This window comes from Triticum urartu, chromosome 3 (assembly GCF_003073215.2).
Source record: "Triticum urartu cultivar G1812 chromosome 3, Tu2.1, whole genome shotgun sequence".
Lineage (NCBI taxonomy): Eukaryota > Viridiplantae > Streptophyta > Magnoliopsida > Poales > Poaceae > Triticum > Triticum urartu.
The window spans coordinates 516,844,842-516,989,020 of record NC_053024.1 but is presented as its reverse complement, the minus strand read 5'-3'; positions in this window follow the sequence as shown (position 1 = coordinate 516,989,020).

The following is a 144,179-nucleotide window of genomic DNA, read 5'->3' as shown; positions in this document are numbered from 1 at the left end:
CCACAGCATAATAGTGTGTTCGAACATCATAACCGTACTTTATTGGATATAGTGCAATCTATGATGTTTCTTACCGATTTACCACTATAGTTTTGGGGTTATGCATTAGAGACAGCTGCATTCACGAAAAAAGGGCACCATCTAAATCCGTTGAGACGACACTGTATGAACTATGGTTTGACAAGAAACCTAAGCTGTCGTTTCTTAAAGTTTGAGGTTGCATTGCTTATGTGAAAAAGTTTCAACCTGATAAGCTCAAACCCAAATCGGAGAAATGTGTCTTCATAGGATATCCAAAGGAAACTATTGGATACACCTTCTATCACAGATCTGAAGGCAAGACTTTTGTTGCTAAATTCGGAAACTTTCTAGAGAAGGAGTTTCTCTCGAAAGAAGTGAGTGGGAGGAAAGTAGAAAACTTGATAAGGTAATTGTACCTTCTCCCTTATTGGAAAGTAGTTCATCACAGAAATCTGTTCTTGTGACTACTACACCAATTAGTGAGGAAGCTAATGATGATGATCATGTAACTTCAGATCAAGTTACTACCGAATCTCGTAGGTAAACCAGAGTGAGATCCGCACCAGAGTGATACGGTAATCCTGTTCTGGAAGTCATGTTACTAGACCATGACGAACTTGCGAACTATGAGGAAGCGATGATGAGCCCAGATTCCGCGAAATGGTTTGAGGCCATGAAATCTGAGATATGATCCATGTATGAGAACAAAGTATGGACTTTGATGGATTTGCCCGATGATCGGCAAGCCATAAAAATGGATCTTCAAGAGGAAGACGGACGCTGATAGTAGTGTTATTATCTACAAAGCTAGAATTGTCGCAAAAGGTTTTCGACAAGTTCAAGGTGTTGACTATGATGAGAGATTCTCACTCGTATCTATGCTTAAGTCTGTCCGAATCATGTTAGCAATTGCCGCATTTTATGAAATCTGGCAAATGGATAAACAAAACTGAATTCCTTAATGGATTTATTAAAGAAGAGTTGTATACGATGCAACTAGAAGGTTTTGTCAATCCGAAAGGTGCTAACAAAATGTGCAAGCTCCAGCGATCCATCTGTGGACTGATACAAGCATCTTGGAGTTGGAATATACACTTTCATGAGTTGATCAAAGCATATAGTTTTATACAGACTTGCGGTGAGGCCTGTATTTACAAGAAAGTGAGTGGGAGCACTACGGCATTTCTGATAAGTATATGTATTGTTGATCGGAAATAATGTAGAATTATTCTGTAAAGCATAAAGGAGTGTTTGAAAGGAGTTTTTCAAAGAAAGACTTCGGTGAAGCTGCTTACATATTGAGCTTCAAGATCTATAGAGATAGATCAAGAAGCTTGATAAGTTTTTCCAATTAGTACATACCTTGACAAGATTTTGAAGTAGTTCAAAATGGAGCAGTCAAAGAAAGAGTTCTTGGCTGTGTTACAAGGTATGAAATTGAGTAAGACTCAAAGCCCGACCACGGCAGAAGATGGAAAGAGAATGAAAGTCGTTCCCTATGCCTCAGCCATAGGTTCTATAAAGTATGCCATGATGTGTACCAGATCTATTATATACCCTACACTGTATTAAGCAAGGGAGTACAATAGTGATCTAAGAGTAGATCACTAGACATTGGTCAAAATTATCCTTAGTGGAATAAGGAAATATTTCTCGATTATGGAGGTGACAAAAGGTTCGTCGTAAAAAAGTTACGTCGATGCAAGTTTTCACACAGATCTGGATGATTCTAAGTCTCAATCTAGATACATATTGAAAGTGGGAGCAATTAGCTAGAGTAGCTCCGTGTAGAGCATTGTAGACATAGAACTTGGAAAATACTTATGGATCTGAATGTGACAGACCCGTTGACTAAAATTATCTCACAAGCAAAACATGATCACACCTTAGTACTCTTTGGGTGTTAATCACATAGATATGTGAACTACATTATTGATTCTAGTAAACCCTTTGAGTGTTGGTCACATGACGATGTGAACTATGGGTGTTAACCACATGGTGATGTGAACTATTGCTGTTAAATCACATGGCGATGTGAACTAGATTATTGACTCTAGTGCAAGTGGGAGACTGAAGGAAATATGCCCTAGAGGCAATAATAAAGTTATTATTTATTTCCTTATATCATGATAAATGTTTATTATTCATGCTAGAATTGTATTAACGAGAAACATAATACATGTGTGAATACATAGACAAACAGAGTGTCACTAGTATGCCTCTACTTGACTAGCTCGTTAATCAAAGATGGTTATGTTTCCTAACCATGGACAAAGAGTTGTTATTTGATTAACGGGATCACATCATTAGTTGAATGATCTGATTGACATGACCCATTCCATTAGCTTAGCACCCGATCGTTTAGTATGTTGCTATTGCTTTCTTCATGACTTATACATGTTCCTATGACTATGAGATTATGCAACTCCCGTTTGCCGGAGGAACACTTTGTGTGCTACCAAACGTCACAACGTAACTGGGTGATTATAAAGGAGCTCTACAGGTGTCTCCAAAGGTACATGTTGGGTTGGTGTATTTCGAGATTAGGATTTGTCACTCCGAATGTCGGAGAGTTATCTCTGGGCCCTCTCGGTAATGCACATCACTTAAGCCTTGCAAGCATTGCAACTAATGAGTTAGTTGCGGGATGATGTATTACGGAACGAGTAAAGAGGACTTGCCGGTAACGAGATTGAACTAGGTATTGGATACCGACGATCGAATCTCGGGCAAGTAACATACCGATGACAAAGGGAACACCGTATGTTGTTATGCGGTCTGACCGATAAAGATCTTCGTAGAATATGTAGGAGCCAATATGAGCATCCAGGTTCCGCTATTGGTTATTGACCGGAGACGTGTCTCGGTCATGTCTACATTGTTCTCGAACCCGTAGGGTCCGCACGCTTAAGGTTTCGATGACAGTTATATTATGAGTTTATGAGTTTTGATGTACCGAAGGAGTTCGGAGTCCCGGATGAGATCGGGGACATGACGAGGAGTCTCGAAATGGTCGAGACGTAAAAATCGATATATTGGACGACTATATTCGGACATCGGAAAGGTTCCGAATGATTCGGGTATTTTTCGGAGTACCGGGTAGTTACGGGAGAAGCAATGGGCCTTGATGGGCTTTAGTGGGAAGAGGAGAAAGGGCCAAGGGGCTGCTGCGCCCCCCCTCCCCTCTAGTCCGAATTGGACTAGGGAAAAGGGGGCCAGCCACCTTTCCTTCTCCTCCACTTCCTTCTCCCTTCCTCCCCTCTTGGTGGACTCCTACTAGGACTTGGAGTCCTAGTAGGACTCCACATCCTGGCCGCACCAATTGCCTTGGCCGGCTTCCTCCTCCTCCATCCTTTATATACTGAGGCAAGGGGCACCCCATAGACACAAGTTGATCTTCGTGATCGTTCCTTAGCCGTGTGCGGTGCCCCCCTCCACCATATTCCACCTTGGTCATATTGTAGCGGTGCTTAGGCGAAGCCCTGCGATGGTAGAACATCAAGATCGTCACCACGCCGTCGTGCTGACAGAACTCCTCCCCGACGCTTTGCTAGATCGGAGCCCGGGGATCGTCATCGAGCTGAACGTGTGCTAGAACTCGGAGGTGCCGTAGTTTCGGTGCTTGATCAGTCGGGCCGTGAAGACGTACGACTACATCAACCAAACGCTTCCGTTGTCGATCTACAAGGGTACGTAGATCACACTCTCCCCTCTCGTTGCTATGCATCACCATGATCTTGCGTGTGCGTAGGAAATTTTTTGAAATTACTACGTTCCCCAACAATGTCATGCGGTGACATCTGGTGTCCTGCCTAGCCTGCTACAGCCCGGGTTCCCCGGAGTCCTGTCAGCCCAGTGCTACAGCCCGGCTTCACACGCTGCCGACCGACATGCTCGATGTGAATCATGTATGCCTGTCCCCATAGGTTAGTGCCGCTTTGGGTTCACGACTAGCCATGTCGGCCCTGGTTCTCTGTCATATGGATGCTAGCGACACAATCATATACGTGAGCCAAAAGGCGCAAACGGTCCCGGGCCAGGGTAAGGCGACACCCGTGGGAATACCGTGCGTGAGGCCGCAAAGTGATATGAGGTGTTACCGGCTAGATTGATGTGACTTGGAATCGGGGTCGCCGACATGAGTACAAAGAAAGAACCGCTAGGATGCGTGCTAAAAAAGATGCCTTTATAAGAGCGTGTTCCTCTAGTTCCTATGAAAATAAAGATGAAGATCTAAAAGTTATTGATGTGTCCCCTATTAAATCTTTGTTTTGCAATATGAATCTTAATAATGATGGGACTGAATGTGATCCACCTTTACCTAGGAGACGTTCCAAGAATTCGGAGTTTTTAGATCTTGATGCTAAAATTGATGAAAGTGGGATCGAAGAAATTAAAACCCTAGATGTTGCTAAACCCACTATTTTGGATTTCAAGGAATTTAATTATGAAAATTGCTCTTTGATTGATTGTATTTCCTTGTTGCAATCCGTGCTAAATTCTCCTCATGCTTATAGTCAAAATAAAGCGTTCACTAAACATATCGTTGATGCCTTGATGCAATCTTATGAAGAAAAACTTGAATTGGAAGTTTCTATCCCTAGAAAACTTTATGATGAGTAGGAACCAACTATTAAAATTAAAATTAAAGATCATGAGTTTTATGCTTTATGTGATTTGGGTGCTAGTGTTTCCGCGATTCCAAAGACTTCGTGTGATTTGTTAGGTTTCCGTGATTTTGATGATTGCTCTCCAAACTTGCACCTTGCGGATTCCACTATTAAGAAACCTATGGGAAGAATTAATGATGTTCTTATTGTTGCAAATAGGAATTATGTGCCCGTAGATTTTATTGTTCTTGACATAGATTGCAATCCTTCATGTCCTATTATTCTTGGTAGACCTTTCCTTGGAACGATTGGTGCAATTATTGATATGAAGGAAGGAAATATTAGAATCCAATTTCCGTTAACGAAAGGCATGGAACACTTTCCTAGAAATAAAATTAAATTACCTTATGAATCTATTATGAGAGCCACTTATGGATTGCCAACCAAAGATGGCAATACCTAGATCTATCCTTGCTTTTTATGCCTAGCTAGGTGCGTTAAACGATAGCGCTTGTTGGGAGGCAACCCAATTTTATTTTTCTTCCTTGATTTTTGCTCCTGTTTAGTAATAAATAATTTATCTAGCCTCTGTTTAGGTTGTGTTTTTGTGTTTAATTAGTGTTTGTGCCAAGTAGAACCGTTGGCAGGACTTGGGGAAAGTCCTGTTAATCTTGCTGTAAAAAACAGAAACTTTAGCGTTCATGATAACTGCTGCCATTTTTATTTGGAAAATGATATCTAGTTAATTATTTTTGAATATGATTAATAGATAAATTCCTCACGTCCAGCAATTTATTTTAGAATTTTTGGGGTTCCAGATCTTGCGCTAGCTACAGATTACTACAGACAGTTCTGTTTTTGACATATTCTCTTTTTCGTGTGTTGTTTGCTTATTTTGATGAATCTATGGCTAGTAAAATAGTTTATAAACCATAGAGAAGTTGGAATACATTAGGTTTAATACCAATATAAGTAAAGAATGAGTTCATTACAGTACCTTGAAGTGGCCTTTTGTTTTCTTTTGTTAACAGAGCTCACGAGATTTTCTACTTTAAGTTTTGTGTTGTGAAGTTTTCAAGTTTTGGGTAAAGATTTGATGGATTATGGAACAAGGAGTGGCAAGAGACTAAGCTTTGGGGTGCCCATGGCACCCCCAAGATAATCTAAGGACACCTAAAAGCCAAAGCTTGGGGATGCCCCGGAAGGCATCCCCTCTTTTCGTCTACTTCTATCGGTAACTTTACTTGGAGCTATATTTTTATTCACCACATGATATGTGTTTTTTTGGAGCGTCTTGTATTATTTGAGTCTTTATTTTTTAGTTTACCACAATCATCCTTGATGTACACACCTTTTGAGAGAGCTATACATGATTTGGAATTTATCAGAATACTCTATGTGCTTCACTTATACCATTTGAGTTATATAGTTTTGCTCTAGTACTTCACTTATATCTTTTACAGTACGGTGGTGGATTTGTTTTATAGAAACTATAGATCTCTCATGCTTCACTTAGATTATTTTGAGAGTCTTAAATAGCATGGTAATTTGCTTAAATAATCCTCATATGCTAGGTATTCAAGATTAGTAAAAAAATCCTAGGAGTGTTTTGAATACTAAGAGATGTTTGATGCTTGATGATTGTTTTGAGATATGGAGGTAATAATATCAAAGTCGTGCTAGTTGAGTAGTTGTGAATTTGAGAAGTGCTTGTGTTGAAGTTTGCAAATCCTGTAGCATGCACGTATGGTAAACGTTATGTAACAAATTTGAAACATGAGGTGTTTTTTGATTGTCTTCCTTATGTGTGGCGGTCGGGGACGAGCAATGGTCTTTTCCTACCAATCTATCCCCCTAGGAGCATGCGCGTAGTGCCAAGGTTTTTGACGACTTGTAGATTTTTGCAATAAGTATGTGAGTTCTTTATGACTAATGTTGAGTCCATGGATTATACGCACTCTCACCCTTCCATCATTGCTAGCCTCTTCGGTACCGTGCATTGCCCTTTCTCACATTGAGAGTTGGTGCAAACTTCGCCGGTGCATCCAAACCCCGTGATATGATATGCTCTTTCACACATAAACCTCCTTATATCTTCCTCAAAACAGCCACCATACCTACCTATTATGGCATTTCCATAGACATTCCGAGATATATTGCCATGCAACTTTCCACCATTCCGTTTATCATGACACATTCATCATTGTCATATTGCTTAGCATGATCATGTAGTTGACATAGTATTTGTGGCGAAGCCACCATTCACAATTCTTTCATACATGTCACTCTTGATTCATTGCATATCCCGGTACACCGCCGGAGGCATTCATATAGAGTCATCTTTTGTTCTAGCATCGAGTTGTAATCATTGAGTTGTAAATAAGTAGAACTGTGATGATCATCATTTTCTAGAGCATTATCCCAAGTGAGGAAATAAATAAAAAAGGAGAAAGGCCATATAAAAAAGGGAGAAAGGCCTAAATAAAAAATGAGAGAAAAAGAGAGAAGGGACAATGTTACTATCCTTTGCCACACTTGTGCTTCAAAGCAGCACCATGATCTTCATGATAGAGTCTTTTTGTCACTTTCATACACTAGTGGGAAATTTTCATTATAGAACTTGGCTTGTATATTCCAACAATGGGCCTCCTCAAGTGCCCTAGGTCTTCGTGAGCAAGCAAGTTGGATGCACACCCACTTAGTTTCTTTTGTTGAGGTTTCATACATTTGCAGCTCTAGTGCATCTGTTGCATGGCAATCCCTACTCCTTGCATTAACATCAATCGATGGGCATCTCCATAGCCCGTTGATTAGCCTCGTTGATATGAGACTATCTCCTTTTTGTCTTCTCCACATAACCCCCATCATCATATTCTATTTCACCCATAGTGCTATGTCCATGGCTCGCGCTCATATATTGCGTGAAAGTTTATAGGTTTGAGATTGCTAAGGTATGAAACAATTGCTTGGATTGTCATCGGGGTTGTGCATGATGAGAGCATTCTTGTGTGATGAAAATGGAGCATGACTAAACTATATGATTTTGTAGGGATGAACTTTTTTGGCCATGTTATTTTGAGAAGACATAATTGCTTAGTTAGTATGCTTGAAGTATTATTATTTTTATGTAAATATGAACTTTTATCTTGAATCTTTCGGATCTGATTATTCATACCACAATTAAGAAGAATTACATTAAAATTATGCCAAGTAGCACTCCGCATCAAAAATTCTGTTTTTATCATTTACCTAGTCGAGGACGAGCAGGAATTAAGCTTGGGGATGCTTGATACGTCTCCAACGTATCTATAATTTTTGATTGCTCCATGCTATATTGTCTACTGTTTTGGACATTATTGGGCTTTATTATCCACTTTTATATTATTTTTGGGACTAACCTACTAATCGGAGGCCCAGCCAGAATTGTTGTTTTTTTTGCCTATTTTAGGGTTTCGAAGAAAAGGAATATCAAACAGAGTCCAAAAAGAATGAAACCTTCGGGAACATGATTTTCTCAATGAACAAGACCCGGGAGACTTGGACCCTACGTCAAGAAACAAGAGAGGAGGCCACGAGGCAGGGGGCGCACCTACCCCCCCCCCCCCCCCCCCCCCCCCCCCCCCCCCCCCCCCCCCCCCCCCCCCCCCCCAAGCGCGCCCTCCACCCTCGTGGGCGCCCTGTTGCTCCACCGACGTACTCCTTCCTCCTATATATACCTACGTACCCCCAAACGATCAGAAACGGAGCAAAAAACCCTAATTCCACCACCGCAACTTTCTGTATCCACGAGATCCCATCTCGGGGCCTGTTCCGGAGCTCCGCCGGAGGGGGCATCGATCACGGAGGGCTTCTACATCATCACCATAGCCCCTCCGATGAAGTGTGAGTAGTTCACCTTAGACCTACGGGTCCATAGTTATTAGCTAGATGGCTTCTTCTCTCTTTTTGGATCTCAATACAATGTTCGCCCCCTCTCTTGTGGAGATCTATTCTATGTAATCTTCTTTTTGTGGTGTGTTTGTTGAGACCGATGAATTGTGGGTTTATGATCAAGTCTATCTATGAACAATATTTGAATCTTCTCTGAATTATTTTATGTATGATTGGTTATCTTTGCAAGTCTCTTCGAATTATCAGTTTGGTTTGGCCTACTAGATTGATCTTTCTTGCAATGGGAGAAGTGCTTAGCGTTGGGTTCAATCTTGCAGTGTCCTTTCCCAGAGACAGTAGGGGCAGCAAGGCACGTATTGTATTGTTGCCATCCAGGATAACAAGATGGGGTTTTCATCATATTGCATGAGTTTATCCCTCTACATCATGTCATCTTGCTTAAGGCGTTACTCTGTTTTCGTTAACTTAATACTCTAGATGCATGCTGCATAGCAGTCGATGAGTGGAGTAATAGTAGTAGATGCAGGCAGGAGTCGATCTACTTGTCTCGGACGTGATGCCTATATACATGATCATGCCTAGATATTCTCATAACTATGCTCAATTCTGTCAATTGCTCAACAGTAATTCATTCCCCCATCGTAGAATACTTATGCTCTTAAGAGAAGCCACTAGTGAAACCTATGGCCCGAGGTCTATCTTCATCATATTGATCTTCCAATACTTAGTTATTTACTTTGCTTTTTTTACTTTGCCTTCATTTTACTTTGCATCTTTATCATAAAAATACCAAAAATATTATCTTATTATATCTACTAGATCTCACTCTCGTAAGTGGCCATGTAGGGATTGACAACCCCTTATCGCGTTGGTTGCGAGGATTTATTTGTTTTGTGCAAGTACGAGGGACTCGCGCGTAGCCTCCTACTGGATTGATACCTTGGTTCTCAAAAACTGAGGGAAATACTTACGCTACTCTGCTACATCATCCCTTCCTCTTCGGGGAAAAACCAACGCAGTGCTCTAGAGGTAGCATGGCCTTCCTAGGCTTGCTAGCAGAGGCCTCAGCAGCAGCAGCAGCAGTAGAGTCCTCATTGAATTTCGTCACTGCTTCCTTAGCCATTTTGGCTAGCTTGGCTTGTCATTTTGCCCATTCATCAGGATAGTCCTCACCACGCTTGAGGCTGGTGGGATCAGCTATTTGGCCAGGGGCCACATAGGCAAGGAGGGTGAAGAGCGAATTTCTTCATGTACTTGGGAGTGACATATCTGTACTCCCTCCATTCACGTGCCCATCTTCATTCAATCCTCTGTATGTGTACCTTGCGCTGATTCTTGTTCTCCTTGCCATGTTTGGCTTCATCAGGAGTACAATATTCTTCATAAATGTCATCAGGGATCTCAAACGCTATGTTGACTTCCAGTTTCTTGCCTCCCTTCTGAGGTTTCTTACCATCTGCCATATTCTTCAGCTGAGGATTTTGAACAATTGAGTTCTTTGAAGAAGTATGCAATTTTTCTTCGAGGAACGCTGCAAATGAGTTAAGTTGATGAGAACCTAAAGATTCAGCAGCGGACATGAGTACCTGTGAACAGAGTATAGGTGTGAAGAATTTGGAGAGGTCATATGCGTTCTTAGAAGTTTTTGCAAAAAGAACACGTTTGAGGAATTTGACCAGAGGCGTCTTGAGGAATTTCACTAAGCGCTTTTTGACTTAGGTTCCAGAGTTGTATAGATTGAACATCCACACAATTGAGGAATCTTGAAGAAAAATGATGCTTAAGAGAAATAGATCAAGAAGAGATGCTTATGTGAGGTGTTCAAAGTGTGGAAGTTGAAGAATAAACACGTTTTGAAGATTTTGTAGAAAACATCAGAATCAACAAGGGCAGTAAAAGTAACTTTTAATTATCCTTGACGAAGAACACGGCGAACTGGGAGTAGTAGTTGGAAGTTCGTCGGTCCAGATCTTCCACGCCCTAACTTGGCTGAGGAAGACAGCTACGGCGGCAGCGGAGTGAAGAAATCCGCGGCCGGGACGAGTACGACAGCGATGACGTCGGGGCAGTGAAGCTCTTCCTCACTGGCGATGATGGAAGTAGCGGCGGCGCTAGGTTAGGAAGCTCGAGTGAGGGGAAGTGAGGTCGAGCAGGATAAATGTAGTCTGAGGAGGTGAGGGGTATATATAGCCGAGGTGAAAAACCGCTCGTCCGAGGAAAATGGACGAACGTGCCCCTGACTCTTCTCATCCTAGCGACATGTGTCACCCACGTACAGAGTGGTGGCGATCATGGGAGATCGTGGGTGAATAGATAATTCCTATCGGGGGATGTGGAACGGTTTAGGCGGCAAAGGCCGAAAGCTTAGATAAGAAAATTTTAATGTTCCGTTCGCAAATTCTTCAGCTGACAAGGACACAGTGAAGAATTTGAACGGGTTTCAAATAGAACGCACATGAAGAATTTGTGAACAGGCTGGGTTGAGTTTAGCATAGAGGGGGGAAGGGTCCGATCACATTCACTTAGCAAAAAAACAACTTGAAGAAATAGCAATAAGTGAATGTTGTAGAGGACTTAAACTCACATATATATAGTCAATGAAGAACAACGACGAAAATAGTGAAGAAAAGAGAAAAGTTGAAGAAATTGAACAACTGGGGAATTTTTAAACTGAAGAAATACTCAAATTGAAGATTTTCAACTTTTGTTGGTGGTGTGACCCATCGTATAAGAATGATGATTTCAGACATCACATACAATTGTCGTAGGGCTCTGAGAATCAAATTCTTTGTTAATTTCTTCACACTTAGAGGGTTAGTCTTCATTTATTGAAGAAAAATGTTACTTCATGTGTTGCACATCTAAGTCATCAATTTTGCATAAGTGTTAGGTTGTGTGTCCTTTTCAAAGGACATTCGAAGATTCTAAGATATTTAGCTCACACCGCAACTTGCTAAATATCTTCTCATCCAAGGGCTTTGTGAAGATATCGGCTAGCTGTTCTTCAGTCTTCACGTGCTCAATAGAGATGTCGCCCTTCAACACATGATCACGAAGAAACTGATGACGAATCTGAATGTGCTTTGTCTTCGAGTTCTGAACTGGGTTATAAGCAATCTTGATGGCACTCTCATTGTCACAGTAGAGAGGCATATTCTTCACATTGATGTCATAGTCCTTGAGGGTTTGCTTCATCCATAGCAATTGAGCATAGCATGAACCAGTAGGAATGTACTCAGCTTCAGCAGTAGAAAGTGATACGCAGTTCTCTTTCTTCGAGGACCAACATACCAAAGATCGTCCGAGGAAATGGCATGTGCCTGATGTTGACTTGCGGTCCACACGATCACCAGCATAGTCAGAGTCTGAATATCCAATGAGATCAAAAGCAGACCCCTTGGGATACCATAATCCAAGTGTTGGAGTGTGAGCTAGATATCGAAGAATATGCTTCATAGCCTTATGGTGTGATTCCTTCGGTGTAGCTTGAAAACGGGCACTGTCGGTGTCAAAACCGGCGGATCTCGGGTAGGGGGTCCCGAATTGTGCGTCTAGGCCGGATGGTAACAGGAGGCAGGGGACACAATGTTTTACCCAGGTTCAGGCCCTCTTGATGGAGGTAAAACCCTACGTCCTGCTTGATTAATATTGATGATATGGGTAGTACAAGAGTAGATCTACCACAAGATCAGAGAGGCTAAACCCTAGAAGCTAGCCTATGGTATGATTGTTGTTCGTCCTATGGACTAAAACCCTCCGGTTTATATAGACACCGGAGAGGGCTAGGGTTACACAGAGTCGGTTACAATGGGAGGAGATCTACATATCCGTATTGCCAAGCTTGCCTTCCACGCCAAGGAAAGTCCCATCCGGAGACGGGACGAAGTCTTCAATCTTGTATCTTCATAATCCGAAGTCTGGCCAAAGGTTATAGTCCGGCTATCCAGACACCCCCTAATCTAGGACTCCCTCAGTAGCCCCTGAACCAGGCTTCAATGACGACGAGTCCGATGCGCAAATTGTCTTTGGCATTGCAAGGCGGGTTCTTCCTCCGAATACTTCATAGAAGATTTTGAACACAAGGATAGTGTCCGGCTCTGCAAAATAAGTTCCACATAATGTCGTAGAGAGAATAATATTTCCACAAATCTTAATCTGCTGACACGTTTTGGCAACATGACATTATGCCATGGCCCGGTGCTTATTCAAACCGTTTTTGTTCAACCAGCTCCACACATAACGCGAGGCAGTTTCTTGACACGTTTTGTCAAAGCAGAGATCATGTTCCCCCTATTATGGGATTCTCATCAATACGGGCGTGGGTAAACCAATCGCGCCATCGATTACGGTGCTTGGGGGATAAGCGAGTTTTACCAGGCTAGTGGGGACGCTTAGTTTCGTCTACCCATATAAAGGGATAACAATTTACCTTTTCATCCACGCCTTCTTCCTCCTTTGCTCATCCGTTTTCGCACACTCGAGCTCTAGCGCCCAAGTACGCACTTCCCACGCCCATCTTCTCCAACCATGTCCGGAGCGGGAGGCAGGTGGATGGTCTCCTCCGTCACGGAGGGAGACATCAAGAAGCTGCGCGGAGCCGGATACTTAGCCGTGAATATCGCGCATCGGCTGCCCGCTGTGGGGCAGATCGTCCCTGAGGGAGTCCTGGATTAGGGGGTGTTCGGGTAGCCGGACTATACCTTCAGCCGGACTCCTGGACTATGAAGATACAAGATTGAAGACTTCGTCCCGTGTCCGGATGGGACTTTCCTTGGCGTGGAAGGCAAGCTTGGCGATGCGATATTCAAGATCTCCTACCATTGTAACAGACTCTGTGTAACCCTAACCCTATCTGGTGTCTACATAAACCGGAGGGTTGTAGTCCGTAGGCAATCAACTCCATACACAACAATCATACCATAGGCTAGCTTCTAGGGTTTAGCCTCCTTGATCTCGTGGTAGATCTACTCTTGTACTACCCATATCATCAATATTAATCAAGCAGGAGTAGGGTATTACCTCCATCGAGAGGGCCCGAACCTGGGTAAAACAAAGTGTTCCCTGCCTCCTGTTACCATCCGGCCTAGACGCACAGTTCGGGACCCCCTACCCGAGATCTGCCGGTTTTGACACCGACATTGGTGCTTTCATTGAGGGTTCCTCTGTGTCGTCGCCTTTAGGCCCGATGGCTCCTTTGATCATCAACAATGATGCAGTCCAGGGTGAGATTTTTCTCCCCGGACAGATCTTCGTCTTCGGCGGCTTCGCACTGCGGGCCAATTCGCTTGGCCACCTTGAGGAGATCGAAAGCTACGCCCCTGGCCGTCAGGTCAGGTTTGGAAGCCTAAACTACACGGCTGACATCCGCGGGGACTTGATCTTCGACGGATTCGAACCACAGCCAGGCGCGCCGCACTGTCTCGATGGGCATGATATAGCTCTGCCGCCGAACAGCGCCTTGGAGGCCGCACACGCACCGGTTCCGACCCTTAATTCGGAGCCTATTGCGCCAATCGAGGATGAACGGTTGGACGTCTCCTCAGGGGGTGCGATCTCAGAGGCGATCGAGCCGAACTCCAGCCCCACACTCCGCATGGCCCGTGACTCCGAGGAGCCGGATTCCTCTCCGAACTCCGAGCCCCCCGCGCCCCTGCCGATCGAATCTGATTGGGCGCCGATAATGGAGTTCACCGCCGCGGACATCTTTCAGCACTCGCCCTTCGGTGACATCCTGAATTCTCTAAAGTCTCTCTCTTTATCAGGAGAGCCCTGGCCGAACTACGGTCGGCAAGGTTGGGATACGGACGATGAGGAAATTCAAAGCCCACCCACCACCCACTTTGTAGCCACTGTCGACGATCTAACCGACATGCTTGACTTCGCCTCCGAAGACGTCGACGGCATGGACGACGATGTAGGAGACGAACAGGAACCAGCACCTGTCGGGCGCTGGAAGGCCACCTCGTCATATGACATATATATGGTGGATACTCCAAAAGATGGAGATGGCAATGGAACAGTGGGGGATGACGCCCCCAAGAAACAGCCAAAGCGCCGGCGTCAGCGGCGCCGCTCTAAATCCCGCCAAAGCAAAAACGGTGATTCCGGCACGGGAGATAATACTACCCCGGATAGTGCCGAAGAACACCCACCTCAGCAAGATTTGGCACAGGAAGATGGAGAAGCCAGCCCTCATGAGAGAGCGGCAGACCAAGAGGTCGAGGATGATAACTATATGCCTCCCTCCAAAGATGAGGCAAGCCTCGATGATGACGAATTCGTCATACCATCAGACCCCGCCGAACAAGAGCGTTTTAAACGCAGGCTTTTAGCCACGGCAAGCAGCCTCAAGAAAAAGCAGCAACAGCTTAGAGCTGCCCAAGATTTGCTAGCTGACAGATGGACTGAAGTCCTTGCGGCCGAAGAGTATGAACTCGAACGCCCCTCCAAGAGTTACCCGAAGCGCAGGCCGCTACCCCAATCAGAGGAGGAAGCACCTACATCACCAGCGCATGACATGGCAGACCGGCCACCTCGCGGCCGCGACAGAGAGGCCTCTCGGCCCTCCATCCAAGCCATGCCCCGACGCCACTCAACTAAGGCACGGAAAAACGCGCCCGACCTGCGAGACATATTGGAGGATAAGGCAAGACAAACAAGATCGATCTACGGATCGCGCAGGCGCCCTATGGCATGTGACAATGATCTTCACGCTGGATACAACAAATCCGACCGGGCCGAACACAACAGACATAGCTCTTCCGAGTTGTGTCGTGATATAGCCCAGTATAGAGGCGCCGCACACCCGCTATGCTTCACGAATGAAGTAATGGATCATAAAATCCCAGAGGGTTTCAAACCCGTAAACATCGAATCATACGATGGCACAACAGACCCGGCGGTATGGATCGAGGATTATCTCCTTCACATCCACATGGCACGCGGCGATGATCTACACGCCATCAAATACCTCCTGCTCAAACTTAAAGGACCGTCCCGGCATTGGCTTAACAGCTTGCCAGCAGACTCAATTGGATCTTGGGAGGACCTGGAAGCCGCATTCCTCGACAACTTCCAGGGCACCTACGTGCGACCGCCGGATGCCGACGACTTAAGCCACATAATTCAGCAGCCAGAAGAATCAGCCAGGCAATTCTGGACACGGTTCCTAACAAAGAAAAACCAGATAGTCGACTGTCCGGACGCAGAGGCCCAAGCAGCCTTCAAGCATAACATCCACGACGAGTGGCTTGCCCGGCACCTGGGACAGGAAAAGCCGAAATCCATGGCAGCCCTGACGACACTCATGACCCGCTTTTGCGCGGGTGAAGACAGCTGGCTAGCTCGCAGTAACAACTTATCAAAGAACCCTGGTAATTCGGATACCAAGGACAAAAGTGGCAGGACACGTCGGAATAAGCAAAAACGCCGCGTTAACAGCGACAGCAATGAAGACACGGCAGTCAATGCCGGATTCAAAGGCTATAAATCCGGTCAGCGGAAAAAGCCATTCAAAAAGAATACTCAGGGCCCGTCCAGTTTGGACCGAATACTCGATCTCTTGTACCAGATACATGGCACCCCCGAAAGGCCAGCCAATCACACTAACAGGGATTGTTGGGTGTTCAAGCAGGCAGGCAAGTTAAGGGCCGAAAACAGAGACAAGGGGCTGCACAGCGACGACGAGGAGCCCAAGCCACCGAACAACAATGGACAGAAGGGCTTTCCCCCACAAGTGCGGACGGTGAACATGATATACGCAACCCACATTCCCAAGCAGGAGCGGAAGCGTGCGCTACGGGACGTATACGCGATAGAGCCAGTCACCCCAAAGTTCAATCCATGGTCCTCCTGCCCGATCACTTTTGACCGAAGGGACCATCCCACTAGCATCCGTCATGGCGGCTTCGCCGCATTGGTTCTCAACCCAATCATCGACGGATTTCATCTCACAAGAGTCCTCATGGACGGCGGCAGTAGCCTGAACCTGCTTTATCAGGATACAGTGCGGAAAATGGGCATAGATCCCTCAAGGATTAAGCCCACAAGAATGACCTTTAAAGGCGTTATACCAGGTGTAGAAGCCAACTGTACAGGCTCAGTAACACTTGACGTGGTCTTCAGATCCCCGGACAATTTCCGAAGCGAAGAGTTAATCTTCGATATAGTCCCGTTTCGCAGTGGCTATCACGCCCTGCTCGGACGAACCACATTCGCAAAGTTCAATGCGGTGCCGCACTACGCATATCTCAAGCTCAAGATGCCAGGCCCTCGAGGAGTAATTACGGTCAACGGAAACACCGAACGCTCCCTCCGTACGGAGGAGCATACGGCGGCTCTCGCAGCGGAGGTACAAAGTAGCCTTCTCAGGCAATTCTCCAGTCCGGCCATTAAAAAGCCAGACACTGCCAAGCGCGCCCGGAGTAACCCACAGCACGACCGCCTGGCACACTCTGAGCAAGCGTAGCAATGCGGCCCCAACCCCAGCTTTCGCGACATAGCGAAATCAGTACCTCGCGTACATAACTACGCCCTTGAAATACCATGGGCACAGGGGAAGGGGCACAATAAAGGCACGCCCAAAATACGGCTTAAAACGTACTAGGGGCTGCCGGATTCTTTTTTAATTTTTTCTTACTTTCAGGACTCCATACTTCGGACGACCTGTTCAGCAATTCGACTGCCACACAAACGATGCAAGATCCAGGGAGGCAGACAAGCCATGCCGCACTATGGAACTCCCAGGTGGTCTCTGTTACGAGCGGTATACCTGTTTTAAATATAATTCCGCGGCCTGCCCCTGGTCAGGACATACTGAATAGTCCAATATCTTTTGCTTACCGCACTATTTGTATCGTTCGGCTTTGATAAATAGCCTCTCTATAAACAATGCTTAGCTTTTTGTCTATTTTTTGCATTACTCTCTTTTATATATGTTCATTAATGACATGTTGCACCCATACACTGTGGTACGGCAAGTACGCCAGGGGCTTCAGTACCCGTTAATATGGTGTGAGAAGTCCGTACACTTTCACAAGTGCGGCACCCCGAACTTATAGCACTATATGCATCGGCTCCGAATCATGATTTGGGTCAATAGTTGGGTTTGCCCGGCTCCTATGTTTTGGTGCCTTACGTTCCACTATATCGGCTAAGGTAGCACTAGGAGAACCACTGCGATTGTGCCCCGGTTGAGCTGGGTTAAGCACCTCAGTGGAGAAAGCTAAAACTCACTGTCATGATGAGGCGAGAGACCGGTCGCTGTTCGAGAGGTTTTTCGAGTCCCTAAAGACTTATGCCGCTTCGAGCGAGGAGCTGGATAACCCCAGCCAAGGCGTGGATAGCGCCCCGAACTCGGTCTTCCGAACTAGGGGCTTCGCCGAAATTTAAAATTATAAAGTTCTATGGCTAAGTGAGAGTGTTCAAGCATTATAGTCTGATTGCCTGGTTCGTCGTGCTGAGCGCCTCCCTCGAAGGACCCAAACATGGGAAAAAGAGCGCACAGGTTTATCACCGAACACCCCAGCACTAGTGGCATGGGGGTAGAAGCCGACGACTGGCCATCTCTCGATTTTTGATAAACGGCTGCACAGAAAATAATATTTAAATTCAACAAGCATTGCTTAAAGCGCCTATGAACAAGTTTTCAGCGCACAGGATAAAAACGAGCGAGTTTATTCAAAAATTACATCCTTGGTACATTCATCCGCCACAAGGCGGGCACCTGCAAGAACATCCTTGTAATAGTTCTCGGGCTTGCGATGCTCCTTCCCCGGCGGCGGCCCGTCCCTCACAAGCTTCTCACCATCCAGCTTACCCCAGTGCACCTTCGCATGGGCAAGGGCCCTACGGGCTCCTTCGATGCAGACGGACCGCTTGATGACCTCGAGCCTTGGACAGGCCTCCACCAGCCGCCGCACCAGCCCGAAGTAGCTCCCAGGCAGGGCCTCTCCGGGCCACAGCCGAACTATGAAGCCCTTCATGGCCTGTTCGGCCGCCTTGTGGAGCTCGACCAGCTATTTCAGCTGGTCGCTCAAGGGCACAGGGTGTCCGGCCTCAGCATACTGAGACTAGAACACCTTCTCCGTCGAGCTGCCCTCTTCAGCTCGGTAGAATACGGTGGCGGCGGATACGCTGCGGGGAAGATCTGCGAATGCCCCTGGAGAACTCCGGATTTGGGTAAGTAACAAGTAGTTTACTTTTATATTTCTGCTTTGCATGAAGAATGCCTTACCCGCTGCTATCTTCTTCATCTCCTCCAACTCTTGGAGGGCCTTTTGGGCTTCGGCCTTGGCAGACTTGGCAGTCTCAAGGGCCGCCGCGAGCTCAGACGCTTGGGTCTTTGACTCAAGCTCCAAACCCTCATGTTTTTTCATGAGAGCCTGAAGCTCTTGCTGCACCTCGCCGACCTGAGCCCCAAGTTTCTCTCGCTCGGTGCGCTCCACGGCCGTTTTCTTTTCGGCCTCGGATAGCGCCTGCTTGAGGGTCGCCACCTCAGTCGTGGCCCCTACAATAAGTAGTACAATCCTGTTATTTTTTGCAATCACGCCTCTCTATAGGCACTTTTTTCTGTAAGGTATTTCTTACCTTCTCTCTCCTCGAGCTGCTGCTTGGCAAGGCCGAGCCCTTGCTCGGTCCGCTCGAGTACCTATTTCAGAGCACCCACCTCCGCAGTCAGTGCGGCGGTGGCTAGCAGTGAAGCCAGCATACGCATATTGACTCTTTGTTGTTAGACTCCTGCGAAATTTAATAGATCCTCTATTCGGCTTTTCTTTCCGAACGCCAAACAGAGCATCAGGGGCTACTGTCTATGCGGTAATATTTTTACATATTTTTACTTACCTGAAGCCTGTTAGGAGGCTAGCGCAAGCTTCACTCAGTCTGCTCTTGGCGGACTGAACCCTCTGGATCACCGTACTCATAATAGTACGGTGCTCCTCATCGATGGAGGCGCCGTCAAGCACCTCCAGCAGATTGTCCGGCACCTCCGGTTGGATGGAGGCCGCCGGCTCAAAAGACTTGCTCGTCTTGGAAGGAGTTTGCCTACCACAGTCCGGAACTGTTGAAGATTCTGGAGCGGTGTCCGGCATAAAGCCGGACTTGGAGCCCTGGGGGGTCTTATCCCATTTACTCCTGGAGTCCGGGAGGTCGCCTTGCGGCTCCTCCAGGACCACCTCCTCCTGCCCCGGAGCTCGTTGCAACGCCACTTCGGCGTCATCCCAAGTGCGGGGGGAGACAACGGGCGGAACTGAGTTCACGTCCGATGAATCCAGGGAGCCGCTCGACGACTCGTTGAGTTCGGCCCGGGGCGGGCTGCATGATTATATTCGACATTAGGGAAAGCTGCGCAACAAAAGGAATATCATGAGTTACTTTGGTATCCGAACACTTACGATTTTGCCAGACGCCTGGCCCTGTCCGGCCACTCCTCTTCGTCCTCATCGTCGTCGGGGGCGTAGTCCGGCGGAGGGGTCCTCCTCTTCTTGGACCCTTTGGCCTTCCCCCTTGGGGCGGCCTTCCTTTTCTTTCCTCCCTCCGCTAGGGGGGGGGAGAGCTTTCTTCTTCCTCCTCCTCGTTTTCATGGGAGGAGGGCATCTCGGACTCGTCGGATGACGAGTCCAACAACACCACGTTGCGGGTACTCTTTCGAGTCCCCGTGGTCTTCTTCTTCTTGGCCTTCTTTTTCGGCACCACATAAGGCGCCGGAGCCAGCAGCTTCACTAGTAGAGCTGGGGCTGGGTCTTCGGGCAGCGGAGCCAGACAGTTAATCGGTCCGGATACCGCCCGCCAAGCCTGTCAAAGGTAAGGGAGTTTAGATCCCGCATAGAGTTAAACTATGAAAAAGCTGAACATCCTGTAAAAGGTGAAAATAGCTTACCTCGCTAGTGTGACGCTGCGAGCTGTATCCGCGGTCCTCGGAAGCGGATGCGGGAGCCTCGGCACCTTTGATTAGCGCCTTCCAGACGTCTTCATGCGTCGTGTCGAAGAGCCTATTAAGGGTTCGGTGCTGTGCCGGGTCGAACTCCCACAGAGTAAAGTCCCGTTGTTGACACGGGAGGATTCGGCGAACGAGCATGACCTGGACTACATTTACAAGCCTGATTGACTTGTTTACCAGGGACTGGATGCATGTCTTCAGTCCAGTCACCTCTTCCTCGTTACCCCATGATAGGCCCGTCTCTTTCCAGGACATGAGCCGCGTGGGGGGTCCGGATCGAAACTCAGGGGCTGTGATCCATTTCGGATCGCGTGGCTCGGTGATGTAAAACCACCCGGCTTGCCACCCCTTTAGGGTCTCTACAAAGGAGCCCTCAAACCACAGGACATTGGCAATCTTGCCCGCCATGGCGCCTCCGCACTCCGCCTGGTTGCCGCACACCACCTTGGGCTTGACGTTGAAGGTCTTGAGCCAGAGGCCGAAATGGGGGCAGACGCGGAGGAAAGCCTCGCACACGACGATAAACGCCGAGATGTTGAGGATGAAGTTCGGGGCCAGATCGTGGAAATCCAGGCCGTAGTAGAACATGAGCCCCGGACGAATGGGTGAAGTGGAAAACCCAGTCCGCGGAGGAAGTGGGGAAGGAATACTACCCTCTCGTGGGGCCTTGGGGTGGGGAGGAGCTGCCCCTTCCCGGGAAGCCGGTGCGCGATGTCTTTGGACAAGTATCCGGCCTTCCTAAGCTTTTTGACGTCGCCCTCCGTGACGGAGGTAACCTTCCACTTGCCTCCCGCTCCGGACATCTCTGGAGAAGGTCGAGGTGGGAAGTGCGGGCTTGGGCGCTGGAGCTCGAGTGCGCAGGAGATGGATAGGCAAAGGAGGAAGAAGGCGTAGGTAAAAAGGTGGATCCTTATCCCCTTACATGGGCGGATGCGGTTGTGCGTCCCCACCTGCCTAATAAAACTCGCTTGCCTCCCAAGCGCCATGGTAAATGGCGCAGTTAGGGTTACCCACGTCCGTATTGATGAGAATCCCATAAAAAGGGTACATGATCTCTGCTTTGACAAGATGTGCCAAGGAAACCGCCTCGCAAAACATGCTGAGGTGGAAAAGTAAAAATGATTCGAGTAAAGAACTTGGCTGTAGTGTGATGGTGCACTGCAAAATACGTCAGCAGATTTGATTTGTGTTAATATTATTCTCTCTATGGCGATATGTGGAAACTTATTTTGCAGAACCGGACACTACTATTGGTGTTTACAATCTTCTATGAAGGACTTGGAGGAGGAACCCGCCTTGCAATGCCGAAGACAATTTGCGCGCCGGACTCGTCGTCATTGAAGCCTGGTTCAGGGGCTACTGAGGGAGTCCTGGATTAGGGGGTGTTCGGGTAGCCGGACTATACCTTCAGCCGGACTCCTGGACTATGAAGATACAAGATTGAAGACTTCGTCCCGTGTCCGGATGGGACTTTCCTTGGCGTGGAAGGCAAGCTTGGCGATGCGATATTCAAGATCTCCTACCATTGTAACCGACTCTGTGTAACCCTAACCCTATCCGGTGTCTATATAAACCGGAGGGTTGTAGTCCGTAGGCAATCAACTCCATACACAACAATCATACCATAGGCTAGCTTCTAGGGTTTAGCCTCCTTGATCTCGTGGTAGATCTACTCTTGTACTACCCATATCATCAATATTAATCAAGCAGGAGTAGGGTATTACCTCCATCGAGAGGGCCCGAACCTGGGTAAAACAAAGTGTTCCCTGCCTCCTGTTACCATCCGGCCTAGACGCACAGTTCGGGACCCCCTACCAGAGATCTGCCGGTTTTGACACCGACAGTCCCTACCCCGGAACCTCACAAGAGGGTAGTTTTCCTCCACCACTTCCTCCACGGACTGGGGTTTCCCCTCCATCCATTCGTCCGTGGTCTCATGTTCTACTACGGATTGGACTTTCATGATCTGGCCCCGAACTTCGTCCTCAACATTTCGGCGTTCATCGTCATGTGTGAGGCTTTCCTCCGCATCTGGCCCCACTTCGGCTTGTGGTTAAAGACCTTCAATATCAAGCCGAAGGTGCTACGAGGCCAACTAGCAGAATGCGGCGGAGCCATGGTGGGCAAGATGCCCAACGTTATATGGCTTGAAGGCTCCTTCATGGAGACAATAAAGGGATGGCAATCGGCGTGGTTCTACATCACCGAGCCGCGCGACGCCAAATGGGCGGCAGCCCCCGAGTTTCGATCTGGATTCCCTATACGGCTCACTTCTTGGAAAGAGAAGAGCTTGTCATGGGGTTCATCGGTGGAGTTGGATGGACTCCAAAAATGTATCCGGAGTATGGCGAGCAAGAAGCTCAAGCTTGTCAACATAGTCCAGGTTATGCTCATCCGCCAGATCCTCCCGTGTCAACAACGGGATTTTAACTTGTGGGAGTTCGACCCGGCTCGCCACCAAACTCTGAGCGAGCTCTTTGATACGACGCACAAGGACGTCTGGAAGGTGCTGTTCAAGGGCGCCGAGGTCCCTCCTTCTCTCGCCGAGGACCGCGGACTAAGCGCAAAGCGCCTAGCGCGTTCGGTGAGTTCAATATTTCCCGTAGGACATTTATTTTCCCTAGCTTAATTATGTGTGGGGTCTAATCTCCATGCCTTTGACAAGACTGGGTGGAGACGTCGGGGCAGATTAACTGTCCGGCCCCTTTGCCCGAAGACACTACGGGCGCTCTCCTGACTGAGATGCTGACTCCGGCTCCTTGCAAGGTGCCGGAGAAGACCAAGAAGGCCAAGGGAACCCGAAAGAGTTCCCGGCGCCAGGTGTTATCAGACTCATCGTCCAATAACTCTGCGGCACACTCCTCCCCCGAAGACGAGGAGGAAGAAGAAGATGCTCCCCCTCCAGGCGGGGGAGACAAGAAAATGAAGGCCGTCCCAACTGGGGGGCCTAAGGGTCCAAGAAGGGAAGGACTCTCCTTTCGGAAAGCTCCACCGCCGCCGATGAAGACGAAGACGAGTGGTTGCCCAGGGCCAAGCCCCTGGGAAGATCGTAAGTATTCGGATACCAGAGTAACTTGTAGCATTCCTTTGTTGCACTGCTTTCCCTAACGCCGAACATGATTATGCAGGCCGCCACAAGCCAGTATCGATGTATCATCGGACGGCTCCCTGGGCTCGTCGGACATGGATAGCGATCCAGTCCCAACCGCCACCTCCCCTCATCCTGCGGACGATGCCAAGGTGCTGTCTCATGAGGCACCGGGTCGAGGGGAGACGGTCTCGGAGGCTCCTCAAAGCTGTCGGATTTCGGGTTCCGGCAGACCCTTGAGGTTCGAACACTGGGGTGTGCGCGGAGATTTCGCCTCCTACCTACCTGCACCCCTCCGCCATGCTAGGATCTAAAACTAAGGAAAGAACAACACAAGAGACACAGGGTTTATACTGGTTCGGGCCACCGTTGTGGTGTAATACCCTACTCCAGTGTGTGGTGTGTGGATTGCCTCTTGGGCTGATGATGATGATGAATACAAGGAAGAACAGCCTCGCGAGGGTCTGTTCTTGGCTGGGGCGATGAACTGCTTGGAGGAGTTCAGTCACCTTTCTCTCTCTCTCTCTCTCTCTCTCTCTGCTTCCTCCAACCGACCGAACCCCCTTGCTATGTGGGTGGCTGGTCCTATTTATAGAGGCCCTGGTCCTCTTCCCAAATATCGAGCGGGAAGGGAGCCAACAATGGCGGGCTAATTTGAAGGGGGACAGCAAGTATCAGCTATCCTGAAAAAAGTAGTCTTCGCCTGCGCAAAGCTCTGGTGATGACGCCGTCTTGGGCTCCACGGTGACCTCCGTCTCGTAGTCCTCCTGGTCTTGGTCTCGTTGCACCGAAATGGCAACCTTTGCCTGATGCCTCGGTACTCCGCGGCTGCGCTTGCCCCCTTTGCACCAAAGAGGAAAGGAGGACGCTGCGCGGCTGGCACCCGCCTGGCGCCCTGAGTCGTCATGGCTTGCGTCATGGGCACCTCACGAGGTACCCCGCCTTGATCTCTCCGCCTCCTTGTGAGCCAGCCTGACGAGGCCGTGCCTGAGGAAGCTCCGCGTCATCCGCCCCGCGAGGCTTGGCCCCTCGCGAGGGTCTTGGGTTTGTGTTGGTGAAGATGGGCCGTGCTGGGCCCCCTTTTGAGCCACGCCACAGGCCGCAGGCAGGCAAGTTTGGGGACCCCCGTTCCCAAAACACCGACAGTAGCCCCCGGGCCCAAGGCGCGCCCGGACTTGGCCGTGCAGGGAGGCGGAAGGGCAAGAGCGAAGCGCCGAGGGCCCTAACAGCCTGCGGCCTTGGGCGCCACGTGGCGGTTGACTGGGCGTGGGCATCTCCACTTCCCCACAACGCCTCGGCAACTGCACAGATGGGACAAGTCCCTGCATGCAAAAACGGGTCATGATTACCTGCGATCGTGGAGGTCGGCGGTTGGCCTTCGCCGGCTATAAGTACGGAATGGCGCACGCCCTTCCAGTCCATCCCTCCTTGCTTCTCCTTCTTCCCGATCCTTGCTCCGTCTTGCCGCGATGGCTCCGATCCGCCGGTTCTCGATGGCAGAGAAGGGAAAGGCTCCCCGAGAGGGGCCAGACCCACTCCCGCCGAAGAAACGGCTCATCCCCCGTGGCCCGGACGAGGGGGCTCTTCAGGTGTTGTCAAGGCCTTTGTGCGAGCGGGCGCCACCGGGGTTCCCGCTTCCATTGTACGCCCACGTCGAGGGCCCCGGAGGAGCTGATGCTGACCGCCACGGGCGGCGCCTACGGGTCACGAAGGTGTGGGTCGTCCCCCTGGGGTCCACACCAAGGGCTCCTCCCAAGAGTTCGTGCTCCACGTCGCCATTCCTCTTCAGTCTTGGATCCGCCTGCCTCCCTTCTTCGCCTCCATCATCCCGCGGGGGGAGCCCCTGGAGCTCTGGCTGCAGCACACCGGCTGCAGCACCCTCGCGACCGAGGCAGAGGTCGTGGTCGTCGCCTCGGGCGAGGTCTACATGACTCGGGGCTGGAGAGAGATCGCCCGGGTTTGCAGGACCAGGGGCGTCTTCACGATCCACTTGGACTACGACGGTGCTTCGGTGATGCTCTTCAAGGTCTTCGATGCGAGCGGGCGCCGGCTGGAGTGCTGCCCCGGGGAAGGTGGCCTGGGCCCTGCTGCGACGAGGACTGGGCTCGCCACCCGCTCCCTTGGAGGCTCCTCAGGCGGTGGAGACGCCGGAGGTTCCAGCGACTCCGGCGAGTTCTTCGCGACTCTAGAGACGAGCGGCGACAGCTACGAGCCCCCGAGCCGGCGCCGCTCCTGGAGCAGGGCGGGCTCGTCAGGCCGCCGCCGACTCTGATCTGGATGGGGTTGGCGTCGGTGCTTGACGGCCCACTGTTGATGATGGCGTCTTTTGCAGGGACGCGCGTAGTTTGTGTCCCTTTAGGATCCGTTCCCTGCGAGGAATCAAAAACGCGTCCCGTAGGGGCTTGTAAGGTGCCTGTGATCCTATTTTGTTAATATAACCCTTATCGTAAATTTGCGCGAGTTGCTCATTCCGTCTTAGCTCGGTCCTCCCTTTCGAACGTCACGAGGGCTTGGTGCTCTGCGCCGACAGGTCCCAGTCTCAAGGCGGCTTCAGCCATCGCTGGTATGCCAGGTCGCGAAGCCGTGGTCAAGGCCAGGAGGTGAGCGACCCGGAGTCCGGTAAGAGCCCCTGAGTCGCGATGCTCAGGAGGTCCCCTTTGGTGCCCAAGCAGCCGTCGTTTGGTGAGAAAGGAGAATGGCGTCGCTAACATGGGATGGCATTAGGTGCGGGGATGGTGCCACGGCAGCTGGCGCTTCCGGGCGATGACTTATCTCGAGGATCAGGGGCCGCTCTCTGGTGTGTCGCCGGGCCCGTGCTTCGGCAGGCGCGAGGTTGCTCGGCGAGGTCCTCGTGTGTCTCTCCGCCCTCGCCTTTGCTCCCCTTTCTGCTCTACGTCCTCAGGTCCCGGCCCTCGAGCGAGTCTCAGCCGTCGCTGGTATGCTAGGTCGCGATGCCGTGGTCAAGGCCAGAGGGTGAGGGCTGGAGAGCCAGTAGGAGCCCTGAGTCGCGATGCTCAGGCACCCCCCCTTTAACGTGCAAGAGGTTCGCGCAGACGAGAACGAAGGAGACACCGCAAGGGCCTCGCCCGACGCAGCTCCTTTAGGCGGTCCTGCTGGTCCATCACAGAAAAAAAACAAGGGGTTGCCATGACAGTTGACAGTCAGCCGTTGGTTGCTTCCGAGGGGTAGTGAGGCACTGAAGGCTTGACGAGGTGACGGTACGCGGGGCTGCCGCAGCTAGAGCTCAGTCATCCAGGTTTGTCGGTGTTGCAGGGACGGACCCATGCGCAAGCGTCGTGCCATTTGGGAGCAGCTCCGTTAGTTGGCGTCAGCTGAGCAGGCAACTGGGTAAAACACATTAGCTGCGAAGGAGTGGGTTCGTTCAAATAGATGCTGGGAATGCGGAGATCACTGGGTCAGGCCCAAGCGACTTGGGAGGGTCACGCAGCCCGAGGGGCACCCCCAACAAGGTAAGCTAACAACATAGAATAAAAAGGGATACACGCCACAGGGACGGACCCCCGCGGCCTGGGAATAATGCAGCCCTGGGGGGGCGCTCCCAGTTGGAAGTGAAACTAGAGAGATGTCACCTAATGATGTTGAGGACGAAGGAGTGTTGGTGTATCAGACTCGGTGGGCTGCGGGAGCCGATCCTCACGAGCCCCCTGGCCCAGGGGCCTCGGGAGGCTCTGGAGGCGCTGGTGGCTCCTCGCGGGCCATCTCCATCTCTGCCAGGGCTGCGGAACGTCTGGCCTCTCGTGCCTCCGCGATGCCCCTCATGAGGCGCTGGTACATGTCAGCCACGCTCGGCAAGCCGTAAGGCATGCGAGCGTAGCTGTGGGGTGGACCTCCACAGCGCCCCACTCGCGAGGGCCAGAGGCGCTCAAGGGAGGTGACTTGGTTGAGCCCTGGTATATCGATGCAGACGCGCAGCCCGCCATCCTCGCCTGGATGGGGGGCCACTGCTGGTAGGCGACGGCCGCCTCTCATGACTCTTGAATCTTGTAGCTCCTAAATGTCCTTGCTGACGAACTCTTGAGGGTCTGGATCTCCTTGCCTTGCTCCTTCTTGAGGGAAATGTGCTTCAAAACACGCCTCCATGTGGTACCCAAGCGCCTCCCTCGTGACCCTAGCTAGGTTGGTGGCCCTCCAGGGGAGAGCCCCCGAGCCCTGCCTGAGGAGGGCGCCGGGCGCGCTTTCCTATGCGATGGAGGGAGGTTCCCCCTGGGCAGGCGCGGGCCCAGAGGGGCCTGCCTCCTGAGGGACCGGGCCGAACGATGTCTTCTTCTTCTTGGGGGCGGCCTCGGGAAGCCTCCTGCTTCCGTGATCCGGGTCTTCCAGTGATGTGGCCTAAAAGGCTCGTTCCAGGGAACACACCGCGTCCTTCTCTTCACATGGCACCGTGATGACTCCGCCGCTTCCTGGCATCTTGAGGACGTTGTAGCCGTGGTGAGTTACGGCCATGAACTTGGCCAGCGCTGGGTACCCAAGGATGGCGTTGTACGGTAGGCGAATGTGGGCAACGTCAAAGTCAATGAGCTCGGTGCGGTACTTGTCGCGTGCCCCGAAGGTGACAGGGAGGCGGACCTGCCCAATCAGGACCATGGAGCCGTCGGTGATACCAGAGAAAGACTTGGTTGGCTAAAGCTGGCTGTAGGGCACTTGGAGGTTGTTGAATGTTTCCACGGACAGGATGTTGAGCCCTGCCCCGCCATCGATGAGGGTCTTGGTGACCACCACGTTGCTGATGATTGGGGAGCAAAGCATCGGGAGAACTCCGGCTGTAGCCGCACACTTGAGCTGATCTGCTGAGCTGAACGTGATGGCGCACGCCGACCACCTGAGAGGGCGCGTGGCTTCGAGCCTGGGGAGGACTGCGTTCACTTCGCGGGCAAACTGCTTGAAGATGCGCTGAGAGGCGGGGGCTTGTGCTCCGCCCAAGATGCAGGCGATCGCGCGCGGCTCCTGGAAGCCCCCAGCCTCCTCGTCCTGGTGGCGGTCCTCGTTTCTCCTTGGCTGCGGAGGCAGTGGTGGGAGGCCTGCGTTGCCTTGCGGGCGATCCTCGCGAGGCTGATCCCTCCAGTCTCCCTCGCGAGGTTGATCCCTCCATCCTCTCTCGTGAGGCGGGTCCTGCCAGCAATCCTCGCGAGGTTGGTCGCGCCACCCTGGGTGCGGGCCACGGTCTTCCCAGCGTCCTGCGTTCCTTCCTCCTCCTCGGCCATAGCCCTGGTCACCGCGGTCGGGGCGACGGCCGATCCTTCCTTCTCGCACGGCTCGGAGCTCTTGACATTCGTTGGTGTTGTGGGTGTGGAGGTCGTGGTACACACAGTATCGGCTGCCCTTGGAAGGTTCGGGCTGATCTCTGCCCCGCTTGGTGTCTGGTTCTGCCGCGAGCACGGCAGCCCCCTTGCGCTTCACATCCTTGGCCTTGAGCTTCTTCTCCTCTGGGTCTGCGGCAGGCAGCTCGAGGAGGGAGAGGCGCCCTTCCTCAGCCCTGGCGCACTTGTTTGCCAAGTAGAACAGCTCCAAGGAAATGCACAGGTCTTCATGCATTGCCAGCTCCTCCTTCATCTTGACGTCGCGCACGCCGTCGGAGAAGGCAGAGATGATGGCCTCCTCAGTCGCCTTGGGAATCTTTAGGCGTGCGTTGTTGAAGCGCTGGATGTACTTCTGCAGGGTTTCCCCAGGCTGTTGCTTGATGTGGCGCATGTCGCTCACGGCGGGTGGCCGGTCGCGAGTGCCTTGGAAGTTGGCGATGAAGCGGGTGCGCATCTCGTCCCAGGAGGAGATTGTGCCTGGAGCCAGGTTCAGGAGCCAGGTGCGGGCCCCGTCCTTGAGCACCATGGGAAACCAGTTCGCCATGACCTTCTCGTCTCCGTTGGCAGCTTCGATGCCCAGCTCGTAGAGCTCGAGGAACTCTGCAGGGTCGGCCGTGCCGTCGTAGCGAGGAGGCAGGTCTGGCTTGAACTTGCCGGGCCACGCGACGCTGCGTAGTTCGGTGGTGTAGGCGCGGCAGCCTACTGTGGCCACGGGAGGCCTTGGGTGACGGTGAGACTGGTCTTGCATGTCCCCATGCGCTGCAGCTGAGAGTAGCGCAGGGTCTTGACACGCGGGACCAGGAGCATGGTCGCGACATGCTGGAGCAAGGAGCGCCCGGGCAGCTTCTTGCGGGCGAGGGATTTCTTGGCAGCTCTGTTCTTGCCGCGCTAGCACCTGACGGAATGGGTTCCGCCCAGGGGCCACGCGCCTTGGATCCATGGCGTCTTCTTGAGGAGGAGGCAGCCGGGGCGCCGCCGGAGCCTCGTCGCCCGCGCGGGGCGGGGTGCGGTGCAGTGGAACGGATGGCGCAGGAGAGCCCCCTGCGGCGCGGACGAGCTCGGCGACGCGGTCGAGCCATTCGTCGTAGACGTCGTCGACGGGACGGTAGCGCAGGAGCTTGTTTGCCGCGATGAGCGCGGCCCGAGCCTCCGTGGGCGCACGGAGCGCGCGGGACGAAGAACCAGCTGGGGTGAGCGAGGGAGTTGCGGTGCGGCCGTCTTGCCGCACGGACGGATGCTGGGACGATGCTTGCCGCTCGTCCCCCGCCGGGCCGGTGGCGGCGTTGACGGCAGGTGACGGGGAACGGCGTGGTTGCCCGCCGACAGGGGCCGTCTGGGCGACGCGGGAAGCGAGTGCGGCCCGGCGCTCGGCGCGGGCCCGACGAGCGTCAGACATGGGCGTGATGGTCGGAGGAGAACGGGGTGGTGGAAGACGAATCCCGACGCACCCCTACCTGGCGCGCCAAATGTCGAATTTCGGGTTCCGGCAGACCCTTGAGGTTCGAACACTGGGGTGCGCGCGGAGATTTCGCCTCCTACCTACATGCACCCCTCCGCCATGCTAGGATCTAAAACTAAGGAAAGAACAATACAAGAGACACATGGTTTATACTGGTTCGGGCCACCGTTGTGGTGTAATACCCTACTCCGGTGTGTGGTGTGTGGATTGCCTCTTGGGTTGATGATGATGATGAATACAAGGAAGAACAGCCTTGCGAGGGTCTATTCTTGGCTGGGGCGATGAACTGCTCGGAGGAGTTCAGTCACCTTTCTCTCTCTCTCTCTCTGCTTCCTCCAACTGACCGAGCCCCCTTGCTATGTGGGTGGCTGGTCCTATTTATAGAGTCCCTAGTCCTCTTCCCAAATATCGAGCGGGAAGGGAGCCAACAATGGCGGGCTAATTTGAAGAGGGACAGCAAGTATCAGCTATCCTGACAAAAGTAGTCTTTGCCTGCGCAAAGCTCTGGTGATGACGCCATCTTGGGCTCCACGGTGACCTCCGTCTCGTAGTCCTCCTGGTCTTGGTCTCGTTGCACCAAAATGGAAACCTTTGCCTGATGCCTCGGTACTCCACGGCTGCGCTTGCCCCCTTTGCACCAAACAGGAAAGGACGACGCTGCGTGGCTGGCACCCGTCTGGCGCCCTGAGTCGTCATGGCTTGCATCACGGGCACCTCACGAGGTACCCCGCCTTGATCTCTCTGCCTCCTCGTGAGCCAGCCTGACGAGGCCGTGCCTGAGGAAGCTCCGCGTCGTCCGCCCCGCGAGGCTTGGCCCCTCGCGAGGGTCTTGGGTTTGTGTTGGTGAAGATGGGCCGTGCTGGGCCCCCTTTTGAGCCACGCCGCAGGCCGCAGGCAGGAAAGTCTGGGGACCCCTGTTCCCAGAACGCCGACAAAGGTGGCCTCCCGGACTCCGGGAGCCGAGGGGACAAGGCCCCTGAGAGCTCCAAGTTCAGCCCTCAGCCGAACACCGCGCCAGAACCTCCAGTGGTTCCGGGCTCGGGCAGGCGACCTCCTTCTAAGAGGGGCAAGACGCCTGTGTCGGTGACCTCTGTCCATCCAGAGGCACCGGACAATCTGCTGGAAGCGCTTCGCAGCGCATCCATCGACGAGGAGCACTGTACTATTATGAGTGCGGTGGTCCAGAAGGTTCAGTCCGCCAAGAGCGGATTGACTGAAGCCTGTGCCAACCTTCTAACAGGCTTTGAGGTAAGTGTTTGAAAATATAGGAAAAATATTACCGCATAGACAGTAGCCCCTGATGCTTTGTTCGGTGTTCACAAAGAAAAGCCGAACAGAGGATCAAATAATATCACAGGAGTCTAATATAAGTATGTCAATATGCATATGCAGGCTTCGCTGCTGGCGTCCGCCACACTGACTGCGGAGGTCGCCGTACTGAAGCAGGACCTCGAGGGGTCCAAGAAAGAGCTCGGCCTTGCCAAGAGGCAGCTCGAGGAGAACAAGGGTAAGTAATACCCTGTCTATAGATATGTATATATAAAAGAAGACGCGATTGCACAATGACAGGATCATCGTATATTTGCCAGGGGCCACGACCGAGGTGGCGACCCTGAAGCAAGCACTAACCAAGGCCGAAGATAAAGCGGCCAAGGAGCGCACCGAGCGAGAAAAGCAAGAGGCTCAGGTGGGCGAGGTGCAGCAAGAGCTCCAGGCTCTCGTGACGAAGCACGAAGCGTTGGAGCTTGACTCGAAGACCCGATAGTCTGAGCTTGCCACGGCCCTCGAGAGCACGAAAAGTGCCAAGGCCGAAGCCCAAAAGGCCCTGCAGGAGATCGACGCAATGAAGAAGATAGCGGCGGGTAAGGCATTCTATATGCAGAGCAAGCATGTAAAACTAAATTACGATTTGTCCCGCAGCATGTCGGATGCCACACAGTTTTACCAGGCCGAGGAGGGAAGCTCAATGGAGAAGTTGTTCTAGTCTCAGTATACTGGGACCGAACACCCGATGCCTCTGAGCGACCAGCTAAAGCAGCTGGTGGAGCTGCACAAGGCAGCCGAACAGGCCATGAAGGGCCTTATAGTCCGGCTGTGGCCTGGCGATGCCCTTCCGAACAACTACTTCGGCCTGGTGATGTGGCTTGTGGATGCCTGCCCACGGCTGGAGGTCGTCAAGCGGTCCGTCTATATCGAAGGTGCACGCCGGGCTTTTGCCCGTGTGAAGGTGCAGTGGGCCAAGCTAGACGCCATGAAGCTGATCAAGGAAGGGCCGCCGCAGGGCAAGGAGCATCGCACCCCCGAAATTTATTATGAGGGTGTCCTGAAGGGTGCCCGTCTTATGGCGGACGAATGTTCAAAGGATGTAATATTTGAGTAAATTTTCTCGTGTGATCCTGTATGATGAAAACTTGTTTCATATGTGCAATGCAACGCTTGTGTGAATTTAAAATATTACCTTCTGTTTGGCCGTTTATCCAATCTGAGAGATGGCTAGTCCTCAGCTTCTGCCCCCATGCCACGAGTGCTAGGGTGTTCGGGATAAACCTAAGCACTCTTGTTCCCATATTTGGGTCCTTCGAGGGACGTGCTCAGCACAACGAACAAGGCAACCGGACTAATAATGCTTTATCACTCTCACTTAGCCATAGAATTCTATAATTTTAAATTTCGGCGAAGCCCCTAGTATTCGGAAGGCCGAATTCGGGGCGCGATACACGCTTTTAAGCCGGACAGGGCCGGCCCCTCGCCCTAAGCGGCATAAGTCTTTAGGGACTCGAAAAACCTTGCCGAACAGCGACCAGTCTCTCGCCTTATCATGACAGTCAGTTTTAGCTTTCTCTACTGAGGTGCTAAGCCCGGCAGAACCAGGGCACAATCGCAGTGGTTCTCCTAGCACTACCTTAGCCGATAGAGCGGAACGTAAGGTACCAAAACATAGGAGCCGGGAAAACCCAACATTTGACCAAAGACATGATTCGAAGCTGACGCATATAATGCTATAAGTTCGGGGTGCCGCACTTGTGAAAGTGTTCAGACTTTTCACACCATATTGTGGGGTATGTAAGCCCCTGGTGTATTGGCCATACCAAAGTGTACGGTTGCAAGGCGTCGTTAATGAACACACACACACACACAGATATATATATATAACAAGAATGCAATAATAGTCGTGATGGTATGCATTGTTTATTCAAAAAGGTGCGTTAAAGCAGAATGATACAGATAGTGCGATAAGCAAAGAGTGGGACTATGCCCCTTCCAAGGGCAAGCTGAGGAATAGTATTAAATCAAATATTTCGCTCGTTATTATAATCCACCTGGGAATTCCGTGGTGTGACGTAGCTTTCTGCCTCCTTGGTTGTTGCATCATGTGTTCGGCAATAATGCTGCCGGACAGGGTTTCCAGAGATTAAGGTCCTGAAAAAAGAGAAAAATAACCAAACGGGGAGCCCCTAGTGCGGTTTAAGCCGCATCTTGGGACATGCCGCAGTTGTGCCCCCCCTCCCCACCTATGCCCATGGTATTTTTAATGCATAATTATGTACGCGTGGCACGAGCTTCGCCGTTTGGCTGGGATTGGGGTGGGGGCCGCATTGTTACGCGAGCTCAGATCGCGCTAGGCGGTCTATTTGCCGATTGCTCCGAGCGTGCTTGAAGGTGTCCGGGTTTTGAAACGCCGAACTGGTGGATTGCCTTGAGAGGCTGTTTTGCGCTTCTGCTGCGAGGGCTGCAGTGTGCTCCTCTGTTCAGAGAGAGCGCTATGTGTTTCCATTGACTATAATAACCCCGCAAGGTCCTGGCATTTTGAGCTTGAGGTATGCATAATGCGGTACCGCATTGAATCTCGCAAATGTGGTTCGCCCGAGCAGTGCATGATAACTACTGCGGAACGGGACTATATCGAAGATTAACTCTTTGCTTCGGAAGTTATCCGGGGATCCGAAGACCACTTCCAGTGTAATTGAGCCTGTGCAATGGGCCTCTATGCCTGGAATGACGCCCTTAAAGGTCGTTTTTGTGGGTTTGATCCTTGAGGGGTCTATACCCATTTTGTGCACTGTGTCCTGATAAAGCAGGTTCAGGATGCTGCCGCCATCCATAAGGACTTGAGTGAGGTGAAATCCGTCAATGATTGGGTCCAGAACCAGTGCGGCGAATCCGCCATGACGGATACTAGTGGGATGGTCCCTGTGATCGAAAGTGATCGGATAGGAGGACCATGGATTGAACTTTGGGGCGACTAGCTCCAACGCATATACGTCCCTGAGCGCACGCTTCTGCTCCCTCTTGGGGATGTGGGTTGCGTATATCATGTTCACCGTCCGCACTTGTGGGGGAAACCTCTTCTGTCCTCCGGTGTGTGGCTGCCGGGGCTCCTCCTCGTCATCGCTATGTGGCCCCTTGTCCTTATTTTCGGCAATTAACTTGTCGGCCTGCTTGAACACCCAACAATCCCTGTTGGTGTGATTGGCTGGCTTTTCTGGGGTGTCGTGTATTTGACATGAGCGATCGAGTATACGGTCCAAGCTGGACGGACCCGGCGTACTTTGTTTGAATGGCTTTTTCCGCTGACCGGGTTTAGAGCCTTTGAATACGGCATTAACTGTCGTATCCTCGGTATTATCGCTGTTAATGCGGTGCTTATGTTTGTTGCGACGTGACCTGCTGTTGCCGTCCTTGGTATCCGAAGTACCATGGTTCTTTGATATGTTATTACTGCGAGCCAGCCAGCTGTCTTCTCCCGCACAAAAGCGGGTCATGAGTGTCGTGAGGGCTGCCATAGATTTCGGCTTTTCCTTTCCAAGGTGCCGGGCAAGCCACTCATCCCGGATGTCATGCTTGAAGGCTGCTAGGGCTTCTGTGTCCGGACAGTCGACGATTTGATTTTTCTTGGTTACGAACCGTGTCCAGAATTGCCTGGCGGATTCTTATGGCTGCTGAATTATGTGGCTCAAGTCATCAGCATCTGGTGGCCGCACATAAGTGCCCTGAAAGTTGTCAAGGAAAGCGGCTTCCAGATCTTCCCAATAGCTGATGGACTCGGCTGGCAAGCTGTTAAGCCAATGCCACGCTGGTCCCTTGAGCTTTAGTAGGAGGTACTTGATGGCGTGTAAGTCGTCACCGTGGGCCATGTGGATGTGGGGGAGGAAATCCTCAATCCATACTGTAGGATCTGTTGTGCCGTCGTATGATTCAATATTTACAGGTTTGAAACCTTCTGGGATTTGATGATCCATTACTTCGTCTGTGAAGCATAAGGGGTGTGCGGCGCCTCTGTATTGGGCTATATCGCAACGCAGCTCGAATGGGTCTTTCCCGCTGTGTTTGGCCCGGTCGGATTTGCTTTTACTGTATCCGGCGTGACGTTTATCGTCTCGCAGAGTGGCGCGCCCTCGTGATCCATAGATCGATCTTGCATGCTTTGCTTTGACCTCCAATATGTCTCGCAGGTCTGGCATATCTCCCCATGCCTTTTTATTTGAATGGCGTCGGGGTGGAGGCTGAGTTTTTGGCTAGAATGCCTCTCTAGTCGATCAGCCGTATCATACGCTTCTTCCTCCAGTCGAGGTAGCAACCTGCACTTTGGGTAACTCTTGGAGGGGTGCTCGAGTTTATATTCCTCGGCCGCGAGGACTTCAGTCCATCTGTCAGCTAGCAGATCCTGATCAGCTTGAAGCTGCTGCTGCTTTTTCTTAAGGCTATTTTCCGTGGCTATAAGCCGGCGCTTGAAGCGCTCTTGTTCGACGGGATCCTCTGGCACAGCGAATTCGTCGTCGCCGAGGCTTGCCTCGTCTTCGGAGGGGGGCATGTAATTATCATCCTCCTCTTCTCCATCTGCCGCTCTCTCAGGAGGGCTGGCTCCTCCATTCTCATGTTCTAAATATTGCTGGAGGGGATTGTTGTTGTCTTCGGCACTATCCGGAGTATTATTATCTCCTGTGCCGGTATCACCACTTTTGCATTGGTGGGACTTAGAGTGGCACCACTGACGTCAGCGCTTGGGTTGCTTCTTGGAGCGGTCATCCTCTGCTATCTCGTCGCCATTGCCTTCTTTGGGTGTATCCACCATGTATATATCATATGATGAGGTGGTTGTCCAGTGCCCTGTGGGCGGTGGTTCCTCTTCGCCTCCCGTATCGTCGTCCATACCGTCGATGTCTTCGGAGTCGAAGTCGAGCATGTCAGTTAAGTCATCGACAGTGGCTACTAAGTGGGTGGGCCTCGAATTTCTTCGTCATCCGCATCCCAGTCCTGCCGGACATAGTTCGGCCAGGATCCTCCTGACAAGGAGAGAGACCTTAATGGGTTCAGTATGTCGCCAAAGGGCGAGTGCTGAAAAATATCGCGGAGGTAAACTCCATGATCGGCGCCCAATCGGATTCGATAGGAACGGGCGCAGGCGGTTCGGAGTCCGTGGCCGGAGAAGGATCCGGCAGTTTAACAACACGGCTCTCGTGCAAGGTAAGGTCGATGTTTGGCTCGATCACCGCTGAGGGTAAGGCCTCCGTGGCGGGGCCCATCCACCCGTCCGCGGAAGGTGCACCTGGCTCCGAATTGAGGGTCGGAGCAGCTGCCTGTGCGATCTCTTGAACACTATCCGATGGTAGCGCTAAACCGCACTCATCGTGACCACGTGACGCACAAGGCAGAGGCTCGAATCCGTCGAAGATCAAGTCTCCACGGATATCGGCCGTGTAGTTTAAGCTTCCAAACCTGACCTGGTGGCCAGGGGCGTAACTTTTAATCTGCTCCAAATGGCCAAGCGAATTGGCCCGCAGTGCAAAGCCGCCAAATACAAAGATCTGTCCGGGGAGAAAATTCTCGCCCTAGACTGCATTGCCATCGATGATAGTAGGAGCCATCAAGTCTAATGGCGACGACACAGAGGAACTCTCAATGAAAGCACCAATGTCGGTGTCAAAACCGGCGGATCTCGGGTAGGGGGTCCCGAACTGTGTGGCTAGGCCGGATGGTAACAGGAGGCAGGGGACACGATGTTTTACCCAGGTTCGGGCCCTCTTGATGGAGGTAAAACCCTACGTCCTGCTTGATTAATATTGATGATATGGGTAGTACAAGAGTAGATCTACCACAAGATCAGAGAGGCTAAACCCTAGAAGCTAGCCTATGGTATGATTGTTGTTCGTCCTATGGACTAAAACCCTCCGGTTTATATAGACACCGGAGAGGGCTAGGGTTACACAGAGTCGGTTACAATGGGAGGAGATCTACATATCCGTATTGCCAAGCTTGCCTTCCACGCCAAGGAAAGTCCCATCCGAACACGGGACGAAGTCTTCAATCTTGTATCTTCATAATCCGAAGTCTGGCCAAAGGTTATAGTCTGGTTATCCGGACACCCCCTAATCCAGGACTCCCTCAGGCACACATGCAAACACTAAGCATAATATCTGGCCTAGATGCACATAAATACAATAAAGAACCAATCATGGAGTGGTATACCTTTTGATCAAAGTCAATACCATTTTCATCAGTGCATAGATGGCCATTTGTGGGCATAGGGATTTTGATGCCTTTGCAATCTTGCATGCCGAATTTCCTCAATACATCCTTGAGGTATTTCTCCTGAGATATGAAGATCTCATTGTGTTGTTGACGAATCTGAAGACCTAAGAAGAATTTCAATTCTCCCATCATAGACATTTGATATTATTCACTCATCATATAGGCAAATTCATCACTGTAACGTTGGTCAGTACAGCCAAATATGATATCATCAACATATATTTGGCATACGAATAATTCATCATCATAGATTTTGGTGAAAAGAGTTGGGTCAAGTGAACCGGGTTTGAAGCCTTTCTTCATGAGGAACTCCTTCAAAGTATCATACCATGCCCGAGGGGCCTGCTTGAGGCCATATAGGGCTTTACTGAGTCTGAAGACTTTGTCAGGATGCTTTGGATCTTCAAAACTTGTGTGTAGCCTTGAGCTACAGGTCGTACCTTATTCCTCACCACAAGGCCATTTTCATCTTGCTCGTTGCGGTAGATCCATTTGGTGCCGATGATATTGTGATTGCGTGGGTCTGGTCGCTTGACAAGTTCCTAGACATTGTTGAGCTCTAATTGATGTAATTCCTCTTGCATAGCTTGAACCCACTCAGGCTCCAGAAATGCTTCATCTACTTTAGTGGGCTCTATGATAGAGACAAAAGCAAAGTACCCACAAAAGTTAGACAAATGAGAATCCTTTGAGCGGGTGAGAGGACCTCGTGCTTTGATGTCGTTGATGATTCTCTCAATATGCACTTCATTAGCAACACGAGGATGAGCGGGTTGACGACATTGAGGGGGCTCAGCATTTTCTTCAGAGCCATTTTCCTCAGTTGCAGCGGCATGATGTTCTTCACGATCAGGAATGACTTCTTCAGCAGATTCTTCGGTAGGAATGACATCCTCAGTGGCCTTGAACTTAATGGATTCCTCATGTGGCATTTCATCTAGCATAGGAGGTAGGTGCTCTCTTTGCGAGCCATTGGTTTCATTGAACCGCACATCTACAGTTTCAACAACCTTGTGGTGATAGGTGTTGAAGACTCTATAGGTGTGCGAGTCCTTTCCATAAGCAAGCATAAAACCTTCATGTGCTTTCGGTGCAAATTTAGAATTGTGATGAGGATTTCTAATCCAACATTTAGCACCGAAGACTTTGAAATAACTCACATTGGGTTTCTTATCAGTGAGGAGTTCATATGAGGTCTTTCTGAAGAATTTGTGAAGATATACCATGTTGATGATGTGGCAAGCAGTATCAATTGCCTCAGGCCAGAAGCAAGGAGGCGTCTTGTATTCATCAAACATAGTGCGAGCCATCTCAACAAGAGTCATGTTCTTGTGCTCCACGACACCATTCTGCTGAGGAGTATAAGGAGCAGATAATTAGTGAGTAATACCAAGTTCATCAAGATAGTCATCAAGACCAGTATTCTTGAACTTCCATTGTCACTTCTGATGTTCTTGATCTTCACACTAAAGTTGGTTCAAGCCCTCGAGGAAAATCGTTTGAAGACTTCCTGCACTTCAGTTTCGTAAGTGATGATATGCACCCACGTGTAATGAGAATAGTCATCAACAATGACAAAGCCATATAAGGATGCAGCATTATTAAATGTGGCATAATGAGTTGGGCCAAAGAGATCCATGTGAAGCAATTCAAATGGACGAGTGGTAGTCATGATGGTCTTTGAGGGATGCTTGGCCTTGGTCCTTGTGGGAGTCCTGGATTAGGGGGTCTCCGGATAACCGGACTATCTCCATTGGCCGGACTGTTAGACTATGAAGATACAAGATTAAATACTTCGTCTCGTGTCCGGATGGGACTCTACTTGCCGTGGAAGGCAAGCTAGGCAATACGGATATGGATATCTCCTCCTTTGTAACCGACCTTGTGTAACCCTAACCCTCTCCGGTGTCTATATAAACCGGAGGGTTTTAGTCCGTAGAACAACAACTACTACAACATACAATCATACCATAGGCTAGCTTCGAGGGTTTAGCCTCTCTGATCTCGTGGTAGATCTACTCTTGTACTACCCATATCATCAATATTAATCAAGCAGGACATAGGGTTTTACCTGCATCAAGAGGGCCCGAACCTGGGTAAAACATTGTGCCCCTGCCTCCTATCACCATTCGGCGTAGACGCACAGTTTGGGACCCCCTACCCGAGATCCGCCGGTTTTGACACCGACATTGGTGCTTTCATTGAGAGTTCCTCTGTGTCGTCGCCGTTAGGCTTGATGGCTCCTACTATCGTCGATGCCGATGTAGTCCAGGGTGAGACTTTTCTCCCCGGACAGATCTTCGTATTCGGTGGCTTTGCACTCCGGGCCAATTCGCTTGGCCATCTGGAGCAGATTGAAAGTTATGCCCCTGGCCACCAGGTCAGGTTTGGAAGCTTAAACTACACGGCCGATATCCGTGGATATTTGATCTTCGACGGATTTGAGCCTCTGCCTTGTGCGCCACGCGGTCATGATGAGTAGGACTTAGCTCTCCCATCGGACAGTGTCAAGGAGATCGCACCGGCAGCCGCTCCGACCCTCAATTCGGAGCCAGTTGCGCCTTCCGCGGACGGGTGGATGGACCCCGCCATGGAGGCCTTACCCTCAGCGGCGATCGAGCCGAACATCGACCTTACCTTACACGAGAGCCGTGTTGTTAAACTGCCGGATCCTTCTCCGGCCACAGACTCTGAACCGCCTGCGCCCGTTCCTATCCAATCTGATTGGGCGCCGATCATGGAATTTACCTCCGTGGATATTTTTCAGCACTCGCCCTTTGGTGACATACTAAACTCGTTAAGGTCTCTCTCCTTATCAGGAGGATCCTATCCGAACTATGTCCGGCGGGACTGGGATGCGGACGACGAAGAAATTCGCGACCCACCCACCACCCACTTAGTAGCCACTATCGATGACTTAACTGACATGCTCGACTTCGACTCCGAAAACATCAACGGTATGGACGACGATGCGAGAGACAAAGAGGAACCACTGCCCATAGGGCACTGGACGTCCACCTCATCACATGATGTATACATGGTGGACACACCAAAGGAAAACGACAACAAGGAATGGAAGGACGCAACGAAGGGCTGTCCCCTCGAGAAGCAGTCAAAGCGGCGGCGTAAGCGCCGCCCCAAATCCCGCCTTGACAGAAATAATGATCATATAGACCCAGAATTAGAGCAGGGCGAACCACTACCGGACAATGGCAACGCGGAGAATCAAACCGAACAAACCAACTCTGTCAAGGATAATAGTCCAGAGGACATAACAACGGACAGACGCCCGGAGCAACAAAATGCCCATCAAAGGCTTGTTGCCACCGCGAGAGTCTAAAAAGGCAGAAGCAAAGGCTCAAGGCGGCGAGACACACTCCAAATCAGATGGAGTAAAGTACTCAACACAGCAGCAAAGTATGGCGGTAATCGCCTCACCAAGAGCTACCCGAAGTGGAAGTTGCTACCTGAATTCGATGAGGAGGCCTTAGATCCCCCGCAACCAAAAATTAAAATGGCCACCCGGCTGGATAGACGACCTCACGGCCAACATGGACGGCAAGCAACGCCGCACAGAAGCCAATACGCGATCCACGCAAGTGCTCGCACCAAAAGGACGGAGCAACTAGATCCATCTATGGACCGCGCAAGCGCACTCCAGCACACGATGCAACACACCAAACATCTGAACACCACGGCATGCCCAGATACAGGGGCGCCGCACACCCCCTATGTTTCACCGATGAGGTGCTGGACCATGAATTTCCAGAGGGATTCAAACCTGTAAACATAGAGGCATACGACGGAACAACAGACCCTGGGGTCTGGATTGAGGACTATATCCTCCACATCCATATGGCTCGAGGAGACGATCTCCACACCATTAAATACTTACCCCTAAAACTCAAAGGGCCAGCTCGGCACTGGCTTAAAAGCCTCCTCGAAAACTCCATTGGAAGCTGGGAAGAGCTCGAAGACGCTTTTCGAGCAAATTTTCAAGGGACTTATGTCCGACCTCCGGACGCGGATGATTTGAGTCATATAACTCAACAGGGCGGAGAGTCCGCCCGAAAGCTTTGGAACAGGTTTCTTACTAAAAAGAACCAAATAGTCGACTGTCTGGACACCGAAGCCTTGGCAGCTTTTAAGCATAGCGTCCGTGACGAATGGCTTGCCAGACACCTCGGCCAAGAAAATCCGAGAACAATGGCAGCATTAAGAAGCCTCATGACCCACTTTTGCGCGGGTGAGGATAGCTGGCTAGCCAGATGCAGCACCAGCGACCCCAGTACATCCGAAGCTAGAGATGGAAACGGAAAATCACGGTGCAACAACAATAACAAACGCCGGAATAAAGAAGATAGCATGAAGAGCACGGCAGTAAACAACGGATTCAAAAGCTCTCGGCCAAGTCAGCAAAAGCCGCCCTCTAAAGGCGCTAGAGACGAACTGTCCAGCCTAAACATAATTATGGACCAAGTATGTCAGATCCATAGCACCCCTGGTAAACCCGCTAATCATACCCACAGAGAATGCTGGGTCTTCAAGCAGTCCGGCAAGCTCAACGCCGTACACAAGGGGGAGGATACACAAAGCGAAGACGAGGATGAGCCTCTCAAGCAAGACACTGGGGAACAAAAGAAGTTTCCACCAGAAGCCGAAACAGTCAATGTGTTACACGTGATCAAGGGAAGCAAAGCGGCACTCCCAGAGAGATATGCCCAAGGGCCTATCACAGCAAAGTCCTACCACTGGTCGTCTCAAACGATCACTTTCGACCATCGTGATTACTCAGCAAGTATCCGACGTGCAAGATGGGCTGCCCTGGTATTATACCCAATAATTAACGGATACCACTTTACACGAGTCCTGATGGACGGTGGCAGCAGTTTAAACTTGATATACCAGGATACAATCCGCGAAATGGGGATAGACCCAACAAAAATCTGCCATAGCAACACTACCTTTAAAGGAGTAATGCCAGGCCCAGGGGCTCACTGCACGGGCTCCCTGCTACTAAAAGTTATATTCGGCTTCCCCGATAACTTCCGTAGCGAACATTTAACCTTCCACATTGCTCCGTTACAAAGTGGTTATCAAGCACTACTTGGACGCGAAGCTTTCGCTCGCTTTAATGCAACACCGCATTACGCTTCCCTCACGCTCAAGATGCCCGGTCCATGTGGCATCATTACAGTGAACGGAAATATTAAGCGATCTTTGCACGTCGAAGAGAATGCGACTGCCTTGGCAGCCGCACACTAAAAACGGCCTCACCAACTAAAGCATTTGATAGGTCGTCAAGACCACGGACGCGGTTAGACGAGTCCGGCGCTGCTATATGTAATTTGTACCGGATTGATGGCCACACCCCTATTACAAATACAAGGGGCTCAACGCGCGCAGACAAGTGGCAATTTCTACTCATTTTTAATTATACATGGTTTCTTTAAAAACTACCTTTTTGCACGACAACTTTTTCACCTAAGTTCTTCTCTTTTACAGATGATCATTGTGCTACACCCGTCCAGGATACGGCACAACGGAGACACAGGCGCAGACGTGCGGCAGGGACCTGCTCCAAGGATTCTTTTTAGATTAAGACCCTGCGTAAATCTTTTTTACTATCTCTTGTTGATACACATCCCTCGAATTCTCAGTACAATTGAGAAGGATGCTGACATCTTGGCATGTGGCCACGTCAGAATAATGCACGTACCTAGACACAAGGGGCTTCTCACAAAGGGCACTATTTAGGCCCGGTTTATACCATAAAGACCGAATACCTTAGGGAGTGTTCGGCGTCGCGAGTTTGGCCTTATATGCCAGCTCTGAATCATTGTCTTTGGTCAAATGTTGGGTTTGCCCGGCTCCTATGTTTTGGTGCCTTATGTTCCGCTTTATCGGCTAAGGCAGCACCAGGAGAACTACTGCAATTGTGCCCTGGTTCATCCGGATGAGCACCTCAATAGAGAAAGCCGAAAACTGACTGTCATGATATAGCGTGAGACTGGTCAACCACTCGATGACCTATCGGAATGTTAGAATTCCTCCGCCTTAACGAAGGGCCGTTTTCTGGCCAGGCATGTATGCACCCCGAGATCGGGAGAGTGCGGAGCCACCAGGGGCTATCTAGTAGCCCCACTGTCAAACTCCTATGGCTAAGTGAAAGTGTTAAAGCATTATAGTCCAGTTGCATTGTTCGCTGCGCTATCACCTCCTTAATAGGACCAAGACGTTGGGTTAAGTGTGAACACGCGTTTTTTGCGAGCACCTCCGCATTATATGCGTGGGGGTTGAAGCCGACGACTGCAATCTTTCAGGTTATATACATATATACATAAACGGCCGCACAGGAGGCATCACATTACTTTCTGGCAAAAGTATAAATACAGCCTTACTATATTTCATAAAAACATTGTGTTTACAATGGGAATACATGTCATTCAAACATAATATTCTTCAAGCACTGGGACTCTATCAAATGAGCACCCTCAAGAACCTCTTCAAAATAGTGCTCGACAGCTACTCGGCCTATGGCCGAACCTTGCGCCGCAACAGTGGCAGCATCCATCTCCGCCTAGTATGCCTTGACACGGGCAAAGGCCATCCGCGAGCCTTCTATGCACGCCGACCTCTTCATCGCATTGATGCGCGGCACCGCACCAAGGAAGTGCTGCACTAAGCTGAAATAGCTGTTCGGCTTCGGCTTCTCCGGCCACAAATGATCTACAACGGACCTCATGGTGAGTCCGGACAACCTATTAAGTTCAGCCCATTCGGCTAGCTGATCAGTCAAGGGAAGCGGACGCTCTGGAACGTTGAATTGCGACCAGAATAGCTTGTCCACTTCACGATCTGATTGATCTTGGAAGTATTCAACCACATCGACAGCGCTTGCCGCCAAGTCCATGTATGCGTCTGTCGAACTCCATAGCAGATCCAGAGGGGCATACCGCGGATCTCCGAACTTCCTCCGCAGCAGAAAGGGCTTCCCAGCCGCAATATCCCCGGCTTCGTGCAACTCCTCCTTCTTCGCCCTCATCACAGAGCGACTGTCCTTGGTAGCCATAGTGGCCTTCTCAAGGTCCGCTGCCTTCACTCGGTTCTCTTCTTCAAGGAACTGGCAAGGGTCGGCAATGCCTCTTAATTCTACGGCCATCTTGGCCATCTTTTCTTTGCTTTCACAATGGGCAGCCTTCTCAGCTCTTAACTCTTCGGCCGCCTTCAAAGCAGCCGCATTACTAACCCTCGCTTATTCCTTGGCTCGGGCGAGTTCCGCCCGAAGGGTCTCCACGGTGGCAACTCCATCTGCAGTCACAACATATTAAAGATTCTGGCATCATGCTGCTCTTATTATGTGACATTCACCAGAAAACATTACTTACCCTGTGATTCGTCAAGCCGCTTGTTAACAATCTCAATGTCGGCGTCTGCCGCATCCAGTTGCCGCTTTAATTCGGCAAACTCTCTAGTCCGGCTAGCCACCGGAGCTTCCACCACCTGCACATAAAGGCAATCTGGTTATTGTCTGGGACTATGATCCTCTGTTCGTCGCCGTTCTCGACGACAACCAGAGTCTCAGGGGCTACTATCTACACAGGGCACACCTAACATGTGCGGTACTATCAAATATCATTTCACGTACCTCAAAGCCTGTCAGTAGGCTCATAAAGGCTTCATGTAATCCGCTTTCGGCGGACGAAATTCTTTCCATCACCGTACCCATTAGCGTACGGTGTTCTTCTGAGATGGCCGCTCGCTCCAACAGCTTCCTCAGAATGTCCGACCGCATACCAGACGGTGCCGGACTCTTTTGTTTGCTCTCTTTGAGAGCCGAACGTTGGGGACTTCGGGTGACTATGGGACACCGGATCCGGAGAGGCCCTCCATGATGACACTTCAAGGTCGCCCGCTTCTTGAGCGGAGGAGTCCGGGGGAGGCGTTTCGCTCTCCATCAAATCCGGAAGAAGATCCCCCGAAGACGAGCTCAGCGGAGAAGGGCTAAGACCCGAACTGCATGATATATGCGGCGGTTATTCTCCTCAGAGGAAAGGTAGTATACCTTCACTATTAAAGTATTTTTTGAATCACTTACGACTCATTGGAGGGCTGATCCTCCCACGGACTTTGTGCAGCAAGACCACCCCACGAGGCAGGACCCTCTGTTGGAGACTTCTTCTCTCGATTGGAGGCCTCGGCTTCTAGATCCTCAGAAGCATTCCTCTTCCTCCCCGGTTATCCTCCTTTATGGAGGCGCTCATTTCCTCGGTTGGAACTAGCAGCGATGGGGGCCCGCTTTTGCCCATATTATTCCCCCTTGTATCTTCCTTCGAGGGCTCCGGGCAAGGTGCGAGCTCCAGCATCTTTTCCAGCACCGGATTTTCCAAACCCTCAGGGAGGGGGGCCGAACACCGAATCATCTTCGCTTTTGTTAGCCAGTCCTGGTCAAAGAGCGATTTCTCAGAGATGACGTCATGATGAATAAAAGACGGTGTGTTCGGCTAGAGGACTACTTACTTGTTCGGCGATGCAGTTACTGCTCAGGCCCACGTCCTCGGTAATATCCGGACACTCTATTTGAGGTCCGAAGAATGACTTGTACATTTCCTCGTGCGTCAGGCCGAGGAAACTTTGAATAGCACGTGGTCCTTCTGGGTTGAACTCCCACAAGTGAAGGGGCCGGCGTTTGCAAGGCTGGACTTGACGAACTAGCATAACTTGCATTACCACAACCAAATTAAAATCTCCCTCGAAGAGATCTTGAATGCGGCTTTGCAGTATAGGCACGTCCTTGGCTGGACCCCAGCTCAGACCTCTGCTAATCCATGACATCAGTTGTGGTGGGGGCCCGAGCGAAAAGCGGGGGCAGCCGCCCACTTGGCACTTCTAGGAGCCGTGATGTAAAACCACTCCTGTTGCCATAATCTGGACGCCTCTGGAAAGGAACCTTTCGGCCACGGAGCTCCTGCCATCTTGCTTATTGACGCGCCTCCGCACGCTGCATGTTGCCCCTCGATCATCTTCGGCTTCACTTCAAAGGTCTTGAGCCACAGGGCGGAGTGAGGGGTAATGCGGAGGAAGGCCTCACACACGACAATAAATGTCGAGATGTGGAGAAAGGAGTCCGGGGGTAGATCATGGAAATCTAGCCCGTAATAGAACATCAAGCCCCTGACGAAGGGATCTAGAGAGAGGCCTAGGCCTCGAAGGAAGTGGGAGACGAACACGACGTTCTCGTTGGGTTCGGGAGTGGGGACGACCTGCCCTCGGGCAGGCAGCCGATGCGAAATCTCGGCGGTCAGGTATCTGGCCTCCCTCAACTTCTTGATGTCTTCTTCCATAACGGAGGAGGGCATCCATCGGCCTTGAAGGCTAGATCCGGACATGATTGAAGATCCGGAGCACCTGACCTGGGCTTTGGGTGTTAGAACTCGAGGCGGGGGAAGGATTCGATTGAACACGGGAGGGAAAAAAGTAAAAGCCTTGTCCCTTTATAAAGAGGGTGAATAGCAAGCGTCCTCTCCGTAGCCGTTTGGGACTTGCCTATAATCTAGGAGTCCTAGACACGGTTGGGTTACCCACGCCCGTATTGATGAGAATCCCGTAATAAGGGGACACGATCTCTGCTTCGACGAGACATGTCAAAAAACTGCCTCGCGTTATGTGCGGGGCTAGTTAAAGGAAACGGTTCGAATAATCACCGGGCCATGACATAACGTCATGCTGCCAAAATAAGTCAGCAAATTAGATTTGCGAAAATATTATTCTCTCTACGGTCGAATGTGGAACTTATTTTGCAGGGTCAGACACTATCCTTGTATTCAAATCCTTCTGTGATGTATTCGGAGAAGGAACCCGCCTTGCAATGCCGAAGACAATACTGCGCGCCGGACTCATCATCTTGAAGCCTGGTTCAGGGGCTACTCTGGGAGTCCTAGATTAGGGGGTCTCCGGACAGCCGGACTATCTACATTGGCCGGACTGTTAGACTGTGAAGATACAAGATTAAAGACTTCATCTCGTGTCCGGATGGGACTCTACTTGGCGTGGAAGGCAAGCTAGGCAATACGGATATGGATATCTCCTCCTTTGTAACCGACCTTGTGTAACCCTAACCCTCTCCGGTGTCTATATAAACTGGAGGGTTTTAGTCCATAGAACAACAACAACTACAACATACAATCGTACCATAGGCTAGCTTCTAGGGTTTAGCCTCTCTGATCTCATGGCAGATCAACTCTTGTACTACCCATATCGTCAATATTAATCAAGCAGGACGTAGGGTTTTACCTCCATCAAGAGGGCCCGAACCTGGGTAAAACATTGTGTCCCCTGCCTCCTGTTACCATCCGGCCTAGACGCGCAGTTCGGGACCCCCTACCTGAGATCCGCTGGTTTTGACACCGACAGTCCTCTTTCCAGCTTCACAAGCTCCACACAGATGGTCCTTGAGGAATTTGACACCCTCGATGCCAATGACATGCTTCTTCTTCGCTAGAGTGTGCAAGTTCCTCAAACCACCATGACCAAGTCGTCGATGCCATAGCCAGCCTTCTGAAGCTTTTGCAAGTAGATATGCAGCAGGTTGTGGTCCTATATAGAAATCAACAATATACAAATCTCCTCTCCTAAATCCTTCGAAGACTTTGGAATTGTCAGCTTCCATGATCACAACACAATGATACTTGCCGAATACAACAACCATATGAAGATCACGAAGCATTGAGACAGACATGAGGTTGAACTCTAAGGATTCGACAAGCATGACTTTGTCCATGTGTCGATCCTTTGAGATCGCAACCTTACCTAGACCCAATACCTTGCTTTTGCCTTTATCAGCGTAGGTGATATGCTTCAGATTTGATGGAGATAAATCAGTGTCCATCAATAAGTTCCTGTCACCAGTCATGTGATTTGTACATCCACTATCGAGGACCCACTCAGTGGCTTTGGGTTGATCATCCTGCAGATGAATTAGTGCATCTTACAAACTCATATACTTCAGCATTGAAGAATATGACATCAAATTCATCAGATCAATTTCATCAAGAGACAAAACAGGTAAAGCAGTATGAGGACGAGAGAAGTGAAAGTTCATTTCTTCATGATTAGCTTGTGTCCTTTCAAGCATATTCAGGTCTCCAGCAAATTCTTCAGACGTTTAGGTTCGTCTGGAGACCTGACCGTGCATAAGAGATTAGTTCTTTTTCTTCACCACCCACATCTGGAGGGGTGGCAAAGAGCTCACCATTCTGTGGGCTCCATAAGAGAAAGGTGGCATTGAAGCTGAAAGTGCGTTATATCGACTAGAGGGGGGTGAATAGGCGATTTTCATGAATTCTTCACTGAGGAATTTTCGGGTGAGGAAATTCCTGGGTGAAGAACTACTTGCAGCGGAATAAGTACTCAGAAGTAAACGTAAAAGAACATGAGCATGGTCTTCATGATGAAATGAATACAAGCACAGAGTACAGAAAGCGTAAACACGGGATAAACAGAATGAAGACAAATAGACTGAAGAAATTGAGCTGAGAAAATAGAGAAAGTCTTCAGTCAAAGTCTATAAACAGATATGAACAAGCACACAACAGAGAGATGAGGAAATAGAAGGGTTGAGGAATTGGAACCAGGTAGCTCGGTGAAGACAATGATTTGGTAGACCAGTTCCAACTGTTGTGACAGTTGTACGTCTGGTTAGGGTGGCTAGGTATTTAAACCTGAGGACACACAGTCCCGGACACCTAGTCCTGAACACGCAGCTCATGACACTTAGTCCTCACTGTATTCCCCTTGAGCTAAGGTCACACAGACCTCACCCAATCACTCGTGGTAAGTCTTCAGGTGACTTCCAAACCTTCACATACTCGGTCACTCGGTGATCCACAATTTACTCTTGGATGCTCTAGACCATGACGCCTAACCGTCCGAAAGATGCACAGTCTTCAAAGGTAACAAGCGTCGGATCCACGCAGGATCAATCTCTTCAGTGCTGATCAATCACTTTGGGTTTGTAGGTGTTTGGGTTTGGGTTTTCCTCACTTGATGATTTTCACTCAAAGTTCTCGGAGGATGGGATGCTCTCAAATGACAAGTGTCGGTTTCTCTCGGAGCAGCCAACCAGCTAGTGCTTGTAAGGGGTGGCTATTTATAGCCTAGGGAGCAGCCAGACATGATAAGACATAAATGCCCTTCAATGATATGACCGTTAGGTGGGTAGATATTTTGGGACAGCTGGTGCATAGCACAGCAACGGTCGGAATTTTGAGTATCAAAATCCTCAGGGCTATCATGTTCCTCACTGTGTAGGTAATCCGCACTAGCGAATTCCTAACTCCTCAGTCAGAACAAATTCCTCACAGACCAGAAGAACTTCGTCTCTATCACTGAAGAAATTTGACTGAACTGTATGAGATTTCCAATGGCTTCACTCGAAGGGATTGGTAGATGTAGGATTTGAGTTGAGCGTCAGTTGGAAATTTTTCCTTAGTATTTCCTCGACCCCCTTTAACAGTATGGTGTTTCCTATGAGTCAAGAAAGATAAAATGAAGCTACGAAAACAAAAGTCTTCACGCTTCATGTTCCTCGAATGAATACCAAGTCTTCAGGATCACACCAGTTTCTTCACTTTCAAAGTCTTCAGAAAGTCTTCAGAAATCCAAAGTGTTCAGTCGAAGAACTTCATTTTTAGCGGTCGACTTTATCTGTAAATATCAAACTCCTCATAGACTTATAGACCTGTGTACACTCACAAACGCATCAGTCCCTTAACCTATAAGTCTTCAATACACCAAAATCACTAAGGGGCACTAGATGCACTTACAATCTCCTCATTTTTGGTGATTGATGACAATATAGGTTAAGTTTTCAACGGGAATAAACATATGAAGTGTAAATACTGATATTGAGGAATTTGATTGCAAGATATAGAAGAACTCCCCCTAAAGATGTGCATAGTGAGGAATTTGCTTTTGAAGCAATGCACACTTGAGGAGTAGAATCAAGGAGATCTCCCCCTATATCTTGTAATCCATACACGCATTTAACATATAATATGAAGAATTTGAAATGCATGATGAAATATGGTGACTGTTGTAATTCAGCATGCGTACATTAACATATATGAGGAATAAGCATGCAGAAGAACACAGCAAAAGTATCAGACCACCCTCGGGTTTAGTTTACAACTCGATCCAGCAAAGTCTTCAAAAGAACGAGAGTTGTAACTTAGAGAAAAACGCCCATATAGATTGACCTGCTTGAAGACTAACTCAAATTTCTCCCCCTTTGTCATCAAATGACAAAAAGGATCGAAAATGAGGACTAACGCCCCTGAAGAGTATCAAGTTGATGGAGGAGTGCCAGCGTTGTTGGGGTCGTTTGTTGTTGTAGGGCCTGCCACGGTGTCGTCCAAGTCTTCATGTTCATCGGTTTCGCGTGATGAAGAATATGAGCTGGCTACCAAGGAAGGAACTTTAGTCTTCTTGAATTTCTTCGCTGGTGGCGGCTGAGACCATTCAAAGTCCTGCTTGAAACCCATTTGCTTCAGATCATCTTCACCATATAGATTTGACAAAACAGCCCAGGTGCGACCGAAGACTTCATGGAGGTAGTAATGGTTTTCCTTCACTGCATTGTGTGTAGCAGTCATTATTGGAGATATGCCCTAGAGGCAATCATGTATGATGATATTTCCTATGTGTTTATGAATAAAGATAGTCCTTGGACATTATCAATGATGTGTATCAGCAAGTACGTGACTTGTTTGTGGGACTATGCATTGTATGATGACTATCCTAAAAGGTCCCTAGTCGAAAGGGCTGTGTGGACGCGCAGCCAACTAGACTAGCATATGACACGGTCGATGGCTTGGTCTCACTAGCCATGGAGCATTGGATGCTAACCGAATAATATGGACTTGGAAGGATCTGGTCAGATTCGACGTAGTCGGATCTGAGTCGAGATAAGTCCGAGTCGGACAGACCCAACTATGAGACGCGGTGATATGTCATCTGTGAGTCTCTATTACAACATATGTTCTATGTCCTAAGACCTGAGCTGACGCATGTACTCGGGATGGTGACAGACTTGCTTTGGGCCGACCAAACGCTACTCCGTAATTGGGTAGTTATAAACGTAGGTTTCGGGTTTGTCCAGAACCATGCTGCGAGACGTGGTCGAGCAAGATGGGATTTGCCTCTCCGATCAGGAGAGATATACTTTGGGCCCCTCATGTGATCCGGCCAGGATAAGCATGGCCATGTGACAAGGATTATGAGATAATCTGGTTTGTGGTCGGCATCACTGGAATGAGAAAGAGGTCGGGCTAGCACAAGGATGATAGACTCACCTTGAGCTCGACAACATATATTGTGTGGCAAAAGGAATGGAAGTATGATGTACAGGTTCACTAACCAGCTTCATAGTCTGCTTGGTGTTCGGCATGCCTTGCTAGAGGCCGCTACCAACCATGCAGTTCGGAGGTGATCCGAACTGCGACCAAGCCAACTTGAACCTAAGGGGTCGCGCGCTTAAGGGAAGGAACCTACGAGGTCGGATCCGAGGACACTGGTCGGATGTTATCCGAACTGTATTCGGATTGTGGCCGAGTAGACTTATGGGCTTTAGGGTCCGTGCGAGGCCCAAATGTTGAGCCCGCGACAGATGCCTATATATAGTGGAGGTGCGGCACACTCATAGGTTGATCGCTTTGGCGCTGTCACTAGGGTTTGCATGTGTTGCGAATAGACACCTCCACTCGCCGCCGGTTGTGTGATCGGACCTAGTAGTCCGCCGCACGACGTTCCTCCTGCACGTGCGGATATCGTTAGAGGTGGTGCACTTGCGCTGCTCCGGCAAACCTGTACGTGGCAACCGACCACCGGTTGTACGAGGGAGATCGGACAAGGAGGAGACGATCCACGCGGACGCGCTGCCCCAACTCTTCTTCCGCTGCACGGCACTGCGCGTCTAGTGGTAACGAACTGTGATCCATCTCCTATAGCATGTTCTTGGTTGTTCTGCATGTAGGCAATTTTAATTTGCAGTTGACAGACCCTACCGTAGATCCCAACAGTGGTATCAGAGCCTCTTCTATAGAATTTGGATTCAGATCATATGCATATTAGATATGTGGAGGCAATAGATGAGATCTGTTGTCATTGATAAGATTGGCTGTGTGCACGGTTGATGAGATCAACTGCACATGGGGATCGATGTGGCTATGTTTTCTGTTGATTGGGACTGATGAGGTCATGACACGATCTACCCCTACCAGTCGGTTATCCTCCATCGGGGTTAACAGTGAAACGTAAATCCGAATCGGATTCGCGATGATCGATGAGATCAGTCAGATCAGAGAATTCGGCTGATCGGAGTTCAGATGTGATCTGTAATTTCCGAAAACGTGTGTGTAGCGCCTTGTATTTCGTACACGATCACTCAAATCGGTAGAATGCGATTCTATGCATAACTTTATTTTGCAGGGTTTGATGTGAATAGTATGGCTCATGTGTATGTGATGCATGTGTGTAAATTATACATGACCTGCGTGTCATGTTTGTCAGCCGACAGGAGCCAAAGTGATGTCATTATATTGTATAACAACCTGCGTGTCGACTTGTGACTCTGTAAAATTCATTACTAGATGTAGTAGTTGGATAATGGAGATCAGGTTGGTGGCTTGGCGTCCCGGCATGACAAACAAGATGGAGTTCCTAGATGGTCATCGGAGTCCGAGCCAACCTGGAAGAACATCCATGAAGGAGCCATACTATTTCACAATATGTGTTTATTTCTGATTGTTATGCTTCCTTGTTTTCTATGCATGTTAGAATGGTAGAAAGATCCCTCGTGAATATCAAGCGAACTGCCATCTCCGATGTTGCACCTTCGCACGTCAAGTACGTCTAGTAGTGGGCTCATAAAATTGGGGTGCTGCTAGGTGTCCTTGAACTGAAGGGTTCGTGTTGGACACGGACATGCACTACATTAGGTTGACTTGACAAGGCTATCAAAACGGTTTTGGGCCTTGTGGCAAAAGAGGTCGGGAGCCGGGGTATGAGATTCCTACCCGACCGACAGGAGTCGTATAGAGATACGATTAGCAAGGAGTTGCTTACCAGATAGGCATGTTGTCTAGCAGTGATGCTAAAGCTCACTAGTCGCATGTGCTAGTTGGATCCAGAATCACTGAGAGTTTGCGGAGGGATGCTGACTTCAGTGGGAGTATTTCTGTTTAAGGCTAGAATTACTCTACATAAACACATTGCTTAGTGATTGCATATTTTTCTGTTGTAGATCAATGGCACCACCTGCTCAACCCAACTTTGCATTGAAATCAATTCTGGAAAAGGATAAACTAAATGGAACAAACTTTACTACCTGGTATAGAAATTTGAGAATTGTTCTCAAGCATGATAAAAAAGGAACATGTTCTAGAGGATCCGGTTCCAGAGGAACCTGCCGATAATGCTAGTACCACAACCAAGAATGCCTACCAGAAACTCGTTGATGAATCAAACAAGATCAACTGCCTCATGCTGGCTTGTATGGAGCCCGATTTGCAGCAGCATTTCGAAGACGTTGGGGCTTTCGATATGATCGAGAGTCTCAAGAGCATGTTTCAGGTGCAGGCTAGGACCGAAAGGTTCAACGTCTGGCGATCCTTGATGGATTGTAAGCTGAAGGATGGTGATCCACTGAGCCCGCATGTGATCAAGATGATCAAATATGTGCAAGCTTTGGATCGGTTGGGCTTCCCGCTCTTGGATGAGCTGGCTATTGATGCAATTCTGGGTTCTCTTCCGCCCAGCTATGGGACGTTCATCTTGAACTATCATATGCATGGCATGGATAAGAAGCTCACTGAATTGCATGGGATGCTCAAAGTGGCAGAGCAGGATATTAAGAAAGGCACGCATCAAGTGTTGATGGTGCAGAAATAGACTAAGTTCAAGAAGAGTTGGTCTAAGAAGAAGGCTAAGGCAAAGGGCACGGAGATGGTAACCTCCGCCGCTGCGCCGAAGTCTGGACCGGACTCAAAGATCATTTGCTATCATTGCAAGGAAACTGGTCACTGGAAGAGGAACTGTAGCAAGTGGCTTGCAGAGCATGGCAAGAAGGCTGGGAATGCTGCTTCAGGCAAAGGTACACTTGTTACATATGTTATAGACATTTACCTTGCTGACATACCTAGTATCTCTTGGGTATTTGATACTGGATCGGTTGTTCATATTTGCAACTTGATGCAGGGGCTGGTAAGAACTGGGCGTGTGGCACAAGGGGAGATTGACATCAGCGTCTGCAACAAAGCAAGAGTTGTTGCGTTGGAGGTCGGCACGATGTAGCTCCAGCTTCCTTCTGGATTTACTTTGGAATTGAATAATTGTTATTACATTCCTGCACTTAGTCGGAACATTATTTCTACCTCATGCTTGATGAGTCAGGGTTATGAATTCAATTTAAAGGACAATGGTTGTTCAATTTATTTGAATGGCATGTTGCACGGCTATGCACCCATTGTTGATGGGTTATTTATATTGAATCTAGAACGGGACCGGTCTATAACGTGAATGTCAAGAGGCATAAGCCCAATGATATAAATCCGACATACTTCTGGCATTGCCGGCTTGGACACGTTAGTCTGAAACGCGTGAAGAAGCTCCATAATGATGGACTCCTAACTTCGACCGACTTTGGGTCATTCGAGACATGCGAATCATGCTTGCTCGGCAAGATGACTAAGTCTCCTTTCGCAAAGAGTTGCGAGAGGGCATCCGAGCTATTGGAACTGATACACAGTGAAGTGTGTGGACCAATGAGCACAACTGCCAGAGGTGGCTATCAGTACTTCATGACTCTTACTGACGACTTGACTAGATACGAATATATCTATTTGATGAGGCACAAGTCAGAGACTTTTGAAAATCTCAAAGAGTTTCAAAACGAGGTGGAGAATCAGCTCGGCAAGACCATTAAACTTCTACGATCTGATCGTGGAGGTGAGTACATGAGCCAGGAGTTTGATGATCATTTGAAAAGCAGAGGTATAGTACCTCAGCTCACACCTCCGGGTACGCCACAGATAAATGGTGTATCAGAACGGAGGAATCGCACCTTGTTGGACATGGTTCGATCTATGATGAGCAAGTCAGATTTACCCTTGTCATTCTGGGGATACGCTCTGCAGCTTTCACACTTAACAGGGTACCATCAAAATCCGTAGACAAGACACCACATGAGATGTGGACCGGGAAGAGTCCCAGTTTGTCTTTTCTAAAGATTTGGGGTTGTGAAGCATTTGTCAAGAAACTTATGTCAGACAAGCTTACACCCAAGTCGGATAAATGCATATTCGTGGGATATCCGAGGGAAACCTTGGGATATAACTTCTACAACCGGGAAGAGAACAAAGTGTTTGTTGCTCGGAACGGGGTTTTCCTTCAGAAAGAGTTTCTCAGTTGGGAGGCCAGTGGGAGGACGATCCGACTTGAAGAAATTCGAGGATCACTCGGGGACGGCTCGGCTAGTGATGAGATCATACCAGAGTCAGTCAGGGAACCCGTAGTGGAAGTGGCACCAGAACCATGAAGGTCAGAAAGATTGCGCAGAGTGCGCGATGTATTGTTGCTAGAAAGCAACGAGTCGACCACATATGGGGAAGCGATGGTGAGCCCAGATTCCGAGGCATGGCTGGAGGCCATGAGATCCGAGTTAAAGTCCATGGATGAGAATCAAGTTTGGGACTTGGTTGATCCGCCGCCTGGCGTAACGGCCATTGGTTGCAAATGGGTCTTTAAGAAGAAAACCGATGTGGATGGAAATGTTCAGATCCACAAATCTCAGCTTGTCGCTAAGGGTTATGGACAAGTTCAAGGAATTGACAACGACGAGACTTACTCGCCGGTAGCGATGCTGAAGTCGGTGAGGATCGTACTAGATATAGTTGCATATTTCGATTATGAGATATGGCAGATGGATGTCAAGATGGCTTTCCTTCATGGAAATTTAACCGAGGACGTGTATATGATACAGCCCGAGGGTTTTGTTGATCCAACTAGCACTAGTAAGGTATGCAAGCTCAAGAGATCCATTTATGGGTTGAGGCAAGCATCTCGGAGCTGGAACATTCGTTTTGATGAGGTCGTCACTGGTTTCGGCTTCATCAAAAGCGAAGAGGACTCTTGTTTATACAAGAAGTTAAGTGGGAGCTCGATAGTGTTTTTGATCTTGTATGTGGATGACATACTACTGATCGGAAATGATATTTCGATGCTGAACTCGGTCAAGGAGTCATTGAATGGCAAGTTTTTGATGGACCTTGGTGAGGCAATGTACATTTTAGGCATTAAGATCTATAGAGATAGATCAAGGAGGCTGCTCGGCTTAAAACAGAGCACGTACATAGATAAAGTGTTGAAGCGGTTCAACATGAGTGAGGCAAAGAAAGGGTTCTTGCCACTCTCACATGGTATAAGGCTAAGAGAGACTTAGAGTCCTTCAACATCTGATGAGCGAGGCAGGATGAGTAGGATTCCATATGCCTCGGCAATCGGATCCATCATGTATGCCATGATATGTACGCGGCCCGATGTTGCTTTTGCAATAAGCCTAACAAGTAGATACCAGGGCAACCCAGGTGAGAGTCACTGGGCGGCGGTAAAGAGTATTTTGAAGTACCTGAAAAAGACTAAAGAGATGTTCCTAGTTTATGGAGGTGAGGAAGAGCTCATCGTAAGGGGTTACGTCGATGCTAGTTTCCAAACCGACAGAGATGATTGTCGATCACAATTCGGATTCGTGTACGTCATGAATGGAGGAGCAGTGAGCTGGATGAGTTCCAAGCAAGATACGGTGGCTGATTCTACTATAGAAGCCGAATACATTGCGGCTTGTGAGCTGCAAAGGAAGGTGTTTGGATCCGGAACATTCTGGATGATCTTGGTATTTTCCCAGCCTCGGTAAAACCGTTGGACCTTTATTGTGATAATTCTAGTGCCATCGCACAAGCCAAGGAGCCGAGGAATCACCACAAGGTCAGACACATAGATCGGAAATATCACCTGATACGAACGATCGTAAAGAGTGGTGATGTAGAGTTATACAAAATTCACACGGATGCAAATGTTGCGGATCCGTTGACTAAGCCGCTTCCACAACCCAAGCATGAGGGGCACGTTAGAGCTATGGGCATTCGATGTCTATTTAATTGACTCTAGTGCAAGTGGGAGACTGTTGGAGATATGCCCTAGAGGCAATCATGTATGATGATATTTCCTATGTGTTTATGAATAAAGATAGTCCTTGGACATTATCAATGATGTGTATTAGCAAGTACTTGACTTGTTTGTGGGACTATGCATTGTATGATGACTGTCCTAAAAGGTCCCTAGTCGAAAGGGCTGTGTGGACGTGCAGCCAACTAGACTAGCATATGACACGGTCGATGGCTTGGCCTCACTAGCCATGGAGCATTGGATGCTAACCGAATAATATGGACTTGGAAGGATCTGGTCGGATTCGACGTAGTCGGATCCGAGTCGAGATAAGGTCCGAGTCAGTCAGACCCAACTATGAGACGCAGCGATATGTCATCTATGAGTCTCTAGTACAACATATGTTCTATGTCCTAAGACCTGAGCTGACGCATGTACTCGGGATGGTGACAGACTTGCTTTGGTCCGACCAAACGCTACTCCGTAACTGGGTAGTTATAAAGGTAGGTTTCGGGTTTGTCCAGAACCATGCTGCGAGATGTGGTCGAGCAAGATGGGATTTGCCCCTCTGATCAGGAGAGGTATACTTTGGGCCCCTCGTGTCATCCGACCACGATAAGCATGGCCATGCGACAAGGATTATGAGATAATCCGGTTTGTGGTCGGCATCACTGGAACGAGAAAGAGATCGGGCTAGCACAAGGATGACAGACTCGCCTTGAGCTCGACAACATATATCGTGTGGCAAAAGGAATGGAAGTATGATGTACATGTCCGCTAACCAGCTTCATAGTCTGCTTGGTGTTCGGCATGCCTTGCTAGAGGCCACAACCAACCATGCAGTTCGGAGGTGATCCGAACTACGACCAAGCCGACTTGAACCTAAGGGGTTGCGCGCTTAAGGGAAGGAACCTACGAGGTCGGATCCGAGGACACTGGTCGGATGTGATCCGAACTGTATTCGGATTGTGACCGAGTAGACTTATGGGCTTTAGGGTCCGTGCGAGGCCCAAATGTTGAGCCCGCGACGGACGCCTATATATATAGTGGAGGTGCGGCACATTCATAGGTTGATCGCTTCGGCGCTGTCACTAGGGTTTTCATGTGTTGCGAATAGACACCTCCACTCGCCGCTGGTTGTGTGATCGGACCTAGCAGTCCGCCGCACGACGTTCCTCCTGCACGTGCGGATACCATTAGAGGTGGTGAACTTGCGCCGCTTCGGTGAACCTATAGGTGGGAACCGACCACCGGTTGTACGAGGGAGATCGGACAAGGAGGAGACGATCCACGCGGACGCGCTGCCCCAACTCTTCTTCCGCTGCACGGCACTGCGCGTCTAGTGGTAACGAAGTGTGATCCATCTCCTGTAGCATGTTCTTGGTTGTTCTACGTGTAGGAAATTTTAATTTGCAGTCGACGCACCCTACCATAGATCCCAACAGTCATGTTGTGAAGAATAGAACCAAACTGACGCTTAACCCATTTGTGGTTTTGATCCACCTTCTGGTGAAGACTAAGAAGAAGCTCACGGTCAGTCATCACCCTGGGAGCTATGGCTTGAGGATTTGGCTTTGATGCATTAGCGGCAGAATCATGAGTAGCAGAATCATCATTGGTGGAGTAAGATGCAGCTTTGATGAACTGACCATCCAATGGATGAATGCCTTCATCAATAATTGCAGTAGCCTTGCCCTTTTCATCAGATGAGGAAAATGTCCTCCTGAGGACTTCTATTGGGGGCAGGTAACTGACATGATTCTGAAAATCAGCCTTGTAGTTGAGTGAAGACCTTGTTCTGAGGAATCTCATAATCCAGAGAGAGTAAGGATTCAACTCAAATGGAGAGAGGGCAACATTTGCCAGAGTCCTCATGAAGAAATCATGATAGTTGATAGGAATACCATGTATGATATTGAATAGTAGATTCTTCATGATGCCAACAACTTCTTCATCATTTGAATAGTGTCCTTTGATTGGACTGAATGTCTTTGTCAGAATGCAATAGATAGTTCTAGGCACAAACAGCAATTCCTTCACGAGGAATTTGGTCCTTGGAGCTTGACCTGGCTTCAGTGGCTTCATCAACACTTGCATGTAGTGAGCAGTGAGTTCAGGTTCATGATAGATGCAATGAGCGCCTTCAAGGGGAGGACTGACAGGCAGGGCGTGAAGTAATTCAGAGGCCGGTGCTTTGAAATGTGTGTTTTCTGTCATCTAGTCCAATACCCAAGAGTTCACATTGTCAGCATCGCCTGTGATATGCAGAGTTGCATAGAATTGAAGAATGAGCTCTTCATTCTAATCGCAAATATCTGTGCAAAAGTTGAGCAGTCCTGCATCATGAAGCACACTGAGGACTGGGGTGAAGCAAGGCAGTGATTCCATGTCCACGTGAGGAATATGCGCATGGTCGAAGACTTTGTCTTTGTTGAAGAGCATTGAAGAATAAAAGTTTGCTTGGCTGGCAGTCCATAAGCGCTTCCTTCTAAGACGAGCAGAGTCATAAGGGTTATAGTCTATGAAGAACACATGTTCGCCGAAGAAGTCATCAGCCTTGAATTTCTGCTTCTTCGAGAAAAGGTCCTTTGGCTTGGGCTGAGGGGTATCGGTCAATTGCATCACAATCTCAGGATCCGTTGGCTGAGGAATTTCAGCTTCTTCTTCAGTGATAGCCTGGGTCTTCAATTCTTCATTAACATTTTCTTCAGCACTAGTGGCTGGAATCTCTTCATGGACAAACGGTGGTTCATGAGGTTCTTCAGATCCCATTTGTACTTCAGTGGTCATATGGGACTGAGGAATTTGTTGAAGAGGTGTGAACAGAGGAGAATTGGGGTGCAGACTTTCCAAAAAGTCGTCGTTCAACATAGGAGTCGTGCTCCCGATGTCCACATCTTCTTCTTCACTCTTTTCCTCAATGTCGGCCTCTTCAGCAGTGAACTGAGGCATGGGCGATGAGATTATTGGGGTTGAAGGGATTGCATCCACTTCAATTTCTTCATCCAACTACTCTAAAGAAGCAGCAGAAGAAATGTCATCATCAGATCCGCTTAGGATCTTGTATTCTTCATCAAAAGGAACAAGGTCCTTTGATTCCATGGATGAGACAAGAACAACATCAATTGGATTGTCAAAAGAGCTAGTCATCGGCTTCATCGTCTTCGGAGCTGAAGAATCTGATGCAGTTGATGCCTTCCTTTTCTTCACAGCTTCATGCTCTACAGCCTTGGTCTTCTTCACATCTGATGCAGATGGAAGGATCGGAGTTGGGGTAGGTGCAGGAGGAGCAGAGGAATTTGGTTCAATAACTTCAGGCACAACTGATGTAGTTCCCCTGACTTCTTCAGTTTCTTCAGGCGCAACGCTAGTGGTTGCCCTGGCAATTTCCTCAACGGCTGGAATGCAGTCATCAGCCCTAGTACTCTAAGTATCTTCAGCAGCCTGATTTTCATCAGCGGTGCTGGCATGCTCTTCAGTAGGCTGAGCAGATGCCTCGGCCTGAGGACTTTCTTGTTGCGTTGGGTCTGCAACATTGGAAGTGAACTTCTCAGTTATCTTGAAAAATCTGACTTCGGCACCAAGCCAGTCAGCATAGTAGCGATCAAATTCATCACTTAGTTGCTTGATCTCAGATTGAAGAGCAACAAGTTCTTCAGGTGAAAGCTTCAGAACATTTTGCTTCAGAAAGCGCTCTTTCTTGTACTGCGCTTTCTTCACCTTCCTGCCCTGTTCATATTTCCATTTTTCTTCATCAATGAAGTGAGTCAACACATGACTTTGACCAAGAGTGAGGTTCATCTCAGGCAGAGGTGTGTTGGGATCCTTGTGCCATAGGTCCATGAAGTCCAGGATCAACTTCGGATCTAGTATCAATGGCACATTGCTGCCTTTGGCTCTAGCGGCCCTGAGTTGTCTGTCTCTGATGATTTCGGCAAGTTCCTCATCATTAGCTTCGTCATCTTCAGACGATACTTGAAAGGCGACCTGCTTCTTGTGAGGACTTGGTCGAGAGCCTCGTCCAGCAGTGGCCTTTTTCTTCAGCAGAGAGGGGCCAGTTGATGAATTGGGTGGAGCTAAAGAACTAGCAGAAGCTCCTGAGGCAATAGAGATGCCTGATGTCCTTTGGCACGAGGCGAGATGCGCAGGTGCTGAGGACTTGGAAGGAGGAGCTGAGGATTTTGAAGGAGCTGGTGCGGCTTGAGGAATTGGTCGTGAGGGCTTAGCAGACATTGGCCGTGAGGGCATTGGAGAGGAACTTGGCCGTGGGGGCATTGGGGATGAAGCACTTAGCTTATGAGTAGGCTTCTTTGTCATGGCCTTCTTCGTCTTGCTTGCAGCGGCCTCAGTAGTGGTAGCAGCAACAACAGAATCTTCATTAAATTTCATCACTACTTCCTTAGCTATTTTGGCTAGCTTGGCCTGGCGCTTGGCCCATTCATCAGGATAGTACTCACCACGCTTGAGACTGGTGGGATCAGCTTCTTGGCCAGGTGCCAATGGAGGTCTTGGGCATGGAGGATTGTGAGCGAATTTCTTCATATACTTGGGAGTAACATATCTATACTCCCTCCATTCCCGTGCCCATCTCCTCTCTATTCTTTGTATGCGCACCTTGCGCTGATTTTTGTCCTCCTTACCAAATTTGGCCTCATCAGGAGTGCAATAATCCTTGTATATGTCATCAGGAATCTCGAAAGCAGTATTGACCTCAGGCCTCTTTCCTCCCTTCTATGGCTTCTTACCGTCAGCCATTTTCTTCAGCTGAGGAATTTGAGCAATGGAATTCTCTGAAGAGGTGTGCAACTTTTCTTCAAGGAATGTTGCAAATGAGTTAAGTTGATGAGAACCTAGTGATTCAGCAACGGACATATGTACCTGTGAACAGAGTATAGTTGCAAGGAAATTGGAGAGGTCATATGCGTTCTCAGAAGGTTTTGCAACAAGAACAAGTTTGAGGAATTTGACCAGATGAGTCTTGAAGAATTTCACTAAGCGTTCTTTGACTTAGGTTCCAGAGTTGTACAGATTGAAAAATCCACACAATTGAGGAATCTTGAAGAAAAATGTTGCTTAGGGAAATAGATCAAGAACAGATGTTATGGGAGGTGTCCAGTGTGTGAAGATTTGAAGAATAAACACCTTTTGAAGATTTTGTAGGAAACATTTGAATCAAAGAGGGCAGTAAAAGTAACATTTAATTACCCTGGACGAAGAAACACGACGAACTAGGAAGTGTAGATGTGAAGCTCATCGGTTCAGATCTTCCACGCCCTAACTTGGTAGAGGAAGACAGCTATGGTGGCGGCGGAGTGAAGAAATCCACAGCCGACACGAGTACGACGGCAACAAGGTCGAGGCAGTGAAGCTCTTCCTCACCGGCGACGATGAAGTAGAGACGGCGCTAGGTTTTGGGAAGCTCGAGCAGGAAAGAGGTCGAGCGGAGTAAAAACAAAGTGAGGAAGGGGAGGGGTATTTATAGTCGAAGTGAAAAATTGTCCGCCCGAAGAAATTGGACGAACGTGCCTATGACCCTTCTCATTTTCCTGACATGTGTCACCAATGCACTGAGAGGTGGCGATCATGTGAGATCGTGGGTGAATAGATAAACATTTCACAGAATGTGGAACGGTTTGAGCGGCAAAGTCGAAAATTTAGATAAGATACATTTTAAAGTTTTGTTCGCAAATTCTTCAGCTGACAAGGACACAGTGAAGATTTTGAACGAGTTTCAAATAGAACGCACATGAAGAATTTGTGAATAGACTGGGTTGAGTTTAGCATAGAGGGGGAAGGGTCCGATCACATTCACTTAGCAGAACAAGCAACTTGAAGAAATAGCAATAAGTGAATGTTGTAGAGGACATAAACTCATATATGTATATATATAGCCAATGAAGAAAAACGACGGAAATGGTGAAGACATTGCAAAGTTGAAGAAATTTGAACAACTGAGGAATTTCAAAACCAGAAAAACTCAAATTGAAGATTTTTCAACTTTTGGTGGTGGCGTGAGCCACCTTATAAGAATGATGATTTTAGACACCGCGTACAATTGTCGTAGGGTTCTGAGAATCAAATTCTTCATTAATTTCTTCACACTTAGAGTGTTAGTCTTCATTGATTGAAGAAAAACGTTTCTTCATGTGTTGCACATCTAAGTCATCAATTTTGCATAAGTGTTAGGATGAGTGTCCTTTTCAAAGAACATTTGAAGATTCTAAGATATTTAGCTCACACCGCAACTTGATAAATCTCTTCTCATCCAAGGGATTAGTGAAGATATCGGCTAGCTGTTCTTCAGTCTTCACATGATCAATAGAGATGTCACCCTTCAAAACATGATCACAAAGAAAATGATGACGAATTTGAATGTGCTTTGTCTTCGAGTGCTGAACTGGGTTATGAGCAATCTTGATGGCACTCTCATTGTCACAGTCGAGTGGCACAATCTTCACGTTGACACCGTAGTCCTTGAGAGTTTGCTTCATCCATAGCAGTTGAGCACAGCAAGAACTAGCAGCAATGTACTCAGCTTCAGCAGTAGACAGTGATACGCAGTTCTATTTCTTCTAGGACCAATAGACCAAGGATCGTCCGAGGAAATGGCATGTGCCAGATGTTGACTTGCGGTCCACACGATCACCAGCATAGTCAGAGTCTGAATATCCAATGAGATCAAAGGCCGAGCCCTTGGGGTACCATAATCCAAGTGTTGGTGTGTGAGCTAGATATCGAAGAATATGCTTCACAGCCTTATGGTGTGATTCCTTCGGTGTAGCTTGAAATCGGGCACACATGCAAACACTAAGCATAATATCTGGCCTAGATGCACATAAGTACAATAAAGAACCAATCATGGAGCGGTATACCTTCTGATCAAAGTCAATACCATTTTCATCAGTGCAAAGATGGCCATTTGTGGGCATATGAATTTTGACACCTTTGCAGTCTTGCATGCCGAATTTCCTCAATACATCCTTGAAGTATTTCTCCTGAGATATGAATATGCCATTGCGCTGTTGACGAATTTGAAGACCTAAGAAGAATTTCAATTCTCCCATCATAGAAATTTGGTATTCTTCACTCATCATATAGGCAAATTCATCACTGTAACGTTGGTTAGTACAGCCAAAAATGATATCATCAACATAAATTTGGCACACAAACAATTCACTATCATAAGATTTAGTGAAAAGAGTTGGGTCAAGTGAACCGGGTTTGAAGCCTTTATTCATGAGGAATTCCTTCAAAGTATCATACCACGCCCGAGGGGCCTGCTTGAGGCCATAGAGGGCCTTATTGAGTCAGAATACTTTGTCGGGATGCTTTGGATCTTCAAAACCTGGGGGTTGAGCAACATATACTTCTTCCTCAAGCTTACCATTGAGGAATGCACTTTTCACATCCATTTGATATAAGATGATATCATGATGGTTAGCATAAGCAAGTAATATGCGAATAGCTTCAAGTCTAGCAACAGGTGCAATAGTTTCATCGAAGTTAATTCCTTCAACATGTGTGTAGCCTTGAGCTACAAGCCATGCCTTATTCCTCACCACAAAGCCATTTTCATCTTGCTTGTTGCGGTAGATCCACTTTGTGCCAATGATACTGTGCTTGCGAGGATCTGGACGTTTGACTAGTTCCCAGACATTGTTGAGCTCGAATTGATGTAATTCCTCTTGCATAGCTTGAACCCACTCAGGCTCCAAAAATGCTTCATCTACCTTAGTGGGCCCTGTGATAGAAACGAAAGCAAAGTGCCCACAAAAGTTAGATAAATGTGAAGCTCTTGAGCGTGTGAGAGGACCTGGAATGTTGATGTCGCTGAAGATTTTCTCAATCTGCACTTCGTTCACAACGCGAGGATGAGCGGGTTGTCGTTGAGGAATTTGATCAGCATTTTCTTCAGCACCATTTTCCTCAGGTGCATCAACATGACGTTCTTCACGTTCTCGAACGAGTTCTTCAGCAGATTCTTCGGTAGGAATGACATCATCGGTAGCCTTGAACTTAATAGATTCCTTAGGAGGTATTTCATCTGTCACAGGAGGTAGGTGCTCTCTTGGTGAGCCATTAGTTTCATCAAACCGCACATCTACAGTTTCAACAACCTTGTGGTGATAGGTGTTTAAGACTCTATAGGTGTGCGAGTCCTTACCATAACCGAGCATAAAACCTTCATGTGCTTTCGGTGCAAATTTAGAGCTGTGATGAGGATCTCTAATCCAGCATTTAGCACCGAAGACTTTGAAATAACTCACATTGGTTTTCTTGTCAGTGAGGAGTTCATATGCAGTCTTCTTGAAGAATTTGTGAAGATATACCCTGTTGATGATGTGGCAAGCAGTATCAATTGCCTCAGGCCAGAAGCGAGTAGGCGTCTTGTACTCATCAAGCATAGTGCGAGCCATCTCAGCAAGAGTCCTGTTCTTGCGCTCCATGACGCCATTTTGCTGAGGAGTATAAGGAGCAGATAACTCATGAGTAATACCAAGTTCATCAAGATAGTCATCAAGACCAGTGTTCTTGAACTCAGTTCCATTATCACTTCTGATGTGCTTGATCTTCACACCAAAGTTGGTTGAAGCCATCAAGGAAAAACGTTTGAAGACTTCCTGCACTTCGGTTTTGTACGTGATGATATGCACCCATGTATATCGAGAATAATCATCAACAATGACAAAGCCATATAAAGATGCAGCATTAGTAAATGTGGCATAGTGAGTAGGGCCAAAGAGATCCATGTGAAGCAATTCAAATAGTCGAGTAGTACTCATGATAGTCTTCGCTGGATGCTTGGCCTTGGTCATCTTTCTAGCTTCATAGGCTCCGGATAAGTGATCCTTGAGGAATTTGACATTTTTAATGCCAATGACATGCTTCTTCTTCGTGAGTGTGTGCAGATTCCTCATGACAGCATGACCAAGTCATCGATGCCATAGCCAGCCTTCTGAAGCTTTTGCAAGTAGACATGTAGCAGGTTGTGGTCCTGTAGAGAAATCAACAATATACAAATCTCCTCTCCTAAAGCCTTCGAATACTTTGGAATTGTCAGCTTTCATGATCACAACACAACGGTACTTGCCAAAGACAACAACCATATCAAGATCACAAAGCATTGAGCCAGACATGAGGTTGAACCCTAAGGACTCGACAAGCATGAATTTGTCCATGTGTCGATCCTTTGAGATTGCAACCTTACCTAGACCCAATACCTTGCTTTTGCCTTTGTCAGCATAGGTGATATGCTTCAGATGTGATGGAGATAAAGTAGAGTCCATCAATAAGCTCCTGTCACCAGTCATGTGATTTGTACATCCACTATCGAGGACCCACTCAGTGGCTTTGGGTTGATCATCCTTTGAGCCTTTTTCCATGAAGCAATAGGTGGGAGCGTAGACCTCATCGCCGTCATCAGTAGTGTTGGGGAGGTCCTTTTCCTCAGAGTTGAAGATGGACTTGCTGATGAACATGGTAGCGAGGGCTAGGATCGCCACGCCAGAGTCTGACTCCTCAGATTCCTCCTCTTCCTCATTTTCCTCAGATTCAGCCTCAGAGTCCATTTCCTAGCCAATGAATGCCTGAGCCTTCTTGGAGCTGCTCTTCTTGTGAGATGAGGACCTTGAAGGTTTTGACGAAGAGGACCTTGAAGATTTATTCTTCTTCTTTGAATCATCAGAACTGTAATCCTTGTACTTCTTCTTTGATTCCTTTTCCCACTAAGGACAATCTTGAATGTAGTGTCTGGGTTTCTTGCATTTGTGACATAGTCTCTTCTTGTAATCATGGGATGAGGAATCTGATCTCAAGTCAACGTTTCTTGAGGATTTTCCAAAGCGACCACGTCTTGAGAACTTCTGGAATTTCCTCACGAGCATTGCTAGCTCCTGGCTCAGTTCTTCAGGGTCACCAAGGCTGCTACCAGAATCTTCACCTTCAGATTCAGACACTGCCTTGGCCTTCAGAGCCCGTGATCTACCATAACTTGGTCCATAGAGATCTCTCTTCTCATCAAGCTGGAACTCACGAGTGTTTAGTCTCCCGAGGATATCAGTGGGATCAAGTGACTTATAGTCTCCGCGTTCTTGTATCATCAATGACAAGGTATCAAATGAGGAATCAAGCGACCTCAGCAATTTCTTCACCACCGCATGATTGGTGACATCAGTGGCACCAAGTGCTTGAAGCTCATTTGAGATGTCGGTGAGGCGATCGAAGGTTTGCTGAACATTTTCATTGTCGAGTCTTTTGAAGCGGTTGAAGAGATTGCGAAGAACGTCAACTCGAGAGTCACGCTGTCTCCAAGGCACTCACTCTGCCATACTTCCATTTGCTCAGATGGCCATATATAATGTTCTTTGCTTGAGAGTCGAGTTGCTTGAATCTCTTCACATCAGCAGTGTTGATGGTAGGAGTGACAGAGGGGACGCCATTTTCCACAACGTACCAGAGATCATTGTCAATTGCCTCAAGATGCATGCGCATCTTGTTCTTCCAGTAGGGGTAGTCCATCCCATCGAAGGTAGGACACCCAGCAGAAACCTTGATCATACCTGCGGTCGACATAACTAAAACTCCAGGCGGTTAAACCAAAATCACACAGAACAAGGGAGTACCTTGCTCTGATACCAATTGAAAGTGTGTTATATCGACTAGAGGGGGGTGAATAGGCGATTTTTATGAATTCTTCACAGAGGAATTTTCGGGTGAGGAAATTCCTGAGTGAAGAACTACTTGCAGCGGAATAAGTACTCAGAAGTAAACATAACAGAACATGAGCATGGTCTTCATGATGAAATGAATACAAGCACAGAGTACAGAAAGTGTAAACACGGGATAAACAGAATGAAGACAAACAGGCTGAAGAAATTGAGCTGAGAAAATAGAGAAAGTCTTCAGTCAAAGTCTTCAAACAGATATGAACAAGCACACAACAGAGAGATGAGGAAATGGAAGGGTTGAGGAATTGGAACCAGGTAGCTCAGTGAAGACAATGATTTGGTAGACCAGTTCCAACGGTTGTGACAGTTGTACGTCTGGTTAGGGCGGCTAGGTATTTCAACCCGAGGACACACAGTCCCGGACACCCAGTCCTGAACACGCAGCTCGGGACACTTAGTCCTCACCGTATTCCCCTTGAGCTAAGGTCACACAGACCTCGCCCAATCACTCGTGGTAAGTCTTCAGGTGACTTCCAAACCTTCACAGACTCGGTCACTCGGCGATCCACGATTTCCTCTTGGATGCTCTAGACCATACGCCTAACCGTCCGGAACATGCACAGTCTTCAAAGGTAACAAGCATCGGATCCACGCAGGATCAATCTCTTCAGTGATGCTCAATCACTTTGGGTTTGTAGGTATTTGGGTTTGGGTTTTCCTCACTTGATGCACTTACAGAAGCCAATCCACTTCGTTTCACATAAGAGGTGTTAGAGTAAGCATATGAATAAGCAGAGAAATTCTTCGAGGACTTATGAACATAATGATTTGAATAAGAATGCACATATTCATAACCCTTAGATCTTCCCTGCGAAACAGAAGGGTAAGCATGATGATGTTCATATGAAGATTTTGATCCATGTGAGGAATTTGGTCCATATGAGGACTTGGATCCATATGAAGACTTTGGTCCATATGAAGAATTTGATCTGGGGTTCCTATTCTTCACAGGTGGTGTCATGATGACATTCATCTGAAGACTTTCAAGGCACCTTTTGGGAACCCAGATTTTCTTCATAGGGGGACCGTTCCTGCAGTTGGTGCCAACATATCTAGCAAAACTTCACCATTCTGATTTTTGAACAGTTTATAGTTGGAGTCAAATGACTCATCAGAAGAATATGAAGATTCACATGTAAAGCCAGATAGGGTAGATGGATCCACTGAAGGTCCCTTTTGCAGCAACCCATGCGGTTTTGGGATACTGCTCACGTTTCCAGTAGGTCCCATCAGCATTTAGTTTCCTCTCAAAGGAAATACCCTCTTTCCTAGGGTTCCTGTTGAGGATCTGCTTTTTAAGCACATCACAAAGTGCCTGCTGCCCTTTGAGGCTTTTGTACATACCTGTCACATACAATTCCTTCAGCCCTGCATGGTTAGTGATACTAGAAACATCCTCAGATGAGGATTAGTGATAGCAGAGACAGTTGAAGAATTTGCAGCAATAGAAGCATTTGAACTTTCAGGTGAAGAATTAGTAGATTCTTGTTCAATGCATTTCAAACATGGTGTAATGAATTCAACCTGAGCGGAACTGATTTGTTGATCAAGTAATGAATAACATTCCTTCTGAAGATCTTCATAACTCGCCCTTAGCTGCTCAAGATCTTGCTTTCTTTGAAGAAATTCATAAGAAAGCTTCTCATGATCAGATAAGAGAGTGTTATGATGACTCCGAAGATTATCAAACTTAGTCTGAAGTCTCTGAAGACTTTCAGCCAAAGCTTTAGAACAATCCATTTCTTCACCCAACATATCATCGCTCTTATCTAGCATGTTTTGAACTTTTTCCAAAGCTCTTTGTTGTTTAGTGGCAAGGGAAGCAAGTTTGGTATAGTTGGGTCCAAATTCATCACCAGATTCATCATCACTGGACTCAGATAGGTAGCATTCAGTTACCTTGGCACCTTTTTCCATGAGGCATGGTGAAGAGGATGATGATTTCGAATCGAAAGTCATAGCCTTGCGCGATTCCATGAAATCCTCAAACCATGGACCATGATGAGTTCGATGACCTTCCTAGACCTCAGAGAGTCGGTCCCAGATGAGCTTCGCATGGCTGAGTTGCATAATGTTCCTGAACTGATTTTGGGACAAGCTGGAGAAGATGATGTCCTTCACCATGAGGTTAAGTAGAGTGTACTTGTGAATATCATCAGCCTCCACCATCTTGCAGAGATCGGTAAGACTAATCTTAATGACGGTCCACAGTTTGTTGTTCATCGCCATGAGGTGCTTCTTCATCATGGCCTTCCACTTGGGATAATCATGACCGTCAAAGATGGGGCATGTCACTGTCTTCATTCATGCGGTCGACATACCTAAAACTCCAGGTGGTTAAACCAAAATCACACAGAACAAGGGAGTACCTAGCTCTGAGACCAATTGAAAGTGCGTTATATCGACTAGAGGGGGGTGAATAGGTGATTTTTAAAAATTCGTCACTGAGGAATATCAGGGTGAGGAAATTCCTAAGCGACGAACTACTTAGCAGTGGAATAATTACTCAGATGTAACCATAACAGAGTAGTAGCACGGTCATCATGAAGAAATGAAAACAAGCAAAGAGTACAGAAAGCGTAAACACAGGATAAGTAGGCTGAAGACAAACAGACTGAAGATTTTGAACTGAGGAAATTAAGAAGGTTTTTAGTCAAATTCTTCAAACAGTAACGATCAGGTACAACAACACAATAATGAGGAAATAGAACTAGTTAGCTCAGTGAAGACAATGATTTGGTAGACGAGTTCCAACTGTTGTGACAGTCGTATGTCTCGTTGGAGCGGCTAGGTATTTAAACCTGAGAACACACGGTCCTCACCGTATTCTCCTTGAGCTAAGGTCACACAGACCTCGCCCAATCACTCATGGTAAGTCTTCAGGTGACTTCCAAACCTTCACAGACTCGGTCACTCGGCGATCCACAATTTCCTCTTGGATGCTCTAGACCATGACGCCTAACCGTCTGGAGGATGCACAGTCCTCAAAGGTAACAAGTGTCGGTTCCACACAGGAACACTCTCTTCAGTGATGCTCAATCACTTGGGTTTGTAGGTGTTTGGTTTGGGTTTTGGGTTTTTCTCACTTGATGATTTTTGCTCAAAGTCCTCAAAGGATGGGATGCTCTCAATGACAAGTGTCAGTTTCTCGCGGAGCAGCCAACCAGCTAGTGGTTGTAGGGGGACACCTATTTATAGCCTAGGGAGCAACCTGACATGATAAGACATAAATGCCCTTAATGATATGACCATTGGGTGGGTAGATATTTTGGGACAGTTGGCGCATAGCACAGCAACGGTCGGAAATTTGAGCTTTCAAATTCCTCAGGACTATCATGTTCCTCACTTGTAGGCAATCCGCACTGGCGAATTCCTAACTCCTCAGTCAGAACAAATTCCTTAGAGAACAGAAGATCTTCGTCTCTGTCACTGAAGAAATTGACTAAACTGTATGAGATTTCCAATGGCTTCACTCGAAAGGATTGGGTAGGTGTAGGATTTTGAGATGAGCATCACTTGGAAACTTTTCCTTAGTTTTACCTCGACCCCCTTTAATAGTACAGTGTTTCCTATGACTCAAGAAAGAGAAAAAATGAAACTACGAAAACAAAAGTCTTCACGCTTCATATTCCTCGCATGAATATCAAGTCTTCGGGATCACACCAATTTCTTCACTTTCAAAATCTTCAAAAAGCCAAAGTCTTCAGATGAAGACTTCATTTTTAGGGTCAACTTTCTCTGGAAATATCAAACTCCTCATAGACTTATAGACATGTGTACACTCACAAACACATTAGTCCCTTAACCTATAAGTCTTCAATACACCAAAATCACTAAGGGGCACTAGATGCACTTACAATGATAAATGTTTATTATCATGCTAGAATTGTATTAACCGGAAACTTGCTAGATGTGTGAATACATAGACAAAACAAAGTGTCCCTAGTAGGCCTCCACTTGACTAGCTCGTTAATCAAAGATGGTTAAGTTTCCTGACTATAGACATGTGTTGCCATTTGATGAATGGGATCACATCATTAGGAGAATGATGTGATGGACAAGACCCACCCGTTAGCTTAGCATAATGAGCGTTAAGTTTTATTGATATTGCTTTCTTCATGACTTATACATATTCCTTTGACTAAGAGATTATGCAACTCCCGAATACCAGAGGAATACCTTGTGTGCTATCAAACGTCACAATGTAACTGGGTGATTATAAAGATGCTCTATAGGTATCTCCAAAGGTGTTTGTTGGGTTGGCATAGATCGAGATTAGGATTTGTCACTCCGAGCATCGGAGAGGTATCTCTGGGCCCTCTCGGTAATGCACATCATGATAAGTGTTGCAAGCAATGTGACTAATTAGTTAGTTATGGGATTATGCATTACGGAATGAGTAAAGAGACTTGTCGGTAACGAGATTGAACTAGGTATGAAGATACCGACGATCGAATCTCGGGCAAGTAACATACCGATGACAAAGGGAATGACATATTTTTTCATTGCGGTTTGACCGATAAAGATCTTCGTAGAATATGTAGGAACCAATATCGGCATCTAGGTTCCGCTGTTGGTTGTTGATCGGAGATGTGTCTCGGTCATGTCTACATAGTTCTCGAACCCGTAGGATCCGCACGCTTAATGTTCAATGACGATTTGTATTATGAGTTATGTGTTTTCGTGACCGGAGATTGTTCGGAGTCCCGGATGAGATCATGGACATGACGAGGAGTCTCAAAATGGTCAGACACCGGAATGGTTTCGAAGTGTTCCGGGGTTTTATCGGAGTACGGGGTGTTACCGGAACCCCTGGGGGAAATATATGGGCCATAGAGGGGATGGGAGGCAGCCCACAAGGGGTGGCGCCCCCCCTGGCGTGTCCTAATTGGACAAGGGGAGGGGGCACGACCCCCCTTTCCTTCTCCTCCTCCTACTCCTTCCCCCTTTCCCCTTCCGGTAAAAGGAAAGGGGGCCGAATTGGAGTAGGGGTCCAAGTGGGACTCCTCCCACTTGGCGCGCCCTAGGCCGGCCTCCTCCCCTCTCCCTCCTTTATATACGGGGGTAGGGGGGCACCTCTAATCACATCAATAGTTTCTTAGCCGCGTGCGGTGCCCTCCTCCACCCTTTACTCCTCCGGTCATATTGTCATAGTGCTTAGGCGAAGCCCTCCGTGGATCACATCACCATCACCGTCACCACGCCTTCGTGCTGATGAAACTCTCCCTCGACACTTTGCTAGATTAAGAGTTCGAGGGACGTCATCGAGCTAAACATGTGCAGAACTCGAAGGTGTCGTACGTTCGGTGCTTGATCGGTTGAATCGAGAAGACATTCAACTACATCAACCACGTTAAGCTAATGCTTCCGCTTTCAGTCTACGAGGGTACATGGACACACTCTCCCCCTTTCATTGATATGCATCTCCTAGATAGATCTAGCATGATCGTAGGAAATTTTTTGAAATTGCATGCTACGTTCCCCGACAGTGGCATCCGAGCCAGGTCTATGCATAGATGATATGCACGAGTAGAACACAAAGAGTTGTGGGCGATGATAGTCATACTGCTTACCACCAACGTCTTATTTTGATTCCGCGGTATTGTTGGATGAAGCGGCCCGGACCTGTTGGGGATCGTTGCAGAAATTAAAAAAAATTCTACGCACCACCAAGATCAATCTATGGAGAGACTAGCAACGAGAGATAGGGGAGTGTATCTTCATACCCTTGAAGATCGTGAAATGGAAGCGTTACAAGAACACAGATGAAGGAGTCGTACTCACAGCGATTCAGATCGCGGTTGATTCTGATCTAAGCGCCGAACAACGGCGCCTCCGTGTTCAACATACATACAGCCCGGGGACGTCTCCTCCTTCTTGATCTAGCAAGGGGGAGGAGAAGTTGGGGAAAAACTCCGGCAGCACGACGGCGTGGTGGTGGAGCTCGTAGTTCTCCGGCAGGGCTTCGCCAAGCTCAATGGAGGAGGAGGAGGTGTTGGGAGAGGGAGGGCTGCGCCTTGGAAGTGGTGTGTCTTCCCTCCCTCCACCCCTCTATTTATAGGGTGAAGGGGGAAGGGGTCGGCCCCTCTAGATGAGATCTAGAGGGGGGCGGCGGCCAAGGGGAGGGGGCTTGCCCCCCAAGCCAAGGGGGGCGCCCCCTTTAGGGTTCCCCCCAACCCTAGGCGTATGGGCCTTAAGGGGGGTGGTGCCCAGCCCACTTAGGGGCTGGTTCCCTTCCACATACAGCCCATAGGGCCCTTCGGGGCAGGTGGGCCCTCCCGGTGGACCCCCGGAACCCCTTCGATGGTCCCGGTATAATACCGATAAACCACCAAACACTTCCGGTGACCGTATGATGACTTCTCACATATAAATCTTCACCTCTGGACCATTCCGGAACTCCTTGTGACGTCGGGATCTCATTCGGGACACCGAACAACATTCGGTAACTGCATACTATTTCCCATAACAACTCTAGCGTCACCGAACCTTAAGTGTGTAGACCCTACGGGTTCGGGAATCATGCAGACATGACCGAGACATCTCTCTGGCCAATAACCAACAGCGGGATCTGGATACCCATGTTGTCTCCCACATGTTCCACGATGATCTCATCGGATGAACCATGATGTCGGGGATTCGATCAATCCCGTATACAATTTCCTTTGTCTACCGGTATGATACTTGCCCGAGATTCGATCATCGGTATCCCTATACCTTGTTCAATCTCGTTACCGGCAAGTCTCTTTACTCGTTCCATAACACATCATCCCGTGATCAACTCCTTGATGACATTGAGCTCATTTTGATGATTGTCGGTGTCAAAACCGGCGGATCTCGGGTAGGGGGTCCCGAACTGTGCGTCTAGGCGGATGGTAACAGGAGGCAGGGGACACAATGTTTTACCCAGGTTCGGGCCCTCTTGATGGAGGTAAAACCCTACGTCCTGCTTGATTAATATTGATGATATGGGTAGTACAAGAGTAGATCTACCACGAGATCAAGGAGGCTAAACCCTAGAAGCTAGCCTATGGTATGATTGTTGTTCGTCCTATGGACTAAAACCCTCTGGTTTATATAGACACCGGAGAGGGCTAGGGTTACACAGAGTCGGTTACAATGGTAGGAGATCTACATATCCGTATCGCCAAGCTTGCCTTCCACGCCAAGGAAAGTCCCTTCCGGACACGGGACGAAGTCTTCAATCTTGTATCTTCATAGTCCAGGAGTCCGGCCGAAGGTATAGTCCGGCTATCCGGACACCCCCTAATCCAGGACTCCCTTAGTAGCCCCTGAACCAGGCTTCAATGACGACGAGTCCGGTGCGCAGATTGTCTTCGGCATTGCAAGGCGGGTTCCTCCTCCAAGTACTTCATAGAAGATTTTGAACACAAAGGTAGTGTCCGGCTCTGCAAAATAAGTTTCCACATATTGCCATAGAGAGAATAATATTTACACAAATCTAATCTGCTGGCGTATTCCGTAGCGTGACATCACACCACGGCCAAGTCTTTATTCGAATCGTTTTACTGTCCCACCTCAGCGTGTTTAGCGAGGCGGTTTCCTTGGCATGTCTTGATAAAGCAGAGATCGTGTCCCCTTATTCCGCGGTTCTCATCAATACGGGCGTGGGTAACCCAACCATACCCGTTGGTATGTTTTCTCAATCAAAGGCGAGTCCCAAACGGTCACGGGGAGGGCCCTTGGTATTCAACCTCTTATAAAGAGACCAAGGCCCTACTCCTTTCTTTCAATCTCAAACGAGTTCGCCCTTCGCCTCGAGTTCCAACACCCAAGGCTCCAGATTTTAGGCGCTTCGGACCTTCGACAATGTCCGGTTCTGACCTTCGAGGCCGATGGATGCCCTCCTCCATCACGGAGGAGGACGTGCTGAAGTTGAGAGGGGCCAGGTTCTTGACCGGCGAAATCTCGCATAGGCTGCCTGCTCAAGGGCAGGTCATTCCCACTCCCAAGCCTGGTGAGAGTGTGGTATTCGTGTCTCACTTCCTTCGGGTGCTAGGCTTCCCGACGGATCCCTTCGTGAGGGGGCTCATGTTTTATTATGGGATGGAATTTCACGACTTAGCTCCGGAGTCCATCCTCCATATTTCCTCATTCATCGTCGTGTGTGAAGCCTTCCTCCGTATTACTCCTCACTTCGGACTATGGCTCAAGACCTTCAAAGTAGAGCCGAAGATGATCGAGGGATGGCACGCGGAGTGCGGAGGTGCTTTTATAAGCAAGAATGTTGGTGCTCCATGGCCCAAGGGCTCTTTTCAAGGGGAGTCCAGCTTATGGCAACGAGAGTGGTTTTATATCACAGCTCCCAGGAGCACCAAGTGGGTGGCGCTGCCTGCTTTCTGCTCGGGTCCCCCGCCACGACTGGCGTCATGGGTCAATAAGGGGATGGACTGGGGGGCGGCAAAGGACGTGCCCCTGTTGCAGGGCCGCATCCGAGATCTCCTAGAAAGAGACATCAGTCTGGTCATGGTGACGCGGGTTATGTTAATTCGCCGAGTTCTGCCCTGCAAATGTCGCCCCCTCCGCCTGTGGGAGTTCAACCCAGAGGGACCACGAGTTCTCCAACATTTTCTTGGCATGATGCCCGTGGAGATGTACAAATTGTTCTTCGGACCACAAGTAGTGTGTCCGGATTCTACGGAGGACGCAGGTCTGAGCTGCAATCGTCCGGATACTCAAGTAAGTAGCCTTGTGCCCAGACTTGCTATCCGTATATTTATCATAAAATTGCCCCTAAAAGAGTTGTCCTTTAAACAGGAGTGGATAGCGAAAGCAAAGCTAATCAGGTGTCCGGCCACCCTCCCCGAGACCACGCCGGGTCCCGTGCTAGCTAGGATGTTGGAGGTTGTGCCTTCAAAGGAAAGCGAGGGAGGGGACAGGGAAGCTACGGCCTCCTCGAAGGAGGCTGTTTGGAAGGGAGGAATCGAAAATTCCTCTCCTTAGGGGAAGAAGAGGACCGCCTCTGAAGACCCGGAGACCATGGCCTCAAAGCGGGGGAAGAAATCTTCGCCAGAGGGTCCTGTGCCAGGGGATACTTCGGCCGAATTATGCCCTCAAGGGGATCAGCCCTCCACCGAGCCGTAAGTAGAGAGGAGTTTTATTTTTAAGAAACGAGAGAAATCCTTGCTTTATATCTGAGAAAAGTAATCGGAAATTTACCTTGTAGCTCGTACCTTAGCCCTTCTCAGCAGAGCTCGTCTTCGGGGGATCTTCTTCCGGAGATGATGGAGAGCGGAACGCCTCCCCCTGCCGTACCACCTTGCGAGGCGGGCGACCCTGAGGTATCGTCGCGGAGGGTTTCTCCATATCCAGCAGGGCCGGAAGGTAGTCATATGGCCCCCCAAAGCCCTCTGCGCCCGGCCTTCGAAAAGGGCCATCAGACGAGTCCGGCACCGTCTGGTGCGCGGTCGGAGGAGCTGAAGGATCTGCTAGGGCGAGCATCTATCTCAGAGGAGCACCGTGCATTGATGGGTACGGTGATTGAGAGGATTTCATCCGCGGAGAGCGGATTGCACGAGGCCGTCAGGAGTTTACTGACAGGTTTTGAGGTACGCGAAATAATGTACCCTTTTTGGACAGTTGCACATAAATAAGATGCGCCCTGTGTAGATAGTAGCCCCTGAGACTCTGTGCATTGTCAAAAGTGACGGCGCGCAGAGGATCATAATCTCAGGTCTAATATGCTGCCTTCATACGTAGGTGGCGAAGTGTCCGGTGGCCAGCCGGACTGATAAATTTGCCGAGCTAAAGCGGCAACTTGACGTGGCAGATGCCGACATCGCGCTTGTCAACAAGCGGCTTGACGAGGCCCAAGGTATGTAATTTCTCCGACGGCACCTGGTAAGAGGAGCTTTATGCCAGTATCTTACAATGTGTGCACTTGATGCAGATGGTGCTGCTGCCATGGAGAATCTTCGGGCAGAACTTGCCCAAGCCAAGGAGCAAGCCAGGAAAAGTGATGCGGCTGCCTTAAAGGCAATTGAAGAGCTGAAAGCCGAACAGGCTGCTCACTGCCGAAGCAAGAAGGAAATGGCTGAGATGGCCGTGAAGCTGAAGGACTCTGCTGACCGTTGCAAGCTTCTTGAAAAAGAAGATCGGGCGGAACAGACGGACCTGGAGAAGGCCGTTGCCGATGCCAAGGATGCTCGCTCTACGATGAGAGCTATGAAGGAGGAGCTGCGTCAGGCCGGAGAAATCATGGCTGGAAAGCCCTTTATGCTGCGGAGGAAGTTCTGTGATCCTAAACATGCTCCGTTAGACCGGATGTGGAGTACGGCGGACACCTATCTGGATTTGGCAGCGAGTGCCGTAGATGCGGCTGAACACTTCCGAGATCAAGAAGATCGCGAAGTGGAAAAGCTCTTTTGGTCGCAGTTCCACAGTCCGAAGCGTCCGCTGTCATTAGCCGATCGTTTGGCCGAATGGGCCGAGCTAAATAGGTTGTCCGGACTCGCCATGAAGTATGTCATGAGTCATCTGTGGCCAGAGAGGCCGGAGCCGAAAAGTTATTTCAACTTGGTGCAGCAGTTCCTTGGTGCGGCGCCGCATATCAATGCGATGAAGAGGTCAGCGTGCATAGAGGGTGCGCGGATGGCTCTTGCCCGTGTCAAGACATACTGGGCGGAAATGGAGGCCACCGCTGTTGCATCCCTAGACTCAGATGGAAGCCGAGTACCTGCCGAGCACTATTTTCAGGAAGTTCTGCAAGGCGCTTGTTTAATAGAGACGCAGTGCTCAAAGGACACTATATTCGAATAGCATTATTGTAAAACAATATTTTGATAAATTTTAGAAGCTTTTTATACTTGTGCCTGCAAGTATTATAATACCTCCTGTGCGGCCGTTTAACATATATGTATATATAATCTGAAAGATGGCAGTCGTCGGCTTCAGCCCCCACGCACATAATGCGGGGGTGTTCGCAGAAGGCGCATTTTCACACTTGATCCAACATCTTGGTCCTACAAAGGAGGTGATAGCGCAGCGAACTAGGAAATCGGACTATGATGCTTTATCACTTTCACTTAGCCATAGGAGTTTGACAGTGAGGCTACTTATATAGCCCCTGGTGGCGCCTGCGCTCGCCCGAACTCGGGGCGCGTATGTGCCTGGCTGGGAAGCGGCCCTTCGTTAATGCGGCGGAATCCTAAAGATTCCGGTAAGTCATTGAGTGGTTGACCAGTCTCACGCTATATCATGACAGTCAGTTTTCGGCTTTCTCTACTAAGGTGCTCGCCTGGCCGAACCGGGGCAAAATCGCAGTAGTTCTCCTGGTGCCGCCTTAGCCGATAGAGCGGAACGTAAGGTAGCAAAACACAGGAGCCGGGCAAACCCAACATTTGACCAAATACATGATTCGGAGCTGATGCATATAAGGCCAAACTCGCGACGCCAAACACTCCCTAAGGTATTCGGTCTTTATGAGGGCGGGCGGGATAACGCCCTTAGTAATAAGCCCCTAGTGTCCAGGTACGCGCAAAAATTCTGACATGGCCACATGCCAAAACGCCAGCCTCCTCCTTGGTTAGACCAAGAAACAAGGGGATGTGTATCAACAAGAGACAGTAAAAAAGGTTTATGCAGGGTCTTAATCTGAAAAGAATCCTTGGAACGGGTCCCTGTTGCACGTCTGCGCCTGTGTCTCCATTGTGCCGTATCCTGGACGGGCGTAGCATGGTGTTCATCTGTAAAAGAGAGGAACTTAGTTAAAGAAAGATCGTGCCGAACATAAGTTATACTAAATAAACGAAGTATAAATCGAAATGGGTAACATTGAGCTTTATTCTCTCTTGTTTTATATGTGCGGAGCCCCTAGTACAGGGGCATACGGCTATTAAGCCTTTGTCACTTGTATGTTTATGCCGGACTCGTCTAGCCGTGTCCGTGGTCTTGACGACCTATTTAGGTGCTTTGGCTGGTGAAGCCGCTTTATTGTGGGGCTGTCAAGACAGCGCACTGTCTTCCGCACGGGGGGAACACTCAATGTTTTCCCTTTAATGAGATGATGCCTCGTGGAACGGGTATCTTAAGCGTGAGAGATGCATAATGCGGTATTGCGTTAAAGCGGGCGAAAGCTTCGCGTCCCAGCAGTGCTTGATAGCTACTTGAGAATGGGGCGATGTGGAAGGTTAGTTGTTCACGACGGAAGTTATTGGGGGAGCCGAACATAACTTCTAGCCGGAGAGAACCCATGCAACGGGCATCCGGGCCTTGCGTTACCCCTTGAAAAGAGGTTTTTCTATGGCGAATTTTTGTTGGGTCTATCCCCATGTTGCGGATTGTGTCCTGGTATAACAGGTTTAGACCACTGTCGCCGTCCATCAGGACATTTGTAAAGTGGAGTCCGCCGATTATTGGATCTAATACCAAGGCAGTCTAGCCTGCGTTCCGGATACTTCTAGAGTAATCCTGATGGTCGAAGGTGATCGGTTTTAACAACCATTGGCGAGACTCCTTTGGGATAGGCCGTATGGCGCGTATTTCTGTTGGCGCCATTCTATTCGTCACGTGAAGTAAGTTTACTGTTTTGGCTTCTTGTGGGAAGTCCTTTTGTTTCCTGGTGCTCTGCTTGTGGGGTTCATCATCGTCCTCACTTGGTGTGTCAAGCCCCTTGTGTTCGGCGTTGAGTTTGACGGATTGCTTGAAAACCCAACAATCTCTGTGGGTATGGTTCGCAGGCTTCCCGGGAGTACTGTGTATTTGACATATCTTGTCCAAGATTTTGTTTAAGTTGGATAGCTCGTCCCTGTTATCCTTGAGGGGCGGCTTTCTCTGATTCAGTCGCGAGCTTTTGAATCCGGCGTTGACCGTCGTGCTCTTTGGGCTGTTTCTCTTATTCCGGCGCTGGTCCTTGTTGCGTCGTGGTTTTCCGTTTCCATCCCTAACTTCGGATGTACTTGGGTCGCTGGTGCTACATCTTACCAACCAGCTTTCCTCTCCTGCGCAAAAGCGGGTCATGAGGCTTGTTAATGCGGCCATTGTTCTTGGCTTTTCTTGGCCGAGGTGTCTGGCGAGCCATTCGTCTCGAACGTTATGCTTAAAAGCTGCTAGGGCTTCGGCATCCGGACAGTCGGCTATCTGATTCTTTTTAGTAAGAAATATGTTCCAGAATTTCCGGGCTGACTCTCCGGGCTATTGAGTTATGTGACTGAGATCGTCTGCATCCGGAGGGCGGACATAGGTCCCTTGAAAATTTGCCCGGAAAGCATCCTCAAGCTCTTCCCAACTTCCAATGGTGTTTTTGAGAAGGCTTTTGAGCCAATGCCGGGCTGGCCCTTTAAGCTTGAGGGGTAAGTATGTTATGGCATGGAGGTCATCTCCTCTGGCCATATGTATGTGGAGGATATAATCCTTGATCCAGAACCCAGGGTCTATTGTTCCGTCGTACGCCTCTATGTTTACGGGCTTGAATCCCGCTGGAAATTCATGGTCTAGCACCTCATCGGTGAAACATAGGGGGTGTGCGGCACCCCTATATTTGGGTGTGCCGTGATGTTCGGATGTTTGTTGTGTTACATTGCTTACTAGAGCTTGCTTTCGTGGCTCGTAGATAGATCTGGCTGGGCCATCTTTTTCATGCGGATCCTTAGGTAGATCGCGTGCCGGCTTGTGTGCGGCGCCGCTTGCCGCTCCATGCTGGCCATGCGGTTGTCTATCCGACCGGGTGGCTTTCGTATTTGTTGACTGTGGGGGCTCTAAGGCCTCCTCGTCAAATTCAGGCAGTAGCTTTCGCTGTGGATTGCTTTTTGTGCGGCGACTGCCGCTGTATTTGTTTGCGGTGTTGCGTACTTTGCTCCATTTCATTCTGAGTGCATCCTCCGCAGTTTTGAGCTTCCGCTTCTGCTTTTTCAGGCTACGCGCAGTGGCGATGAGCCTTTTGTGGAGGTTCTTCTGCTCCATGAGCCTATCCAGCGTAAGGTCATCTGGACTGTTGTTTTCGCCGGGGACGGGGTGTTCGGTTTGTTTATCCAAGTTGCCCTGTTCAGACGGTTGCTCGAAGGCATGTTCGTCGTCCGCTGGCTCGTCCTGCTCTATGGCTGGGTCTGTATGGCTGTTGTCTCTGTTGAGGCGGGGCTTGGAGCGGCGCTTACGTCGCCGCTTTGATTGCTTTTCGAGAGAACGATCCCTCGTTGCATCCCCGTGTTCCTCGTTGTCGCTTCCTTTGGGTGTGTCCACCATGTATACATCATGAGGTGAGGTGGCTGTCCAGTGCCTTATAGGCGTTGGTTCTCCTACATCGTCGTCCATACCGTTGATGTCTTCGGAGTCGAAGTCGAGCACGTCGTTTGAATTATCGACAGTGGCTACGAAGTGGGTGGTGGGTGGGCTTTGAATTTCTTCATCATCTGCATCCCAACCTTGCTGACCATAGTCCGGCCAGGTCTCTCCTGATAAAGAGAGAGACTTTAGTGAATTCAGAATATCGCCGAAGGGCGAGTGCTGAAAGATGTCTGCGGTGGTGAACTCCATGATCGGCGCCCAATCGGGTTCGATCGGTAGGGGCGCGGAGGGCTCGGAGTCTGGAGAGGAGTCCGGCTCCTTGGAGTCACGGGCTTCGCAGAGAATAGGGCTGGTGTTCGGCTCGATCGCCGTAGAGATTGCAGCCCCCAAGGCAATGTCCGACCACCCATCCTCGGTTGGCGCAGTTGGCTCCGAATTAAGGGTAGGAGCTGATGCGGGTGCGGCCTCCAGGGCACTGTTCGGTGGCAGAGCTAGATCGTGCCCATCGTGACAGTGCGGCGCACTCGGCTGTGGCTCGAATCTGCCGAAGATCAAGTCTCCGCGGATGTCGGCCGTGTAGTTCAAACTTCCAAATCTGACCTGATGGCCAGGGGCGTAGCTTTCGATCTGCTCCAGATGACCAAGCGAATTGGCCCGCAGTGCAAAGCCGCCGAATACGAAGATCTGTCCGAGGAGAAAGGTCTCACCCTAGATCGCATCGCTGTTGATGATCGGAGGAGCCATCGGGCCTAAAAGTGACGACACAGAGGAACTCTCAATGAAAGCACCAATGTCGGTGTCAAAACCGGCGGATCTCGGTTAGGGGGTCCCGAACTGTGCATCTAGGCGGATGGTAACAGGAGGTAGGGGACACAATGTTTTACCCAGGTTCGGGCCCTCTTGATGGAGGTAAAACTCTACGTCTTGCTTGATTAATATTGATGATATGGGTAGTACAAGAGTAGATCTACCACGAGATCAAGGAGGCTAAACCCTAGAAGCTAGCCTATGGTAGGATTGTTATTCGTCCTACGGACTAAAACCCTCCGGTTTATATAGACACCGGAGAGGGCTAGGGTTACACAGAGTCGGTTACAATGGTAGGAGATCTACATATCCGTATCACCAAGCTTGCCTTCCACGCCAAGGAAAGTCCCTTCCGGACACGGGAAGAAGTCTTCAATCTTGTATCTTCATAGTCCAGGAGTCCGGCCGAAGGTATAGTCCGGCTATCCGGACACCCCCTAATCCAGGACTCCCTCAATGATGTCTTACCAAGTGGGCCCAGAGATACCTCTCCGTCACACGGAGTGACAAATCCCAATCTCGATTCGTGCCAACTCAATAGACACTTTCGGAGATACCCGTAGTGTGCCTTTATAGCCACCCAGTTACGTTGTGACGTTTGGCACACCCCAAAGCATTCCTACGGTATCCGGGAGTTGCACAATCTCATGGTCTAAGGAAATGATACTTGACATTAGAAAAGCTTTAGCAGACGAACTATATGATCTTGTGCTATGCTTAGGATTGGCTCTTGTCCATCACATCATTCTCCCAATGATGTGATCCCGTTATCAATGACATCCAATGTCCATGGTCAGGAAATCGTAACCATCTATTGATCAACGAGCTAGTCAACTAGAGGCTCACTAGGGACATGTTGTGGTCTATGTATTCACACATGTATTACGATTTCCGGATAACACAATTATAGCATGAACAATAGACAATTATCATGAACAAGGAAATATAATAATAACCATTTTATTATTGCCTCTAGGGCATATTTCCAACAGTCTCCCACTTGCACTAGAGTCAATAATCTAGTTACATTGTGATGAATCGAACACCCATAGAGTTCTGGTGTTGATCATGTTTTGCTCGTGGAAGAGGTTTAGTCAACGGATCTGCGACATTCAGGTCCGTATGCACTTTACAAATATCTATGTATCCATCTTGAACATTTTCACGAATGGAGTTGAAGCGACGCTTGATATGCCTGGTCTTCTTGTGAAACCTGGGCTCCTTGGCCAGGGCAATAGCTCCAGTGTTGTCGCGGAAGAGAGTCATTGGGCCCGACGCATTGGGAATAACTCCTAGGTCGGTAATGAACTCCTTCATCCAGATTGCTTCATGTGCTGCCTCCGAGGCTGCCATGTACTCCGCTTCACATGTAGATCCAGCCACGACACTTTGCTTGCATTTGCACCAGCTGACTGCCCCACCATTCAATATATACACGTATCCGGTTTGTGACTTGGAGTAATCCAGATCTGTGTCGAAGCTAGCATCGACGTAACCCTTTATGATGAGCTCTTCGTCGCCTCCATAAATGAGAAACATATCCTTAGTCCTTTTCAGGTACTTCAGGATATTCTTGACCACTGTCCAGTGTTCCATGCCGGGATTACTTTGGTACCTTCCTACCAAACTTACGGCAAGGTTTACATCAGGTCTGGTACATAGCATGGCATATAGAATAGACCCTATGGCCGAGGCATGGGGGATGACACTCATCTTTTCTCTATCTTCAGTCGTGGTCGGGCATTGAGCCATGCTCAATCGCATACCTTGCAATACAGGCAAGAACCCCTTCTTGGACTGATCCATATTGAACTTCTTCAATATCTTGTCAAGGTACATGCTTTGTGAAAGACCAATGAGGCGTCTCGATCTATCTCTATAGATCTTGATGTCTAATATATAAGCAGCTTCTCCAAGGTCCTTCATTGAAAAACACTTATTCAAGTAGGCCTTTACGCTTTCCAAGAGTTCTATATCATTTCCCATCAATAGTATGTCATCCACATATAATATGAGAAATGCTACAGAGCTCCCACTCACTTTCTTGTAAACGCAGGCTTCTCCATAAATCTGCATAAACCCAAACGCTTTGATCATCTCATCAAACCGAATGTTCCAACTTCGAGATGCTTGCACCAGCCCATAGATTGAGCGCTGGAGCTTGCATACCTTGTCAGCGGATCGACAAAACCTTCTGGCTGCATCATATACAATTCTTCCTTAAGGAAACCATTAAGGAATGCCGTTTTCACGTCCATTTGCCATATCTCATAATCATAGAATGCGGCAATTGCTAACATGATTCGGACGGACTTCAGCTTTGCTACGGGTGAGAAGGTCTCATCGTAGTCAACCCATTGAACTTGTCGATAACCCTTAGCGATAAGCCGAGCTTTATAGATGGTCACGTTGCCATCCGCGTCCGTCTTCTTCTTAAAGATCCATTTATTTTCTATGGCTCGCTGATCATCGGGCAAGTCTGTCAAAGTCCATACTTTGTTTTCATACATGGATCCTATCTCGGATTTTATGGCTTCAAGCCATTTGTTGGAATCTGGGCCCGCCATCGCTTCTTCATAGTGTGAAGGTTCACCGTTGTCTAACAACATTATTTCTAGGACAGGGTTGCCACACCATTCTAGTGTGGAACGTGTCCTTGTGGACCTACGAAGTTCAGTAGTAACTTGATCCGAAGTTCATTGATCATCATCATTAACTTCCTCTCTAGTCGGTGCAGGCACCATAGAAACATTTTCTTGAGCTGCGCTACTTTCCGGTTCAAGAGGCAGTACTTCATCAAATTATACTTTCCTCCCACTTACTTCTTTCGAGAGAAACTCTTTCTCTAGAAAGGATCCATTCTTGGCAACAAAGATCTTGCCTTCGGATCTGAGGTAGAAAGTATACCCAATAGTTTCCTTAGCGTATCCTATGAAGATGCATTTTTCTGACTTGGGTTCGAGCTTTTCAGGTTGAAGTTTCTTGACATAAGCATCGCATCCCCAAACTTTTAGAAACAACAGCTTGGGTTTCTTTCCAAGCCATAATTCATATGGTGTCGTCTCAACGGATTTTGACGGAGCCCTATTTAAAGTGAATGCGGCAGTCTCTAAAGTATAACCCCAAAATGATAGCGGTAGATCGGTAAGAGACATCATAGATCGCACCATATCTAATGGATTGCAATTACGACGTTCGGACACACCATTACGCTGAGGTGTCCCAGGCGGCGTGAGTTGTGAAACAATTCCACATTTTCTTAAGTGCGTGCCAAATTCGTGACTCAAATATTCTCCCCCACGATCTGATCATAAGAACTTTATTTTCCTGTCACGTTGATTCTCAACCTCATTCTGAAATTCCTTGAACTTTTCAAAGATCTCATACTTGTGTTTCATTAAGTAGACATACCCATATCTACTCAAGTCATCAGTGAGGGTGAGAACATAACGATAGCCACCGCGAGCCTCAACGCTCATTGGACCGCACACATCAGTATGTATGATTTCCAATAAGTTGGTTGCTCGCTCCATTGTTCCGGAGAACGGAGTCTTGGTCATTTTTCCCATGAGGCATGGCTCGCACGTGTCAAATTTTATATATATTTACTAATTGGAGGCACCATCCGAGTTTCCACGTTAATTCTCACGTCTAACCACTTAATTACCGTTGGATTAAAAGATGGAAACCTAAGATTGCTTCTTTAACCGTAATGTTCCCCTAGAGTCTGGGGCTACCAAATATCAATCTCCTCCCAATACTTAAAAAAAAACTCAATCTCTTATCTCTCCCCGACTCTTCCCTGCTTCAATCTCCACATCACGCAAAAAAGAAAAAAATATCTATCTCCCCCGAGACTTCCATGTTTCAGTCTCCACATCACGTGAAAAGAAAAAAAAATCAATCTCTGATTCTCCCTGACCCTCCCCTCTTTCAATCTCCCCATCACGCACAAAAGAAATCAATCTCTTCCCTACCCTCTCCCCTATTTCAATCTCCACATCACGCCGCCGCCGCCCAAGCTTGGGTTCCCATCAAATTTGGATCAAGGTGCAGGCTTGGGTTCCTCCTGTTGCGGGGCAGCACATTCTCCCCCCGTATCTTCTCTCTACCATGCTCTAATGGTCGATGCATTGCCCTAGCCACAACATCATGGATTTCTGTCTGCTGGCCTTCTATGCGTGAGGGCCTGCTCTCGGCTTCGCTGGGGCTCAAACATGTCTCCCTAGCTTTCTCCTCTTCTTGGCTGTGGTAGGTGTTTCTAGCCTGCATCGATTTTATACTGCAGTGTCTGTGCTTTGCAAGTGTATCTTCCATGTTGCACCTTTTCTTTTTGTTCGTTGGTTGCGAACAACGGTTCAGTATGACCATTGCCATCATGTTTTCGCTGATCCATTCACTTCTGAATAGGATGGGAGAGCTAACATAAGCTATATCCAGACTGATGTTGACTTTATGGTGCCTATTAAAAAAATCTATTGCGTCTGTAACTTGACCCTTTTTCTCTGATTTTTGGTTCTCAGCAAACTGTTTAATATGTAATATCATCAGTGTGGATTTAGTCTTTACAGCAGGACGATCGAATTTGTTTGGATAATACTTCTAAAGCAGATCTAAAATATCAAGGTGATAAGTGTGCATCATGTTTTTTGCTTACATTATATTTTTATGTTTCTCTTCTTTCCTCTTCCGCGCTAGGAAATTTTATTCTGCTAAATGATGCATGTGCGTCCAGTCTCTTATTTTCAGTGTTAATGATAACATGCCATTGTTTCTATTGTGCAAAGTAGTAGAATCATGGAAGTTGTGGCCATAGGTGACAGCACGGTACTTTTTCCCTTAAGGTCTAATTTAGGTATTCTCAACGTGTTCTAATATTTCTTGGTGTTCAGTTCATACCGTTCTATCACAGAGATCCTCTATATATAATACGCCAATGAAATGACAGAAGAATTCTTGACATTTTTTTCCGGTCAGTTCTTGACATTGAATTGCGTACTCTAATACTGTATACATTTTAACATTAGGGATTATTGCTCAAAGAAATTATGTCTCAAAGAGGAAATTCTGATTAATTTTGGCACATTCTGTTAGTAGTACTAATTGATATTGTAAGGTCTATCTCGACATTAGTTTAAATGGTTCAATATCATTTGTTTGTTCTTAGATAGCAATTTTTTAAAATCTTGCTTTTTAGCAGCTGTTGTACTTCATAGTTTAAATTTCATTCCATGGACGTGAAAACAGAAGCCGTCGTAAGCAAGACAAATGTATAAGTATGACTAACCGTGGGAACTTTTGCATCTGGATTTAGAAGTAATTCACAGTGCACGCTATGACAAAAGTATAAGTGGCCTGATTCCGTCGATCCACTTATAACCGCTGGATGAAAAGATGTGCCTTGGCAGCTGAGACGCGCATGCTTCTTCTCCCGGGTCTTCCGCCGGTTCCCTCAAAATAGAAAAAGGAAAAGAAAGCCTTCTCTGTGATGAGTTTCGATTGGCAAGATATATTGAGGGAACCAAGAAGGTACTTCATAAAGCTAGACATTTTGCGAATGCATAGCGTACTGAAATAAATTTGGATGGACTAACTTGAGTTCTTCCATCAAGTTGTTTTACTACAAATCTACTGTATAGAACTGGACAACAAAAACAGTACAGAACAGTATGTAGTTCTAATTTTGATATTCCTGATACATGTACAGTTTGACATCATGGTTCAAGTCGTCTAATCACATTTGTACAAGTTTAGTTGTAGCACGTCAATACTGGAGATGGTGGCAGCATGCTGGATCGAGCCATCGGCATGAATGACAAAGACGGCACTCATGCATAAGGATGCTAGATTGATCTTTTGAGCTGTTCGTACTGAGGCTGTTCCGTCGATGCTTCACATGGTTGCACTTTACAGGTTTTGGTTGTCTTGCCCAAGCTGCAGCTAACCTTCACGTTGCCTGTCCAATTGTAGTAGTGATTTGCTTTTGAGAGAAAATTGGTATATGTTCATTGATTCATCTTTGACCTAACGCAAACAAAAATGTCAAATCTTTTGAAGATTGTTGGAAATAGTTTGAGAGTAATAATGGTTATAATAAATATGTGGGTATTTGATGATTTGATTAAGTAGTGCTACTCGAGATACACTGGTACACTTGCAGAAACATGTATACCAAGCTACATCTACTTCCTTTGATCTACTGTTTTACAAAAATTGTATACACTATAATGGAGCATATGCGCTGTAACTGAGCCTAAAAATTAGTACCATGGGGAGAAGCAGGCAAGACCTAATATATTGCCTTTCAAGAAAAATAGTTAAGCATACGATTCATTAGGTTCATAATAAAGTTACCTTAAATACCATGTATTATCCCACAAAATAAATAAATAAATATTGTTGTTTGCAAAAGGCATCGATTATTGCCCATTCAAGGTCATCCCCACTACATCCGTTAGGCTGAGCTCAAGCGGGGCTAAAATCTTCAGTTCAGTGATGCTTTTGCATCATAAGGGCTAACAATTGTTGTTCGCAAAAGGTAAATCTCAGCCTATTGATTTCTTTTGCAGAAATAAAACATTATAATTTCTTACCTTTATGCAAAAAGAGCTGTTAATTTGGCAAAAATATTTAATCGGTTTCTTTTAACGAAAGGTCTAGAGGGTGAGACAATTTTAATAAGTTTCAGAAGAATATTAGCTTAAGTACCATATAGAGAGTAACACAATCATGATAACTAACATAACACGGACCTTGCATGATTTCCTTATTGAATCAGTAGTCTATTTCATGTAGCAAAGTCACCGATTGTAAATATTCCTATAACTCTTTTTGTTGTCTTCTTTCAAAAATACGATGTTGATATTAATCTTATACCTGTTTTCTCATATGATAGTGTTTCAGTTTTATGTATGTATTGTTTCATTGACACCATTCCCCAAATTTATGGAACTAACTTACACAAATATCAGGTGGATTTGCATCAATAATTCGTTAGATCAAACCAATAAAATTTGTTTGTTTCCAAAATACACTAATTCTACGCACATTCATAGCTCCAAATTAAATAGCCAGAATATTTACTTCTATGCGGTACAATTGGATTTGACTATTGTAGTTTAACACAAACTTAATGTCGAGCTACGAAATCCGAGTTTTCAAACATATTCTATGTACCAGAATTTGAGATCTTATTCAAAATTAAGTGATAACTTCTCTTGGATGTCGTCCTTTCTTTTGTGATTGCATCCTTCTTAATTTAATTAGGTTGATGCGCATGGCCCAAACTTTGAAACTTTAAGTATATACAAATAGTATAATATAAGTTTATTTCATACTACACAATTACAATAATTGTATGAAAGTGTGCATGCCTACGGTTAGGTTATAGTAATCATTCTCTTGGACCAAACATTAATAACATCATTTTCCGTCTTATCATGGCATTTGTATAGAGATTGTTGATACAAGTAAATAACTAAATATCTAAATATTTTTCCTCATTGTATTTCAATATATAAATGTGGAAATCACTAGCCCGTACCGATGCACGGGTTGACAACTAGTGATTCATAATTAAGAGACTCCAAAAATCCATCTGCATGGAGTTTCTTCATGCGTTTGACACCAATGTGACCAAGGCAGCAGTGCCACAAGTATGTGGGACTATCATTATCAACCTTACACTTCTTGGTATTCACACTATGAACATGTGTAACATCACGTTCGAGATTAAACATGAATAAACCATTGACCAGCGAGGCGTGACCATAAAACATATCTCTCATATAAATGGAACAACCATTATTCTTGGATTTAAATGAGTAGCCATCTCGCATTAAACGAGATCCAGAAACAATGTTCATGCTCAAAGCTGGCACTAAATAACAATTATTAAGGTTTAAAACTAATCACGTAGGTAAATGTAGAGGCAGCATGCCGACGGCGATCACATCAACCTTGGAACCATTCCCGACGCGCATCGTCACCTCGTCCTTCGCCAGTCTCCGCTTATTCCGCAGCTCCTGTTTTGAGTTACAAATATGAGCAACCGCATCGGTATCAAATACCCAGGAGCTACTACGAGTGCTGGTAAGGTACACATCAATAACATGTACATCATATATACCTTTGGTATTGCCAGCCTTCTTATCCGCTAAGTACTTGGGGCAGTTCCGCTTCCAGTGACTGTTTCCCTTGCAATAAAAGCACTCACTCTCAGGCTTGGGTCCATGCTTTGGCTTCTTCCCGGCAGCTTGCTTACCGGGCGCGGCAACTCCCTTGTCGTCCTTCTTGAAGTTCTTCTTACCCTTGCCTTTCTTGAAACTAGTGGTTTTATTGACCATAAACACTTGATGTTCCTTTTTGATCTCCACCTCCGCTGATTTCAACATTGAATATACCTTAGGAATGGTTTTCTCCATCCCCTGCATATTGAAATTCATCACAAAGCTCTTGTAGCTAGGTGGGAGCGACTGAAGGACTCTGTCAACGACCGCGTCATACGGGAGATTAACTCCCAGCTGAGACAAGCGGTTGTGCAACCCATACATTTTGAGTATGTGCTTGTTGACAGAACTATTCTCCTCCATCTTACAACTGTAGAACTTGTTGGAGACTTCATATCTCTCGACCCAGGCATGAGCTTGGAAAACCATTTTCAGCTCTTGGAACATCTCATATGCTCCGTGCTGCTCAAAACACTTTTGGAGCCCCGGTTCTAAACTGTAAAGCATGCCGCACTTAACCAGGGAGTAATCATCACTAGCGACTGCCAGGCGTTCATAACGTCTTGAGTTGCTGGGAAAACAGGTGCTTCACCTAGCGGTGCTTCAAGGACATATGCTTTCTTGGCAGCTATGAGGATAATCCTCAGGTTACGGACCCAGTCCGTGTAGTTGCTGCCATCATCTTTCAGCTTGGTTTTCTCTAGGAACGCATTGAAGTTGAGGGCAACATTAGTGTGGGCCATTTGATCTACAAGACATATTGCAAAGTTTTAGGCTATGTTCATGATAACTAAGTTCATCTAATCAAATTATTTAATGAACTCCCACTCAGATTGACATCCCTCTAGTCATCTAAGCAATACATGATCCGAGTCAACTAGGTCGTGTTCGATCATCACGTGAGATGGACTAGTCATCATCGGTGAACATCTTCATGTTGATCGTACCTTCTATACGACTCATGTTCGACCTTTCGGTCTTCCATGTTCTGAGGCCATGTCTGTACATGCTAGTCTCGTCAAGTCAACCTAAGTGTATTGCGTGTGTAAATCTAGCTTACACCCGTTGTATGTGAATGTTAGAATCTATCACACCCGATCATCACGTGGTGCTTCAAAACAACGGACCTTAGCAACGGTGCACAGTTAGGGAGAGCACTTTCTTGAAATTATTGCAAGGGATCATCTTATTTATGCTACCGTCGTTCTAAGCAAATAAGATGTAAAACATGATAAACATCACATGCAATCAAATAGTGACATGATATGGCCAATATCATTTTGCTCCTTTTAATCTCCATCTTCGGGGCGCCATGATCATCATCGTCACCGCACTACAAAAAAAAGACACATCCGTGACATTTTGGGCCGAACGAAAAAAAAATTATGTCATACATATGACACTTCTATGACGATAATTGTGACAAAACCCGGTATCATCATAGATGTGGTGGGCTCCTACTTCTATGAAAAAAAATCATGACAGAAAATGGGCTTTTCGTCCTAGGCGGTCCGGAGACACAGCTGCATGACATTCTTTGGGCCGTCCATGACGGAAAAAACCATGGTAGAAGCGAGGGGGAGGAAAATTTCGGGGAGTTCCCGGTTACGGTGGGAGGTCGGGGGCCGAGCGATGTGCGTTTCTCTCATACACGTACGCGCGTGTGTGCGAGGCATTGGCTCTAACTGAACCTGAGCGAGGCGTTGGGCTCTAACTGAACCTGAGCGATTGCACTGCAGGCTACGCGTTACTGAACCCGAGCGATCGATCGATGGCTGTTAACTGAACCCGATCGAGTGATTCCTTGGCTACTGCTGCTAACTAAAGTCGATCGATGGGATGAACAGTGCGCGCGTGTGTGCGAGGCGTTGGCTCTAACTGAACCCGAGCGAGGCGTTGGGCTCTAACTGAACCTGAGCGATTGCACTGCAGGCTACGCGTTACTGAACCCGAGCAATCGATCGATGGCTGTTAACTGAACCCGATCGAGCGATTCCTTGGCTACTGCTGCTAACTGAAGCCGATCGATGGGATGAACAGTGAGCGTTGCGGGGGGTTTGGATGAACAGTGAGCGGTGGCGTTGCCTTTGGATGAACAGGACCCTGTGGTGTGGTGGAGGGCTGGATGAACAGTAGACGGTGGAGGGGTGCCCGTGGAGGGGTGGATTAACAGGACCCCGTGGTGTGGAGGGCAGGATGAACAGTAGACGGTGGAGGGGTGCCCGTGGAGGGGTGGTTGAACAGGACCCCGTGGTGTGGAGGGCTGGATGAACAGTAGACGGTGGAGGGGTGGTTGAACAGTAGTCGGTGGAGTAGCGCGCGGTGGAGGCTGGATGAACAGGAGCCCGTGGAGGCTGGAGAAGGTCGACGGTGGATGAACAGTAGCTCGTGGAGGCTGGAGGGGGTCGATGGTGGAGATGAACAGTATCCCGTGGAGTCCCGTTTTGCGGTACGCCACACCCCTCCCGATGAACAGGACCCCCGTTTCGACCGTAGCGCTCCAACACAAGTCCGTTTCCTCCATTTTGCGGTACGCCACACCCCTCCCGATCAACAGGACCCCTGTTTCAACTGTAGGAGGTCCGTTTCCTCTGTTTTGCGGTACGCCACACCCCTCCCGATCAATAGGACCCCCGTTTCGACCGTAGGAGGTTCGTTTCCTCCGTTTTGCGGTACGCCACACCCCTCCCGATCAACAGGACCCCTGTTTCGACCGTAGGAGGTCCGTTTCCTCCGTTGTGCGGTACGCCAGGCCTCGTTTCCATCGCCTCTTCCGTCCGAGCCCTCCCGATGAACACGACCACGCATTCCTTTCCGACCCATGAACACGACGACGACGCTGTTTCTCCGTTCCGACCCAGCCATGTACATGAGCCCTCGCCGTACATATGCACGAGTAGGCGTTCGAGACCCCGCCCGTATGTACACATACGTGGCCTTATTTTCTTTCTTGCACCCTGGCCGCCTCTACTATGACACGTGCGCGCCTCTACATCCACAAGTATATATGTACGTACATGTTCGTGACCAGAATGACAATGCTACGTATGCTTCGACCAGGTGGGTCCCGACTGTCAGGCACTTCCTTGCCTGTGAAGATGTAGCTGGTGGGTCCCAGCAGTCAGGGGGGCGAAATACGGTGGCCCGTTTGGTGGGTCCCCGCTGTCAGGTGGAGAAATAATTAGTTTGCACGTAATAAGGAGGCACTTCCTTGCTGCGGCCGTGGACCCAGCTGTCAGCCTCTCCACGTACAGTCCACGTCCGATGGAAGTCGTTCCTTGACCACGTTGACCACGCCGCGCCGAGAGCACAAGGGCGGTGGATGACGTCGAGGCCTAGGAAGGGGACGACGGGGAGCCGGGGAACCCGCGGCAGTGGAAGCCCGCGCGCGCGGAGAGGGGTACGAGGGTTCACTGGTTCGATTGCGGTGTGAGGCTGCCGTCCCGCAGGGCCTGGCCAGTGGTGGGAATAGTAGGGGGCGGCGAGGCCTCCACGACAGCACAGCCGGCCACGGGAGGCAGGAGCATGCGGCATGACCGACGCTGCTTTGGGCGGCTGGAGCAAGAAGACCAGAGGTTGAAGAAGCACTACAGCCGTTGGATGGACATCGTACGATCACTGGAGCTAGAATCATTCATATTGACTAAGTTGACAAAGCCCTTCATCCCCGTCAACTTAGTAGGCCCACAACTCAGCCTCCCACCAAGGTGGGTCCCAGCTAGCCGGGGGAGTATTCATTTTTTTTGTGCATAATAAGGAGGCACTTCCGGTGGGTCCGAGCTGACAGCGGGGGGAACGTTTTTTTTTTGCGAAATACGGTGGCCCGTCTGGTGGGTCCCAGCTGTCAGGGGGAAACGATTTTTTTCGCAAAATACTGGTGGCTCGTCCAGTGGGTCCCTACTATCAGGTGGAGGAATAATTATTTTCCGTGTAATAAGGAGGCACTTCCTTGCGGCTGCCGTGACCTAGCTGTCAGCCTCTCCACGTACAGTATTCTTCAGATGGAATTCGATCGTTGACCACATTGACCACGGCGCGCCGACAGCACCACGGCGGTGGAAGACGGCGAGGCCTAGGAAGGGGACGACGCGGAGCCGGGGAAGACGCGACAGTGGATGCCCACGCGGAGAGGAGTACGAGGGTTCACTGGTTCGGTTGCGCTGCCGTCGCCGCAGAATAACAGGGGGTGTGGGTGAGTGGAGTGGAGGGATGGCCTGGCCAGCAGTGGGAGTAGTATGGGGGCGGTGTGGCCTCCGCGGTAGCACAGCCGGCCACGGGAGGCAAGAGCAGGCGGCACGACCGGCGCTGGTTTGGGCGGCTGGAGCAAGAAGACCAGAGGTTGAAGAAGCACTACGGCCGTTGGATGGACATCGTATGGTCAGTCGAGCTAGAATCGTGCATATTGAGTAAGTTGACAAAGCCCTTCGTCCCCGTCAACTTAGTAGGCCCACTATACTGGGTCCCAGCTAGCAGGGGGAGTATTCATTTTTTTGTGCGTAATAAGGAGGCACTTCCTTGCGTGCGAAGATATAGCTGGTGGGTCCGAGCTGTCAGCGGCGGTAACGTTTTTTTCACGAAATACAGAGGCCGTTTCGGTGGGTCCCAGATGTCAGGTGGAGGAAATCATTATTTTGCGCGTAATAAGGAGGCATTTCCTTGCGTGCGATCGTGGACCCAGCTGTCAGCCTCTCCACGTACAGTCCACTTCAGATGCATGTCGGTCGTTGACCATGCTGACCACGCCACGCCGAGAGCACCAGGGCGGTGGACAACGGCGAGGCCTAGGAAGGGAACGACACGGAGGCAGGGAAGACTCGGCCGTTGTTTTTGTTTCCCACGCGGAGGGGAGTATGACTGTACGAGGGTTTACTGGTTTGTCTGTCGTCGCCGAAGAATAACAGCATGTGTGGGTGAGTAGAGGGATGGCTAGGCCAGCGATGGGAGTACGGTGGGGCAGTGAGGCCTGTGCGGCAGCACAGCCGGCCACGGGGAGGAGGGAGCAGGCAGTCCTGTCGGCGCTTGTTTGAGCGGCTGGAGCACGAAGAGTAGAGATTGAAGAAGCACGACGGCCGTTGGATGGACATCCAGCAGTATACAGGCCATCTGTGGAAAGCCTCAAATCTGTGGAAAACAGCATACAGCCCACCTGCCATTATTTCAAATAATTTACAGCCCATTTGCTAATTCTTACGGGTTTTTTTGGAGCCCATATTCTTTATGTTAGCATTACAGCCCATATTGTGGCCACGGTTAAAAAATTATACGAAATTTTGCATATGTCGGTGCGGTCTGAACTGTTTTTAATCCTGAAATTTCGTGTCACATTCAGACTGATTTTAAAAATAAATGTATATCAATATAAAATCCAATAAATTGTCCACGCATAAAAATCGATGCGATTTAAAATCTCAAAATGAAAAAAAGATATGTGAAAATAATTGCCGGTTTGATGTGTTTTAAAAATGTACAACCCATTTCTCATTACTGATAGGCCACTCTCCTCGTCTTGAAAGATTTGCAGCCCAACAGGCCTGATAAAGCGACTTACTTGACAAATCACAAAAAAACTGGGCTAGCCATTTTTCAGAAAGAAAAAAACTACTGGGCTAGTCTGTGGTAAACATAAAAGAAAAGGTTGTCTAGACAGGCCAGAGTGTCCCGCACAGCCCAGTTGACACCCTGCTTCCGTCTCAAAAACAAATTAGATAAATGCCACTCCAATTATGGCGATTCATAAAAATACCACTGCAATTTCCAAACTTTGAAAAATGCCACTGCAATTTTTGCAAACTTTGAAAAACGCCACTGCAGTTTGCAAACTTTGAAAAACGCCACTCCAGACTTCGAAAAATGCCACTAGAAATGGCATGAAATGGCATTTTTCAAAGTTTGGAAATTGCAGTGGCATTTCTCGGATACACCAGATTTGGAGTGGCATTTATCAAATTAACCCAAAACAAAAATAATTGGGCGAGCTGCTGGGTCCCTGGTGTCAGCCGCTCATTGTGCAATTCTCTCGTTTATTGACTACGTTGACAATGGCATGGGACCCAGATGTCAGAAATCCACTAGGAGGAGCCATTTTTTATTGGCTTGAAATAAGGAGGCACTTGCTTGCGTACTGCCATGACCTTGGCGGGTCCCTGCTGTCATCCTCTCCACGTACAATCATCTCCTGATTGTGTATGCGTCAACTTGCTAGGCCCACAAGCCAGCCTCTAAACCGTGGAGGACAAATACAACTCATTTAAAAAAATAACAGCCCATTCCATACGTTCAAACGGAAAGTTCAACATTCAGAGCAAAGTAACAGGTCTGATCCACATATAGAGTACTGAACTTCCACGTTGACAACCATCATGGCCAAGTGAACTATCTACTCCCACTAACACTCTAGTAGCGTACAAGTACTAACTACTCTTAGCTAACTAGACGATGCCGGCCGTCTTCTGCTGTCCATGCTAAACGCCGGCACCGGCGTCCTCCGCCTCGCCTCGGACTTGCCAGAGGTGCGATAGGGCGCGTTGCTCACGCGCGTTGGCCCTTTCCATACCGGCGTGGTCCACCGAAGCTTCGGCTTCCAAGCGGGAAACCCACTTGACGAGCTGGTAGTAAAAATCGGCGTCGCGAACGCGTGCGTGCCCGACAGCCTCCAGGGATATTTGCCGGGCGCCGGCCTCCATGTAGTCGGCCTAGTTGCGGGCGCTCTGCTCGCGACTCAGAGCATCGGTGCACTGCTGCTCCATGTCCCGCTGGCGGCGCAAATCGGCGAGACGCTGCTCCTCTGCCAGGCGGTCGCGCTCCAACAATTCCTGCTCCTCCGCCATGCGGTCGCGCTCCAACAACTCCTCGATCTCCACATTGCCATCTAAAGACAGATAGAATGCCTCCTCCCTCAGTCTGCCTTCCGGTGAAAACTCGAACACTAGTTCCGGTGGTGACCGCCTCCGCCGTCGCCTACCGCGGACGGACGGGGACATGGCGGACGTGGCGAGCGACGTCGGGCCGGTAGGGGCTTATGAGGATATGGAGAGTTGGGTCACGGTGGCACCTGAGAAGGCCGGGAAACAGTACTTATAGGCGGAAGGTAGCACAACGGTCATCAGAATTCAATGCATAATGGCTTAGCGCGCCAGTTGCCGTGGAAAACTAGAGAAACTGAAATTATGACTGTGCCGTCCCGTCCCATCTGGGTCGCACGCCGGCATGGCGGTCAAACGAGTGCACTTGAATCATCTCCCTCCTTGTCAATAATGATTCCACGGATTTAAAGCATATCTTTTTTCGCATCAGTTAGCTGCCTTAATTACGGCCAGCTGCATGCAGGCGCTCAGAATCGCTCACAGGCAGTACGCGAAGCAGCATGCAGCCACTTAAATCGCTGGAATTAATTAGGCTTAAACTTCTGCATGCCGAGGGCATGCATGCAGCCACTTAAATCGCTGGAATTTATTAGGCTTAAACTTCTGCATGCCGTTAATTATTGCCATGCCTTGGTCTTGCTGCTTTGCTCACGGGACTAATAAACCCGGACGGAGGGAGTACCTTGGTTGGTGAGAGGTTTGAATTAAGCCCTGCAAACCGGAAAGGAGGTACTAGTACGTGCGTGATCCGCTATTTATTCATGTAGGATCGAGTAGGTCGTTTCTTGAATTGAGCCCTGCAAACCGGAAAGGAGGTAGTACGTGCGTGATCCGCTATTTATCCGTGTAGGATCGATAGTGTAGCTTGTCAGTTTCTTTAGAGGTAGGCATTTTTATTCGTGTAGGATCGATAGTGAAGCTTGCCAGTTTCTTCATAGGTAGGCATTTTTATTCAAAAAACTGCCACTTCGCATCTTGCGTCGCAAATAAAACTGCCAGGAGCACATTTGTAGGCTAGCTAGTGATCGATCAGTAACTTGTAAACACTGAGCGAACAGAAATAAGTAACTGTTAATGCATCTCAATGATTCACAGATCATATACAAATATGTAGCTCCAAAAGCAAAGATCAGCCACTTCGGATCTTGCGTCGCAACTAAAACTAACTAGTACGATTCCCATACATAAGATCAACATGTTAATGCATCTCAATGACTCACAGATCATATACAAATATGTAGCTCCAAAAGCAAAGATCTAGAAAAAACATATGTTCTTCCTACTAACATGGATGCTTCTCTTGGCCAACATTCAGTACAGACTAAAATACAAATTTGTTTGTGAAGTCTACAATTCCTCTTGCAAACGTAAGTGGTTTCACCAACAGCTGGAACCATGAGAATGAACCAGACATGATGGAGGAACATCCACTGCAATATGATTTGGTCTTCTCTTGATCACACGGCAAGAATATTTTCGGAATACAAACTTGAACTTAGGCAAAATTATGCCCATTGTATAATCATACCAAAGCAATGAAGCACTAGTGTTGGCCAATAAATAGTATAGTACTACTTTTCTGCAGTCCATGAAGTGACTATCCAATCTTTCTGTGTCTATTTTCAAATGGCACTGCATGCAGTGACTACTATTCTCTTGTGCAGTTCAACCAAAATTGCGGGCACTTTGTTGGTTTGCCAAATAGCAATAGGCAGACATCTCTGTCTGCACAAATATCAAGCAGCTAGTAAACATATACCACACCTTGTATTTTCGGTTTAAACATGTCTCTTCCGCTTAGCATTTGTCATGTTCTGCACTGGACAATCTGATACAGTTATGTTTTGCCCTGGAGAATTTCATACTGAATTGATTTGCTGGTTCAGAGCAGAAATATATCGCCTATTCTTCATCAGACCAAGGATATCCATGTTCGCAGTGATGGAGGTGAAATCGATACAACCGAAATTGAGCATCCAATCATTGAATCATGTCCTGCACCTCCAATGTAGGTCCACCCTGCCAATAAATTCACATGCAAACCACTAGTATTACTATCTAATGACAGTATAAAAAGAGTAGCAAGATAGTAGCAAACCATGTACCTTCGTAATGAACAGCTCATAGTGCCACCAATTGGATATAAAGGTTGGGAAAAAAACATGCTCCTAATGTTGAACCAGTTGGACTTTTTGTGCAATTCCACTAAAATCGAGCATCCCTGTTTGCATAGATATTGAAAGTGTGATTACTCTAAAAGTGGCACTAGTTGAAGCATAGACTCACAAATATAAGCATTCCAATTTCTTAATGGGAAAAGGTAGCAAGACTGTTTCTAACCACCTGTTTGAAGGAATAAATAAAGCAACAGCGGCTGATGTGAGGAAGGCATACATAGTTTTTTCCTAGAAAAGTGAGCCATTCCTGACATTTCCTCTTCTTTTAAGCAAATTTTGTGCAGTTCTACTAAAATAAAATGCCATCACCGCCTTGACAATTCAGTGACACTGTACAAAAGGAAATGACCTAACATTACATCATGATGTCAGCTATGTAGTCGACAGGCATTAGAGACAAACATAAAGACCTCCTCAAGAGAATGGCCGGAGGAGGAGGTGCCCACTCTTGACCTTTCCTCTTGTCTTCTTAATTGTCTGTGCAGTTTAACCAAAATAAAATGACATCAGCGCCTTGGCATTTTGGTAACACTATACAAAAAATTAACTTATCTCATGAAAGTGAGGTATGTAATCTATAAGCACTAACAGTGCAAAAATCTGACGGGAGTAACAAGTTTCATCGTTGGTATATTGGCTGTGCAACAGCATTAGAATGCCTTATAGCTAAAAAATCTTTAATACATCCACAATCAACAGCTAACCCTGAAATAATCCAGTGACATTAAATGGCATTGCTTAAATTTATGGGTGGCATTAGACTGAGAGCGGCATTAGTTAAATGTGGCATCACTTTAGCAGTAGCATTGCTTGACTTGACTGCTGGCGTTATACTAACAGCAAAAAAAGTGTCAATAAGAGCATGGGAGGCACCAGTATGATGTACCTCCACGGACGCAGAGTGGTGAGGGAGGTATGGTTGCCCAGAGCAACAAATATCCAGGCAGCATATGTGGATTAAGGTCCCATTTTTGTTCTCTTTAGCCACCTTTTTCCTATGCGAGGACAACAAACCGATCGACCTGGTCATTCTCTATTGTGTTGTCATGCCTTTCTACCCTTCTTCAACCAAGAGACACGAGACTCGTTCCTTAGCTACTGATTTTCCCCTTTTCAACCTAGATGCGGGTTCGATGCCTACTCTCTTGGACAGTACAGTCTCCCTTCCTTTCCTTATTCAACCCAGACATGGATTAGTCTGCATGAAGTAGGGTTTCCTTTAATAGTGCAAATTATGGTTTTCGTCTGCGTGGCCAGCAGAGTACAAGATAGCAAATTGGGAAGATGGTGGAGTGGAAAAAGATCCACATGCAACGACGTAGCAGGCAATAGAACAAGGTTATGGCTCGAAAAGAGGTATCATACCTAAGGGTCGGCGGGAAGTGGCTTCGCTCATGGTCGTCGTCCTCCGCACACACTACGGCAGCGAGCTTGGGGACGGAGGCCATCCCGCGCGGGCGCTAGGTCTGAGAGGACGGCCTTGTCGTCAGTGCGTGACCTCGCTCGCCGATGACGAGTGCGTCAAGGCTGCATGTCCTTCTCTTCCCCGGCGGATCTGTGACCACTGGTGAGGAGGGAGAGAGGGGCCGTCTTTTTTAGATCTGGAGAGAGGGTGGTAGTGTGAGAAGCAAGTGGGCAGCCCTTAGCAAGAAAGCGCTGAAGCTCCAGCCTATATATATATATATATATATCTTTTTTATACTACTAGTACTAGAGGTGGGGGAGTGGTAGAGTAGTTTATATTTCCTCTGCGTACAATACCAGTTAGTCGTGCTTCAAAACTGATCGGCACGCCATTAAAAAATAAAGGTCGATAACTAATGCGGCACCTCGGGCCAACGCGGCCAGATCGCATTTTGCACGAGAAATTACACACCATGTTTCGTTGACATGTGGTCCCGTTCCAACATATCAGTGAGACGACGGCGAGTAGTGGGAGTATTTCCGAACGGACGTGTAGGCCGGGGCGACTCTTCGTGAACCGTGGCAAACACGCAACCGTCCACTGTCTCTTCGCATTTCCCTCTCGATTTGGAACTGCTGTCGCACGCTCTTCCTCTCCCTCCTCCATTTTCCTTCAGCCCTTCACCCTTTCTTCTGCCATTGTTCGATCGTCTTCTCCATGGAGGGAAAAGGCCGGAAACGACCTCGTTATTCTTGCCCCGATCTGAAAGATGACGTGGTGGAGGAACTCACTGATCGGTGCAACGTCATCACCTTGGCTAGCATGGCAGGTTCGTTCCAGCCCATTCTCGACTCAACTAATAACATCATTGCAAGGAACCCAAGGGTCAAGGAGCGGTTTGATCTCCCCTATCTTCTTCGCCATGACCCTGCTCGCTGGCGAGCGGACGACGGAGACCTCGCCTTGTGCAAGTTGATGCCGCTTGATAATGATACGTGTGATGTCAAGATGCCATCGCTTAAGGGTAAGTCCTGGGCTGGCGCGAATGGAGATTGGGTTGTTTATATTGGGTACAATTGCGAGTGGGAACTTGTGAATGTGTACACTCGTCAGCGGATTCCACTTCCAAAAATCTCCGAGTGCCCTGAGGTTGAGTACACAGATGATCTACGTACGTTCAAATACGATCATGGTGACTGTCATGTACTGAAGATAGCAATTTGTCGAGTTCCCAACCGCTCTTGGAATTACATAAACTATGATGTTGTTGCTATCTTCGACAAGCTAGTTGCCATCCTTCGTGGTTCGACTGGATGGATATTACTCAAAAATCAGTTTCTATACACGGATGTGTACTGTGATGCAATTGAATACAAGGATCTTGTGTTTGCTGCCACCTCTCGTGGCACTGTTTTTGCATGGGATCCTCGTTTTTTCAGTACGTTTGTCTTCCACCGTAATTATTATTGTTTCATCCACATGCATGCGGGTTAGAAACTTTCCCTTTACTAATTAACCTTCTTCTTGTGTTTCCAAGGTCCTGTGGACATCCCACCACCTATACTTGAAGATTTTTATAACCAAGGGGGAGATGACGATGGTGATGATCACGAGCATGAGGACGAGCAGCACCGATATACTCTGTGGCGCCTCGCAACTAATTCTGATGGATCACCTCTTCTTGTGTGTATACAGCCCACTGATGATGTTACTGCTAAGGAAGCAGGTGTAGTCTCCCATGGTCGCACTCTCCGGACCTATTCCAACACCCGCTGCATGGTATTCGGGATGGATACTAGTGTGCTAGCGCCAACTCCTTCTCCCTGGCACAGAATTGATAGTCTTGGAGAAAACTCGCTCTTCCTTGGACGAACCTATCCGATGATGGTGAAAGGCGATCCAACCATTGTTGACACATTTATGAGAAGCAACTGTGTCTATACCTCGGACATTTGCGTGGTTCCCTACCCTGGTACTGATATAGTAGGCCGCTTCAGCCTGGATGATCAGTCCTGCGTTGGTCTCCAGATCGACAATGCATGGCCCATCCCAGAGAATCACTTGTGGTTCAAAGCAAGCATTTCCAACGCCGCGGAATGGTTGAGTTGAAGTTCATTTCATGGCTTGTTATTTGTTGTGTGGTGAAAACTTTAGTATTTATAATGTATCCTCATTGTCGATGTGGGTTGATGACTTGTTGTACTATGTAATAAAATGATATGCCTGTGATAAACTTACTAAATTTATGAATGGCTTTTGAGTCGCTTCTCTGAGTGAGTGGTGCGACAAGGCAAAAAAATATTTTCCAAATACATAATTGTACGTGCATTGCAACAGGTTATTGGATGAGGCCAATCAACAATAGTAGTACACTATTTGTACTAGCTTCACATGCTTCACGCGTCGGGCGGGTGTTTTTACTGTAGCCATATGTTAATGTGTTCGTTGTACGTAACCAGCACCTCGAATCCTCGATATACTAGTAGTATAGTATATAGTAGGAGTAAGTAGTAGGAGTAGTAGGGTGGCATGGGCCAGAACAAGCATTCACGTCCAGGAGTACGGCACACGCCGCCACCACGACATCCATCTGACACCATATTATTTCTTGGAGTCCGTGCGAGAGCAATCTCTTCAACCTCATCGTTTCTCTAACTTTAGCCATCGCGCGGCGGGCGAGGTGGGGGTTTGCCGATAGTCGGTTTCCTTAACTGCGGTCCCACTTGTAAGGCCAACTCCAACGCACGACCCCAAATGGACCTCCGTTTTGCACGAACTCCAACGATAATTTTGACTACTCTTGTAGTAATTTGGATTAGTGCCTTCTCGATGCATTCATTGTTGATCTGCGGAGGCTCGATCTTGCGTGCTTGTTTCTTCTTCGAGTGTAAAGAAGTAGATGTTGATTCCTCGCATCTAGTCTCATGTCTAGCCTCTATTCTATACTAGCTAAAAGTGATAGAACATCTACTAAATTGCGCTCTATCAATATATGGATGTACTCTTCTTCCCAATACAAAAACTTGCATCCATTCTACTCCCTCCGTTGCACAATACTACATGCCTTCTATTTGTCAAAATATATATGTATCTAGACATGTCTTAGTATATAGGTACATCCATTTTTGGACAAATGGAATTCAAGTATTTTGGAACGGAGGGAGTACACAATAAAATTTTTAAGTTAGCACAACTAGTCCAATCCGAGAGCAGAACCGAAGATTTGGTCAGGTTCTTCCTCCTTTTGCCGACACGTGGGACATCCAGCATCCAGGTCGTGTCATGAAAGAAAATAGAGTGGTAGTTGAAGCCACGAGATGTGCATCTTGGGTTAAACTGTAAATAGAATCTTACTCCAAAAGCGGCCACTGAAGATCTTTATTGGATTTGTTTTTCATCACCAGCATGTCGAGGTGAAAGATGTGCAGGTTCAGTGGGTCCTCTTGCGTTTTCACTGACATGTGGGGTCGCATGTGAGCAAACAAACGATGGGCTCCGCGCGTCCGCTGGCTGGCTGAGAAGAGAGATAGAGGAGGGTTGAGCACAGACTGCAGGAAATTTGTTCTACGTACCTCGATATAGGCTCGATATAGTGGGGTGGCATGGGCCATAACTAGCATTCACGTCTAGCAGTACGGCGCACGCCACCCACACGAGTCCCATCCGACACCAATTTTCTTGGAGTCCGTGCTACAGCCATCTCTTCTCCCTCCTGTCCTCTTTTCTCAGCCATCGCACGGTGGGCGGGGTGGGGGTTTGCCGATAGTCGGTTTGCTCAACTGTGGTCCCACTTGTAAGTGAAAATGCAACACCGCATGCATTCCCGCTTGAGTGGCGTGCCGGACCAACTGTGTGGGGGTGCGACGCGAACACGGCGGGCTTTTCCTTTTGAGCTCGTAACTTGTAAAATTTGGTTCTGCTCCATGGCGCGACCGATAGATAGAAAATAACGATTTTGCCTAGAGTAATGAGAAGTTTGCTTCTGGCGCCGTTCATGCATGGAGTACGTACGAAAATTATGAAGTTGATGCGAAAGGTAAGATAATTACTGTAGTATCATATACTACTACATGGATTTGACGGAAGGATAAAAATACATACAGATCCATCAACGTTCAACGACATCCTCACGCCCTAGTGCGCCGGGTCACCAACCGACATGTGAGGAGCAGCGGCGTTGGCGGCGAGCTCAACGTGCTTCTGAACAGTGCCGTCCAAGGTTGCCCTGCGCTCCAAGAAGGCCAGCGTCCTATCGTCCTCCTCTTGCATGTACTAGTCCTTGTGGACGATTTGCGCGTAGACGTGGGTGATTATGTTGATGGTGTCTTGCTGTGCCAGGCGCTGCGCGGCGAGCGCGACCTCGAGGTGGACATTCTCCAGCGCGACGGCGGGCAGTTGCAGGGCCACCAGTGCGTCGAAGAGGTTGTTACCATAGTGGCCGTTGAGGGTGGCGGGCATCGCAGAGCCTGGGCGCGTCGGCTGGAGGCACGTCAAAGTCGTCCGCAAGCTTCTTGACAACGGTGAACTTGTCGAGGAAACCGACGAGGACCTCGTCGAACAAGGATGCGAAGCTGTCGTCCAAGCGGCCCCTCGCCCTGGCAGCCTCAAGCAATACTACCTGCTGGGCCACAGGCCGGCGTCGTGGACCATCTGGCATCGCCGGCTGATGCTCGCGCTCATCGCCTCCATGGGTCTAGCGTAGCTTCTAGTCAACTGATCTTGCGATTCGAGTGATCACTCAGCCCTTGGTTAGCGTGCGTAGGTGCGTAGGATTTTGTACTACTCCTCTGCCCTCTACTGCACCTGCCTTTGGCTGTATGATAGGTGGGCCAGCCACCCCCTGGGCCATGTGTCATTCACCCAAAGGTAGTTGCCGTAAGTCAATGAAGCTATGTCCCCCTCCATGTCGGTGCAGTATAGTCATCTCACCGGACCTCTAGTTGGGGGCCAAACGAGAGAAGTTTGATGTTTACTGGTTTATTGGTCCCCTTTGCATTTTGCGCCAAGTTTTGACCTTTGATTTAACTAATAAAATGTTAATGCATGTAAACAAAAATGTTGTGTAAGTCACCTTACGAAAACCAAATAATCCCAAAATACTTAGGCACGGTGCATTAACTCCCTCCTTGTTTCTTATTTCGTGACATATCAACCAATGAGAGATGTGGGCCGTGCATGCTTTCAATGACTTGAGACTAGTACCAAACATGACATGCAGTGTTTAGTTCATTGCATGTAATCCTATTACAGTACTCTAGTTAGCAAAAAAACATTAAGTTCTCTCGCCGATAGGAATAAAACACCATGTAGTTATTTACAGAGGGAGTAGTACATTTTTGGTGACATGCATTACTAGATATTGCTAGTCAATACTAAAATCCAGATGGACGTGGTAGTACTCCTAAATCCAGACGGTGGTGCTACTAGTACTAGTAGTAGTACTACCAATGTAGTAGTAGGAGTACTAGCACTGTACTACTCGTTGGTCAAATTATTACGTGCTGCTCCTCACAGTGAAGTGACAAGACCCTGCGCCGGAGATGACACCTGAGTATAGGCGCCATGTTCGGCATACCATAGTCAGCCTCACCGTCTGCAGTCACTATCATCATGGCTGTAGAGCTAGCCTGCTTACAACTAGCCCTATTCAACATAATTTCCCGTGCGTAGATGCTCGTGCATTGCACGGAACACCAAGATTGGGGGTGGACGGCTCCGGCAGCGGCCATCGCGCCAGATTTTTCCACGGCCTTCTACTCCTAGATGTGGTGGGGAGGAGATGAGGCTGATTGTGAGAGACAAGGAGTTGTTTGTAAATAGGGAACAAGTGCGGGCATCTTTTTGCAAAAATGGAGAAGCTTGGTTTGTATGCGTCAGATCTAGATCTGACGGCTATTGGTGAAAGATGGGAGGCACAACATCATCACCAACTCAGGACCTGTTTAATTCGCAGGATTTTGAAAACGCGGGAATAGGACACGGCAATATTACAAGTTTCAAACTAATATTACAAATGTTAGGAGTAATGCTGCACCTACGAAGAGGGAATTACTAGGAAGTTTACGTAAGAACTTTCGTTACTTTAGGTGGATGCAGCATTATCGTACAAACTAAAATCCACCGCCCTGACAAGTCACTAATGGGCAAATAAGTTTTCGAGTCTCTGGCCACTTGATGTTTCAAAAACAAATTCAGCTTCTGTGGAGACTTGTCATTTAGGCTTAGACCCTTGCGGTGATCAGCACGCCATTCATTGTTGCGCCAGAGAACGCCAGACCTCATTACCTTGAGCACACTTGCCTCCAGAACAAAGAACCTGGCCAATTTAATCTCAGATGTGCTGCCTCAGTAGTCGATCAAATCAATTTCTGTAAGATGGAGATCAAGGCATTCGATGAGATTGTTATAGTGCAGCACATTTTTCACTTTCGGGTCTTTTTTATCTGCAAAAGAGAACATATTAGAGCAGTTGGCTGCATAAGATTGCCGTGTCATCAAGAGGTACCAATATCATTCGCTCATACGATAGGGTTGGCTGGCTAGTGATATTTTCTCTCTCTGTGTGTTTCCTCTCATTTAACTAGGAGCACGTGAAGAGCTTGGGCATTTGTTGCCTTCCACTATGTGGCCGATGCCATATTTCGCAAAAGTATGCCACATAATACGCATCGATGTCAAATCAAAAGATTTTGGCACCGCTCTCGCGATGTGAGAGAGTTGGCACCGCTGTGCGCACAGACCCACATGTATAAACAAATCAATCAAACCAACTACACCAGCCTCTCACTCTCCCAAACAAGTGTTTTTTTATTGCCTCAGTCCTCTCTCTCTCCCACGCAGTGTTTTTTCATTGCGTGAGTTAATTTGGCACTGGAGGAAAGTAGGTGATCCAGATTGGGACACCAGGTGAGCAATGAAGGGGCATCGATGCCAAATGCATCACAAGTGAATTTGGCACATGTTTTGGCCTACATAGCCCACTTTTGTAATACTACCTTGTATTTAGTATAAAATTTTGACCATAGATTTACCTAAGAAAATGCCAATGCATGTCACTAAAAATTACACCATTTGAAATTATGTTCAAATACGAATCCAACGATATAGTTCTTAGTGACATGCATTAACATTTTGTCAGTTAAATCTATGGTCAAATTTTGATACTACAAAATTGGAAGAGTAAACCGGGACGGAGGTAGTACTTGCTCTTAGGGTAACCATAAGTTACTTTCCACTATGACTAGCCTAGGATACTATAGTAGTACAGCATAAAAACGATGCAGGTGATCATGTGAGAAAAAATACTAAAAACATTTCTTTTGGTGCAGTGCGTAGATGCAGTTTTGAACACTACACTTGTCATCGTAATTTGGGAAAATTACGAAAAAAAATTGAGCTACGTTGTGATTACCGTTTACTTATAGGAAAGAAGTTTCACCTCGATGAGTAGCTTCTCCGTGCACGGAAAGCATGTAAGGAATCCAACAACTTGATCCAGATTGGGGCCGATAGATTTTAGTGCTAAGATCTTCACTGTGCGCATGGACTGGGTCAAGCTTGTGGGAATCATTTTCTGGAAGATGGTCATAAATACATCAAGAAGAAATTTAAAAATGTGAATTTCAAGAAGATGGAGAAGAAGATGAGTGTTGTACCTGAACGATTACGGATCCAATAAAGAGTTCGGAGAATTTGGCAGACGAGTACACCAACGCTGTCAATTTCGGCGCGTCATTGACCTCGCTTTTGTTGGACCTTCTAGATCCGATACAAGCGATCTCTCAAGGAAAGGCGCATTCTCAATGACCATAACGTGGAACAGCTGGAGTGATCTCTTCCCAATTGATGTCTTGTTGCGGGGCTAGCAAGACACATAAATCCATCGGAGATTCATCGAGGCGATGTGGAGGCTAATGAACCCGTGGATCTGCTCAGGACGAAGGTACTCAAGCGCAGTACAGCTGCGGAGCAGGTGCTCCATAGCCTTCTTCGAGATGACAACGTCGAAGAGGTTGAGCTGCTTGAGTAGACGGAGAAGAAGAGCGGGCGCGACATTAATCTGGGGAAGATAGCAGGAGCTGAAGCTGGCGCGGCGCAGCGTTGGCGTGAGGCGGAGCGCGGACGGCGGCAGAGAGCGACACCGTCCAGCTTCAAAGCTGAGCTCCTCGAGCTGATCTAGGGCGGGGGATAAGAACCACTCGTCGAACTTGGGTTGGACCTTGCAGTTGGTACTGAACATGCGGATGCCAAGGCGTTTGGCTGGCCCAGGGTGCGATGAAAGGATCTTGGAGACTGCGGCCATGCGTTTGCAATCCCTGTCGCAGAGGCAGCTGTCGACGGTGAGGTTGAGGGGGACACAGCGCCAGAGGGGGCTCCACCGCCGGGAGAGCAGGGTGGTCCGCACGGCAGATTTGGTGGGGAGGAGGCCGATGATGACGAGCAGTGTGTCGTCGGGGAGGCTGCTGATGAAGTCCAGGCTCGCCGGATGCGGTTTTGGCTCGAGCCGCCTCCGCTTGTTGGCTGCCTCGCCGTCCATCTCAACCGGCGGTGACGCCGGTGTACACGTGTGCTGGTGTGTGTTGTGTGCTGGGTGTGCACGAGTGCGTCCTTCTGTGCATGCCGCCGCGCAGTGGTGAATTGTGCGCGAGTGCGTCCTTCCCGCGCAAGAAGTTTGTCCTCAATGCGCCCTCAATTTACTAGCGTGCGGGGGTGCTACCCCAAGTGGTTTCAACTTTGTTTACTTCACCGCGTGTTAGATGGGCCTCTAGTTTACTTATTTTCACCCACTGCCACATGGGCCAGCACACGAAGATACAGAACACGAGCTGACAAGGCAGCATGTGGATTGGTTAACCGTTCAACTAAACAATATACGGAGCTATACCCTGACACAGTGAGCATATAATCCGTCGGTATAGAGAGTTCGAGTGAGAGGGGAGGCCCGTGAGAGATAGCAGAGAGAGAGAGAGAGAAAGAGCTACTCCCTCCATTTGATAATGTAGTTCCAACATTTTTTTAAGTCAAACTTTTGAAACTTTGACCAAGTTTATAAAGAAATTACTTATATCTACAATACCAAAGATAAATGATAGTATGAAGTAAGTACATGTTGTGATGAATCTAATGATCGTTCCAGATGTAAATGTTATTTCTCCACATATACCTGGTCAAACTTTTCTGAGGTTTGACTTTTCAAAACATCCATATGCTTATGGACGTGACAGAGTCCCTAACAAGAGAGAGAGAGAGTGTGAAAAAAGTGTGTGTGCGTGTGTGAAAGAGACATGGACAACACACGATAAAAGTAGAGAAAAAGCATACGTGTATTATGCAAACATATCACACATGCATCTTCGACAACGGAGGCAAGGTGAGGAGATAGTGTGTGGTTGTTTGGAACCGAGAGAGCAAGACCACTAGCACGTGGCCAAGAGGGGTCTGACAAACAAGGGAGAGAGGTCGAGAGAGACGTACGGAGAAAATGCAGACATGGGGAGGAGAGAGTGTATGTTTGTCATAGAGAGATCCCCTGGAGATCGTGATGGGAATACATGGGTGGGAGATCGAGTGACAAGGTGTGTGCGCGATAGAAGATGCCCCGAGAGATATCGAGATAGACGTATGGATGGAAGGAGACAATACGTGTGTTCCTGATGGCTAGTAAGAGATAATCATACTTAGGATCGAGGGGGGGAGTGCTTGCGCCTATGATGGATTGAGGGATTATGGTACTTAGGGGGGTGCGTGTCACATGGAGAGAGAACAAGGGCGGAGAGTGTTGGATGGGTCTATATGTATAGCACGAGCGAGACATGTGTATGTGTGAACCAGGGAGATATATGGCCAGTTTGGCTTCCGTCCTGAGCATCTTTTGCCTGGCCTGGGGTTGTGGCTGGATTTCATGCACGCTTGTTTGGTTGCTACCCTGTGAAAAAGAAAGCCCGCCTGGCCGGGGTTTCCTTGCACTTTAATTAGCCTGGCTGAACTCCAGACACTGCAAGTAGCCTGGCCCAGGCGACCGATTTCGAACGCCTGGCCATACCTAGTTGTGTGGCCACGAGGCTAACAGCAACATGGATGGATAATAGCATTAAATAATTGATGCATGGATTGATTGATGGGACGTTGATGCTTTGCCTGGCCCAGGCATGAACCAAACGCTTCAGCACCACACAAGCCTGGCCAGGCAGAAATATTTTACATCTCACGTCCACACCAGGCAGTACCAGCCATCAAGGCATGAGGGTCAGGTCACGAACCAAACTGACCAATAAAGTTTGAGAGAGATTGAGGAGCCCCGATAAGGCTGAGTGGTGCGTCAGATAGCTGGGAGGGGGAAAGAGATATTCCATCCGCTCGATAATGCAGTGCATGTAGATTTTTTAGAAGTCAAACTTTGGAAACTTTGATCAGGTTTACGCAAATGTTATTTATATCTACAATACCAAAGATACATCATACAAAACTACATCTCATGGTGAATCTAATGGTATATGTTTGTCGTACTAGATGTAATTCTTTTTCTCCACGTACATGGTCAAACTTTGTGATGTTTGACTTTTCAATAAATTTGTATGCTATGGACCGAGGAGAGTGCCTCAGTCGAGACAGATCAAGTGCGTGTGAAGGAGAATGAGTAAGTGTGCAAAAAGAGTATGCATGTGAAAGAGAAAGTGACAAAAAACGATAAATTAGAAAGAGAGAGTGTTTTCGTTTCTTATGCGAACATATCACGCATGCATCTCCGAGATGGAAAAGCGAGGCGAGGAGATACACGAAGATAGCTAGTGTGTGATTGTTTGCAACAGAGAGAGACACCCCTGTAGCACATGTCCAATAGAGGTGTGGCCAACAAGGAACAAAGGTCGAGAGGGACACATGGATGGCATGGACACATGGGGAGGGAGAGAGGGTGTGTTTGTGATAGAGAGATCCCGTCGAGATCGTGAGGGGACTATATGGGTGGGAGATCGAGGGAGTGCGCGCGCGATAGAAAGATGCCCCGAGAGAAATCGAGATAGACCATGCACATGTTTGTGATGGAGACTAAGATTAGCTAGTCATATACATATAGGGGGGACTGCGTGTGCCTACAAATGAGTGAGAGACCATCATACTTGGCTAGCTGGTCATGAGATTGTGTGTGTACGTGTGTGAGATGGAGAGAGAACGAGGGGGAGAGATAGAGTTTTAGATGGGCCTATCGAGTGCGAGTGAGATATGCATGTGTATGTGTGACCCAGGTGGATGGAGAGTTTGAGAGGGGGGGAAGAGCTCCGAGACGACATAGTGCTGCGTGAGAGAGTTACAGGCAAAGAGGCAAGGAATCTGTGTGCGTACGATGAGTGCACCCAAGATATCTAGCTTGGACTAGCTAGAGTATCATACATAGTGTGTGAGAGAGACCTATAGATGGTTTATATATGCATGCAAACTAGAAAGACCCCCCCACACACACACACAAAGAGAGAGAGAGAGAGAGAGATGGAGAGAAAGGGAGAGGGACCAACAAGGTTTTTGTGTCGGATGCGTGCGACAAAATTGAAGATTGTCGGAGAGAGAGAGAGAGAGAGAGAGAACAGGAGTCCGGGAGAGGGAGAGGTCGCGTTTTATGCATCAAAGACTGATATAAACCATGTTTCGATATAAACTTGCATTCAAATATTTAAATTGGAGAACATGTTGTCTGCAATCCACACATGAATGGATATATGCGTATATCAAACAAGTTCATTAATTTGACTTTCAACATGTTCATGGAGTACTATAATACTGTACAACATGCTACTCGATTGAGGTGTTGAATGTTGGATTTAGTTCACTATTTTGACCTACTGAACGGGCTATTTCATTGAATCGAGATATTTCAATTTGGGTTTGATTCGCGTTTTTGAGTGGGTCAACTATTTGTCATATAGTAAATCGCTAGCAACGAGCATCTAAAAACACATTACTCCTGAGCATCATCTCTCCATCTAAAAAAGAAGTGGCAAGCTAATATTTCAAAATTTGATCCGAATCGACTTGGTAAGGTAGACTTGGATGCTCGTTCTCCCAAAATTTGAACGAACCGTTAAACATCCTCTCTGCTCGGTGGAATTCTCCCGAGCAAATAAATGGGAGACGTGAAATTACCGTCCTATGTGGGACACGCATCAATTGGCCCGTCGTACATCGAGGGTAGGTTCGTAACTTCATCCAAGCGCCTTCTCCTCGGCCGAAATGACATGTGCTGAATAATTCATAAACCATGGTCGGCAAAACACGCTCTCCTCGCCCGAATAGCTCGCGCCCACTATTTCAAAACACGCTCTCCTCGCCCGAAATCACTCGCGCCCACTATAGTTCAAAACACGCCCTCCTCGCCCGAAATCGCTCCCGCCCACTATTTGGGGAGAAGCAAAGTTACTCTACTATCCCCGACCCTCAGTACACAGACCCAAGCCGAGAAGCCTATAGGAAAGGGTAGAACTGTAACTCCCCCTCACATTTCAGACAAATGCGTCCGTAAGACATGGTTCCACTCCCCTCCCAATTCCCCCCTCCCCCCGCCCGCACCCATTCATACCTCGTGGGCGCCAAATCACCTTCTCCCCGGGAAGCTCCCTTCTCCCGAGCCGCGAAACCTCAGCCCCACCTCCATGGCGCCCCCCACCGCACCAATTTCACAGCTGCCCTCCTCCCTAATGTCGGAGACGCTGTCCATTTGTCGTCGTGCACTAGGCCGTGTGCCTCTTACTCCGTGCTGCTGGTGCTGCCTCGACGACGGACGCGCGAACCGTACCGGAGCTGATTCACCCCCGCCGTTGTTCACGGTGCCGGAGAGGCTCCAACTTCGGATCCGTCCAGAGTCCTGGCGCTGCTTCGGCGTAGCCGTCGACCGTCGCGACATCGCTCTTTCCCTGCCGCCGATCGCCACCGCAACCGCGCCGGCCTCACCGACTCAGCAGCTGGACCTGCCTACTTCACCATGCCGCCAGATAGGCCGCACCCTCATCTCAAATCACATTATTTAGGCATCAGTTGTCTGAATTTTTATTCTGGGCCAATCGATTTGCAATGGGAAGCAGCACCCCTCGAGGCGGCGGAGCTCCTAGGCTACCAGTTGGCTGGTGTCTAACATAAGGGTGCGGTGCCGCAAGTTCGCCGCGGAAGCAGCGCTTAGATGGCTATCTTTTAGAGTTGCGTGGGTTGAAGGTACTGCCGCCGTCGGATCTGGATGACGGGGAGTCTTTGTGGATTGGCCCGGGGGCGGCGCAACCACGGCAGTGCGGTGGGGCGGGGAGCGGGGTTTTGGCCGGGGCCACGGACGGCGGAGGCAGGCTGCTCTGCCGTTGGTCGCTGGCTCTTCGGGGAAGATTCCAAACAGTGTCAGCCGGGAGGCACAAGACGGCCAGCCATCCGGCGTAGATCGGACAGTACCAAAATAAAATAAAATCATGTGACCCCAATTTAGTCTTCAGTCAACAGATGTGTGACCACTCTCGTACCTTGCTATTGATCTCTTAGTGTATTTCTTCAGATCAAAGAGATATGTCGTTCTTAACATTATGCGTTATCTGCATCTTCAGACACACCGTCTTCCGACTCACCGCAGCTGCTCCAACAAGGGAAGCATACACCAGAAGGGAGCTGTAGTCCCCACTCAACAGTTCCCTGCATCGAATGCGTGTGCCCGACATGCACAGCCATAACAACTGCAGGGCCATCGACAAGTCAGCACATGATGCTCACTCCTATGGATGGCAGCCCGATAGGTTGTACCCTCATCTTACTTGTGTGAAACATTTATGGCTTTGTTATTCATCTAAGCATGGAAAATAGATCATCACATTTCACTGTATATTCATGCTGATCTCTTACGGGTCTTGTTCAGGAGTTAACGTTGTTCCATAGTTCAGCTAAGATACTTGTTCTTTAGGTAACACTGTTCCATAGTTATCATCCATTAGCCAATGCTATCCCACAGGCTGGTGATTATAGTATTATACCACTTCTAGTATTTCCTATGTTGTTCTTTAATACTTTTGTGTGCCATCTAGTTAATCTCGAGTACAAACGATACATATTCTGTAGCTTTCATCTGTGTTCTCCCTTTAGTTTATGAGACCTGTTGCTGCTAGTTAACCCCAGTCCTACTATTTATGTTGTCTCCTACAGGCACTCATTACATAAATCTAACTACTAGTTGTCTTCCATGCATGTCAGATATAATTGCACACACTGATATATCCACAAGAACCTCACGGAGCAATGTAAAGGCCAATAAACTTGATGGAACATGTAAAGGCAGTTCTTCAGAAGACTTGCAGAAAGATGATGAATCCTCTTCACCCCACAAGGTCCTTGCTCTAACTTTGCATGTGATATGGGTACAACATGCATATAATGTCCTGGAGTGTATCTACTCTGTTGCAATGCCATGTGCTTAGCATGCTGATCATGCATGTAAATATGTCATGCCTTCCTGTTTTACATTCCGCTAGCATACAGTTTTACATTCAACTAGTGTTTTTTGCTGTGTTGTCCTGTCGTATCCCTAGCTCTTACACCATACTCCCTCCGTCCGGATTACATGTTGCCAAAATCGATAAAAAAGGATGTATCTAGAACTGAAATACGCCTAGACCCATCCATTTTTTTCCGGATGGAGGGAATACATGTCAATATGTCATGCCTTTCTATTCTTCAGTACCTATTCCATCTCTCTGTTGCTGCATGTTTTATAATTAAAGCACCATTCTTCTATACAAGGCATGCAAGGGGAAGACGACTATGTTAGAATCTGAAGGGTTACAAACAAGGCCTTTGCAAAAGATCCAAACGCCAGGAGATAATAAACCAACTCCAGTTTTTATAGATACTGCTCCAGCACAGAGAAACCCAACTCCTACTGATAATAAGCAGATTCCAGTGGCCAGAGAACTAGTCTGCTCCAGTCCAGCAAAAATATGTCAACTCAATTCTAAGAAGCGTGTGTGTATCCTTGCATCATGAAATTTTATAGCATGCTGATCATATTTTCTACATGTTTCTTACCCATCTCTCTTTTAGAAAATAAGCTTAACAAATAGAAGATTTTCTGCAATGGTATCGTTTATGAGGAAAGATTCTTGCAGGAATTCTCTGTGCTCCAATGTAGATGTAAGTACGTGTTGTATATCACTATATTTTTACATCAGCATGTATTTTGTTAATCGGCGTGAATCCAAGCTTTATCTGATCTAAATTTAGTTGTAGCAAAATGTATGATTAAAGGCCACAATGTTGATTTTTGCAAGGAAAACTGCCTGGTAGTTTTGCATCCTGAGCTGCATGAGTGTACTATCTCATATCAGTGGGTTTGAATACTTTGGTTCTGTAGTGGGTTTTTTAGTGTTTTTTTACTGTGTTGTCCTGTTCTATCCCTAGCTCTTACATCATACTCCCTCCGTCCGGATTAAATGTCGTAGAAATGGATAAAACTGGATGTATCTAGAACTGAAATACGCCTAGACCCATCCATTTATTTCCGGATGGAGTGAATACATGTCAATATGTCATGCCTTTCTATTCTTCAGTACCTATTCCATCTCTGCTGTAGCATGTTTTATAACCGAATCACCATTCTTCTATATAAGGCATGCAAGGGGAAGACGGCTATGTTAGAATCTGAAGGGTTACAAACCAGGTCTTTGCAAAAGATCCAAACGCCAGGAGATAATAAACCAACTCCATTTTTCATAGATACTGCTCCAGCACAGAGAAACCCAACTCCCACTGATAATAAGCAGATTCTAGTGGCCAAAGAACTAGTCCGCTCCAGTCCAGCAAAAGAATGTCAACTCCATTCTAAGAAGCGTGTGCGTATCCTCGCATCATGAAATTTTATAGCATTCTGATCATATTTTCTACATGTTTCTTACCCGGCTCTCTTTTAGAAAATAAGGTTAAACGATACAAGACTTCCTCCATTGGGATCGTATTCGAGGAAAATATCTTGCGGGAATTCTCTGTGCTCCAGTGCTGATGTAAGTACCTGTTGTATATCACTATATTTTTACATCAGCATGTATTTTGTTAATCGGCATGAATCTAACCTTTATCTGATCTAAAATTAGTTGTAGCAAAATGTTAAAGGCGCCAATGTTGATTTTTGTAAGGAAAACTGCCTGGTAGTTTTGCGTACTGAGCTGCATGAATGTGATATCTCATATCACGCACATTACTGAATTGTAGTGCTTCTCTGGTTGCCCATTCATTCATTGTGTCAATGTTGCTTTCGTATTACCTTACCTGGCTAATGATAGTTGTGCCATATTGTGTTAATTTGGTGTAGGCTAGTTGCCCAAACATTTGTTATGTCAATGTTGCTTTCCTATTATCTGACTTGGCCAATGATAGCAATGCTAGTGTGTTAATTTTGTGCAGGCTGCTGAAGATAAGAAGACAAACTCTGAAAACGGCAAGGCAACCCCATTGTTTCTTTCCAGTAAATCTAGGCCAGGTAATATGGCAATAACTCATGATTAATCTGTTTGGTTCCCGTCCTAATTTACGTTATGATGCAGTGGTCAAGACACTCTCCACTATCAATAATACAAGCCTGCCAAAATCACCATCTGAATCTGTTCAGTATCCTCTGTCTCGAATGCAACGGAATAAATGTATGTTTGTGAACCAATTAATGGCTGAAGCAATGATGGAAATGGTGGATGAACCAGAGGTGCAGAGTCGTGCGACACAACAACTGATCAATGTTTTCAGAGACAGTGTGGCAAAGCAGCAAGAACTTGCCCACATGCTTATGGGCGTCATATGTGCTGAGGTTGCAGATTATGACATTGTAGATGGTTAGGTTCTGCTCATTTATTTGCACTGGCATCAATCTTTGATTGCCCAGTGGATGTAATTTCCTGTAATATATTCTGGATGTGCAATGTTATTCCTTGTATGCCATACCTTTGCTCGTCATAATGGGCTCAAATTATCTAATTTGGCCTAAAGACATGAACGAACTTTAGTGGGCCCATTGAGTTAATGGGTCGTTACTAGGACGAAAGTTAATGGTCGGCCCTCTTACCTCCCGGGTCGTTAACAGGCCGACATCGAAGCGGGCAACAGGTGGCCCCAATTTATTTCATGGGCCGTTAACAGGCCGTTACTAAGTTTGGGCTGCATATGGCCCAACTATACTGTAGGCCTTTAGCAGGCCGAAAGAGACAGTGGGCTTGTATTGGACCATGAAGAGCATGGGACGCTAAGAGGCCGAAAGTCAGGTCGTATTGTAAACGGCCCAACTGTGTTGTGGGCCTTTAGCAGGCCGAAAGAGAAACCGGGCTGGTATTGGACCATGAAGGGCATGGGCCGTTAAGAGGGCAAAACTAAGGTCCGACTACAAATGGCCCAACTCATTTATGGTCCGTTAACAGGCCGAAAGGCACACAGGGCCGGGAATTGGCCCAACACTTAAATGGGTCGCTAAAAGGCCAAAACTCAGGTCCGACTACAATTGGCCCAACTGATTTATGGGCCGTCAACAGGCTGAAAGTGACACCGGGCCAGAAATTGGCCCAACACTTAAATGGGCCACAAGGCCGAAACTCAGGTCCGACTACAAATGGCCCATCAGATTTATGGGCCGTCAACAGGCTGAAAGATACACCAGGCCGGAAATTAGCCCAACATTTAAATGGGTCGCTAAAAGGTCGAAAGATGTACATCCTGAAAATTGGCCCATCCATTAAATGGGCCGTTAACAGGCCGAAATCTCATCGGGTCGATATTGAGCCCAAGTATATAGCGGGCTGTTAACGGGCTCGAACTGACGATGGGCTGCAATGGTGTCAAATCTTTAACAGGCCGAATTGGCACATCTCGTATGGGCCGTCGGCTTAAATGGACCTGACACAAGTAGGCCTTATATGGGTCGGCCTGCTAATTTTTACTGGGCCGGCCTTTTTCACCGGAATGGGCCACTGTTGGGTCATGCCACGTGTCGACATATCATAGGCGCCTATCTGACCCACTGACGAGCTGACACGTGTTTCGTCCGGCCAATAAGAATTTTACACGTGGAAATTTCCCATTGGTTGGGGCTGTTAACGGGTTATCGGATCCAAAACCCGACCCGATAGCTTAACGTCGTTCCGTTACGGTGGGTGCCACGTGTCGGTCACCCTTGACGAAAGCACTTCTGTGACGCACGATTTATCGTCATGGAAGTGGACACTTCCATGATGATAATTTTGGTAATGTCATGGAACACTTCTACGACAGCACAGGTATGACTATCTTGATTCTGTCATAAATTTGTCATGGATGTACATGCATGACAAAAAAAGCAACCTACTATGACAAACACGTATCATCACAGAAGTGTATTTTTTTGTAGTGCCGGCATGACACCATGCATCATCGTGTCTTCATGAAGTTGTCTCGCCAACTATTACTTCTACTACTATGGCTAACGGTTAGCAATAAAGTAAACTAATTACAAGGTGTTTTCAGTGACACGTAGGTCATAAATAATTTAGACAACTCCTATGGCTCCTGCCGGTTGTCATACTCGTTGACATGCAAGTCGTGATTCCTATTACAAGAACATGATCAATCTCATACATCACATTCTTTTGGCCATATCACATCACATAGCATGCCCTGCAAAAACAAGTTAGACGTCCTCTAATTGTTGTTGCATGTTTTTACGTGGCTGCTATGGGTTTCTAGCAAGAACGTTTCTTACCTACGCAAAAACCACAACGTGATATGCCAATTTCTATTTACCCTTCATAAGGACCCTCTTCATCGAATCCGATATGACTAAAGTGAGAGAGACAGACACCCGGTAGCCACCTTATGCAACTAGTGCATGTCAGTCGGTGGAACCTGTCTCACATAAGCGTGCGTGTAAGGTCGGTCCGGGCCGCTTCATCCCATGATGCCTCCGAATCAAGATAACACTAGTAATGGCAAGTAAATTGACAAAATCAACGCCCACAACAACTTGTGTTCTACTCGTGCATAGAAACTACACATAGACCTAGCTCATGATGCCACTGTTGGGGATCGTTGCAGAAATTAAAAAAAATTCTATGCATCACCAAGATCAATCTATGGAGAGACTAGCAACGAGAGAGAGGGGTGTGTATCTTCATACCCTTGAAGATCACGAAACGGAAGCATTACAAGAACGCGGATGAAGGAGTCGTACTCGCAGCGATTCAGATCGCGGTTGATTCCGATCTAAGCGCCGAACAACGACGCCTCCGCGTTCAACACACGTACAGCCCGGGGACGTCTCCTCCTTCTTGATCCAGCAAGGCGGAAGGAGAAGTTGGGGAAGAACTCCGGCAGCACGACGGCGTGGTGGTGGAGCTCGTAGTTCTCTGGCAGGGCTTCGCCAAGCTCAACGGAGGAGGAGGAGGAGGTGTTGGGAGAGGGAGGGTTGCGCCTTGGAAGTGGTGTGTCTTCCCTCCCTCCACCCCTCTATTTATAGGGTGAAGGGGGAAGGGAGCCGGCCCCTCTAGATGAGATCTAGAGGGAGGGCGGCCAAGGGGAGGGGGCTTGCCCCCCAAGCCAAGGGGGCGCCCCCTTTAGGGTCCCCCCCCCAACCCTAGGCGCATGGGCCCTAAGGGGGGTGGCACCCAGCCCACTTAGGGGCTGGTTCCCTTCCACATACAGCCCATAGGGCCCTCCGTGGCAGGTGGGCCCTCCCGGTGGACCCACGGAACCCCTTCGGTGGTCCCGGTATAATACCGATAAACCCCCGAACACTTCCGGTGACCGTATGATGACTTCCCATATATAAATCTTCACCTCTGGACCATTCCGGAACTCCTTGTGACGTCCGGGATCTCATCCGAGACTCCGAACAACATTCGGTAACTGCATACTATTTCCCATAACAACTCTAGCGTCACCGAACCTAAGTGTGTAGACCCTACGGGTTCGGGAATCATGCAGACATGACCGAGACATCTCTCTGGCCAATAACCAACAGAGGGATCTGGATACCCATGTTGGCTGATACGTCTCCAACGTATCTATAATTTTTGATTGCTCCATGCTATATTATCTAGTGTTTTGAATGTTTATGGGCTTTATTATACACTTTTATATCATTTTTGGGACTAACCTATTAACCCAGAGCCCAGTACCAGTTTCTGTTTTTACCCTGTTTTAGGGTTTCGAAGAAAAGGAAAATCAAACGGAGTCTAATTGACCTGAAACTTCATGGAACTCATTTTTGGAAGGAAAGAAGCCCAGAAGACTTGGAGTGCACGTCGGGGGACCTGCGAGGAGGCCACGAGGCAGGGGGCGCGCCCACCCCCCTGGGCGCGCCCTCCACCCTCGTGAGCCCCTCGTGGCCCCCCTGACATACTTCTTCCGCCTATATATCTCCATATACCCTAAAAACATCCGGGAGCATATTAGATCAGGAGTTCCGCCGCCAGAAGCCTCTGTAGCCACCAAAAACCAATCTAGACCCGTTCCGGCACCCTGCCGGAGGGGGCAATCCCTCTCCGGTGACCATCTTCATCATCCCAGTGCTCTCCATGACGAGGAGGGAGTAGTTCTCCCTCGGGGCTGAGGGTATGTACCAGTAGCTATGTGTTTGATCTCTCTCTCTTGTGTTCTTGATTTGGCACGATCTTGATGTATCGCGAGCTTTGCTATTATAGTTGGATCTTATGTTTCTCCTTCCCCTCTACTCTCTTGTAATGAATTGAGTTTTCCCTTTGGAGTTATCTCATCGGATTGAGTCTTTAAAGATTTGAGAACACTTGATGTATGTCTTGCCGTGGATATCTGTGGTGACAATGGGATATCACGTGATTCACTTGATGTATGTTTTGGTGACCAACTTGCGGGTTCCGCCCATGAACCTATGCATAGGGGTTGGCACACGTTTTCATCGTGATTCTTCGGTAGAAACTTTGGGGCACTCTTTGAGGTCCTTTGTGTTGGTTGAATAGATGAATCTGAGATTGTGTGATGCATATCGTATAATCATACCCACGGATACTTGAGGTGACATTGGAGTATCTAGGTGACATTAGGGTTTTGGTTGATTTGTGTCTTAAGGTGTTATTCTAGTACGAACTCTAGGGCTGTTTGTGACACTTATAGGAATAGCCCAACGGATTGATTGGAAAGAATAACTTTGAGGTGGTTTCGTACCCTACCATAATCTCTTCGTCCGTTCTCCACTATTAGTGACTTTGGAGTGACTCTTTGTTGCATGTTGAGGGATAGTTATGTGATCCAATTATGTTATTATTGTTGAGGGAACTTGCACTAGTGAAAGTATGAACCCTAGGCCTTGTTTCAACGCATTGCAATACCGATTACACTCACTTTTATCATTAGTTACCTTGTTGTTTTATATTTTCAGATTACAAATACCTTTATCTACCATCCATATACCACTTGTATCACCATCTCTTCACCGAACTAGTGCACCTATACAATATACCATTGTATTGGGTGTGTTGGGGACACAAGAGACTCTTTGTTATTTGGTTTCAAGGTTGCTTGAGAGAGACCATCTTCATCCTACGCCTCCTATGGATTGATAAACCTTAGGTCATCCACTTGAGGGAAATTTGCTACTGTCCTACAAACCTCTGCACTTGGAGGCCCAACAACGTCTACAAGAAGAAGGTTGTGTAGTAGACATCAAGCTCTTTTCTGGCGCCGTTGCCGGGGAGGTGAGTGCTTGAAGGTATATCTTTAGATCTTGCAATCGAGTCTTTTATGTTCTTATTTTATCACTAGTTTAGTTTATAAAAGAAACTATAAAAAGTGGAATTGAGTTTGTCTCATACGCTTCACCTTTTTAATATCTTTCGTGAGTATGATGGAGAGGATAATTGTGCTCAAGTGCTAGAAGAAGAAATCTATAAAATGTTTGGCACTAAATATTTGAATGATTAGCATGATTGCAATGTTGTTAGTATGAATTCCTTGAATATCCATGATGCTAATGATATGCAAAGCCACAAGCTTGGGGAAGCTATGTTTGATGAAGATGATATTTTTTGTCCCCCAGTTTTGATGAGCAAATTTATTATGATGAAATCATGCCTCCTATTTATGATGATTATATTGATGAAAGTGGATTTGGAGAGGTCATGACTTTATTTTGTGATGAATCCACTATTTCGAAAGAGGTTCCAATTGATTATGAGAACAAAGTAGATATGTATGATGATTATTGTGATGACTTGTATGCTATAAAGAATAATGATATCCATGAAACTTGTCATCATGATTTTAGTTTTCAATTGTATTATGCCTCACATGATAGTTATTTTGTTGAGTTTGCTCCCACTACTATTCATGAGAAGAAATTTGCTTATGTGGAGAGTAGTAAATTTTCTATGCTTGTAGATCATGAAAAGAATGCTTTAGGTGCTGGTTATATTGTTGAATTCATTCATGATGCTACTGAAAATTATTATGATGGAGGAACATATGCTTGTAGGAATTGCAATAATATCAAGTTTCCTCTCTATGTGCTTAAAATTTTGAAGTTATGCTTGTTTTACCTTCCTATGCAAGTTGATTCTTGTCCCCACAAGTTGTTTTCTCACAAAATACCTATGCATAGGAAGTGGGTTAGACTTAAATGTGCTAGTCATATTCTTCATGATGCTCTCTTTATGTTACAATTCTTATCTTTTATGTGAGCATCATTGAAATCATCATGCCTAGCTAGGGGCGTTAAACGATAGCGCTTGTTGGGAGGCAGCCCAATTTTATTTTTGTTCCTTGCTTTTTGTTCCTGTTTAGTAATAAATAATTCATCTAGATTCTGTTTATATGTGGTTTTATCTTTTAATTAGTGTTTGTGCCAAGTTAAACCTATTAGATCTTCTTGGAAGATAGTTATTTGATCTTGCTGTAATTTCCAGAATCTTTGCGCTCAGTGCCCGAATTGTCAAAAATCACCAGAACGTGATAAAATAGTGATTCCAATTGATGCTGATCAATAAACAAATTTCCCAGGTCTTATAATTTTGGTATAATTTTTTGGGTTCCAGAAGTTTGCGTTAGTAACAGATTACTACAGACTGTTCTGTTTTTGACAGATTCTGTTTTGCGTGTGTTGTTTGCTTATTTTGATGAATCTATGGCTAGTAAAATAGTTTATAAACCATAGAGAAGTTGGAATACAGTAGGTTTAACACCAATACAAATAAAGAACAAGTTCACTGCAGTACCTTAAAGTAGTCTTTTGTTTTCTTTCTCTAACGGAGCTCACGAGATTTCTATTGAGTTTTGTGTTGTGAAGTTTTCAAGTTTTGGGTGAATTCTTTTGATGGATTATGGAACAAGGAGTGGAAAGAGCCTAAGCTTGGGGATGCCCATGACACCCCCAAGATAATCCAAGGACACCAAAAAGTCAAAGCTTGGGGATGCCCCGGAAGGCATCCCCTCTTTTGTCCACTTCCATCGGTAATTTACTTGGAGCTATATTTTTATTCACCACATGATATGTGTTTTGCTTGGAGCGTCTTGTATTATTTGTGTCTTTGCTTGTTAGTCTACCACAATCATCCTTGCTGTACGCACCTTTTGAGAGAGCCATGTATGAATTGAAATTTGTTAGTTTACTCTATGTGCTTCACTTATATCTTTTTGAGCGTGATAATTTTTGCTCTAGTGCTTCACTTAGATCTTTTAGAGCACGGTGGTGGTTTGTTTTAAAGAAACTTGATCTCTCATGCTTCACTTAGATTATTTTGAGAGTCGTTAATAGCATGGTAATTTGCTTAATGTTAATATACTTGGTATTCAAGATATGTGAAACTTTCTTTTTAGTGGGTTGAATACTAAGATAAGTTTGATGCTTGATAATTGTTTTGAGATATGGAGGTGATAATATCATAGTCATGCTATTTGAGTAGTTGTGAATTTTAGAAATACTTGTGTTGAAGTTAGCAAGTCCCGTAGCATGCACGTATGGTTAAAGTTGTGTAACAAATTTGAAACATGAAGTGTACCTGGCTTGTGCATCCTTATGAGTGGCGGTCGAGGACGAGCGATGGTCTTCTCCTACCAATATATCCCCCTAGGAGCATGCGCGTAGTACTTGATTTTTGATGACTTCTAAATTTTTGCAATAAGTATATGAGTTCTTTTGACTAATGTTGAGTCCATGGATTATACGCACTTTTACCTTTCCGCCATTTGCTAGCCACTTCGGTACCGTGCATTGCCCTTTCTCACATTGAGAGTTGGTGCAAACTTCGCCGGTGCATCCAAACCCCGTGATATGATACGCTCTTTCACACATAAACCTCCCTATATCTTCCTCAAAACAGCCACCATACCTACCTTCATGGCATTTCCATAGCCATTCCAAGATATATTGCCATGCAACTTCCATCATCATCATGACATGCTTTACTTTTGTCATATTGCCATTGCATGATCATGTAGTTGACATCGTATTTGTGGCAAAGCCACCATGCATTATTTTTCATACATGTCACTCTTGATTCATTGCACCATCCCGGTACACCGCCGGAGGCATTCATATAGAGTCATATCTTGTTCTAGTATCGAGTTGTAATCATTATGTTGTAATCAATAGAAGTGTGATGATCATCATTATTAGAGCATTGCCCAATCAAAAAAAGAGAGAAAATAAAAAGGGAAATGCTACTATCTCTTTTTCCACACTTGTGCTTCAAAGTAGCACCTTGTTCTTCATGTAGTGAGTCTCATATATTGTGCTTCAAAGTAGCACCATGTTTTTCATATAGTGAGTTGTCTTGTTCATACTAGTGGGAATTTTTCATTATAGAACTTGGCTTGTATATTCCTACGATGGGCTACCTCAAAATGCCCTAGGTCTTCATGAGCAAACAAGTTGGATGCACACCCACTAGTTTTCTTTTGTTGAGCATTCATAGCTCTAGTGCATCCGTTGCATGGCAATCCCTACTCCTCATGTTGACATCAATTGATGGGCATCTCCGTAGCCCATTGATTATCCTCGTCAATGCTTTCTCCTTTTTTGTCTTCTCCACACAATCCCCATCATCATATTCTATTCCACCCATAGTGCTATATCCATGGCTCACGCTCATGTATTGCGTGAAGGTTGAAAAAGTTTGAGATTATTTAAGTATGAAACAATTGCTTGGCTTGTCATCGGGGGTATAGAAGTTGGGAACATCTTTGTGTGACGAAAATGAAGCATAGCCTAACTATATGATTTTGTAGGGATGAACTTTCTTTTGCCATGCTATTTTGAGAAGACATGATTACTTTGATTAGTATGCTTGAAGTATTATTATTTTTATGTCAACATGAACTTTTGTCTTGAATATTTCGGATCTGAATATTCATACCACAATTAAGAAGAATCACATTGAAATTATGCCAAGTAGCACTCCGCATCAAAAATTCTGTTTTTATCATTTACCTACTCGAGGACGAGCAGGAATTAAGCTTGGGGATGCTGATATGTCTCCAACGTATCTATAATTTTTGATTGCTCCATGCTATATTATCTAGTGTTTTGAATGTTTATGGGCTTTATTATACACTTTTATATCATTTTTGGGACTAACCTATTAACCCAGAGCCCAGTACCAGTTTCTGTTTTTACCCTGTTTTAGGGTTTTAAAGAAAAGGAAAATCAAACGGAGTCCAATTGACCTGAAACTTCACGGAACTCATTTTTGGAAGGAAAGAAGCCCAGAAGACTCGGAGTTCATGTCGGGGGACCTGCGAGGAGGCCACGAGGCAGGGGGCGCGCCCACCCCCCTGGGCGCGCCCTCCACCCTCGTGAGCCCCTCGTGGCCCCCCTGACATACTTCTTCCGCCTATATATCTCCATATACCCTAAAAACATCCGAGAGCAGATTAGATCGGGAGTTCCGCCGCCAGAAGCCTCTGTAGCCACCAAAAACCAATCTAGACCCGTTCCGGCACCCTGCCGGAGGGGGCAATCCCTCTCCGGTGGCCATCTTCATCATCCCAGTGCTCTCCATGACGAGGAGGGAGTAGTTCTCCCTCGGGGCTGAGGGTATGTACCAGTAGCTATGTGTTTGATCTCTCTCTCTCGTGTTCTTGATTTGGCACGATCTTGATGTATCGCGAGCTTTGCTATTATAGTTGGATCTTATGTTTCTCCTCCCCCTCTACTCTCTTGTAATGAATTGAGTTTTCCCTTTGGAGTTATCTCATCGGATTGAGTCTTTAAAGATTTGAGAACACTTGATGTATGTCTTGCCATGGATATCTGTGGTGACAATGGGATATCACGTGATTCACTTGATGTATGTTTTGGTGACCAACTTGCGGGTTCCGCCCATGAACCTATGCATAGGGGTTGGCACATGTTTTCGTCGTGATTCTCTGGTAGAAACTTCGGGGCACTCTTTGAGGTCCTTTGTGTTGGTTGAATAGATGAATCTGAGATTGTGTGGTGCATATCGTATAATCATACCCACGGATACTTGAGGTGACATTGGAGTATCTAGGTGACATTAGGGTTTTGGTTGATTTGTGTCTTAAGGTGTTATTCTAGTATGAACTCTAGGGCTGTTTGTGACACTTATAGGAATAGCCCAACGGATTGATTGGAAAGAATAACTTTGAGGTGGTTTCATACCCTACCATAATCTCTTCGTTCGTTCTCCGCTATTAGTGACTTTGGAGTGACTCTTTGTTGCATGTTGAGGGATAGTTATGTGATCCAATTATGTTATTACTGTTGAGGGAACTTACACTAGCGAAAGTATGAACCCTAGGCAGGGATAGTTATGTGACTCTTTGGTCTTCATTTAAAAATGTGGAATAGTTTCACAACTCACGCCACCTGGAACACCACAGTGTAATGGTGTGTCCGAACGTCGTAACCGTGCTTTATTAGATATGGTGCAATCTATGATGTCTCTTACCGATTTACCACTATTGTTTTGGGGTTATGCATTAGAGACAACTGCATTCACTTTAAATAGGGCACCATCTAAATCTGTTGAGACGACACCGTATGAACTATGGTTTGGCAAGAAACCTAAGCTAACATTTCTTAAAGTTTGGGTTGCGATGCCTATGTGAAAAAGCTTCAGCCTGGTAAGCTCGAACCCAAATCGGAGAAGTGTGTCTTCATCGGATACCCAAAAAAACTATTGGGTACACCTTCTATCACAGATCCGAAGGCAAGATCTTTGTTGCTAAGAATGGATCCTTTCTAGAGAAGGAGTTCCTCTCGAAAGAAGTGAGTGGGAGGAAAGTAGAAATTAATGAGGTAATTGTACCTTTTCTTGAATTGGAAAGTAGTTCATCACAAAAAAATGTTCTCGTGATGCCTACACTAATTAGTGAGGAAGCTAATGATGATGATCATGAAACTTCAGATCAAATCACTACCGAACCTCATAGGTCAACCAGAGTACGTTCCGCACCAGAGTGGTACGGTAATCCTGTTCTGGAAGTCATGTTACTAGACCATGACAAACCTACGAACTATGAGGAAGCGATGATGAGCCCAGATTCCGCGAAATGGCTTGAGGCCATGAAATCTGAGATGGGATCCATGTATGAGAACAAAGTATGGACTTTGGTTGACTTGCCCGATGATCGGCAACCATAGAGAATAAATGGATCTTCAAGAAGAAGACTGACGCTGATGGTAATGTTACTGTCTACAAAGCTCGACTTGTTGAGAAAGGTTTTCGACAAGTTCAAGGAGTTGACTACGATGAGACCTTCTCACCCGTAGCAATGCTTAAGTCTGTCCGAATCATGTTAGCAATTGCCGCATTTTATGATTATGAAATTTGACAAATGGACATCAAAATTGCATTCCTTAATGGATTTCTTAAAGAAGAGTTGTATATGATGCACCCAGAAGGTTTTGTCGATCCTAAAGGTGCTAACAAAGTGTGCAAGCTCCAGCGATCCATTTATGGACTGGTGCATGTCGGTGTCAAAACCGGCGGATCTCGGGTAGGGGGTCCCGAACTGTGTGTCTAAGGTCGATGGTAATAGGAGACAGGGGACACGATGTTTACCCAGGTCCGGGTCCTCCCTATGGAGGTAATACCCTACTTCCTGCTTGATTGATCTTGATGAATATGAGTATTACAAGAGTTGATCTACCACGAGATCATAATGGCTAAACCCTAGAGGTCTAGCTTGTATGGTTATGATAATGAGTATCCCCTCTCCGGACTAAGTCCTTCGGTTTATATAGACACCGGGAGGATCTAGGGTTATGCAAGGTCGGTTACAAAGAAAGGAATCTACATATTCGGTCGCCAAGCTTGCGTTCCATGCCAAAGAGAGTCCCATCCGGACATGGGTGCAGTCTTCGGTCTTCGTATCTTCACAGCCCATCAGTCCAGCCCATGGCTAACAGGCCGGATGCCCGAGGACCCCTTAGTCCAGGAATCCCTCAGTAGCCCCTGAACCTGGCTTCAATGACAAGGTATCCGGCGCGTAGATCTGTCTTCGGAATTGCAAGGCGGGTTCCTCCTTCCGAACTCCAAGATAGTCTTCGGACGTATTGATCGTGTCCGAACCTGTAACACACACCCCACACACAACCGCAGAAAAAATATAATAATCCACGGGTCCAAACCGCTGACAACTTTTTACAACATGACATCACGTCTGTCCGGTCACGATTTCGACCATTTTTGTCTGCCGTTCTGTGTTTCGAGATGCGGTTTCCATTGGCACGCCCTGTCGAAGCAGAGATCGTGTCCCTGTATTGTGGGATTTTCATCAATGCGGGCGCGGGTAACCCAACCGTGTCGTTTACACAGCCCTTGGGAGTAGGCGAATTTTAAGGTGAGTGGGGGGCATTCAATATTCACTTCCCTTATAAGGAGATAAGATTCCCCTTTCTTCTCTCATGCCTTCTTCCTGCCTCTCCACTCTTGAGCTCCAGCTGCCAAGTTCTCATCTGTTTCCCATTCAAGCAAACACCCAAACATGTCCGGATCCGGAGCTGGCGGCAAGTGGATGGCCTCTTCCGTTAAGAAGAAATATATCGAGGAGCTCCAAGAGGCCCGATACCTGGCCAAGGAGATCATTCACCGACTTCCGGCCAAGGGACAGATCGTCCCTACCCCCGAGCCTCATGAGAGGGTGGTGTTCCTTGCGCATTTTGTCCATGGGCTGGGATTCCCTCTCCACCTGTTCGTCCGCGGACTGATGTTTTACTACGGGCTAGACTTCCATGATCTAGCCCCTAACTTTATCCTCAACATATCGGAAATTATAGCCGTGTGCGAGGCCTTTCTCCGCATCCCGCCCCACTTCAGCCTATGGCTGAAGACCTTCAATGTGAAGCCGAAGGTGGTGAGCAGCCAACAGGCAGAGTGTGGAGGCACCATGGTGGGCAAGATGCCCAATGTCACCTGGCTCGAAGGTTCCTTTGTGGAGACGGTGAAGAGGTGGCAATCGGGGTGGTTCTACATCACCGAGCCGCGCGACACCAACTGGACGACGGCCCCTGCATTTTGATCCGGAGTTCCGATGCAGCTCACCTCTTGGCAAGAGAAGGGCCTAACCTGGGGTTCTTCGAACGAGCTGACAGGGCTCCACACGTGTGTCCAGAACATGATATCCAAGAGGATCAAACTTGTCAACGTAATCCAGGTTATGCTCATCTGTCGGATCCTTCCATGCCAACGCCGGACTTGCTATTTGTGGGAATTAGATTCGGCCAAGCACCAGACGCTGCTAGAGCTCTTCGGCACAACACACGAAGATATCTGGAAAGTGCTCTTCAAGGCCGGCGAGACACCACCGCCTACGACCGAGGATCGTGGGCTTAGCTTAAAGCGCCAGGCAAGGTTGTCAGAATCGTGATTTTGAATCGAATCGGAGCTCTGATGGTAGGATCGCAAATCGTAGAATCTTCACTATCAGGATCGTAGAAACGTAGATTCCATGAACTAAAATCGTAGAATCAGAGCGGTAAGTTTGGATCGTAAAGTCGTAGAATCATATAACAGAATCGCGATCCTGACAACCTTGGCGCCAGGCTAATTCGGTAAGTTCTTTCACGCTTTCAAGGTATAATATTTACTAGCGTATTTTGAGGAAGGAGTCTAAGCCCTCTTATCAATTTTTTAGGCCTGGACCGACATGGCGAGGCGGATTAATTGTCCGGCCCCGCTACCCGAAGACAAAGAAACCCCACTCCTGACAGAGATGTTGTTTCCGGCGCCTTACGATGTGCCGGAGAAGAAGGCCAAGAAGATGGCCAAGGGGACCAGGAGTGGCCTTCGTCGAAAGGGTACTTCGAATCTGTCATTCGAAGACGAGACTGACCCTTCGGTCGCCGAAGACGGCGACGAGGAGGAGGAAGAAAACGAGTCCCCCCTAAGGGGGGAAGGAATAAAAGGGGGGCCTCCACAAACCTGGAGGCGAAGGCACCCAAGAGGGGGAAGGGCTCCCTCGCGGATAACTCCGCGTGGGATGTCGATAGCAGCCTGGAGCGAATGCCCCAGACCAAGCCTCGGGGCGCTTCGTAAGTACCAAAAACCTTATGCATGTCCAAATGCCTGGCCTTTCCCCTTTGTAATATTAATATGTTTAAATTATGCCATTGCAGTCCGGCCTGCGACAGCTCCCCGCAATCCTCGACAGAGGGTTCGCTAGACTCAAAGGAGATGGCTAGCATGTCACTGCCGCCTGCTCACTCTGTCTCGCCCAAGGGTGATGACGAGGTGGTGTCCCAAAGGACCTTCCTCGACCGGGGGGAGGTTTCGGAGATCGTCAGGGCGGCGTCCAAGGATGACTCCTCGGCTACCGGACACATGGGGGAAAAAGCCCCCATGGGGACTGATGATGGGGGCCGAGTTCCATTCGACCCTCAGCCGGATACCATTCCGGAGACCTGCACGGCTCCGAAGTCCAGCGAACGGCCTTCCCCGAAAGGAGGAGGTGTGCCTATTCCGCCGTGACCTCTGTCCAACCAGAGGCACCAGATGATCTGCTGGAAGCGCTGCGAGACGCTTCCATTGTAGATGAACACCGTGTCCTTATGGGTACGGTGATCGAAAAGGTTCAGTCTGCCAAAAGTGGACTGGCTGAAGCCTGTGCTAGCCTTTTAACAGGCTTTGAGGTAATAATTGTAGAAAGAATATCACAGCATAGACAGTAGCCCCTGATGCTCTGTTCGGTGTTTGGAAAGAAAAAGCCGAACAGAGGATCAAAACAATTTTTGCAGGAGTCTAACATAAGATGTCTATGTGAATAAGCAGGCGTCGCTACTGGCTGTTGCCGCTCATACTGCGGAGGTCTCCGGACTTAAGTGGAGCCTGGAGCGGGCCGAGGAATAGCTCGGCCTCGTGAAGAAGCAGCTGGAGGACAACCAAGGTATGCAGTAACATGTGCGTATATTTTAGGAAGGATGAATGCTTCGTGCTAACTAAAGTGTCATGGACTATGTTAGGGGCCACGACCGAGGTGACGGCCCTCAAGAAGGCGTTAGCCGAGGCTGAGGACAAAGTGTCCAAGGAACACTGTAACACCCCGGATGTGACTTTCCCCAATATGTATTCCAACTCTTGCCGTTTCCGGCCTTAAGTTATTTTGTTTTCTCGGGTTCAGGTTTTTGTCTCCGTGTGTTGTTTTCATTGTCATGCATCTCATATCATGTCATCATGTGCATTGCATTTGCATACGTGTTCATCTCATGCATTCGAGCTTTTTCCCCGTTGTCCGTTTTGCATTCCGGCGCTTCGTTCTCCTCCGGTGGTCATTTCTACCTTTCTTTCGTGTGTGGGGATTAAACATTTCCAGATTGGACCGAGACTTGCCAAGCGGCCTTGGTTTACTACCGGTAGACCGCCTGTCAAGTTTCGTACCATTTGGACTTCGTTTGATGCTCCAACGGTTAACCGAGGGACCGAAAAGGCCTCGTGTGTGTTGCAGCCCAACACCCCTCCAATTTGGCCCAAAACCCACCAAAAGCCTCTCCATCATCTAGAGCGTTCGATCACGATCGCGTGGCCGAAAACCGCACCTCATTTGGACACTCCTAGCTCCCTCTATGTCTATAAATAGACCTCCTCCAAATTCGCGGATCCCCTCTCCAAAAAACCCTAGATCCACCTACCCCGCCGCCGCCGGACGAAACCGTGTCGGACGGACATGCCCGCCCCTGCCGCCGACCACTCCTGATGCGCCACATCATCGTCTGAGCCCCACATCGCCGCCTCACCCCGCGCGGCCCGCCCGGCCCGCGTTGGGCCCCCGCGGCCCAACCGCCAGTCGCCGCCCCGCGCCTCTTCGTCCTCGCGGCCGAGCCGCCTCGCCGGCCGGCGCCGCCACGCCGCCGCGGTCCGCTTCGCCGGCCACCGCCTCCTCAAGTCCGCGCCACCGCGACGCCGCACCTCGCCGCCGCGGCCATCGCCGGCGCCGCGTCGCCTGAACCTCGACGTCGCCCAGCCTCGTCGCCGGTCGCGCCCACGCCGGCCCCCGCCTCCCCATCGTGCTCCGGCGAGCTCCCTCCCCGTCGGTGAACAGTGCCCCGACGATCCTCGGGATCCGTGCCGGCTAGATCTAGATCCAGATCTCAGGGTTGACTTTTACCCCCGAAACCCTAGCTATTTTGCACTTTTCATCATGTTGTATCTCCTCATCTGTAACTCCGTTTTGAGCATATAGCATATCAAAATGTTCGTCTCAGAGAGTACATCATTTCATTCCATTGCATAATTTTCATTTGAGTTCATCTTGATGCCCGAAATGCTGTTAGAAGAGTGCTACTTGAGTTAATTGTCAGATCTGCTACTCCATTTAGAGATTTGTCATTTTTGCCATGATTATTGTGTGCATGATATGCCCATGAGCTCTACATATGTTTTGTTAAGGGTTTTGCCATCTTTCCAGAGGTGCAACCCATGTATTTTTGTTATGTGTGTGGTGACTAGCACAAGCTTGCAAAGTGAGGCACTTGGTAATGCTGATTTCAGGGACTTAGCATTTCCACTAAGTCCTTGAGTTGTTTATCTCTTGTGGCCATATGTTCATGTTGTTTCCTAGTGATCCGTGCCTCTTTTGAGGATGATCAGTAAGGATGTTTTGTTAATCTTGTAGTGCTCTATCCATCCATGTCTTTGTTTGCAATTATGGAGCACCCTAGCTTGAGTCAATCGAGCTCTACTTTTGCTATTTCGTGAATCTGGGCAGATTGTCTACTTGTTAGCGATTTTGCCGATGATGTTGTAGTTGATCCGTGCATGCTATGTTATTGTTCTTGCCATGCCTAGCTTGCATTTTGTGTATTCTTGATGGGTGTATGCTTAGTTTTCCATGACTTGCTCTGTAGTGAGTGCATCGAGCTCGTAAACATGCCTACTTGATATTTGTTTTCAGCATGCTCCAGTTTTCACCAAGTCTGAGAACTGATTATGTTTTTGCCATGTTCACATGCTTGCAATTGCATTTTCTGATCCCTTTTGGCTCAAGGTCACTAAGGGACTTTTGTTAAGCTCTTTGAGTAACTCCATGCCATGCTTTACTTTGCCATGTTCAGGTCCTGTAGCATGTATTTTTTGTTGCTCCGAAGAGTGCTATCTGATCTGAAATTCCAGACAAGTGTTAATTTCACTAAGTCTGAGATCTGCTTACCATATGCATTTTTGCCATGCTTGTTTGAACCTGTTAATGGATGAATTGGCCGTAGCTCAGTGCTAGACTTTTGCTAAGCATCATGAATGCATCCCTGCCATGTATTTTTATGCCATGTTTGGGTGTTGTAGCATATTCATCTTATTGCATTTAGATGGCTACTTGCTGTAAATCGCAGACCGGTGTCATATTTGAATCGCTTGCCATTTCCAAACCGTAACTCCGATTCCGGCGTTCTTTATATAGTTTTCAAGCGATTTCATCTCATATTTCCAGTGGCACACTTGGATTTCCAAGTTGAGGCCAGGTTCATGCTTTCCCTGTCAAATCTTTCATATGCATCCCGCATCGCATCCCGCATAGCATACCATCTTTGCATCATATTGTTTGATCCTTGCACGTGGTTGATTGTGTTACGGTTGCTTGTTTGTCTTGTTTGGGTAGAGCCGGGAGACGAGTTCGCTAACGAGGAGCCCGTTGAGTTTGCTTTCGAGGATCCAGTCAACTCTGACAACTTTGCAGGCAAGATGATCATACCCTCGAAATCAATACTATCTTTGCTTTGCTAGATGCTCGCTCTTTTGCTATGCCAATGCTACGATGCCTACCACTTGCTTTCAAGCCTCCCAAATTGCCATGTCAAACCTCTAACCCACCATGTCCTAGCAAACCATTGATTGGCTATGTTACCGCTTTGCTCAGCCCCTCTTATAGCGTTGCTAGTTGCAGGTGAAGATTGGAGTCCGTTCCTTGTTGGAACATTATTTACTTGTTGGGATATCATTTTATTGCCACGTTATCTTAATGCATCTATATACTTGGTAAAGGGTGGAAGGCTCGGCCTCTCGCCTAGTGGTTTGTTCCACTCTTGCCGCCCTAGTTTCCGTCATATCGGTGTTATGTTCCCGGATTTTGCGTTCCTTACGCGGTTGGGTTATAATGGGAACCCCTTGACAGTCCGGCTTGAATAAAACTCCTCCAGCAATGCCCAACCTTGGTTTTACCATTTGCCACCTAGCCTTTTCCCTTGGGTTTCGCGGACTCAAGGGTCATCTATTTTAAACCCCCCGGGTCAGTGCTCCTCTGAGCGTTGGTCCAACCTAGAGCATCGTGCGGGGCCGTCCCTTGGCAACTTGGGTTACGTTGGCTCCCGTATGCTTAGCTTATCTGGTGTGCCCTGAGAACGAGATATGTGCAGCTCCTATCGAGATTTGTCGGCACAGCGGGTGGTGTTGCTGGACTTCTTTTACCATTGTCGGAGTTGTCTTGAAGAACCGGGATACCGAGTCTGATCGGAACGTCTCGGGAGGAGGTCTATTCCTTCGTTGACCGTGAGAGCTTGTCATGGGCTAAGTTGGGACTCCCCTGTAGGGATTTGAACTTTCGAAAGCCGTGCCCGCGGTTATGGGCAGATGGGAATTTGTTAATGTCCGGTTGTAGATAACTTGAACCTTAACTTAATTAAAATGAATCAACCGTGTGAGTTACCGTGATGGCCTCTTCTCGGCGGAGTCCGGGAAGTGGACACGGTGTTGGAGTAATGCTTGCCGCAGGTTTGCCCTCTTTAGTTATGCGTTCGCACTTTGCCTCCTCTTCTCGCTCTCTTTTGCGAATAGGTTAGCCACCATATATGCTAGTCGCTTGCTGCAGCTCCACATATTTTACCTTGCCTTACCTATAAGCTTAAATAGTCTTGATCGCGAGGGTGCGAGATTGCTGAGTCCCTGTGGCTCACAGATTACTATTACACCAGATGCAGGGCCTGATGATTCCGCTCCAGGTGACGCGCTTGAGCTCAAGTGGGAGTTCGACGAGGACTCTCAACGATACTACGTGTCTTTCCCTGATGATCAGTAGTGGTGCCCAGTTGGGGGTGATCGGGACCGTGTCGCTTGTTGGGTTATCTTTTATTTTGGCGCCGTAGTCGGGCCATGAGTGATTGGTTGATGTAATGTTATTTATGTACCTTGATTGATGTGGCGAGTGTAAGCCAACTATGTTATCTCCCCTTTTATTACCTATATATTACATGGGTTGTTGTGAAGATTGCCTAACTTGCGACATATGCCTTCAATGCGATTATGCCTCTAAGTCGTGCCTCGACACGTGGGAGATATAGTCGCATCGAGGGTGTTACAAACACGCTGCGCGCGAGAAGCACGAGGCCCGGGTCAGCAAGGTCCGGCAAGAGCTCCAGGATGCCATCAAGAAGTACGAGTCCTTGGAGCGTGATTCTAAGATGCAAGCGTCCGAACTTGCGAACGCCCGCCAGAGCACACAAGAGGCTCGAGCCGAGGCCCAGAGCGCCCTTCAGGAAATCCGGGCGGCCAGGAAGATCGCGGCGGGTAAGGCGTTCATTATGCAAAGCAAGTCTATGAAGAAAACGTTCCTTTTACTTACCCGAGTTTGGAGCTCTCTAGGGGCGTTTACGGATTTGCCGCGCAGCGTATCAGACACTGTCGAGTTCTATCGAGCCGAAGAAGGAAGTTCTACGGAGAAGCTGTTCTGGTCTCAATATCTTGGACCCGAACATCCGGTGTCCTTCGGCGACCAGCTGAAACAGTTGGTCGAGCTACACAAGGCGGCCGAGCTAGCCATGAAGGAGTTAATAGTCCGACTATGGCCTGCCGCGCTGATGCCCAGCAGCTACTTCGGACTTGTGAAGCGGCTTGTTGATGCCTGTCCCTGGCTTGATGTTATAAAGCGGCCGGTCTATATCGAAGGTGCACGGATGGCCTTTGCTCGCGTCAAGACGCACTGGGCGAATATGGATGCCAAGAAGCTGATGACCGAGGGGCCGCCTGAGGGCAAGGAGCATCGCCGACCCGAGTTATATTTTGATGGTGTCCTGGAGGGATCCCGCATTGTCGTGGATTATTGTGAGAAAGACACTATCTTTGAATGAGTGTATTCGAGCTCCCTCTACCTTGTATAAAACAAAGTGTTTATGCAATATAATGCTTGTTGTGTTTTTAAATTTTTACTTCCTGTGCGGCCGTGTTGTATGAAATCTGAGGGTTAACCAGTCGTCGGCTTCTGCCCCCACGTAGGTAGTACGGGGGTGTTCGGGATGGAATCTAAACAATCTTGATCCAATTAGATGGTCCTTGAAGGAGTTGTTTAGCGCAACGAACCAGGCAACCAGACTATGCGGCTGTAACGCCCTCACTTAGCCATAGGAGTTCGACAATAAAAACATGGGTGAAGCCCCTAGTATCCGAACTAGAGTACTATAAGTGTCTGATCGGGAAGTACCAATCCTTCGCGTAACACGGAAGAAATCTCCGACGATTTGCAATCTCCGAACAGCTGACCGACTCTCGACACATCATGACAGTCAGTTTTCGGCTTTCTCTACTGAGGTGCTCCTTTGGGTAAACCAAGGCACAATCGCAGTAGTTCTCCCTTTACAACCTTAGCCGATATAGAGGAATGTAAGGTAGCAAGCACAGGAGCCGGGCAACCCAACTATTGACCAAAGACATGATTCAGAGCCAATGCATATAATGTTAAATTCGGGGTGCCGAACTATACTTATAAAAAGTGTTCGGACTTTTGTTGCCATAGTGTGGGGTGCTGAGCAGCCCCTGGCAAACATGAAACGTACCGAAGTGTATGGGTGCTATCTGCAACGTTACCCACAGGGGAGCAGAGGGAGAAAAAGAAAGAAAACAGAAAAGGTGTAAAGGAAAAGGCTGGGGTCTGAAAGCTCCAGCCGCAAACTGTTCTCATTGTAATGTAATTAGTACATCAAGGCGCATTGATACAGGTAGTGCGATAAGCAATAGGCTTTTAACATGCCGAAACCAAGAGCTGCATGTGGGTCCTGAAAAACAGTAGAGTTATCGTTAACGGAATCACCTAGAAAGTCCCCCATATGTCTGTGTTTCTCGCTGTCTTGGTATGTTTGTCCTTCAGGAGGACCAATGACCAGACCACCAGATGGGGCCTATAGGATTTGAGACCTGAAAAGGAAACAAGTAAAAGTGAAAGTATGTGTTTAACCGATGTCGGTTGAGCCGTACTATGGATCACAAGCTAGCTATGCCTCCGTCGATGCCCATGGAATTTTGAGTGCGTAGTTATGTACGCGTGGCACGAATGCCACTACTTGATCGGGACTGAGAAGGAGGCCGGATTGCTAGTCGATCTCCTGACGAGCTGAGCTCTCCTGCTGCAGAGTAGTCCGTGGGCTCGACAGCCAAATAAAGGTTCTGCTTGAGAAGGTCGCTCTGTACTTCTGCTACTAGGGCAGCTGTGTGCTCTTCTGTACGGAGGGAGCATTCCGTATTTCCATTGATCGTTATGACGCCGCGTGGACCGGGCATCTTGAGCTTGAGATAAGCATAGTGTGGGACTGCGTTGAATCGAGCAAACGCGGTTCGTCCGAGCAGTGTGTGATAGCCGTTGTGGAAGGGGACGATGTCGAAGATTAACTCCTCACTTCGAAAGTTGTCCGGAGATCCGAAGACAACCTCCAGTGTGATTGAGCCCGTACAGCGGGCCTCTACACCTGGTATGACTCCTTTGAAGGTAGTCCCAGTGGGCTTGATCCGTGATGGGTTAATGCCCATTTTTCCGCGTTGTATCCTGATAGAGCAGATTGAGGCTGCTACCACCGTCCATAAGGACACAAGTTAGGTGGAACCCATCAATTATTGGGTCTAGGACCAGTGCGGCTGAACCACCATGACGGATACTGGTCGGATGATCCCGGCGATCAAAAGTGATCGGGCATGACAACCATGGATTAAATTTTGGGGCGATTGGCTCTACCGCGTAGACATCCCTGAGCACACGCTTGCGCTCCCTCTTGGGGATGTGGGTAGCATATATCATGTTCACCGTTTTGACCTGAGGGGGAAACTTCTTCTGTCCCCCTGTATTCGGCTGCCGGGGCTCTACGTCATCGTCCTCGCTTTGTGATCCCTTTTTCCTGTTCTCGGCATTTAATTTGCCGGCCTGTTTAAAAACCCAGCAATCTCTATTTGTATGATTGGGTGGTTTGTCCGGGGTGCCATGAATCTGGCACGGACGATCAAGTATGCGGTCCAAGCTGGATGGACCTGAATTGTTCTTTTGGAACGACTTCTTCCGCTGACCGGACTTAGAGCCACTGAACCCGGCATTGACCGTTGTGTCCTCGGTGTTGTCATTGTTGTTTTGACGTTTGTATCTGTTGCGTCGAGACTTTTCTTTGCTAGTTTTAGCTTCACGGGTGCCGGCGTCGCTTGCATTGTTTTTGCTACATGCCAACCAACTATCCTCGCCCGCACAAAAGCGGGGTCATGAGTGCCGTGAGGGCCGCCATGGATTTTGGCTTTTCTTGGCCGAGGTGGCGAGCGAGCCATTCGTCGCGGATGCTGTGTTCAAAGGCTGCTAGGGCTTCGGCATCCGGACAATCGACGATTTGGTTCTTTTTAGTTAAGAACCTAGTCCAGAATTTTCTAGCGGACTCTCCGGGCTGTTGAACTATATGGCTTAAGTCGTCAGCGTCCGAAGGTCGAACATATATACCTTGGAAGTTATCGAGGAAGGCCTCTTCCAAGTCCTCCCAGCTGTCGATGGAATTTTCAGGCAGACTGTTTAGCCAATGCCGAGATGGCCCCTTGAGTTTTAAAGGGAGGTATTTGATGGCGTGGGGGTCATCGTTGTAGGCCATATGAATGTGGAGAATGAAGTCTTCGATCCACACCGCGGGGTCCGTGGTTCCATCGTACGATTCTATATTCACGGGCTTGAACCCTTCTGGGAATTCATGATCCAGGACCTCATTAGTGAAGCAATGAGGGTGTGCGGCGCCTCTATATCGGGCCGTATCACGACGTAGCTCTGATGGAGTCCGTCTGTGGTTTTTAGCCCGCGCATGACTAGGTTTATCACGTCTGAATAGGTGGTCGTCGTCGCGTGTCGAGGCACGTCCTCGCGATCCGTAGATTGATCTGGTGTGTCCTGCTTTATTGTTCAGGTTTTGCCGGAGGTCATATGTATGGTCGTGGGCTAATTTACCTCTACCTGTGCGATGAGGCGGGGCGGGCTGGTATTCGGCGTGAGTTGCCGTTTTGTCCCGACCACGTGGTGGTCGGTCAGCCGCATTGTACGATGGTGGTATGTATTCCGGCGCCTCCTCGTCAAACTGAGGTAGCAATTTGGGCTTTGGGTAGCTGTTGGTTGGGCGCTTGAGGCCGTATTCTTTGGCTGCTAGGACACCGGTCCATTTATCATTGAGCAGATCTTGGTCAGCTTGAAGCTGCTGCTGCTTCTTTTTCAGGCTCCTTGTAGTGGCTATTAGCTGGCGCTTGAAGCGCTCCTGCTCAAGAGGTTCCTCAGGCACGATGAAATCCTCAGTGCCGAGGCTCACCTCATCCTCGGAGAGCGGAAGGTAATTATCGTCCTCCGAATCTTCGTGCGTGGCCTGTTTACCAGGGCTAACCTGCCCATCTTCGCGTTCATCTTGTTCATTTGTTGTATCAACGGGGTCTTCGTTGTCTTCGGCACCTTCTGGAGTGTTATCTTCTCCGGTGCCGGTGTTGCTGTCTTTACTGTGGCATGACTTAGAGCGGCGCCGCTAACGCCGGCGCTTGGACTGTATTTCGGAAGGTTTATCCTCAGCTGGATCTTCCTTGTCGTCGTCGTTGTTCTCATTTGGTGCATCCACCATGTATACATCATACAAGGAAGTGGGTGTCTAGCGTCCGGTAAACAGCGGGTTCTGGGCCTCTTCTTCTCTGGCATCGCCGTCCATACCATCGATGTCCTCGGAGTCATAATCAAGTGTGTCGGTCAAATCCTCGACCGTGGCTATGAAGTGGGTGGCGGGTGGGGAGCAAAATCCTCCATCATCAGCCCCTAGTTCGAACCGGATATAGTTCGGCTGAGAGTCCCCCGCCAAGGACAGGTTTTTTAATGAGTTTAGCACATCGCAAAAGGCGAGTGCTGGAAGATGTCTGCGACGCTGAATTCGAAGATTGATAAACGATCAAGTTCGGCGTCAGTAGGCTCATGTGGTTCGGAATTTACGGCCGGAGACGAGTCCGGAGTTCCAGTGACAAAGACGTCGTGAGAGGTTAAGTCTATGTGCGGCTCCAACGCCGTGGAATCTGTGGCCTCCGTGGTGGGGTTGATCCTCCTATCCTTGGGTGGCGCCGTCTTCTCCGCATCTAAGGCCAAAGCGGTTACAGGAGCGATCTCCTAGATGCGGTCTGATGACAGATTTAGGTCATTATCATCGGGGCGACCAGGAGCGGCTACCGCGGTCTCGAATCCAGCAAAGATCAAGTCTCCACGGATGTCCGCATTCAGGCTCCCAAATCTGACCTCATGGCCAGGGGCGTAGCTTTCGATCTGCTCCAGATGGCCAAACGAGTTGGCCCGCAGTGCGAAGCCACCGAACACAAAGAGTTGTCCGGGAAGGAAAGTTTCTCCTTGGACAGCATCATTATTGATGATTGAAGGGGCCATCAAACCTTTTAGCAACAGCGCAGTGGAACTCTCAATGAAAGCACCAATGTCGGTGTAAAAACCGGCGGATCTCGGGTAGGGGGTCCCGAACTGTGCGTCTAAGGTCGATGGTAATAGGAGACAGGGGACACGATGTTTACCCAGGTTCGGGCCCTCTCTATGGAGGTAATACCCTACTTCCTGCTTGATTGATCTTGATGAATATGAGTATTACAAGAGTTGATCTACCACGAGATCGTAATGGCTAAACCCTAGAGGTCTAGCTTGTATGGTTATGATAATGAGTATCCCCTCTCTGGACTAAGTCCTCCGATTTATATAGACACCGGGAGGATCTAGGGTTACACAAGGTCGGTTACAAAGAAAGGAATCTACATATTCGGTCGCCAAGCTTGCCTTCCACGCCAAGAAGAGTCCCATCCGGACACGGGTGCAGTCTTCGGTCTTCATATCTTCACAGCCCATCAGTACGGCCCATGGCTAATAGGCCGGACGCCCGAGGACCCATTAGTCCAGGACTCCCTCAATGCAAGCATCTCGGAGTTGGAATATACGCTTTGATAGTGTGATCAAAGCATATGGTTTTATACAGACTTTC